The sequence below is a fragment of the Rhinolophus hipposideros genome (genome assembly GCF_964194185.1).
Source record: "Rhinolophus hipposideros genome assembly, chromosome: 5".
NCBI classification, from domain to species: domain Eukaryota; kingdom Metazoa; phylum Chordata; class Mammalia; order Chiroptera; family Rhinolophidae; genus Rhinolophus; species Rhinolophus hipposideros.
Genome location: NC_138051.1, coordinates 2551660 through 2682472, shown reverse-complemented (window position 1 = coordinate 2682472; position 130813 = coordinate 2551660). Strand labels below are relative to the sequence as shown.

General features: G+C 49.2%; 4 protein-coding genes across 9 annotated transcripts; 2 read left to right on the top strand and 2 right to left on the bottom strand.

Moving 5' to 3' along the window:
* Nucleotides 1–16667: 16667 nt before the first annotated feature.
* CLK3 (CDC like kinase 3) lies at nucleotides 16668–32497 on the top strand. Of its 3 annotated transcripts, none has more exons than XM_081050182.1 (13): nucleotides 16668–16787; nucleotides 22874–23025; nucleotides 23630–23846; nucleotides 25700–25796; nucleotides 26065–26131; nucleotides 28150–28266; nucleotides 29001–29167; nucleotides 30115–30209; nucleotides 30289–30418; nucleotides 30576–30658; nucleotides 31008–31087; nucleotides 31339–31429; nucleotides 32007–32497. In XM_081050182.1, the coding sequence occupies exons 2-13, from the start codon at nucleotides 22874–22876 to the stop codon at nucleotides 32181–32183; spliced, it is 1473 nt and encodes a 490-aa protein (XP_080906308.1). In that variant the 5' UTR covers nucleotides 16668–16787; the 3' UTR covers nucleotides 32184–32497. The 3 variants fall into 3 exon arrangements, with proteins under 3 accessions (XP_080906308.1, XP_080906309.1, XP_080906307.1); XM_081050181.1 differs by lacking the exon at nucleotides 16668–16787 and adding an exon at nucleotides 17266–17561 and having other exon boundaries at nucleotides 32007–32423; XM_081050183.1 differs by lacking the exon at nucleotides 25700–25796 and having other exon boundaries at nucleotides 16726–16787; nucleotides 32007–32423.
* A 264-nt stretch (nucleotides 32498–32761) lies between these two features.
* On the bottom strand, nucleotides 32762–83939 carry EDC3 (enhancer of mRNA decapping 3). 2 transcript variants are annotated; one of them, XM_081047790.1, is made up of 8 exons: nucleotides 83790–83939; nucleotides 76148–76274; nucleotides 69791–70001; nucleotides 66707–67026; nucleotides 54229–54564; nucleotides 40972–41125; nucleotides 37031–37248; nucleotides 32762–34959 (listed from the first exon to the last, which is right to left on the bottom strand). In XM_081047790.1, exons 3-8 carry the CDS (start codon nucleotides 69952–69954, stop codon nucleotides 34625–34627), a joined length of 1527 nt encoding a protein of 508 aa, XP_080903916.1. In that variant the 5' UTR covers nucleotides 69955–70001; nucleotides 76148–76274; nucleotides 83790–83939; the 3' UTR covers nucleotides 32762–34624. The 2 variants fall into 2 exon arrangements, with proteins under 2 accessions (XP_080903916.1, XP_080903915.1); XM_081047789.1 differs by lacking the exon at nucleotides 76148–76274 and having other exon boundaries at nucleotides 83790–83933.
* On the top strand, nucleotides 48560–52022 carry LOC308497623 (histone H3.3A-like). Its single transcript, XM_081048498.1, has one exon. It carries the CDS (start codon nucleotides 49331–49333, stop codon nucleotides 49739–49741), a length of 411 nt encoding a protein of 136 aa, XP_080904624.1. The 5' UTR covers nucleotides 48560–49330; the 3' UTR covers nucleotides 49742–52022.
* Nucleotides 83940–110784: 26845 nt separating the features above from the next.
* Nucleotides 110785–116531, bottom strand: CYP1A1 (cytochrome P450 family 1 subfamily A member 1; the record flags this gene model as incomplete). 3 transcript variants are annotated; one of them, XM_081048303.1, is made up of 8 exons in its annotated part: nucleotides 116444–116531; nucleotides 113463–114509; nucleotides 112818–112944; nucleotides 112642–112731; nucleotides 112425–112548; nucleotides 112192–112278; nucleotides 111812–112011; nucleotides 110785–111127 (listed from the first exon to the last, which is right to left on the bottom strand). In XM_081048303.1, the coding sequence occupies exons 2-8, from the start codon at nucleotides 114297–114299 to the stop codon at nucleotides 111054–111056; spliced, it is 1539 nt and encodes a 512-aa protein (XP_080904429.1). In that variant the 5' UTR covers nucleotides 114300–114509; nucleotides 116444–116531. The 3 variants fall into 3 exon arrangements, with proteins under 3 accessions (XP_080904429.1, XP_080904428.1, XP_080904427.1); XM_081048302.1 differs by having other exon boundaries at nucleotides 113463–114327; XM_081048301.1 differs by lacking the exon at nucleotides 110785–111127 and having other exon boundaries at nucleotides 111726–112011; nucleotides 113463–114327.
* Nucleotides 116532–130813: the final 14282 nt, after the last annotated feature.

The following is a 130813-nucleotide window of genomic DNA, read 5'->3' as shown; positions in this document are numbered from 1 at the left end:
ACATCAGTGTCTCACAGCTGTGCTCCTGTCAACATGTGGCGGTGTCTTGCTGAGTGGTGTTCGTTATTGTTGCGTGTTGTGTGCTGTCGTGAGAATGTCTGAGCTTGAATAAGAGCAACGAAGAAACATCAAATTTCTTGTTAAACTTGGCAAGAGTGGACGTGAAATCAGGGACATGTTAGTCCAAGTGTATGGGGATAATGCCATGAAGAAAACGGCAGTGTACAAGTGGATTAAATGTTTTTCTGAGGGGAGAGAACACGCCACTGATGAAGAGAGGTCAGGACGGCCAGTAACAAGCAGAACTGATGAAAACATTGCAAAAATTCATCAAGTTGTGTGTCAAAATCATCGGCTGATTGTGAGAAACATAGTAGACCAAGTTAAACATCGATAGAGAAACAGTTAGGAAAATCTGAAAATCTTGGCATGAGAAAGGTGTGTGCAAAAATGGTCCCGAAGGAGCTCACCGATGAACAGAAGCAAAGGAAATTCGAAGTTTGCCAAGACCTTTTGGAGAGGCAAAATGATGTTTTGGGTAGTGTTATCACTGGTATTGAAACCTGGGTGTACCAAGACGACCCTTAAACAAAGTGTCAAAATGCACAATGGAAGTCAGCCAGTTCTCCATGATCAAAAAAGTTCCATCAGTCCAAATCAAGAGTCAAAAAAATGTTGCTAATCTTTTTTGATATCAGAGGGATTGTTTATTATGAATTTGTACCAACTGGACAATTAACCAAGTTTACTATTTGGAAGTGCTGAAAAGGCTGCATGAAAAAGTTAGATGAAAACAATCTGAATTTTTCACCAACAATTCGTGGCTCTTGTATCACGACAATGCACCAGCTCACACGGCACTGTCTGTGAGGGAGTTTTTAGCCAGTAAACAAATAACTGCATTGGAACACCCTCCCCACTCACCTGATCTGGCTCCCAATGACTTCGTTTCTTTACCCGAAGATAAAGGAAATATTAAAAGGAAGACACTTGGATGACATTCAGGACATCAAGGGTAATAGACGACAGCTCGGATGGCCATTCCAGAAAAAGAGTTCCAAAATGGCTTTGAAGGGTGGACTAGGCGCTGGTATCAGTGCACAGCCTCCCAAGGGGAGGACTTCGAAGGTGACCACAGTGATATTCAGCAATGAGGTATGTAGCACTTTTTCTAGGATGAAGTCACGTACTTAATTGTCGGAGCTCATAGACAAAAGCTGATTCTTTAGAAACAGCATGACTGGGACAGTAGACTACAGAAGGGCTAATAGATGCTGGAACAGCTCACTAGACAATCTCTGGAAGGCTTCCCAGAGGTGGCATTTAAGCTAGAAGAATGAGATTGCCAGCTGGAGATGTGAGGAAGAGCATTCTCAGCAGAGGAGCTGATACATAATGGAAAACCTGGTGGCATCAAAAGACCTGACGTTCGGGAAGTGGCCATTGCCTAGGATGGAGCAGAGGGGAAGTGGGAAAAAGTGCAGCTGGGCCAGGATGGATGCCAAACTTAAGGGATTTGGGTTCCATCCTCTGAGCATCAGGCCACTCACTGCCCATGTGCTTGTCTAGAAGGGTGATAGGAAGCTGGGAAATATTGTGGCGTGGACGCCCTGGAGCTCAGGTCTAGGACCGAGAGTGCTTGGTATTTTTCTCTGCCATGGTGCACATCCGATGGGCCCAGCCTTGTTTTGGCGAAAGCAAAAGAAATGGGCAGAGATAAAGCACTGGATGGGTTTGTAATTGCCCTCCTCCATCCCACACCCTACACTTCACCTGTCTGCATCCCTCTGTTGCAAAGTGGGGACCCTTTTCTCTGCCATTTTGAAATGCTAGAAAATGAGGGTGACACTGGGACAGTCTTGAGCCTCTCACTGATTTTTTAAAAATCTTTTGAAATGATTAACCCTTTAGTACTTTAATTACTGGTGACCAATAGTCGGCCTCACATCTCAACTTCCTGTGACTCTAGGACCTGTTCTGTGGAGATTCGTGGGCCTCATCTAGGAGAGTGCTGAAGGGTGAGAGAAGCAGAGTCCGGAGACATCTGCAATGGAAACAGGACAGAGTGCAGGGAGACAATGCAGAGAGGTGAGAGATGAGTAAGACTCCCAGTGGAGACGGAGAACCTAGGGAGAATAAGGCACCAGGCCACTGCAATTCAATCCCATTTCAATTCCCAGAAGGAAATACAGGAGAATATCTCAAAGACAGAAAAGGAAGAATTTCTCACACTAGAACCTCCAAAAAAGTCCATCAAAAGATAACGTAAAGACCAACTGGGAGGAGATACTGGCAACACACAACAAAGTAGTAGCCAGAATGAATTTTTTTTTAATGCTATTAAAAGCAAAAAGAAGGGTTGAGAGAGGGGGCAAAGTCATAAACAGGTGTTTGGCAGGAGAGGAAATACAAATGGCTGGTCCTAATGAGGGAAGTACACGGAAAACCATTGCACACCATCAGACTGACACAAACTAGTCTTACAGTACCAGGACTTCGCAAGGATGGGGAGTGATGGCAACTCCCACAGACTACTGGGAGTGGGGAGTTAGCCAAACCAGTTTGGAAAACACTCGCACTACCTAGGGAACATGCATCTCCTCTAGGGCCCAGCGATTCTGCTAATTGTCCTCAGGAAGCGGAGCAGCACTGATGGTGATATCTGCTGTGAAACTACCAATTACCAAACACTAGTGTGTGTCGGGGCCTGCTGGAGTCCTTTGTGTGAATTAACTTCTTAGATCCTCTACACATTAGCGAGATGGGACTACCATGTTTCCCCAAAAATAAGACCTAACCGGAAAATAAGCCCTAATACGACTTTTGGAGCAAAAGTTCATATATAAGACCTCTTATTTTAGGGGAAATAGGCACAGAGAGGTTGAGTAACTAGCCTGAGGTCCCGTCGTGGGGAGAAGAGCAGCAGGGCTTGTAATTCAGTGGCTGCAGAGCCCAGTCTGCCCTAACCACAGCGTTAAGCACTCTAACAGTATCTCACTGAACACTCCACCCAAGGCCAGTGAGGCAGTGACTGTTCCTTTTACAGACGAAACGTGCCGGAGGTCATATATCCAGTGAACTGCAGGGCTGGGAAGGGACTCTTGCTATTACCACCTCTTCCGCCTGTGTCTGCCTTCCGTGAGGGGCTGGGGCGACCCAGCGCGGCGAGGAGAGGGAAGCCGAGGTTGCAAGGGTGTTTGCCCCGGTCCCTGCTCGGCCTGGAGGTGCACTGCGGGAGTCACCTGCCAGCCCAGAGCAGCATTCCGGGCTGCGCCGCAACCTGCCCTCTGATTGGCCAAGGCAGACCACGTGTCGCCGACAGCCGAGGGGGCGGGCGAGGGGCAGGGCCGATAACTGCGCGCGGGCACGTGGGTCGAGGTAAGACGCCTGCAGGCCAGCGCACAGAAGGAATGGGGAGTTGGTGGCTTGGGGCTTCTGACAGAGCAGGTTCAGAGTCACCACCGGAAGGGAGGGGCGAAGGGAGCCACCAGGATAGGAGGACTTGGAAGAAGGGGGGGGGGCTCTCCCAGTGGCACTTGGAGGTTGGGAGCTACAAATCCCTTGGGACACAGACACAGATCAGTTGCCCGGGAACAGGCAGGAGCCAGGTCTGAGAGCAAGCCGGGGCGGGAGGGGGCCGCATGGGAGGGGGGAGCCTGTTGGGGGTGTTTCCCTGGCGGGACCCAACCATTCAGGCCAGTCAGGAGAAAGGAGAGGGACTTATTCTAGGACTCCAGGGTGTGCGGGGAGCCCAAGGGCAGTGGGACCTGGGGCTGGCTTCTAGAAGGGTCTGGAACCTGGAAGGTGTTCCTCTCCTTCTGAAGACCAGCTCACCCTGCTGCCCAGGCCACAGAGCAAGGTGAGATGACCATCCCAAAGGTCAGGTTTATGTCTCCTTCATGCAGGAGACCCCCTGGGCCAAACCAAAGTCTCCATCCCAATTCTACTTTCTGTAAGGTGTTGGCTCCATCTGCTTTTACTAGAATCCAGCTTTTTCCACAGTGAAAAACAGGCCAGTTGACAGTTCCCAAGATTTATGTGTCCAGTCTTCAGCCCTGGAGAGACTACTCTTTTGTCTCAAGCCCAGGAAGGAGCCCACTGCTTCAGCTAGATCAGTATCCAGTCCTGGATCAGTCACTAGAGAATTCGGCGGCCTCCACAGCAACCGCGTGGATGGCAAGGAGGACAGAAAACGTTTTGCAGAAGACGATGGTGGGAAAGAATCCCAGAGATGTCCCTGCCACAGAGTATCCCCTGCAAGACTCTCCTTCAGTTGAGGTAGTAGATGGAGGGAGTGCTCAGTGGCACAGCTGAGGGTTCTGGAGGCATGCAGCCCAGCTGGCAGAGCTCAGTAGGGGAAGGAAGCACACAGCAGGGTGGTGGGGGTGGCGGGGAACGTTCAGAAAAAGGAAATTACCAGATGACTTTCAGAGGGACATCAACCCCAAGAGGGCCTTGCGCATGGCCATTGAAGATGGTCATGCTACCAAGCTCAGAACAGGCAGTGTGAAATGAGAAGCCACCTTTCTGGGACAAGTTAGGGAACCAGAGGGCTTAGCTGCTATTTTGCTGTGTGACCTAGGGCAGTTCCTGACCTTCTCTGGGCAGTTTCCCTGTCTGAAAGGGGAACTGTAGAGTGATCTGAGGCACCAGTGAACTCACTTTGGAAAGGCTAAAGCCGAGTGCCCAAGGCCTTCACCAGTATGACAGACAGTCCCTGGTCATCATCCTGGTGGCACTGTGGCAGTGAATGGGCCAACCAAACCCCAAAGGACCCCAGCACCCCTACTAACCACTCCCTGCCCAGCTCTACTCCTATTCACAGGGTTTCGCCTGAGAAAGGGCCAGGTGGCTTCATCCACTGAGAGTCAAGCAACTTGTGCTGACATGGGCATTTCAAGCCCCATGGCAGGCAGAGGACAGGGAGGCTTGTGGCTGCAGCCACCTCCAAGCTCCGCGCCTCAGGCCTGACAGAGACCCCGGCCTCGGGGGCTAAAGGCACAGCCATGGGCCTCCAGTCTCCCCAAGGAGTTTGGCCGACCCTTGGCTCCTGTACCTCTGTGCCAGCACCAGCCAGCTCACCGGGGTTGGGCAACAGGCTGACTTCAGTCTCTGTGAGCACTGCGGCTGTTCCCCGGGGGCCCCGGCCTCGTCTCCACACCACCTCTCCTCCTCGGCACTCCCCCAGCTACTGACTTTTCTTAGCATAAACCAGTGGCAGCTCCAGGCGATAGAACTTGTTATATTGTCTGTCACTGGTGGCGGCACTTGCATCAGGTTCCCTGAATTTCATACGAAGTGCAAATAATGCCTTGTTGGAACACTGGATAAACAGACTTTATGATTAAAGTCCTACCTGCATTTGGTCTTGGGCACACCTGGTGGCTTTATGACTTTAGTACTGACTCATGCTAATGGGACCCCAGGTAGTGGGGACCTCAGGAGGACGGGAAGCAGGCAGCGTGCCAGGCACACTGTCTCATGTCATCCTCGCATTGCCCTTTGAGGTGGGTGCTGTTAGTATCCCCATTTACAGATGAGGAAACTGAGGCTTAGGAAGGCAGACTTGCTCACACTCACTGAGCTGCTCGGATAGAGCTAACACGAGCCCAGGACTTCTCGGCTCTGAGGCCGCTCTCCTTCCATCTGTGACCCTAGGCCCCAGAACACAGATGTCCTGACTCCCTGCGCCCCCAGAGCCCACCCAGCACGCCCCCTGCTGCTGCTTCCCCTGTGTTCTCTTCAGAGAAGAGGAGGCAGACCACGAGATCTATCAGGCTCCAGGCCTGGCAGTGTCTCCCCAGGGGACACTGAGGTCCCCCACAATGTGACCCCAAATGCCCCCTCTCACCTGCCCCAGATCCTCAGGGGAAGGGGAAGAGCTGTGGGGCCCAATGAGCATCTCTGTGAGGGAAGGGGTTTCTCTCTCCCCAGAGCCCCTTCTCCCCATGGTCCTCACTTTTCCATCAGCTCCTGCTCCAGTATCCTCCAGCCTCAGCTTCTCAGCAAGGCTCCTGCCACCTTGGGGGTAGGGCAGAGGGGCAATGAGCACAGTCCAGGGCCTGAGGCCTCTCTGGGGGCAGTGAGGGTTTGGGAGGGATTTCACTGAGGGCAGGGGAGGTCAGTGGCCACAGTGGGAGTCTGAGCACCGTCCTGGGGGTGCTGGCCTGGCACAGGCACGGTGATGGGGGCGGGGAGAGGGACGGCACGGCCCAGGGCCCACTGAGTCCCAAGCTTTCAGCATGTCCCAGCCGTTCTGGAGCTCAGCTGGCATCTGGGCCAGCTCTGAGCCCACTTCCATCAGGGAAGTCCGGGAAGGGGTGAGGGCCTTCGGTTCCTATCTTGAGCTGGTGCTTCCCCTAGGACATTACCCACCCTGGTCTCAGAGCTCCATTCTCACAGCGCCCCGCCTGGGACTACGTCTTGACCCAAAGATGGGGCACAATGGCTGCGAGGTGCTGGGAAAGGCTGATGGAACAGCACTGGTGGTGGAGAGCAAGATGCCTCATTCTTCCCTTCTGGACTGTATAGGTAATATTTCCTGGATCCCCAAATATTGCTGAGGGCAGACCCGGGTCTGCAGCCCCCTCCATCTCCAGCCCCTCCTCTCTGGCTCCCTGCACAGGGGCCCTGTGCCTTGGCCCCACATACCTGCTTTACGTTAATTGGTGACCCGCCATCAAGGAGTCAGTGCCTGGTTCGTCCCAGGGCCACCTAGAGACAGCGCAAGGGCGAGGCCTGGGGTCCAGCCTGGGGTGGGTCTAGGCTCTGCTCTTGGCCCTTGGTGGAGACACCCTGGTCCCAACAAACCAGGTAACCTCCCTCCTCACCTCCCAGGTTCAGCCCCACCTTCTGCTCTCCAGGTGGCCTCGGTCTCACCTGTTCCTGGTCACAAGGGTCCAGTATGGTCTTTGGGGACCTGGTCCACACAGCAAAGGGAGACCCCTGCTCCAGCCCTACACCCAGCTTGATCTGAGGGGCACAGCTGGGACCACCCAGGCCTGCCCCTGAGTTCTTCCCTCTGCCTCTGGCGGGGCCCACCCTCGACAGTCCTCTGGCTCCTCTTTGGGCCTCAGCTCTGGCCGCTTCTGGGCACAGCAGGACCCTGTCCCCTCGGCCCCACCCCATTCTGAGCATCATCAGCCCAACCAAGGTCAGTGGGCTGCTCACCTGGGACACAGGTGCAGGTCTAAGGGGCTGTAGGGAGTGTGACGCAGGGACAGTGACCCCGTGGGTAAACTGACCAGGGTCACAGGATCATTGAGGGTCAGAACCCCAGTCCAGCCAACACCACTTTCAGGGTACAGACAGGACCTGAGAGCGGAGACAAGGGGCTTGGCTGGGGCCACAGGCCACAACCCATCTCCGTGATCTTGGGAACCCCACTGCCTGTGAGGCCCAGGCAGGGCTCCACAGAGGTCCCCCCACACTCTTCTCAGGTCTGGGGAGGTCCTGTCCTGCCTCCCTCACCCGATGTGGGGGAGAAGCCTGGGGCTCCACAAGCAGCACCCACCCCGACTCAACAAGGCCCCCCAACCAAACCACACTCCAGCCTCTGCAGCTGGGTCAGGATTAAATGAGGGGAAAAACGGCAGAAAACAGTTGGGTTTCAAGGTCCCAAGTCACACCTAACCAACCCAGCAGGAAACCAGCAGGAAGAAAACGGGCTGTTATGGGGTGAATTGTGTCCTTCCCCCGTAATCCTGCAAAAAAAGTTTGTGTTCTAACCCCCAGGACCTCAGAATGTGACCTTATTTGGAGACTGGGTCTTTACAGAGGTGATCAAGTTAAAATGAGGTCATCAGAGTGGGCCCTAATCCAATATAATGGGTGTCCTTATAAAAAGGGGACATTTGGACACAAAAACATTCACACAGGGAAAGCACCTAGTGAGCTTGGAGGCAGAGACAAGCAAAGGACAGCACAGACTGGCAGCAGCCACCAGGAGGTGGGCCGGGCAGGAACCGACCTCCTGGAAGCCCTCAGGAGGAGCCAGCCCGGCCTACAGCTCACTCTCAGACTCCAGAACTAGGAGACAGCTGCTGTTGTTGCAGCCCCCCACTTTGTGGTACGCGGTTATGGCAGCCCCAGCAAACTAATACAGAGGGTGAGTGGGATCAAACGCCACGTGGCAGCTCACTGGCCCCAAAGGGACCCTGTTTTAGAAGGGGACTTTCGCCTCAGAGCAACCATGCCTGCAGCAGCACAAAGCATGCAATAACAGTAACTGACATTTCATGACCACGTGCTATGCACCCACACAGCACTAAGCCTCTTACAGACTTGTCCAATTTAACCCTCATAGCCAGCTGTTGGGGGAGAACTGGTACTGTTCTCATTTGTTTCCAGATGAGGCCCAGAGAGGTTGAGTAATTTGTCCAAGGTCACACAGCTAGTATAATGTGGAGACAGGATTTAAGCTCAGTACCAGTATTCTTCAGGCTCCTAGTCCACAGTCTTTTTTTTTCTCTATTAAAATTTATTTTTCAATTACAGTTGACATATATTAGTTTCAGGTATACAACATAGTGATTGGATATCTATTAATGCACACCTTACAAGATGTTCACCTCAGTAAGTCTAGTACCCATCTCACACCATATATAGTTATTACCATATTATTGACTATATGCCTCATGCTGTACTTTACATCCCCGTGACTGTTTATAACTGACAATTTGTACTTCTTTTTTCCCCTTCTTCCGCCTCCCTCGTGGACAGGCCCAGGGCCTGGGGGCACCCACTTGCTCACAGAAGGTGAGTCCTGGGCAGCCTTCCCCAGGAACTGGAGAAAGAGGAGAAATGGCCTGGGCAGTCCCTAAGGGGCAAAGGTCTGGAAGGCCCTAGCGTTGGGGCACAAATTTGCACTGGTTTTGGATGTTTGCATAGGGCTCACCTGGTGCCACCTCCTTCCAGGGGCCTGAGGCGGCCCCAGCCCTAGGTCACGGTGGGCCCTGCCTTCTCGCTGACATTGTCCCTGTGAGGTGGGGGTCTACTTGACTAGAGTGCACAACCCATAAAGGACAGAGCCCCTCCAGGCCCGGTGGAGACAACATCCGATCCTCAAGGGGCTGGGCTAAGCAGATAAAAACGGAGACTCTTTTCTGTACGCGTGTGCAGTTGTAGATTATCATTGGAAGTCCGCTTCCTTGAGGAACTAACAGACTCCTCAGAGCACAGCTCTGGACCCGTTTGAGAGACACCGATTGAGACCACCTCCATCTTTTATGAAGCCAGCTAAGCAGGGCTGCCGAGACTGTGCCTACCCCTCCCAGCCAGAGCAACGCGCTAGCTCCCGCGGGGACTTCTGCGGCAGGGCGTGATGCCGTCCCGGGTCCTTCCAAGTCTCCATCCCCCTGGCTCCAAGCCATCTCCTTGGCGTCTGGGTCTCTGATGTGCATCTTGTGTGTGTGTGTGTGTGTCCATCTGTCTTGTCTGCCTGTGCACATACATTTGTCCGGGACACTGGCCAGGAGAGGCAGTCACCAAACTGGAGTTGATGTAGGGTAGGCAGCGCCCAGGACACCGAGCCCTTGCTCTGGCCCATGTCCCACATTTCACAGTGACCCCCTCACCCAGTCCACTCCTCATTTCGTTCAAGGACTGCGTACAACAAACCCCCTCCATGCCTCTCCTCTCTGGGCCTTCTCGCATGCTTTTCCCTCTTGCAAAAATGTCCCTTATTCCTTCGCTCCCGGAAGATGCCTGTTCATCCTTCAGTAAGGTTCAGAGGCTCAGAAACCCCCCTGTGGGGCGGGAAACCTTCCTATCTGCTGCTATATGCCTCTCCTCTCATCGGGCATGTTAAATTGTAATTGCCAGCTCGATGATCGGTGGCCCCAAACCATAAGCTTTGGGGATGAGGAGTGGTCTGATCCAAATGTGGTCCTCCTGCGCACGGAAGCGGGTCAGACATACAACAGATACACAGGGCATGCATGCTGAATGAATGCATGGATGGTGGGGCATTGTGCGGAAGAGGCAGAGGGGAGGAAGTGGGGAATACAGCGTCCTAAGAAGGGTGAGACTAACTGGCTTGCAGTAGGGAAGACAGGGCAGTGGGGAGAGGGTGGGGAGAGCGTGGAGCTAGGCCTCAGCCTGTCTCTGCAGCTCCTCCTCTTTAAATTTCAAGGCAATGCCACCTGGTGCCAGTGTGCTTTCCAATACTCAGCCACCTTCTCACAGAGCCTGGGACGTGATTCTTCCTCTAGCTCTTCCTGGGGGGGCACTCGTGCCTCCTGGACCCGGAGTGCGCTGGTCGAGATGGCGCAGTGTGAACACAGCATGGGCGCTAGACGGCCCTACCCCACTGTCAAAGATTTCTTTCCAAGGTGCATGGATGTCCTTACTGAGTCTTGTTGGCTGGGACGGGGACTAGGGCAGGGGACCTCTTCCACGGCTCCCTGCACACAGCCTTCTGTCCTCAGCATTCTGAGGAGCTCAGCAGCTAAGGTGATGTCACCTCTCCCCATCCTGGCCCTGGGCCAGTAGGACGGGCTCAGCCAAGCATAGGGGAGACAGGGCTTGCTGAAGCTGAAGGGATTCCCACACGCTCCCATAGAAGAGCCAGAATGGGACAACCAGGAGTGTTGACACCTGGGGAAGGGCGTCTGGCTTTGGCCGTGTAATTCAGGTTTGGTGAGAAAGGCTGGCCTGCCCACAGGGCCATCTTGGGGACACCCACCCAAGCCTAGGTTTGGCACTTTGAGGGGTGGGCCCAAGCAGCCATTTACCTGGCTTCCCGGCCAGGGGCCACCGCCAGTGCTCTTAGCAGCACCGACTTCTCTCCAAGCGGCCGGCATGCTCTGCCTCCAGGGACTGTATGTGGCCTTGCAACACGGCAGACCCCTAGTCGCTGGTGGTTCTGGCTCAGCTCTCATGAGAGGCTCTTGTTCACCTGTGAAGACCCCCACTCCACTCAGAGTCATGGCTCTCCTCCACCAAGGCTGCAGGGAGCACCTGGCTGGCACCTGTCTGCTCAAGCTAGCCCCCAGGCCTCCTCCCAGAGCTCCTGATCTCATCCTCTGGGACTCCACTCTTTCAGAAGGCCCCTGTACACACACAGGTTTCTCCACACCCCAGGCTTGAAGGCAGGACAGCACCTGGCTGCGCCCCAGCAGAGGGTGCTGCTTCAGGGCTTCCAAAGTGAACGGTGCATGCTGGAGCTGTGCTGTGTGGCCCTGCTCCAGTCTGTCCCTCCTGATCATTCTCTTAACCATGGTGTCCCAAGAGGCCCTCACCCAACTTCAGAACCTCTCAAGGACAGGGCCGAGGCTCCCGCATTCTCCACCCCCGGCACAGGTGGGCATAGCCCGCTCACTCAGTTGGTGCCTTGGGTTACCTGTGGGGCTCACCCTGCCAGCTGTCTTGACCCACTTGGGTGAGCATGAGCCGCTCCTACAGGGAGGTCGTGTCCTGAGCCTGGCAGGGGTCTCAGAGGCTCGCACGGAGACTCCTCAGTTCCCATCCCAGCTCTGCTCCTGGCTCTGCAGGCCTGGCACCAGCATCTCCTACAGAAACACTCAGTCCAGGACGTCCCCTCCGGGCCCCCAGACTGTACTGATAGGACCCTAAACAAGCTCTTCCTTAGCCTGTGGCTCTGTTTTCCCATCTGAACCAGGAGGGAAGTCAGCTGGATGACTGCAGTCTCCCCAGATGGGTCGCCTCTGGGCTGAACAGAAGCCCCTGTGCTGCCCTCCTTCCCCAGTGACTGCTCCAGGAATGAGGACCAGAGAATGAAGTATACGGCAGGGCCAGTGTTCAGGTCTCTGGCATGCAACCACTTGGAGAGGGGCTACCCCAGGGGGGCTCTGGGCCAAGGGGCTGTCAGCTCATCTGGTCCACACACTTCTGGGCCTTTTCCACTTCTGCCTGCAGTAGCAGGATCCTGGGGGCAGAAGAGACTGTCTGCACATCGCCCCCCCACGCCGCCCCCTCCCATCGGCCGGCAGCCTCACTCGTCTTCTATGTCCTGTTCTGGCCTCCTCCACTCCTTCTGTCCCTGGGGTCCCTACAGCTGGTGCCTCTCCTGCTCCAGGGGGGCCATGGAGCATTCTACCTGCTGGGGGAAGGGCTGAAGACAGCATGGGGCCCCTGGAGAGGGCAGCTTTTCGCCCGTGCTCCTACCCGCAGGCACAGCAGTGCCTGTGGATTCTGATAAAGCAGAATCCTTTATCATGAGGTCCTGTCTGCTCCACCAGTTGTGATAGGCTCAGCCCGAGGCTCAGCTGACAGCCCCTTGACCCAGAGCCCCCTGGGGTAGCCCCTCTCCAAGTGGCCGCATGGCTGAGCCCTGCATGGACATGTGCCCTGGCTTGTACATAAGGGACGGCAGCACACGGCTCTTCCTTCAGCTAGACCCGAGACACGTCACCTCTCCACCCCAACTGCTGACGGCTTTGGAGCTCCAGGAAGATCAGGGATGCTGTCATGGAATGCTAGCGAGCGGGCAAGCCTGAGGAGACAGCTTGTCAACCACCCCAGGGATCAGCAGCTCTAGAAGGGTCAGCTGTGGGTGGAGACCCCCCGGTCAGTAAAGGCTTGGGTACCTAGGGTATCACAGGGTGGCGCTGTCCACTCTGACAGAGATGCTGGTTACCTTCCCTAGAAGCCTCAGCTTGTATAGCCATCTCTCCCTGGGGATTGCAGCTTTCACCAGGGGCAACTGGGCTTCTAGGGAAATTCTTCTGTGCAGTGAGCTAAAACCATCTCCCTCCCTCCCTCTGCCTCTCTCTGGGAGCCACAGAGACCCTGACCTTTCCTTTGTCTCTATCCAGTGCCCCTAGAGACACCAGGCAACGCACTGCACACCTCCAGGGGGCACCATTCACAGAGATGACAGTGTTCAGCACTGCCTATGGCAGCCCTGTTGGAGACTCAATTCCTGTCTCCTTTGGATGCTCCAGACTGACGAGCCTCCTTCCTGAGAACATGACACGTGATGTGGGTGCCAGCCCTGAGCGTCTGGGAGCTTTCAGCCTGGTAAAGCGACCTTGCTAGCTCAGGGAACCTCCCTAGGGCTGCGGACAAGCAAGGAAGGTCAGGGGGAGAAGACAGACCCCGCCGAGTGTCTGTGCTGGCTCCAACAGGGCCAGCCGTGCTACCCACAGGCGGCGGCCAGCTCAGCCCGCGGCCAGCCACACCCACAGGTCCTTCTCTAATGCCTTCCAGTTCCGGACTGTCTCTGAGTTCCTGCCAGGCTTCGGCCTGGGTCCCAGGGGCTGCTGTGCCTCCCTCCCCCATGCTCACCTGTACCCTTCAGTGCAGCTGCGTAGGCAGGCACAGTCTAGTGACCAGAAGTGACAAGAGTGCCGGAGACAGAGGAAGGGCCTGCACCACGTCCATGGGGCTCTGCCTCAGTGGGTCCTGAGAGCAGGACGGACAGGAAAGCCTGGAGCTGAGGCTGGCCTGCCCTTCCAGAGCACCAGCCCGAGGTCCCTCTGATCTGGAAGCTAAGGCCCGGGGCTGAGCAGGCACTTAGAGCCTGCAATCCTCAGCCTCTTGGCCCAGGTTTCCCTAGTAATTCAGATTTCAAATAAACACCAGCCTCAACTCCACTACACAATTCTCAGTCCCAAGTTTCCAAGAGCTGTGGTGCTGACTGTGGCCCAGCTACTTGCTGACCAGCAAGCTCATTCCGGCCTCCCAGTCTGGGCAAGTGGGGCTGAAGCTCAGAGGAGGGCATCAGTTGCCCCAGACCATGCGGGGAGTCGGCCCATTTTGAAGTGGGCTCCACCCCTTCTTCTCCCCTCCCCAGTGTGGGAGTCTGCAAATGGCAGGGTCAGGGGAACATTTAGGGGACATGGTAGTTTAGCTCTGATGTGGGGAGTCAGAAGCCCTTGAATTATGTCACTGCTCTGATACCTGTGGCTTCCACAGCTCCAGCGGTGAGATGGGGACCCTGACCCTCATGCCCTACCAGCTTGGTGAGGGAACTCATGGGGTAGACAGGGGCTGCCCCCCACCCTATTCCTCCTTATTCCCACCCACTTTGGGCCTCAGGATCCTACCACTGTCTCCCTACCCACACCCCAGGCACCAGGTACTTGCCGCAGCTCTGTGTGGGCGCAAGAAGAGGGTACCCATTGAGGAGAGGGTTCACTGGGCTGAGCCCACCCATGCCAACTGACCTGCGCACTCCTCACATCCCCAGAGAGGCTCCCTGCTCAGGATAGCACCATACCCAGCAGGCCTTCCCCTCCAGACACCTTGACTCTCTCCTCTCCCGACTGCAGGCCCTGGTTCTTGCAGCCCCCTCCAGGCTCTCTCCCCGGGATTCACCACCACACAAGGTCTCTCCAAAAGGAACCAAGAGGACCCCACTCTGGCTGGGTGCTCTGTTTTTCCACTTAGAACTAGGAACTCGCCGTGGGCAGCCCCAGCCCTTACTGGGACCCCACGCCCAGCGTGGCTTGGTTTTGGAGGGGCTCATGGTCTGCCAGGTTGTTGAGCTTGTGGAGCTGGCACAGAGGACAGCACAGGTACCAGGTGCCACGGGAGCACAGGGAAGGGAGCCAGATTGTCCAGAGAGGTGACCCTGGGGTTGAGGCTTGAAGGTGAATTACCTGCCCTCAGAGAAGGTAAAGATGAACATGGCAGACAGAAGAGAGAGCTAGAGCAGCAGGACAAGGAAGGGATCAGTGAAGCTGGGGGCCGGAGGGGGTGGTGAGCTAAGCCAGCAGCCCCGGGGGAGGGGCAAATGGGACATAAAGAGGCGTGAGAGTTGCTGTGGGCACAGGTGGCTGAAGGCAGGCTGCACGGGGTCTCCCTGGAACCACTGAATCAGGCTGCCATCCTCCTACCTGGTACCCTCAGGGGTGAGCACTGGCGAAGGAGCTTGGGCCTGAGGGGCAGAGGATGTGCAGCCAGCCTTCTCTGAAGGTGGCCCCCACGGAGCTCCCTGGGTCTCAGTCCAGCACTGGAGAAAGGCGGTGGAAGAGTGGGGTCACGGTGGACGGACTTACCCAGATTATCTCAGGGCAGGTTTTTTCCACGTGCTGGACACTCTGCCTCTTCCTTCTAGGTGAGTTCTTTCAGGAATTAAGAGACAAAAGAATGAAGTTCTAGTAGCATCTCAGGGACAACAGCTGCTGGACCGCAGACTTTGGCGAGGGAGCTGAGACATGGCTCCCACTCCACTTTAGAAAATGGGACAGCAGCTTCGTTACCGGGAGGCAGGGAATCCTGGGTTCTCTATGGTGGGAGGGCCGGTGGGAAGCCCCCGGCACCTGGGCCCGAGGCAGGGCTGAGGACAGGAGCCGCTCTGAGCCCCTCTGCTCTCGCGGCCCTGGCTTCCAGGAGCCCTGGAAACCGCAGCCGCACAGCGGTGGGAGGAGGACGCACCCCACAGTCCTCCCACGTCGACTGAGCGGATGACACCGGGATGAAACCCGGCCGGTGTGGCCGCGGCCACGGGCCAAGCGCTGGGCCCGGGCAGGACAGCGCCTCCCGTGCGGCAGCAGGCAGCGTGGGGCCTGGGGCGCGCCGGCGGGACCGCAGCCGCCCCCGAATCCCCGGACTGGGGGCGGCTGTTCTCGGCCGGCAGGGGACCAGGAGCAGGTCTTGAGGTGCCCCTTTCTACTCCGGGCGGAGGTGGTGAAGTACCAGATTTGGGCTACCAAGCATTCCCTCAAGCGATGCCGGCAGACCCGGTTAAGGGGGAGCCAGACACGCAGCACGGGAGGGACCGCCGCGAGCCCGCAGCGGAAGGACGCGCTCAGACTGCGCCCGCGAGGGCGGGGAGCCTGCGTCTCGCGTGGGGGCGTGCCCAGTCCTCACGGGGGAGGCGTGGCATGGGCGGGGCCGGGGAACCCCTGCTGCCCCGCGGCGTGGCGAGGGGAGGGGCGGGGCCTGGAGGCTGCCTCCCCCCCGCGTCCCAGCCCCGGCGTGGGGCCCCGCCCGCGGGCCTCGCTGAACCACGCCAGCGGAAGCTGGGGGCCGTGCACGCTCACAAACCGTGAGGTGTCCTAAAGGGCCCAACCTCGGCTTTATCTGTAAAACGGGGCGGCGTCGTCCCGCCCCAAGCGCAGGGCAGGGGGTGGGAGGGGGCCGTGGAGTCCCTCCGAGGAGAAATGGTCGGGGCCCCGCCGCAGCAGGGCGCGGGGTCTGCTAACAGGAACGAGGCTGTGCGCCCCGGCCGTGCTCTCGGAGGAGACCCCGCCCCCGGGGCTCTCGGCCGGGTCCCACCAAGCGCCCCGCGGGCCCCGGCGCCGGGCGAGCCGCCCCGGCTTTGCCCCGCTCCGCGCACGGAGGATGTGGGCTTGTGGGCTTCCTTCACCTAAGCGAGCGTCGCGGCCGCCGGCACGAGCCTCGGTGCAGGGCGCCCGGCGCCCCGGCCGGACAGCAGCTCGAGGCCAGGCGGCTCTTCACCGAGGCGAGCGCGCAACAATGCCGTCCTCCCTGCGCGCAGGAGGGGGCTGGCGGGCGCGGGCGGGGCGCGCCGGCCGGGTCGCAGCTCCCCGCGGCGGCTCCCAGGGCGCGCCGGCCGGGGACGGCGCCCCAGTCGCGTCTTCGCGCCTACGTGCGTCGCGCCACGGCGGGGGCGGGCCTGGGGCGGCCCCTCGGCCCTCGCGGCACCAGTCTCCCCCGAGGCCGCAGCGACCGGGCCGGAGAAGGCGGGTCGTCCAGAGCCTTCGAGTCGGGAGCTAGAGCGGCCGGGCCGCCGAGCTGGGCGGGCGACGCCGCGTCACGCGGGGGGCGGGGCCGCCGCGGGCGGAGGCTGGAGCCGGAAGCGGAAGCGGCGCTCCGAGCGGGGAGTGGGGCCTAGCCGCAGCCTGAGCCTGGAGACGGTGAGTGCGGCCCGGGGCCGGGGGCTGCGGCGGGCTGAGGCGCGGGCGGGCGCGCGGGCTGCCGGGCCCAGGCTCCGGCGTCGGGCGCGGCCTCCTCTCTTTCGTTCTCCTCCTCGGCCACCTCAGGCCGCGGCCCCGACCTCTCACCCCTGACCCGCCGCTTCTCCCCGGGAGGCCGGTCACCGCGGACCCCGGCGTGTCGACCCCTTGGTGTCGGGAATGCGAGCCTGAGCAGCCCCGGGGCGCCTGCAGGGCGGCGGCGGCCCGCAGCTGCCGGCGGAGCGGGGCTGTGCCCCCGAGGCTCCCCGGGAGGCCCGCGGACCCCTCCCCAGCCTCGGCTCGCGGCTCGGCCCGCAGGCGCCTCCTCCCCGCGCGCCGCGGGTTGGGTTCTGGCGCAGCCTGGCGGGCCCCCTGCCCCCGGGGCTTCCCCCGGCCGCCGCTGGCGGCGGTTACGGGGAGCGGGGCTCGGATCCCTGGCGCCCCGGGCGTCGGGAAGGGGCGCGAGCGAGGGCCGCAGGGCCCCGCAGGCCGTGTGGTGACGCCGGAGCCGCGCCGGCCCGGGGGAGGGGCCGCGGCCGGGCCGCGCTGACCGGACGGACGCCCGGGCCGCTGCGCTTCAGTTCCGGGTGTGGGAGCCCCGGGGCGGCGCGGCGCTGGACGCGGCCCGAGCCAGGCCCCCGCCGGGGCGGAGCTGGCGGCCTTCCAGCCTCCCTCCTCCGTGCCCTTGAGAAGGAGGAGCGTTTCACCCGGCGCCGGCGGCTCGCGAGGTGGCAGGTGTGAGATGGCGGTGCGGGAGCGTCGGCCGGGAATGACCCGGCGGCCGGGCGAGGGCAGCGCTGGCGGGCGGGCGGCCGGGCCTGGGGAGGAGCGGCCGCAGGCCTGGGCGCGGGCACCGCTGCGTCCTGCCCGTGTCCTTCGCGTTACCTTTTCTTTTAAAGCTTCTTTTTACTGGGGAACAGTGTGCGCTCCCAGGGTGTTTTTTCCCCAAGTCAAGTTGTTGTCCTTTCAGTCTTAGCTGTGGAGGCGCAGCTCAGCTCCGGGTCCAGTTGCCGTTGCTGGTTGCGGGGGCGCAGCCCACCATCCCTTAGTTGCAGGGGCGCAGCCCACCATCCCTTAGTTGCAGGGGGCGCTGCCCACCATCCCTTAGTTGCAGGGGCGCAGCCCATCATCCCTTAGTTGCAGGGGGCGCTGCCCACCATCCCTTAGTTGCAGGGGGCGCTGCCCACCATCCCTTAGTTGCAGGGGCGCAGCCCATCATCCCTTAGTTGCAGGGGCGCTGCCCACCATCCCTTATTTGCAGGGGCGCAGCCCATCATCCCTTAGTTGCAGGGGCGCTGCCCACCATCCCTTAGTTGCAGGGGGCGCTGCCCACCATCCCTTAGTTGCAGGGGCGCAGCCCACCATCCCTTAGTTGCAGGGGGCGCTGCCCACCATCCCTTAGTTGCAGGGGCGCTGCCCACCATCCCTTAGTTGCAGGGGCGCAGCCCACCATCCCTTAGTTGCAGGGGGCGCTGCCCACCATCCCTTAGTTGCAGGGGCGCTGCCCACCATCCCTTAGTTGCAGGGGGCGCTGCCCACCATCCCTTAGTTGCAGGGGCGCAGCCCACCATCCCTTAGTTGCAGGGGGCGCTGCCCACCATCCCTTAGTTGCAGGGGCGCTGCCCACCATCCCTTAGTTGCAGGGGCGCAGCCCACCATCCCTTAGTTGCAGGGGGCGCAGCCCACCATCCCTTAGTTGCAGGGGCGCTGCCCACCATCCCTTAGTTGCAGGGGGCGCTGCCCACCATCCCTTAGTTGCAGGGGGCGCTGCCCACCATCCCTTAGTTGCAGGGGCGCAGCCCATCATCCCTTAGTTGCAGGGGCGCTGCCCACCATCCCTTATTTGCAGGGGCGCAGCCCATCATCCCTTAGTTGCAGGGGCGCTGCCCACCATCCCTTAGTTGCAGGGGGCGCTGCCCACCATCCCTTAGTTGCAGGGGCGCAGCCCACCATCCCTTAGTTGCAGGGGGCGCTGCCCACCATCCCTTAGTTGCAGGGGCGCTGCCCACCATCCCTTAGTTGCAGGGGCGCAGCCCACCATCCCTTAGTTGCAGGGGGCGCTGCCCACCATCCCTTAGTTGCAGGGGCGCAGCCCACCATCCCTTAGTTGCAGGGGCGCAGCCCACCATCCCTTAGTTGCAGGGGCGCAGCCCATCATCCCTTAGTTGCAGGGGCGCTGCCCACCATCCCTTAGTTGCAGGGGCGCAGCCCACCATCCCTTAGTTGCAGGGGGCGCTGCCCACCATCCCTTAGTTGCAGGGGCGCAGCCCACCATCCCTTAGTTGCAGGGGGCGCTGCCCACCATCCCTTAGTTGCAGGGGCGCAGCCCACCATCCCTTAGTTGCAGGGGGCGCTGCCCACCATCCCTTAGTTGCAGGGGCGCAGCCCACCATCCCTTAGTTGCAGGGGGCGCTGCCCACCATCCCTTAGTTGCAGGGGCGCTGCCCACCATCCCTTAGTTGCAGGGGCGCAGCCCACCATCCCTTAGTTGCAGGGGGCGCTGCCCACCATCCCTTAGTTGCAGGGGCGCAGCCCACCATCCCTTAGTTGCAGGGGCGCAGCCCACCATCCCTTAGTTGCAGGGGCGCAGCCCATCATCCCTTAGTTGCAGGGGCGCTGCCCACCATCCCTTAGTTGCAGGGGCGCAGCCCACCATCCCTTAGTTGCAGGGGCGCAGCCCACCATCCCTTAGTTGCAGGGGCGCAGCCCACCATCCCTTAGTTGCAGGGGCGCAGCCCACCATCCCTTAGTTGCAGGGGCGCTGCCCACCATCCCTTAGTTGCAGGGGCGCAGCCCACCATCCCTTAGTTGCAGGGGGCGCTGCCCACCATCCCTTAGTTGCAGGGGGTGCAGCCCACCATCCCTTAGTTGCAGGGGCGCTGCCCACCATCCCTTAGTTGCAGGGGGCGCTGCCCACCATCCCTTAGTTGCAGGGGGCGCTGCCCACCATCCCTTAGTTGCAGGGGCGCAGCCCACCATCCCTTAGTTGCAGGGGGCGCTGCCCACCATCCCTTAGTTGCAGGGGCGCTGCCCACCATCCCTTAGTTGCAGGGGCGCTGCCCACCATCCCTTAGTTGCAGGGGCGCTGCCCACCATCCCTTATTTGCAGGGGCGCAGCCCACCATCCCTTAGTTGCAGGGGCGCTGCCCACCATCCCTTAGTTGCAGGGGGCGCTGCCCACCATCCCTTATTTGCAGGGGCGCAGCCCACCATCCCTTAGTTGCAGGGGCGCTGCCCACCATCCCTTAGTTGCAGGGGGCGCTGCCCACCATCCCTTAGTTGCAGGGGGCGCAGCCCACCATCCCTTAGTTGCAGGGGCGCTGCCCACCATCCCTTAGTTGCAGGGGCGCAGCCCACCATCCCTTAGTTGCAGGGGGCGCTGCCCACCATCCCTTAGTTGCAGGGGCGCTGCCCACCATCCCTTAGTTGCAGGGGCGCTGCCCACCATCCCTTAGTTGCAGGGGCGCTGCCCACCATCCCTTAGTTGCAGGGGCGCAGCGCACCATCCCTTAGTTGCAGGGGGCGCTGCCCACCATCCCTTAGTTGCAGGGGGCGCAGCCCACCATCCCTTAGTTGCAGGGGGCGCTGCCCACCATCCCTTAGTTGCAGGGGCGCAGCCCACCATCCCTTAGTTGCAGGGGCGCAGCCCACCATCCCTTGCGGGCCTGGAGGAACCCAACTGGCAACCTTGTGGTTGGGAGGACGCGCTCCAAGCGCCTGAGCCACCGGCCGCCCCACATTACCTTGTTCTTACTTGTGCAGCAAGAGCCTTTTGGAGCATAATTGTGGCCGTCAGCTTCTTGCTGCTTCTTTAAACAACGCATTTGCTGGGGGGTCGGAATCAGAGATAATTGATGAGAAATGGGCCCTAGAGCCCTGGCAGGGAAGAGAATGAGGGGCGTCAGATAGCCCCCGGACTGCACCTGCCTAGACTGTGCTGAAGGAGAGGTGGTTTCCTCTGCGATTGCCTTGTGTACGGGACTTTATAGCTGTCATCTCCTTTGCCAGCGTGGAGGGCAGGTGTCCTTATCTCCATTTTCCAGGTATGGTAAGCAAGGCCTGGAGGGACTTGTCACCAGACCAGTAAGTGGCAGCACCGGGATTTAGTTCAGGGTTTTCTACCCAGAGCTCTCTCCTCCATGGTCCCTCCCAAGGGACTCAGTAAATGTACTTCATGCCAGGAAGGCATTTAACACAGACCCCGAGGTGTCACCTGGAACCTTCATAATGTTAAGGAAAAGCTGCCTTCAGTGCCTCTCCTGGGCCCGGACGGGGGCCAGGCGTGTGACGTGAAGGCATGTGCTAGGCATGTCACTTAAGGAGTGACGGAATCCAGTCCTCACAGAACATTTAAGGTTACCATTCCCCTGTTGCAAGAGGAAGCTGAAGATAAGAGTAGTTTAATAATTTGCCTAAAGGCACACAGCTAGAAGTGACAGTGCCAGAATTCAGATTGACATTTATCTGACTCTGAAGCTGTTCTCTAATGTGAATGTAAGAATCTTCTGGGTCCCAGGAGGGAGTCTTTGACCATGTCCCCCAGCTCTGTTGCTTTGTCTGCTGGGCTAGGCTGGGCAGGGCCTGTGTTTGTGTCACTCAGTGAAATGTGAGATCCTGCCTTCAGTCCATAGCTTGGGCACCTGACACAGGGTAATTGTAGGAAAACAGTGAAACATTAGTCAGCTGATGATCAACGCAACAATAGTCTGAGTACTTGAGGTGCTGTGGCAGTGATCTTACATAGTATTTATCTCCAAGGATTGCTGGGCCTGGACTTCCAGGTAAACGAGGGGAGACACCTGTTTGTGGGGCATTTGAGGCCAGTGACTTTCTCAGGATCACGGAGAAATTCCCAGGGGTTTGGTCACATATGCCTCACTGCCCTGCTCCTCCCAGGGGAACCGTTCTGTTCTTCTCCTGACAGACCCTTCTCATGAGATGGGGCAGCCTCAGTGGGTTTGTCCAAAATGTGCTTGGTCAGGCAAGCCCAGGGCTGACCACTGTTGGAGATTGGCTGTGGCCTAGTGAAGGGTTGGGAGTAAGGCTGGCCACAGTCTCTCGCCCAGCCTTCCCAGGGAGGCAGTGGGTGGGACAGGGAGCTGGCCTCACACAGCTCTTTCTCAGCTGGTGGCTGATCCAGCCTGGCAATTTCCTGTAGTGGATGTAAGTCCCCGCCGAGCAGGGATAGTGAGGTGGGCTCTTGTGGCCTGTCTCCCCGAGCATATCAGCCTGAGATGGGCACAGCAGAAGGGTCCTGGAGAGGGGAGAGTAGTGGTACCGTTGGGTAGAGGTGAGGCACCGCCTGTCAAGGCTCTCCAGATGGTCTGATGGTGTTAAATGGGCGTCAGGCAAGGTATTTGGCTGCTCTGAGGAGCCTGGCATCTTTATGGTGTCGAGCCTCAGTATGGACCAGTAAGGGCTGGCCAGAACTCCGTGTGCGGAATGTCTGTGGGATCCTGTTCACCTCTTTCTCCAAGAGCTGGTCTTCTCATCTCTGCCTGTCGCTCCTCACCCCAGCTTGTGGTCCTTGCTCCCTTGAGTGGGGTCCAATTCAGGGCCTCCTCATGCAACTGGGCTTCTCAGCTCGAGTGCGTTCTCCCCTTTGTCCTGTGTGTTGGCGCCCTGCCCGCAGTTGTCTGACTCTGGGCTCTGACTTGACAGAGCAGGCACTTCATAGGCCCCACAGACCAGCAGGAGGGAATTGAGCACGCGGGGCTCCCCTGTCTCCCGTGACGGTGCCCACCAGCCCTGCTGCGTTCAGCCTCAGCACCTGGTGCGGGCTCGCCTGGCTCCCCCAGTGCTCAGGCCACCAGGCCCGGATGCTGTGCTGGGAGGCAGCTGTTTGTTTGTTCACTGGCAGAGAAGGGTGTTACCCATTGTCTGCTCTTTGACCAGTGTGACCTCAGAGTTCTTCACTTCAGAAACCCCTGGGAGGGGCTGCCCCCAAACAGAACAAAGGGCCCCTTCTTCAGGAGTGCCTCGGCTGCCCAGTGGCTGGAGGTGGCTGGCTGCATGTTTAGCAGGACTTTCCATTTCTCGTGGCCTAGATGCATCACTGTAAGCGATATCGCTCCCCTGAGCCAGACCCGTACCTGAGCTACCGATGGAAAAGGAGGAGGTCTTACAGTCGGGAACATGAAGGGAGACTTCGGTACCCGTCTCGAAGGGAGCCTCCGCCCCGGAGATCTCGGTCCAGAAGGTGAGAGGGCACGAGGTCAGGCTGGGGAGACAGTGTGCAGCGTGGGGACAGCCCCCGCTCCTTCAGGGGACTACTGCCTCTGCTGGCTGCACTGAGGTCGCTGCCCTGTCTGCTTTGGGCTCTTCCCCATCTCGCCTGTATTCCCCAGCCTCCGTGTTCACTGCCATCCTTGCTGCTCCTTCTTTCTGTCCTCCCCACACATGCCCCCATTTTCTTGGCCAGGACCCCCCCGGCTAACCTCTGAGCCTTCCTCAGTAGGGATTCAGAATATAACCTCAGCACTTTCCAGAGGTTCCCTGGTGCTGTCTCAGCCCCCAGACCATAGGGAGCTCTGGGGCATTGGAACCCTTGGAGACGCTCCACCTGCGCACCTTCCCCAGGGCTCTGCCTCCTTTGGCACTGGCGGGGTGCTGGCAGTGCTGAGGTTCTGGAGGCAGGGCTTCACACCCCCCCAAACTTCCCTCGTCGGGGTCCCTCTGCTCCAGCAGGCTGCCCTTGTGAGCCTTTTGTGGGAAGCCCACCACGTGCTTCTTGCCTGGTAGCAGGAACGTGGCTGGTGGGCGGGGTCCCCATCTGACCAGTGTCCCCATCGCCCTCTTGGCAGCCATGACCGCCTGCCCTACCAGCGGCGATACCGGGAGCGCCGTGACAGCGACACGTACCGGTGTGAAGAGCGGAGCCCATCTTTTGGCGAGGACTGCTACGGATCGTCACGTTCCCACCATCGCCGGCGGTCACGGGAGAGGGAGCCGTACCGGGCCCGCAAGCATGCGCACCACTGCCACAAACGCCGCACCAGGTCTTGTAGCAGCGCCTCCTCGGTGAGTAGTGCCAGCGTGTGCTGGCTGGGGCTCCGCAGCCCCTCTCTTTCTAGCTCTCTCTCCAGCTGGCTGGTCCGGGTGAGTACTGCCAGCCCTGAGCACATGCATCTGCTGTGCGTGCGTGTGTGCGTGTGCGTGTGTGTCTGTACGTGTCGTCTGGTCCAGGCCCGGCCCGAGCAGAAGGCCCGGCTCCTCTTTCTTCTGACCCATTGGCAGTGGCAGCTGTAGGGGCTCTGGTTCCGGCGCTGGCTGGCCCCTGGCCGGTTTGTGTCTCCACAGTGCTCCAGGCACAGGCTGCATGGGTGCACGTGGCCGGGGACACTTCGTAGGGGTCCTGACAGGGTGCTGGTGTGTGGTCTGGAGCTCTGTGACCTGGTCCTGCCCCCTAGAGATGGCCTTTGCACGTAGCTGAGGGCTCTGACTGGTGTGGAATCACCTCCTTCTGCAGCCTCACCTCCACAGCCCTCCCCGAAGGCCCGGAGGGTCGGGGAGGGGCTGCCCGTCTGTCAGCTCCGACTGGGAGCTCCCTGCGGACCTCCCGCCGGGTCCTCTTCACAGGAGGGGCAGTCAAGGCGAGGGGACAAGCTGCCTATGTGACGGGACGTGTGAAACAATGACAGAAAGGCCTGCAGCCCCAGGCCTTGCGTAGTGGCAGGCCACGTGCCCAGAGCAGGGCCTGGCGGTGTTCCTAGCAGCAGGGTTGTACAGCTAGGTCTCTGCCGACACCGGGAGCCCACACCGCACTCCGACCTCCGGCGAGGAAGGCCCGGTGTGTCTCTCTGAGCTTCTGTGTTGTCTTCTCCCCATTCCTCTTCCCGTCCCCACTCCCTCCTGCCAGCCATGAGGCCTCTGAGGAGTGGCGGACCCGTGGAGGGGCCAGGCCTCTTCTCTGCCTAGCTCTCCGGTGACATGTTTGAGTGGCCTGGGCTGGAGGTTGACCGCAGGCACCCTGCATGACCTGGTGGCCTCTGCACACTGCCCACTGCCTCAGGAGGATAGTGCAGGTCTGTGGTTCTGCTTCTCTTTGGTGCTTTCTGTCATTGTGAGGCTCAGGATGGGCCTGGCCTGTGAGTAGCACGGGTGCCATGGCCAGGGCAGGAGCTGGTTGGGGCCTGTGTGGGCCATCGTGGTAGGAGGCTTGGAAGTCGACCAGCCCAGAGGATCCCGGGCTCCGTGCCCGCTGGAGGCTGGTGGCATCAGGGGTGCTGACGGAAGGCCGTTTCCGGTGGTGATGTTCAGTCTGCCACATCTGGGGTAGCAGCTCGGCTCTGAGTGGCAGTTGTCGGGTACCTGCAGGGCTGTGTGGGCAAACAGGCCGGCAAGGACAGGCTGGGCATTGTGCAGCTGAAGCCAGAGTGGCCTCCACCATTCTGGATGATCGGACCCAGGCTGGACCAGCTACCATCTTGCGCCATTTGCACTGCGTCTTCACCCTGGCTGAAGCGTCGCGGGAGGGCCGGGAGGGGGACACTCACTGGAGGAGGGAGTCAGGGCTGTGGCTCCCCGCTCGGCCGGCCCGGCCCGGCCCCCGGCAGCAGAGGCTGGTCATCTTTCTGAGCATTTGCGGCGTCTTTCTCTTAGATAATGTCCGACTTTTCTTACATACCTGTAGCTGTTTTTACTTTTCTGTTTTTGAAGTCAGTTTGTGTCTTGACGTGTCCCTTGCAATATCCCTATCGTTATATATGCTGTGTGCCTTATGAAATGCTGGGATCTGGAAAATCCAACCAACCAACCAACCCACCGGCTCCTCACCGTCTGCACCTCTGCCTTTGACTGACACCTCAATCTGTCAATCGGAACCGCCTACCATGCGATTGGTCGGATGGCGTTTCGGGGGGCGGTGCATGCAGAGAAGCCAACAGAGCAGTAAGCGCAGCAGCCGGAGTGTGGAAGATGACAAGGAGGGCCACCTGGTGTGCCGGATCGGCGATTGGCTCCAAGAGCGATGTACAGCCACCTTTCGTAAAACTTTACCTCTACTTTCTCCCCCCGTTAGAGCAGCCCTCTCCCGCCCGGAGGGGCCTCTAGTGCGCGTGGTGCCTTAGCGGGGCCACCAGTAATTGCCTGAATGACACAAACACTAGCAACTTCTGTTTTTAAGAGTGTAGCCGTGAGAGAGAAACCTTGTTTTTGAGAATTTGAATGCTGTGAACTTGCAGGAGCTGCCAACCCTCTGTCTTCCAGACCCTCACGCCCCACTTCTTTTCTCTCCTAGATGAGATTGTGGGGAACCTGGGCGAAGGCACCTTTGGCAAAGTGGTGGAGTGCTTGGACCATGCCAGGTGAGCGAGCTTCCTGGGAAGGGCTGGCCTCGGTGCCTGAAGCTGTGGCAGTCAGAGCTTAACCTCTTCCTTTCTGAAGGGGGCCCCGGAGCAGGGTTCCGGCCTACACGTGTTAGGGTTTCGCTGATCCCCCGACTAGGAGAAAGCCTGGGCTCCCAGAGGCGTGTGGCACACCTGCCCACGCATTGCTGCTTGGGGAAGGGGCTGGCCTGCCCGTTTCCCCACTTCCCCGGAGTGGTGGCTACCAGAACGGCCATGGCCGCCCCCGGGGGCTGGCCCTGCTTCCTGGGCTCACTGTGAGGGCCTGGCCTGGGTGGGCATGAGGCCCCACTCTCTAGAGGTCTGCCTGTGAGGCTGCGTGGGGCCAATGCAGACACGCACCCTGGGCTTTCTCGTCCAGCAGGCCGCTGCCGCCTCCAGTGTGGCTGGGCTGGGTGTAGTCAGTAGAACAGGGGTACTCCTTCCTGGCTGAGCAGTGTCCCCCGGCCCTCCTCTGTCAGGCTGGCGCCACTCCTGGGAGCCACACTCCCTGCCTTCACGGCACCCTCATTGCTTTGGTGCTTTAGCTGCAAAGTGTTTGTCTCCGTTGAGCCACATGCTGCCCATACGTGTCTCTTCTGCTCGTTTAGAGATGAAACATCTCAGGGTTTGCCCCTGTCCCCTGGCAGTTGAATGAAGCTGTGGGGCTCCCACGTTCGGAGGTGCTTGGAGAGGACAGTTAGCCCCAGCAGTCCAGTGGCCATGGGACCCCAAGATACAGTAGTGATGGTGACTGAGAGGACGCCTCGGGCTCTCAGTTCCCATTTAAACACCCTTGGACCCAAGAGGTTGGAGTTGGGACCAGTGGGCACAGGGACAGGTAGACTGCACTGTGACACACAGGGCAGCTAAGCCCTCTGAGTACCTCGAGGGAACGTCAGCCTGTGAACTCATGAAGGGGCGGGCACAGGGCTCGGGACCTTCAGGGGTTGCAGAGGGAGTCAGCTAAGAGGCGAGATTCAGCGCAGCCAGAGGAAGGGCCTTCTCCTCAGAGCCGTCCAGCCCTGACGCGAGCGGGCTACCTGTGGAGGCGATGGACTCCTCCCTGCTGGGGTCTGGAACGCCAGTGATAGAGCCTGTTCTAGGAGGAGGCTGGTGGCCTTTCCTCTGCGTGCCTTTCTGCCCTGAAAATCTGGAAAAGTGGGACTGGCAGAGAAAAGCAGGGTATTCTCTAGAAGATGCCTCTGCCCTCTGGCCTGTGGCCTTTCCTCAGGCACCAAGGCCAGCCTCCCAGTGGCCTCCGAGGCTGCTCCCTGTGGCCCAGAGCTGCTTGCTGCAGTCCCCACCCAGCATCTTCTCTGCTGGCATATTTCAAGTGACTTCCTGGGTGGGGCTGGGGGTGCGCGTAGAGCAGGGATTGTTAAAATCCTCACTGGACACTGAACAAGGGTTCCTGGCACTTGGTGGTGCCTGATCCATGCCGTGGCTGGTGGGCGGGCAGGTGGGGCGGAGGGGGCGTGGTCAGGGAGCTGTCCTTGGTCCATGTGGGCGGCCCCCAGCCCTGGCACCCTTATCCTCTTGCCAGGCCTTCACTCCGTCCTGGAACCCCACCCCAGGGAGGCCGTTTGCCCAGACTTGGCAGATGTGCTCAGGAAGGCCAGGTGGTGCTGAAAAGGGTGTGTGGGGGGACGTATGGCAGGGCAGGGCCGACTGGCTTACAGGGTGGGTCACCGAGGGAGCTCGGGCCGGTGTTGGTCAGCAGGACAGGCCCTGCTACTCTGCCCCGTCTGCCCAGGAGCTGGCAATGGCTGAGAGCGTAATAGCCTGCGGCTGGCGCAGGTGCCAAGGCAGCTTGCTGTTGGAAGGGTAGAGTCTGGTGTCACACGGGCAGGCTGGGTGTTACGTATTTGCACCCCTCCAGGCAGGCCCTACTCCTGGAGTCCTGAGGGATGGCTGCCAGGAGGTGCTGGGGTGGGGTGGGGGTGGGGGACGAGCTGAGCAGCTTGTCATGAGCATCTCTGCTTCCTCCCCGGTGCCAGAGGGAAGTCTCAGGTCGCCCTGAAGATCATCCGCAACGTGGGCAAGTACCGGGAGGCCGCCCGGTTGGAAATCAACGTCCTGAAAAAGATCAAGGAGAAGGACAAGGAGAACAAGTTGTGAGTGTCGGCACGGAATGGGTGGCTTTCACAGGCACCTGCATGCTCCGCGGCCCGGCGGCCCCGACCCCCTGGGGCCGAGCAGTGTCCTCTCACCTGGTGGGCCCGGGCCTCCACCCTGCACCCAGAGCCGGGGAGTCCGGCGGGTGTGTCCTGGGGGAGGAGCCTCTGGACTTCAGCCCACGCTCCAGCACGACCCCCTCCGAGTCCTGAGGCAGGCCGCCCAGCCCTGCATCTGTGCATTGGGGGCCCCTGGGAGGGGTGGGCATCAGGCAAAACAGAAACCGGAAGCTGCTTGGGGCTCTTCACAGCCAGACACCCAAAGGAGAGCCACCTTTGGTACATAGATGCCAAGCACGTCCTCACCTCCAAGCACCACGCACACTCAGAAAGCTACGCGGAGGGAGTTGGGAAAGGCACTGCTAGTCCTGTGGAGTACCCTGCTGTTCTTCCATCTTTCTCGAAGATGCAGGGGAGGGGTCACGCCCGTATTAGAAGTAGGTGAGGCAGAATGCCCCCCACCGTCACAACCGGAAGCTCAGTCCTTGTTCCGAGTCGATGTGGGTGATGGCTGGTGGAGGGTGTGCCCTTGCTGCTACCTGATTCTTCATGTGTTTCTGCATCCCGAGTGTGACCCAGTGGCCTGGGCGGGAGTAGGCACTGGCTTGCTCTGAGGCAGGGCTGGGGCAGCTCGCCCCCAGCACCGAGCCTGAGGCCTCCTTCTTCCCCCCCAGCCTGTGCGTCTTGATGTCCGACTGGTTCAACTTCCACGGTCACATGTGCATTGCCTTTGAGCTGCTGGGCAAGAACACCTTCGAGTTCCTGAAGGAGAATAACTTCCAGCCTTACCCCCTGCCACACGTCCGGCACATGGCCTACCAGCTCTGCCACGCCCTGCGATGTGAGTGTCCGCCCTGGCATGCAGCAGAGTCACCTGGGGGGCTCGGCTCCCCATTCCTGCCCGCACTGTTAAGCGTCTGAGCCTCGTGTCCCAGGCCTCCCGGTACGAACCTGTGGACGGAGAGGCTGCAGCTCCTCCAGGGGCCTGCGGAGCCCGCCTCTGCCCCAGATGCTCTAGACTTCTCCCGGCCACCAATCCTGCTAGCACTTCCCTGCAAAGGGTGAAGAGGTCCAAGGGACCTGGGAGATGCCCCCGCCATAGCTCCTGCCCCGTCCAGCTGCCACTCTCCATCCGTCTGCCACGTACTTGGTGGTAGCCGTGCCCAACGCTGCAGGATTTGTGGTGGCTGGAGCAAGACCGCCGGCCCCTGGGGACGTGTGGGGACCTAGAGCAGGTGTGCGTAGATGCAGGGGACAGCAAGACGAGCAGCTCACTGACGGGCCAGTGTGCCGCGTGCTGATTCCTGGTAGAGGACGGCCTGTGCTGGGGACAGGTGGCCCACACTGCTCTGAGGGTCTGCAGTGCCAGATGGGCGCCCAGAGCCTGGAAGTGAGGCGTGGCAGGGAGCCATCTATTGGTGTGCCAGAGATCAGAGGAAACACACGGCCCCTGCTCAGGGCTAGAAACGAGGCAGGGCTGGTTTCATGGGTGGCCCTGTGCTGGCTTTAAAGCTTTGTTGCCACCTGCTCAACGTTCTTAATTTCTGAGTAAGGAGACCTGCATTTTCTTTTTTGCTCCTGGCACTGCAACTACTATAGCCAGTGTTAGGGAGAGGGTGCACCCCACCACCACTCACGTTGCAGCTTTGGTGACAGACAGGCTGAGGAGGGGAGTATTTTGAATGGAAAGCTCCCCTGTCCCCGTTTTAAAGCCTGTCCGGGGCCCTGGCAGGAGCCAGGGGGGAAGCTCCCTCTCAGTCTGCTTCCCTCCTGTCTCGCCTCCCTCAGTTCTCCATGACAACCAGCTGACCCACACGGACCTGAAACCGGAGAACATCCTGTTTGTGAATTCTGAGTTTGAAACCCTCTACAACGAGCACAAGGTACTGGTGGGGGGGACGGGAGGGAGGCCCCGGCCGGCCGGGCTGCCCTGCGGCCCTGACCACCGCCTTCCCTCGGCAGAGCTGCGAGGAGAAGGCGGTGAAGAACAGCAGCATCCGCGTGGCGGACTTCGGCAGCGCCACCTTTGATCACGAGCACCACACGACCATAGTGGCCACGCGGCACTACCGGCCCCCGGAGGTGATCCTCGGTGAGCGGCTGCCCGGGGGGAGGCGCAGCAAGGCGCCCGGCCGCCACTGGGGGGCCGGCGGCCGGGGGTTTGCGCGAGTCGTGCCAGCCAGCGTGGCAGCCGCCAGCGACCGAGGCTGGAACCAGGGCTGACTCAGCCTCTCCCCATCTCGCTTCAGAGCTGGGCTGGGCACAGCCCTGCGACGTCTGGAGCATTGGCTGCATTCTCTTCGAGTACTACCGGGGCTTCACACTCTTCCAGGTACGGCGCCCCCCGCTGCTCCAGCCCCCCAACACGATTCTCTGGCTGGCAGGCCACGGGGGGCGGCTCCAGCATGTTGTGAGACTCAGACTCTTGAAGGTTATAGGTGCTCGGGGAGGAGGAGGGCAGGGGAGCTGGGGCACTCAGGCCGCGAAGATGGAGGGCTGGGGCCGGAGAGGGGGCACAGCACGTGTCGGGGTCATGTGGGCTGGGGTTGGTTGGGTTCTGGGGACAGGTTAGCAGGCCGCCACCACATCAGAGGCTGGGAAGGCACTTGCCCAGCTTTTTCCCTCCTCTGAGGGGTCTCAGCTGGCACTAACCTCCGCTTGCCCTATTCCTGACCTTCCAGACCCACGAAAACCGAGAGCATTTGGTGATGATGGAGAAAATCCTGGGGCCCCTCCCGTCACACATGATCCACCGAACCAGGTACAGAGGCCTGGCCCAGGCGCCTTTCCCGTCTTGGCTGTGGGTCAACAAGCTACTAGAGTCTTTGCGGAATGCTCCCTGGCCCCTGCGGGCTCCCAGCAGCCTTCCCTGGACACCCCCGAGCAGCCTGCCAAACCTGCTGCCCAGACCGTCCTGCCCTGCTGGGTCAGCCCAGGATCCTGTCTGGCCAGGCGGCCACTGTCCTCCCTACCCCCCCCCTCAAGACTCGACCCCCTCCCTTTGCTTTCCAGGAAGCAGAAATATTTCTACAAAGGGGGCCTGGTTTGGGATGAGAACAGCTCTGATGGCCGGTATGTGAAGGAGAACTGCAAACCTCTGAAGGTCAGTTTCTGGCTTCCCCCAGCCCAGCTTATGCCAAGGAGACCCCAGGCGCTGGCACACACAGCAGAGAGGCCAGGCAGCTAAGGGCTGCCCCTCCTCCAGCTCTATGGGAGGCCGCCCCCGGGGCTGCTGGGTGCTGGCAGACTGCCCCACATGGGCCCTTAACCCCTCCCCTTCCCCATAGGGTGGCTATGAATGTAATTGGGGAACACCAGACCTTGCTGCTTCCTGTCCCCCATTCCCCCAAGTGTGGGAACAACTAGGCAGGACTGAGGTTGGGTGGCCAGAGACCTAGACGTGGCCAGGAAGCCTCTGCCAACTGCGTTTGGGGCTCGGACAGTGTATTTCGCAGAGGTGATTTCTCCCCACCCGTCAGGACTTTGCATGTGGGGGCAGAGACACCAGGGCAGCAAGCCACCCAGTGGCCTGACCAGGTCCGAGCAAAAGGCTGTAACAGGCATGAAAAGAAAGGAGCTGCTCGTGGTCCAGGAGGCGTCCCTGCGTCCCCTGCCGCGCAGCACGGCTCCCCGTGGCCCCCCATCACACTGACTGAGGCGCTTGTGTCCTCCCCGAGCAGAGTTACATGCTCCAGGACTCCGTGGAGCACGTGCAGCTGTTTGACCTGATGCGCAGGATGTTAGAATTTGACCCTGCCCAGCGCATCACACTGGCGGAAGCCCTGCTGCACCCCTTCTTCGCTGGCCTGACCCCTGAGGAACGGTCCTTCCACAGCAGCCGCAACCCCAGCAGATGACAGCACAGCCACCAAGCGAGGGGGAGGGCATGGGCTGGCCGGCCCATGGCTCCAGCTGCTCACCCCTGGGCCCCCGGGCCCCCAGCACCAGTGAACAGTGCAATGTGAAGGGAGGGAGGGAGGGAGGGCCTGGGGGGGGAAGACCTGACGCCCAGCTGCCAGGAAGCACAGATTTGACCCCAGCTATTTATATGTTGTAAAGTTATAATAAAGTGTTTCTTACTGTTTGTAACCCCTGGTACCAGTGTGTCCGTCTCCAGGCTCCTTGCCTTCTCCCTTCCCTGCTTTCCTAATAAAGTCTTTCTTAGCGGTTTAGCCTGTGGAGAGCTAAGGTGACCTGCGCCCAGGCCCAGAAGGGCTACCAGTGACAAGATGGGCTGGGCAGTCCAGGCCCTGAGGCTCTACCTGTCAGCTCCCGCTCGCGTCTATCCGCCCACTCTTGTCACTGGCTGGGACCTGAGGCTGGACGTGCCCCAACGATGGCTTCCTGAAGGCTGTCGGCCTGGGGCCGGCTGGGCGCCTAGGGCTGGGCCCTAGTCCTCGCTCACTGCAGCCCACAGAGCAGAACTGACACAGCACAGGACTCCATCATTCAACTTTATTTCAGTGCTGGTTTGGGTTCCCCAAGAGCCGCATAAGTGAGTCTTGAGGATCCCCTTGGGGACTGGGGACTGTGGGCAGGACGCCCCTGAAAAGACCAAAGGTAGAGGAATCCTACTTGAATACCACTGGGGAAGGCCCAGGCTGAGGGCAGCAAGAGGCTCCAGTGCCACCAGGGGAGAAAAAGAGGGGCTTGGGCACAAACTCCCAGTGGCCCCTCAACAAGGCCATCACCCCCAGGGCCACTGCGACTTCAGGAGTGAGCAGTCGGGCCAGGATGTCCTGAAGGGCTGCGTACGGAAATGCCTGGCATCCAGCACTGCTCGTCACGGCCCATCGTGGCCGCTGTGTGGCCGAGTAAGCGGGGGCTCGGAGCGCAGCGCGGCTCAGTCTCGGGCCTCCCACTGCTGGACACAACGGAACGTCTGAGGGCGGCTGGGCAGGAAGGAGGGGCCAGCCCTCCCCCCGCTGCATGTGTCCTGGCTGCTCCACAAGGAAAGGGACACGAGGCCTCCCCACCCCGTGCCCACGATCCTTGGTGAGCCTCCCTACTCACCCCTTTAACCAGAACTGGGGAGCCCGAAGCCCTGGGAAAGGCTTGAACGCACTAGCCTTCTGCAAGAGCCACTCCAGGGACCCCAGGGCATGGCTCCCACCGCCAGGCTCCAGGCCCCCGGCCAGCGACGGTCCAGGGCGTGGTGCCGGGACAGGAGCAGCAGTGTTCTGTGGCTGAGCGGCGCCTGCCAGCTCATCCAGAACCAGCCCGATTCTGGCGTCTGAGATCGGGTGCTGGCCCCCAGCCTACTCATCTAGAGTGGACGGTCAACAAGGTTCAGTCCGGACACCGAGCCGGGGTGGAGCCCAGGCAGGGGAGGGACATGCGCCTGCTCTGGGAGGACAGCTACAGCGGACACTGCAGGGCAAGGGCAGAGCTGACCGAACAGTGGGGGCGTGTGCCGGGGGGGGGCGGGGCGGGGGCGTCTAGGACAAGCACCAGGAGCCTCCTCTGGCTCAGCACCAGGCTCCCCCAGGGGCCTCCCCAGTACTGAACGTGAAAGCTGCACCCTGAGGGCTCTGGCCCCAGCTGCTGAGGGGATGGGCTTGGGGGCACTGCTGGCAAGATGGGCACCGTGTGGTTCTACAGTAACACCTTACACCACCTGTGCTGAAGACACCAGGAAAACAGTATAAAATCCCAGGACAGCAAAACTGTCCTGATGCCACCCCCTTCCCTGCCTCTCAGACTGACGGAGTGGAAAGGAGGAAGGTCTTTTGGAAACAAATCGCAGCAGAAAACTTGGATCAGCTCAGGAGAAAGGGTCAAAACCCCCAAATGACCTCGTAGGGCTCAGGGGAGGCCTCGGCTCTCAGGAACGGGGAGTGCGAGTCTGCCCTCTAGTGGGCAGCTGCGGCGCGGCCGGCTGTGCACGACAGAGGAAGGGCTGCCAGCTGGGCACAGGCAGGCAGGAGCGAGGGAGACAGAGCCACAGGCTCTGAAACAGCAAGCACAGGCCCCAGCCAGGACCGGCCCCTGCCCGCAAGGTGCTGTAAACCTGAAACAGTCTGTGAGCTGCCTATGTCTGTAAACAAAGCCCCAGCTAGCCACGCAGGAGCCGCTGCGCACGCAGCCTGCCACTCGCCCTGCACACCCAGGGAAAGCCTTTCCTGGTTAAGGACGGGTGACAGGTCGGCTTTAAATATGATCCGTTCTCTCACGGAAGAAACAAACCCAAAATAAAAAATTTAACAAGGTCCATGAAGCTTCACATCCTTAAGGCGTTTGCTGTCAAGTTCAGTGTCAAGAGCAGCAGGGGACTGTGCCCAGCCTGCCCAGAGCCCCTCTAGGCAGAGTGCAGTGGGATGACAAACTTGCAGCCAAAGGGTGAGTGGTAGCTGATGCCCACCTCCTGAAACACCTGCTGGGGAATGCCGATGTCACACAGGTAGACGCGGCCTGCGCGCTCCCCCAGCGGCAGAGGCAGGCCCAGAGCCAGGGACCACTTGGCATCAATGCCCTGTCCGACTTCGTGCACAGGAGGGTCTATGCTGAGCACTGGTGCGCGGTTCTGGTTGGCCCAGGCCACGGCCGCCTTGTACCAGGGCTGATCCCGCAGGAAGGCATTCTCGGGGCAATCCAGGCAGTTGATCACCAGGTCCACAGGGCTAGTGGGCAGATCTGCAGGTGGAGAGAGTGCCACGTGAAAATCCTGGGAAGCACAGAGCAGCCCAGGCTGGGCCTAGTACCCAGGCACCACCCGGCGGCCTCTCCGGGGGCCAGGACTCAGGCCCCGCGAGTTCCAAGGCGTGGTTGGGTTGGGTGCTGGCGAGACCAAGGGCACGTCAGCCCGCTGGACCGTCCTCCTGGAGCACCCCGGCTGAAGCATGCCCCTGCTGGGTGTGCAGGGCTGCTCAGGCCACAAGGCCCTCACCACCTCTGCAATCTGACCAACTCCTTGGGTCCACGGGGAAGCGGGGTCAGCCCTCACTGGCCTCTCCCACTGTTCTCAGGGAAATGGGTCCTCCTTGCAGCCCAACCTTAAGAATGGGAGGGAACCCATCACTTCTCCCAGATATTTAAAAAGGCTTCTCTGCTCTAACCAGGCCTCTGGGTCAGTACAAGAACAGGTATCCCAACAAGTATGTAAGTCGTGACCAGCCTAAGAGGTTAAAATGCAAATCACAGAAACCAGAGAAAATCAAGGGCCGGCATCCTCAGGCTTGCCTCGGGCAGCTGGCATGGGAAGGAAGCCTCTGGGGCAGCCAGAGAGCTGCCTGGAGCAGGCATCAGGTAGATGTCAAGAGGGGAACCCACACCAGGCACCCTCCCCAGCTCAGCCTCAAGTAAGGCGATTTCTCAGTGAGACTCACAACTGAGAGTTAGGAGACAGGTGCTGGCCCAGGCTCGGGCCCCAGCTCACCCTCTGACCCCCGGCAAGGCCCTTTGTTTGGGCCGTATTTGTTCTTTCCACGTCTCCCGTTCTCACTTCAACCCGCCCCGATCAGACTTGGCCCCCAGCACTCCACCTGCAACTGCTCTTGTCAAGAGCTTTGGGGGCGTCCACACCGCTACCTCCAGCGGTCGCTTCTCAGTCTCCACTGGAACTAGAATGGCTGCCGACACGAGGTACCAGACTCTCCTGCTTTCCTTCTCCTTCCCTGTCTCCTCTGCGGATCTCTCAACTCTGACTTCTTAACAAAGAACTCAGCCTGACAACTTCTCCACCTCCTAGTCTCTCTCCCTACGACACGTCTCCTCCAGGCTCATTATGGCTGCAAACACCACCTACACACGTGTGACTCCACAGTGGTCCCTTCACTTAACTCCAGACTCACCTGCATCCCAGCCAGCATTTCTGCCTGCACGTCCAGTGGCACGTCTAGCTGAGCTGTTCTTCCTCCCCAAACCTCGTCCCCAAGTCTTCCCATCTCCGTGACGGCACCGCCATCCTTCCAGTCACTCAGGCCAGAGCGCCTGGAGCCACTCAACCTTCTCGTTCTCTCATTCCTTACATCCAATCTGTAGGCTCCATCTTCAAAATCGATTCAGAAACTAACCACCTTCCGCCACTTCCACCATCTCAAGCACCATCCCCTCTAATTTATCACAGCCTCTTAACACCTCTGTCAGCTCTAAGCTGCTTGCAAGCAGCAGGCAGAACGATCACGTGGAACCTGAGTTGATGATATCTTCCTTCTACTTACTCTGGCAGGGACTCTCCATCTCACCCCCGCGAAAGGTCAAACCGACGCAGTGACCTGCAGGCCCTTACAGCCTGAGCCTGAATGTCTGTCTGCTACTCCTCACCCAACCGTCCAACATTCTCTACCTCCCTTCCCTGCTTTATTTGTCTCCATCACACTTACTGCCTTCTCACCTAATAGAAACGTTACTTGTCTCTTCGCCTGTCATAACCACAGTGTTAAGCTCCAGGGAAGCATGTACTGAAGAAAAAAAAAGAAACCTACTGCCCTGTCCCGTGTCAGGAACAGTGCCTGCTCCGTAAATATCTGTGAAAGGAATAAATGGGTGCCCAGCTCTCCATCTGAGTAGTGGGAGAGGGAGGGTGAAGGGATGGGAGGCAGGCGCGCGGACACCAGAGGCATTTCCTGTGCGTATTAATAAGACCCCTTCCGGCAGAGCACTCTTTACGCTCATGGTGCTTTTCCACCTGTCGCCGCTGGGCGGCACCATCACACCACCAAACTACGGGGGCGGGAGGAGGCCTCAGCCAGGCCGAAGAGCTCACCTTTGAGGCTAGACACTTGTTGGCCTTGGGTCTTGCTGAACAGAGACAGCTCGTTGGTGATGGACTCCAGCATCTTGACAAAGTTGGGCAGGAAGAGGATGACCTGGACGTCATGGTTGGCGAGGTGCCTTCCACAGCTGATGCCCTGAGCCCCCTTCACATGGGGCCCACATAACAAGGCCACTGTAGGCCTCTGGTGGACATTTTTGGGATTCAACCTGGAAGAGAGGTCAAGAAGCCTTATCAACCACAGACATGGCAACCCCTTGCACCCAAAACCAAACGAGTGCCTCGGCGCCTGTTGCTCAGAGGTCTTGATAGTCCCAGGTCCCAGAGGGGGGCAGGTCGCTCTACAGGACGGCATTCCTACTGTCACCACGCCACTTCATCTGCTGGGTCCTCTGCCTCGGTTCACTCAGATCTTGTTCCAGGAGATGCCGCTGCCAGAACACTGCTTTCTGACCAAGAGCACGCACTGTGCTCGCGGTGGGAACTCCCTACGTCCAAACTGCACCTAACAAAGAGGCTTTTCCACCTGCGCAGCCTTCTTGGCTCTCCTTCCCCAACATAGCTGCTCCAGAAGCAAGGCTGGGCTCATCATCCTCTCCTGCACTTATAAAGCTCTTTCTTCCTCCTGCCCCAACTGTGTCCCCTGGCCAGAAAGCCCTTCACCTGTCACACTCTGACCCATCTTTTCTTTGAGATGCAGCTGAAGGCTCACCTCTCCTAGCGTTACTCTAGCTCACTAAGAAACCCACAGCAAGTACCACACAGGATTGTTCTAGATCGCCCTCAGTTTCCAGCCAAGTTGTATACTGAGCTGCCACAAGGGCACTGCTGTAGATACTAACAGGACCCATTTCATCGGCTGCCTGTGGATTACTGGATGCACAGCACCGAGAGCAGGTCCGACACAAGTGCTCGGTCGGTGTTGGTACCAATATGTCACTGGTCACAGAAAAGGCAGCTGGAAGCTGCTTTGGACACCCACCTCTTGATGAAGTCACTTTCAGTTTCCTGCCATTCAAAGCTGAGACCCCTCTGGGGGTCTGAGAAACCACAGGGAAGGAGGTTTGGACAATCAGCCTGGAGCTGTGCCTAACTCACAGGCCACGTGGTCTGCCCTCAGGGCTTGAGGTCTGGAAGACAGCCCGCCAGAAAGCGGCGGAGGTCCTTGCTGGGGGTGGCGCAGTGACAATCACTTACTGGTCTCCCAAAGGGAGAAAGATGACAGCGGCTGTCAAGCCAAACAGCCAAATAAATTTGGGGAATTCAGCAATGTACTCTACATATACACCAAACCATCCATTTCCCCATTATGTTTGCACATTAAGGAAATATGATGAGTACTTCTCCCTTAAGACAGACACTGAAGAGTTCTGGCATCTGACTCAGCCGTGTCTGTTTTCTAAACAGACTCCCTCTCACAGAGGCACCCCCAGCAGGACTCAGCAGACACCTACGTACCCACGGGGGAGGGGGGGCGCAGAGTATAGGCCCTGGAAACAGTCCTACCAGGATCGGAGACCTGGCTCGTACAGGCCAGGCCACATGGGCAAGTCTTTCAGCACCCTGAGGCTTAGCTTGCTCATCTTAAAACACCAGGTGGGGGGGAGGGTGGCCCGGTGGCTCAGGTGGTGGGAGCGCCATGCTCCTAACACCCAGGTCGCCAAAGACTGCCTCAGCCAGGGGGAGCTCATAATACCACATGGGTCAGGGAGCTGTGTCCTACAACTAGACCAAGAAACAACGGCTTGAACCAGAGTGTGTGGGGTGGGGGGAAGTGGGTGCGGAAGAAGGGGGAAGAAAAAACAAAACACCAGGTGACTATTCACCTTCGAACTGGTTATGGGATGAAATTCAAGGCTGTTGAGAAAGGCCACATGGTACTTGCCCTACGTGAAAATGATTACTAACTGGTGATCCTTCTCAAAGGAAAACCAGCAACTGCTGCAAGGAAAGGGGACGATCTTTCTGTGAGTTCAGACCGGCACAGGATAGCCTACTAGATAGGAATGTGACTTTGAGGGGACATTCAGATCCTGCCTCCAAACTACTGCTTCTCGGAAGCCACTTAATGGCCTCCAGCACTCCTGGGAAGAGCCAATTCCAGGAGCTGTCCCAATAGCCACCCTGACAGGTGTGGCAGCCACCAGAACCAAGGGCCTGATGCCCCCCCAGAGGGCAGCCTGCACTCCTCACTCCTTTGGGGGTCTCCATGGGCTCTTCCCTGGCACAGGGGAGGCCAGGGATCTAGCAGCTGAGAAGCAGGCCTAAATCAAGGGGCAGGGAAGAACAGACACCCCCACAACTCTACAGGATGAGAGGAGCAGGGGAGCGAGAAGGGGAAACGTCATACCCAGCTGGAGCACTCAGACTCCGCCCTCCCACAGGCTGGCCTGACCAATCAGCAGACAGCCGTCAAGTTGAACTTGCTTCATCTCCCGGCAGTCCACTGCTGACCATTCCTTTCTTCTTCAAATACTATCTCTTCGGTTCTAAAGCGCTGTCCTCTGGCTTTCTTCCCTGTCGGGCTTCCTTTCTCAGCCACTCTAGAAGGTTCCTCATCTCCTAACTATGCCTTCATGCTGATGTTCCCCAGAAGTCTACCCTCTCCTCAGACGATCTCATCTAGTCTTCTATCACCTGCGAGCTGTTGACTTGCAGCTCTCTACCTTCTGATCAGACCTTTTTAGGAACCTCAGGTCCAGACTGCTAGTGGTCACACAGGCCTCCCACACTCAACACGATCCGTCTTCCCCAAACCTGCCCCCTCCCCACTTCCCTACCACAGTGAATGTTATCACTATCCAACCACGGGTCCACGCTGGAAAGCTTGAAGCTCGATGATCTCGGACACTCCAACTTTCCACCAGCTCACATCCATGCAATGACCCTGCCCTGCTGAGTTTATCTTTAGACACATACCCGCCGTCTGCACTTGTCTGATCCCTACTTCCGTTTGGGGCCGCCAACATTGGGCCCCTGGCTCAGTTTTCTGACTGGTCTCATTGCCTGCTGTCCCGCCTCCGCTGTCTACTGAGCCCAAATCATGTCTGCGTGACAAGCCTAATCATGTCACAGCCCGATGACGCCCCTCAGTGGCTCCCTACGGCTCAGCTGCACTGGCGCCCTGCTTTCTGGCCAGACAGTGACTTCCAGCTCCCTTGCACTTCACGGTTCCTCAGCACTTTCTGCTCATGGCACATGCTACTCCCAGAGCTCCACTACTTCCCGCTTCATGCCTGCCCATTAACCGCCCTTGCACTGCAGGACTCAGCTTCGATGCCGGCTAAGAAGGGTGATGGGTTTCTCCAGCCGGGAGCTTGAAGAAACGGGGCTTGCTGGGGGAATCTTCCTGTCCTCTAGCATGGTACTCCCTGGAGACCTCACTCCGCTCCCACAGGGCAGGGGCTGTGTTTCATTCTTCTCTGTCCCCTTAGTTCTAGCACACAGCCTGGTACATGGTGTCAGTAAATGTCCACAACGAAAAGGAAGCATTGCTTCCTGAACCCAAAGGGCAGGTGGGAAGGTACCAAACCCCAGCTCTCCCACTCAGCTGTCAGGGTGGTTCAAGAAGTTCCCAGGTGTAGAGCTCAGGGCCGATTTGTGTCCAGCCCCTCTGAGTGAATGAAAGTGCCAAAGGCCGGGTCTCTGAAGGTCCTCAGAAGGCAGGCTCTGAGAGTCAGTCAGCAGCAGCTGTCAAGCCAGCTGCCAGCAGACAAGAAAGGGGCAGAGGGTGAGTTGCTGGGAGAAGAACGAGGAGCTCCAGGAGACGGTGAGAGGGGCACACAAATACCTGCAGCCTCCAGGAAAGCGACTTCACAGAGGAGCTCCCATTAGCCGGGCATCAGCTGTGATGGGCTCCTGTGTGAGGCAGTGTGGGGGGCCCATGTACGCGCACCACCCCACACAGCCCCCACCAGGCCAGGGGCATTTACCTGTTGGGTCCTCCGAGGAGGGTCAGTGCCATCTGACTGGCACACACGCCCGTCATCTCCAGTCTCCGCTCCAGAGTCAACCCGTGCCTTTCAGCCACCGACAATAGCTTCTTATGTAGCTCATAGGAAACACTTGGGACCACCAGGCCAGAGTCTGCAGTTCACAAGGAGGTGAGGCGAGAAAGAGCAGTGATCACAGGGAAGCAGGCCACAAACGCTGTCCCAGTCCAGGATTCTGGGACAGCCGACACTTTAAGCCCCCCCCCCCACCTTCCTCATTGGGACAGGCATGCTGTGCAGCCCCCCAAGGCTCAAGCAGTGGACGCAGGGCTGAGTGAACTGCAGCTGTCTGAGCAGCTTCGCTTTGACCACAAAGGCCAAAGCCACCGGGATACGTTTGGTCCTACCGAGAAAAGGCTGGCACAGAGCATGTAACAGAACCTATCAACACTTTAGGAGGGAGCATGCCTGCCCCGCGGGGGAGAAGTGCCGTCCTGGCACTTCCTGGCGGGGTTTCCTCACAAACAAACCCCTTGCCCTTCCCCAGAAGCAGAGCAGACACCACCTAAGCCTCCTGACGCCCCAGGCCACTATTCAGTGTCAAGGCAGGATGATGTGCTCTCCCCATCTGCTCCCCACCCCCCCACATCCTCTCTTCTACTTAGCCCTGCCACTTTGCTCAAGAAATTTCACCAGCAACTAGTTTGCTCAAATAATTTGTCATTTCCTCCACATTTGGGATGAATGTGACCCAATAGTCATTCACAGGGGAACAGTACATGGAAAGTAACCTATGGCTTACTTTAAGCAACTCAGAACAATCAAGTATTTTATTCTCCATAAATAAAGACAACTCTAAAAGGCTTAGGCACAGTCATTCAAAGTATATCATGGGAAGAACTTGGCTTTACAAGGCCAAGTCTGCACCAGCTGGCACACTTGAAGGGGTCTACAGTGCTATGCAAGATCTGACAATTAGGTCCGTGAACTCATCCTGGAAAAAGTGCTACACACCTCACTGCTGAATATCACTACGGTCACCTTTGAAGTCCTCCCCTTGGGAGGCTATGCACCGACTCCAGTGTCTAGTCCACCCTTCAAAGCAGTTTTGGAACTCTTTTTCTGGAATGGCCATCAGAGCTGTCATCGTATTACCCTTGATGTCCTGAATGTCATCAAAATGTCTTCCTTTCAATATTTCCTTTATCTTCAGGTAAAGAAAGAAGTCACTGGGGACCAGATCAGGTGAGTAGGGAGGGTGTTCCCATACAGTTATCTGTTTACTGGCTAAAACCTCCCTCACAGACAGTGCTGTGTGAGCTGGTGCATTGTCGTGATGCAAGAGCCATGAATTGTTGGTGAAAAGTTCAGGTCGTTTTTATCTAACTTTTTCAGGCAGCCTTTTCAGCACTTCCAAATAGTCAACTTGGTTACCTGTGTGTCCAGTTGGTACACATTCGTAATGAACAATCCCTCTGATATCAGAAAAGGTGAGCGACAGCGTTGCCATGAACGCTGTCATGAACGTAATTGTCAGACCTGTACGCATCAGTATCAATACAGCAGGTGCTGCTTCTCCTGGAAACCCCAGCGGGACAGAAACAGGAGGAAACCCCACAGCAAGGTGAAAACCTGTGATCTGCCCTGTGCAGCTTGGCTGTGACTACCAGTGCCACCTTACAAATGCCAGAAGCCACTGGGAGCACATGCTCTGCAGAAGCGCCCCGTGTGGCCTTAACCGCGATCCCTGTCAGCGAACCCTGTCAGCCGTGTGTGAGGAGCTGTGTCTGGCTCCATGAGACGCCTTCTGAGGTGCTGTGCCCTCATCCGTGCTGGGCCGTGAACCACTCAGGGTAGGAGAACAGCCTTCTCCTCCTGGGCCCTCGCCTCACTTGTCTCACCAGACTCCAACATGCACGCGACGCAGACTAGCGCTACTTCCGGTCCGCCGGCCTCAAAGGCGGGCGTCCATCATCACCCCCTGGATCCGGAGCCTTGGGGAGAAAAACTGGTTTTTCTCATGTGTCATTTCTTCGGGCTCTATCAGGCGTCTGGTCCTGCCGACATGGTTTCTTAAAACCACACAGAATGAGGCAATACACTTTGACAGGACTCGAAGCACGAAGGCTGAAGGTCGATACCCTCTCGTGGGAAGGGGACAGAAGAGTAACTTGATGGGATGATGATGAAACATCACAGAGCACACTACGCTGTGGGCAGTGGACGTCTCTGCCTGCTGGTCCCACTCCTGCAGAGACAACAGAGAGCCATGGAAGCCTGGCTCTCCTCTCCCCACTTCACAACGCTCTGTCAGCCACTGAGGTACCGCGTGCCTATGCTGGAGGCCGCAGCCCGACCTTGCATGTCAACAGCTCATGAAAACCGCCAATTTTACGGCCTGCTCCAGACACGCACAGATTATCAGAACTCATTAGGAACTACTGATAGCAGTGTAAAAAAGCTGAACGAATTCTCAGGAGGCCTAAGCCATTTATAGCCCTGAACCTGTCAGACAAGTCACGCACCTGCCGACTTCAAACACCCGCCTTACCTGCACAGTCACGCAAGGGAGAGCTTTCCCTCAAGTCTGCATTTCTTCCCCTACTTGTTCTCTTGCCGTTGAATGGGAAGCGGGTCAGGGCAGTGAGCCTTGGGCCTGCCACTGTACAGTCGAGCTTCTTTCTGGGTCTCGGTCTTGTGCTATGTGTGCAGGCACCCCTCCCCCACGCTGAGGGCACCCTGGGGGAAGATCCAACCCTTTCTGCTGCCTCTCTCCTCGGTTCTTAGAGGGACAAAGCTCAGAGTCAGGGAGAAGAGAGCTCACCATCCTGGCGGGCTGCTGCTGCACGAGACACTGCACAGTCATTACCTCTCCTCTGAGCTGCGCGGGGGTGGGGGGGACGGGGGGGCGCTGCTGAGGAGCTGGCATCCTTGGGAGCTTAGGAAAGACAAGGCCAGGACCCTTTAGCTCAGTCTGCTGCTGCACGGTCTGGGACTCGCTGTACTCTGCTGACTGACAGCAGCATGCTAGCGCCGCAAAATGTTTCTTCTCAACATTCACACACGAAGTCTGACCGGTCGGGCTGGCTTATCAGAAACAGGCAGGGGGAATAAAACAAACTCCAAAGGAAGGGGACCGAGAATGTAGCGTGTAAATTGCAAACTGTAACACTGCCAAAGCCTGAACACGGGCCAAGCCTAATTCTGCTTGTGTTGGAAGGTGGATCTTTATTGTTCAGGGACCAAGGCAGTAAAATCAGTTGGTAGGGTTTCTCTCAATATTAATATGTGTTTTACAGCTGTTGGTGAAACAAGAAAGGGAAATATAATTATAGCCAGTTCTTGACAAGCAGAGAACTTCTTAGGATATGATTAACCTCAGAGTATCCAGGAAAATGGCCTAAGCCCACTCGGTAGAGGCCAGGAGAGGTCTCCTCGGACACCACTGACTCCACAGCATAAGGCCAGGGCCATGGGACTGAGCGGCCCGGCCCCTTCTTCACATCCTTGTCACTTATGCACTGCTTGTCCCTACACATATTGCTTCAGGCCTCTCCTGCCCTATGGACACACATGCACGTGCCCCCCACCCCCAGCACCATGTCCAAGACCCCCCGTGGCCTCTGAATGAAGACCCTTCTCCGTGCGTCAACCTCCCAGCCTGCTGTGCTGTCACAAGGCTCCCGCAAGAGTCATCTCAGACCTGCACTCACACTCCCACTGGCACGGCCCTTAGCGGGCCAGGCTCCGTCTGTTCCACGGCTCACTACTGGGCCTGCGGGTTACGCTGCGGGGCTCACAGCTGGGCAGTGCTAGCACACTGGCTCTTTTTTGGAGACGCAAACCACTGGCAAGTTCATCCCCTCACACCCTTGCTGTGCGGACAGTCCCTGCAGATTCACATCAAGTCACCGCTAAGTGCAGTGGGTGCCAAGTAATCTCTGAAAGGAGGATTCATCCCAAGAAGACTAAATACTCCCAATATTCTTTTGTTTTTTTCACTTCTCCAACAGATTTTTTTTTTTAGAATCGATTTTAAGAAAAAACATGGGGCAGAGAGGTATGGAACAGAAAATAAATACAAATGTCAGCTGTTTTGCTAGTTGTTTTCTAAGCACAACAAATGAGGACCAAGAAAGCCCTGCACAAAACACAGAGGTCCCCGATCAAGGTGTTCCTGCAGGCCAGGCTGAGACGGCAGTCTCTGGTACCTGAGTTCTAGCTGCAGTCCTTGTTTGTGGACAGGTCACTGCGTGTGGAGCACAGCCCACACTTCTGACCAGGTCTGAACAGAAAAATGGCCTCTGGGCCCAGGTAGAAGGTGGAGCGTTTGGTTTCATGCGTCACGTAACCACTGAAGTCCCTCCCCATGATGCAGGGCCACCTGGGCTTGTACTTGTCAAACCCCTTCCTAATACGTCCGCAATGTCCTTCTCTGCGTTGTATTTGTCCTGCGCCAGAGGAGCGCACTCCACCGAGGCTCGTTGCACCTCCTCGGACATACCGACATTTTGGTCACCGCCTTTCTGCCACACATGGTTACAGCGGAGCAGAACTGGCCGACTGCAGCAGTCTCCTGGGGGAGGGCTGGGAGGCTCGGACGCGGCAGGAGATGCCATTGCTGCCAAGGGCGTAGCGTCTCCCCAATACTCTTCATGGGGTCCACCAGGCCTCCCAGGATCTGGCCCCTGTAGAGGTCACCCCTTTACCTTCGACCCCAACCCCACCATGTCCCAGGCACCTTGGGGGCCTCCTGGTTCCTGAATACTTCAAGTTCCTTCTGGCCCGTGGAAGCACGTCCTTCTCCTGGCACTCTCTTCTCTCTTCCAATGCTACCCCCAAACACATGGCTGGTTCCTATTCTGCAGGTCTCAGCATAAATACCCCTTGGTCTCGGCATGCTACTTCTTTCTTTCATTGTACTTAATACAGTTTGTAGATGGTTTTCTTTTTGGACTATCTACTGTCCTGGACTGTAAGCTCCGTGAGAGCAGTGACTGTGTCTATGTCATTCAGGGCTGCACCCCTTCTTCTCCACTGGGCCTCAATGCAAGTACAGGGCCTGATGGAGGGGCTACATAATAAATGAATGAATGGATGGAAAGGAAACCTAACAGCCTCAGGACATTCCATTCTGCGGCTCGGTAAGAGCCCAGCTATCATCAGAAGCAAGAGAGGGAAAGATGACTCTTTCCCCACCTCTTCCTTTTCCATTTACAACTAGACCAACCCTCCTGTCCACACTGGACTTCGTTCCTTCAGATTAAAGCTCTACTGGAACGAGCTATGGCCTCAGGAAGTAAAGGACTTCCTGACAAGATTACTTACTAATTACAAAGAGGAAAGGCATCTTTACAAAGAAATCTGGTGGTTGCCTCACCAAGTGATAAACTTAGCCCCAGCGATGGGACAAACCGACATCGTGTATTCCACGGTGTGATGCCTGAGAGAGAGCGAGCCCCCCCAAAATCCTGGGAAAACGTCTAACAGGGATCATATCAAAAGGAAACAATCGATAAATCAAAACTAACAGGCATTCTGCAGATCAACTGGCCAAGGCTCTTCACAAATGTCAGGATCACAAAAGACAACAAAAGTCATGGGAACTGTCCTGGTGAAAGGAAACAAAAGAGATGTGGTAAGTAAATGTAACGTGCAACGACTGATTGACAATATAGCTATGAAGGACAAAACTGCAAAAGCTGGACAGTTTTGCATATGGAGTATGTATTAGATAATACCTTCATGTTAATTTTAATTTCCTGATATAATCTGGTAGTGTGGTTGCACAGAGTAATATCCTACTGAATTTGTAATGGAAGTATTTAGGCGTGATATATAATGAGTGCAACTAAATCTCAAATAGTTCAGATATGTGTGTGGCTATGTGTTTATATAAAGTAAATGTGGCAAAATGTTCATTGGTGAATCTAAATGATATATGGTTGTTAATTATACTAGTCTAGCAACTTTTTGAAATTTTTTTCAATATAAGAAGAAAACTATAGAAGGAGAAAAAAAGGGAGAGTTGAGTGCCTCCAAATACGATCAACAAATGTTTACAGAGCAACAGTACATCAAGTCAGTGGCAGAACGTAGAGAAAATGAAAAGATAGGCAAACAGATCCTGTTCCCACAGTCTTACAATCTAGCTGTAAACCGGTATGTGCGAACATCTGAGAATACACAGACTAAACTTATCCTGAGCACAAGTGCAAAGAATGGATTTGAAACCAGGAGCGGCAGGCAGTAGGTGTCAAATTCTCAATCCACAATATGCCCTGAAAGACAGAAAGGACTGTAGTCACAAAGATGAGAGAGAGAGAGAGAGAGAGAGAGAGAGAGAGAGAGAGAGAGAGAGAGAGAGAGAGAGAGAGAGAGAGAGAGAGAGAGAGAGAGAGAGAACTCAGGGTGGGGTGGGACAGAACTCTGAAAAAAGTTCCAGAGGCTGGAATGGGGGTGACATGTGCAGAAGAGAGCTTCCCTGCCTGGAGCCCAGAGGCTGATGGCAATGCCAGCTGAGAGCAGGGGCAGGGCCAGACGTTAGAAGAAGGCTTAAAAGTCAAGTTGTTTTATGTAGGATAAAGTTGACAGAGGTAGAAAATGAGGGCAGAACGGCCTTATAAAACTGATTTCAAGGGACACAGGGAACGTGTGGCGTGGCACAAGAAACTAAAAGGTCGTGACAATTTCAAGGCTGATTGTGAAGGCAGAAGGGAACCTGAAGTTGGAATGAACACTGAGGATGAAGGAAAACCCCTTGCCAGGGCTGCTACAGAAGGCATCGCCAGGCCTGCTATTGCCGACAACCAAGGACCTCCAGGGGCCTTTTTGACATCAACTTTGAATGAGTAGGCAAAGATAGCCGCAAAGCTTCCTGCTGGCCACCTAAAGAATAGTGCTTCCACTGAAAGAGATGGGAACACCCGGGAGTCAGGGATGGATGGGGTGAGTGGCTGACTTAGCTGTGGTATGTTGAATTTAAGGAGGACACACTGAAATCAAACTCCTTCCTCAGCCTGGCTGGACATCTTCGGCTCTGAAATGGCAAGAGGGCACATACTGGCAAAGTGGTCGCATCTGGAGAGACCAACTCAGGTTTTAGAATGACCCGTTGGCAGCCTCATCAAAAACTCAGTCCGGGCTATAAGGTGCTAGGCTCCAGATGACCCAGCTCTAGGTCGGAGCTTAAACTGCTCCGATGAAGCACAAGTGCTCATTACTGGGGGAAGGCTCTAGCCAAGACATCAGCTCAGCACTACTGCTCTAAACCTGAGCCCGGCCGTGGGACTCAACTCTCTGACTGCACAGAAGTCTCCTCGTCGAAGCCTATAATAATCAGGACCCCGTCCCCCCTCCGTCCCTCAGTGTGGCGACCCCAGACCCTGCTGTCTCTGAGCTCAGCCACCAAGCACTGCCAGTGGGCGTCGCAGAACCGCGCGGGCCGGGCCCACTATGAATCCCTGCCGTCCGACTCTCACCGCCACCTGCCTGCCCACAGGTGTAAAGCCTTTGAGCCCTCTTGATCACTCAGGCCTTTTCCATGCTCTCAATGAGCAAATCCGATCAAATCCCGGTCACTCCTTTCTCATCTGTCTTCCTTTCCATTCAGAGCTCCAAACCCCTGGCACATTCGCTATGTCACGAGCCTAGCTGGTTTTCCTACTCTGGTCTCTCCTCTCGTTCTACCCGGAATTCTAGCATGAGACCATTCTTCCTAACGACTCAGTCTTCCTAAATGAGATTTTGGATCACGTCATTTTCAGAATCCGTGAGTTATTCCCCGTGGCCACAGGACAAGGGTAACACTGGCACGCAGGCTCTCTGAGCCCTTGTCCAAAGCCACCGTATTCTGCCATGTATAGGGCACACTTTTTTGGCCCAAATTTATGAGGGAAAAATAAGGATGCGCATTATACATGGGTAGTCCTAATTCCGTATCTATATAAATGTTTTAATTCTTTTATTTATGTTTATGAGTTAAAAGTGTACCTCTAGAAATCCATAACGATATTCGCATGCGAAATGATGCCCTGGAATACGATCATCAGTTCTGATGAACTTAGGACGGACTTGCAACAACCAGGAGTGCTTGGCCTTCTGGGAAGCGCCAATACCGCAAATTGGTTACCAGTGCATAAATTCCTTGTACCTCGTATCTGTGCTTGTGTTTTGTGATTATTTGTTACGTAAAATTTCTTGTACCATAATATGTTTAAAAATACACGCTAAAGAGCCATCTTTCAATTGTGTTCGCAGGCGCCGCCGCGCCGCCGTCGCTCTCTAACGCCAGCGCCGCCTCTAGCTCGCCGAGCTCCAGCCGAAGGAGAAGGGGGGTAAGTAAGGAGGTCTCTATACCATGGCTCGTACAAAGCAGACTGCCCGCCAATCTACCGGTGGTAAAGCACCCAGGAAGCAACTGGCTACAAAAGCCGCTCGCAAGAGTGCGCCCTCTACCAGAGGGGTGAAGAAACCTCATCGTTACAGGCCTGGTACCGTGGCTCTCCGCGAAATTAGACGTTATCAGAAGGCCACTGAACTTCTGATTCGCAAACTTCCCTTCCAGCGTCTGGTGCGAGAAATTGCTCAGGACTTCAAAACAGATCTGCGCTTTCAGAGTGCAACTATTGGTGCTTTGCAGGAGGCAAGTGAGGCCTATCTGGTTGGCCTTTTTGAAGATACCAGCCTGTGTGCTATCCATGCCCAACGTGTAACAATTATGCCAAAAGACATCCAACTAGCACGCCGCATACGTGGAGAACGTGCTTAAGAATCCACTATGATGGGAAACATTTCATTCTTAAAAAAAAAAATTTCTCTTCTTCCTGTTATTGGTAGTTCTGAATGTTAGTTATTTTTTTTCCCATGGGGTCAAAAGGTACCTAAGTATATGATTGCAAGTGGAAAAATAGGGGACAGAAATCAGGTATTGGCAGTTTTTCCATTTTCATTTGTGTGTGAATTTTTAATATAAATGCAGGGACAAAGCATTAATGCAAGTCAAAAGTTTCAGTGAACAAGTTTCAGCAGTTCAACTTTATAACAATTATAAATAAACCTGTTAAATTTTTCTGGACAATGCCAGCATTTGGATTTTTTTAAAACAAGTCAATTTCTTATTGATGGCAACTAAATGGTGTTTGTAGCATTTTTATCATACAGGAGATTCCATCCATTCGCTATACTTTTCTAACTGAGTTGTCCTACATGCAAGTACATGTTTTTAATGTTGTCTGTCTTCTGTGCTGTTCCTGTAAGTTTGCTATTAAAATACATTAAACTTAAAAAAAATATATGCGCTAAAAGTCCTTTATAATATAAAAAATAAGTACCTCAATGTAAGCAAATAAAAATTTGAATTAAAAAACTAAAACAAAAGGTTTTTTCCCCTGAAAGTTTGGCAAAAAACGTGGGTGCACATTATACATGGGAGCGTATTATACACAGTAAAAATACGGTACTTTTAATTCCTGCCACTCCCCCTCCAAAACTCTGCCCTAGCCAAACAAGCCAGTGGCCCATCTCCCATTTCCCAGCGCATTTTAGTAACTTGGACACAAGGACTGTTTTCGAATGACTTACCAATAATGAGACCCAAAACATCTTAAATATTTCCTTAGAATATTATAAATGTTGAGCAAAGATTCTTCTTCGAAGCCTACCGCTCTCCTAACCAGTGTTTTCTGGGGACCTCTCACCACTGAACAGAGTGCTCATTTGCATCTAGCATTTTATAGCCAAACTTAGCACGTGTGTATGTGGCACCGATCCCACCACTATCTAGCAGGGCAGGTCCAGCTGGAGGACCGTATGACACAACAACATGTGACTACTGGAGGCAGCAACACCATCAAAGGACCCAAAAGGGCTTTCCAGAGAAAAAAGACAGGTTGAACAGAGCTATGTTTCGTTGCTTCCTGAACGTGTTTTCCCAATAAACAGACCTTTAGTACACTGCCCCCGCCCCCCACACAGCTGGCAGAGCACTGCCAAGGGGGGGTGTGCGCTTAGACAGTAATGGCCCGAAAACTGCGGACACCACTCAGCGTGTAGTCAGTGTGGGGATACACAGCAAGCTGTCAGGGTCCTAAAAGCCACCACTGAACGGTGGTAAACATGCTGTTCTATGGCTGCGTTGGGGCTCAGGAGAAAACGGGGTGTCTGAGGCTCTAGGACATGTCTGCACAGACCAGCTAAACCGAGGAGCCCTCCAAGCCACTTTCCACAACTGCTGAGCTTATGGGCCCACTTCTGAGAACACTGAAAAGACTAGTTTATTCTGCCAGTAAGCCGCCCTTCTCATCTTCTCCTTCCTCTTTCATTTACCTGCATTCAGAAGAGGACAGGAAATGACGGGTTTTTGCGAGCCTTTACCTCTCCGGGCCTCGTCCTCGTCAGTAAAATGAGAACAGGCCACGAGGTGACCAAATAACCCACCGTGACACTTCATGAACTGCTTGCCCACATGGTCCAGGCAGTTTGCCTCATTCTGATCCTAACATTTGCATAGATCCAACTGGCCGTGCACTATCAGAACAACACTCAGTGAAACCTGCTTGGGGGCTTAATGCCTTGGCACTGGAGCCGAGATAAAAAGCGTGCAGGAGAAGCCGCTCAGCGAGCTAACTGCTGCCTGTTCCATTTCCGGCATGGACCCTGCTTGGCCAAAGGGCCTCATTTCCGCTCCGATCACTGCTGAGAACAAAGAGAAAAACCAGATGGCACGAGGCGGCAGGGCCAGTGAAGTGCAACTGGTCGCGACACACAAGCCGCCTCCCCGAGTTCTCGGCCAAGGGCCAGCACATGTGGTTACAGTATGTCTGCTAATGGCAGTTCTGGAAAGGCAGCTTCATAGGAGGGGTGGGAACCTTTTACCTCTATCATTAAATCAATGAAATGTGTGAGGAGGAGTGTGTTGTATGAAGGAATTCCCACCTCTGCCTGAGTCTACTTCAGCAAATGTCTTCTCCGGCTCTTTACGACCTGTGGTTCTTTCCGGGTTCTCACTGTGATTCTCTCCTGTTGGCCACTTCACTCCAAGGCCAGCTATACTCTTCCCAAACTCAGGAATTTCAGGGAAACCACCCCTCACCACCCCACCACTGCTGCCCAGCGCCCTACCAGTAGGGGAAACTTATTTTGCAACTAAAAGGGCAGTGAAAGGGGAACAGTCAGAGGTGGAAAAATGGCAGGATCCCAGTGTACTACAGACCTGTGGAAGACAGCTACCTTTGAAAAGCTTAAAACCTGGCAACTTAAATTAAGCCCGATTCTGAGCGATGCTGTTTGCCTTCACACGGTGGTAAAAAGTCAAAGGAGTTCAGCAAGATTCACTCAGTGCCACTCAAGGAAACTGCCAGTCTGTCAGGGAAAGATGGAAACAATTTAGCAGTCTTTCTTAGCCTGACAGTTGGCTTATTTTTTTCACATGGCAAGTACATGCAAGCTTCCATACTCAGCAAACTCAAATACAACAGAGCCCTACTGCTGGCCACAAAAAAGCCACGCCATACCTCTACTTTTCCTCCAAATGTAAGTAAGCTGTCTCCATACTTCTCCCTGTAACTGCTACTAACAGTCAAGATTTATATTCTTTATATTCAAAACTTCAAACCAAAATGAACATTATACTCAGTTCCTTCTCTACTTATTAAAATGATTATGATTCCCCTTTTAGCTCTTAAGAACATTCAGTAACAATGGTTTCAAATCGTATTCCAACAAGCCCAGTTACTACTGTGGTTTGGGAGGAAGGGGCTGGGTGAGGCAGACTACCTCTCACACAGCTGCTTTTACCGGCCTCCGATGTCTTATATTTGAAGAAAAGATTATAACATTAAAGAAAAGAAACTTAAAAGTCGCTGTGGTAACAGACTAGAGTACCATACACACACTTACAAAACTACCAAGGCTCTATTTTGTTATATGAGGATTATGATTAGCAGACCTCAATGAGCAGGTCTAGCAGACAAGAACAGTGTAGTAAACAAATGTCATTTACTCAAACCCTAATTTTAGCCAATGGTATCAACCATCCATCTCCAACTGGTTTTTACCCCAGCAAACAACTAATAAAACAGAGTTGAACTTCTAGCAAAATGTACACGCAGTAATAGGAAAGCCAAAGTGAAAACTGGTTTGACTATGTGAATCTAGATAATCGGCCCCTACCGTGTTTCCCCCAAAATAAGACCTAGGCAGACCATCAGCTCTGTGTCTTTTGGAGCAAAAATTAATATAAGACCTGATCTTATTTTACCATAATACTGAGGTTAATATAATATGATATGATACCGGGTATTATATTAATTTTTGCTCCAAAATACGCAGTAGAGCTGATTGTCCAGCTAAGTCTTATTTTCGGGGAAACACAGTATAACTTTAGCTGTGAATCATAACATACTAAAGAAACAGCAGACCAGAACTGCCAGATACAGGATAGAGATGGACATGTCGAGAAATCGGCTCCCCCACGGGAGCAAGTAGTGCTACACTGGCCATAACCCCTGAGACAATAATAATGGGGCAACCAGCAGCCACTTTAGTTCATTCCTCTGACAAGACTGAGTCACAGTCTGGGTTGTTCTGTTTCAAGCACAAGAAACTGAAAGGGCAAAGCAGCCAGGGAAGCAACCTGGCGCAGCTCACCTGTGCAGCCAGGCATGCGGCCAGGAGCAGCTCACCTGTGCAGCCAGGGACACAGCCTGGCACAGCTCACCTGTGCAGCCAGGGACACGGCCCGGCGCAGCTCACCTGTGCAGCCACTGGGACACGGCCCGGCGCAGCTCACCTGTGCAGCCAGGGACACGGCCCGGCGCAGCTCACCTGTGCAGCCACTGGGACACGGCCCGGCGCAGCTCACCTGTGCAGCCACTGGGACACGGCCCGGCACAGCTCACCTGTGCAGCCACTGGGACACGGCCCGGTGCAGCTCACCTGTGCAGCCACTGGGACACGGCCCGGCGCAGCTCACCTGTGCAGCCAGGGACACGGCCCGGCGCAGCTCACCTGTGCAGCCACTGGGACACGGCCCGGCGCAGCTCACCTGTGCAGCCACTGGGACACGGCCCGGCGCAGCTCACCTGTGCAGCCAGGGACATGGCCCGGCGCAGCTCACCTGTGCAGCCAGGGACACGGCCCGGCGCAGCTCACCTGTGCAGCCAGGGACACGGCCCGGCGCAGCTCACCTGTGCAGCCAGGGACACGGCCCGGCGCAGCTCACCTGTGCAGCCAGGGACACGGCCTGGCACAGCTCACCTGTGCAGAACTCCTTGCTCACGCTGTGAGGCACTGTGATCCGTCGGTACACGATGGGCTCTGACTCCAGGATGTTCTCATCATGGCGGTACCGAGCAGGCCTTTCACTTGGGAGGCCCCGGGAACGGGTGCCACTTCTCCTCTCGTATGTATCAATCTCCTCAAACACAGCTGCCTTGTCAAAAAGGGCCAGGTTCCCTTCAAAATCAAAATCCGTGTCTGGGATCTCCTCAATATCGTCCCCAAAGCACTCGTCATCTTTATTCTTCATCTGGCCATTTTTTAAACCACTTTTCTTTGGAGTTGCCTGATTTGGGTGCCTGCTACTAGATGACCCTGGAGGAAAAATTGGGACTCAAGTCAGTGTGGCCACAGAAAGCGCTCAGCAAAAGCAGAACACACATTCGTCCCTTAAGGAAGAGTGTTACAAGAATCAAAGTGAAGGTGGTTAAGTTATTCTTCAGTCATGTTAAGTAGCATAAACTACCACAAATCTCCTGGAATAAGAGATTTTACATATTACCCAAATAATAGAGAATATGAAATAAGCAGCATTCCTGGAAATCATAATGAGTTCTGCCCTTCATAAGGAAACTGATAAGACAGAGGCTTTTGACAACTGAATATCAAAAAACTAAAGGGCAAAAATACAGCAGTCTTTTCCCACCAGTCTGGGTGGTCTGATTCTGAATGTCTGACAGTGGTTTGAGAGAAATACTCCAGAGTAAAAGAAAGCCAAGTCCTCATAACCTGAAGCTCACAGGAAGATACTATTCAACTGGCTCTTAATTCTATGCTCACCAAGCATGCAACCTTCTGCTTTTTAATTTGGTGCCAGGATAGACCCCAGCGGGAGGGAATCTCTGGTATAGATAGATTCCAGATTCTGAGCCAGATACACATCTCCCACTTACTATAAGTTGGCATTTTGACTTATACACCTGTTTTTGGATATTTTGGTTAATGTGATCTCTCTTCTCAGAATTTTATCACTTTCGAGTAAGCAATTTCTGAAGCATCAAATAATGACAAAGACCACATTGCCCTGATCCTGTAGAGGCCACACCAAGACCCACCCACTTCAGCACCAGAGCAGAAAGCCTCTCTGCCTGGGAGAGACCACTTGGCCTCGCCCATCGGTCAACAATTCCTCTAGCAGCCAAGGCGTCAGACGCCACAGAATTCTCCCTACACTCCATTCCCAGAAAGTCCGGAGTTGGGTTTGTACTCTGACCCCCATCTGACCACTGGAAAGGGTGGATCGGGTGACTGGTATGCCACACTGAACCTCCACCACGGTCTAAACAAATGTAATGTACTTCTTTTGAGAGACTGGGTGCCTCAATTACTGAAAATACTGAAGAAGAGGTTAGAATGGTCATGAGCAATCCCTTCCCCCACATATACCATCCCAACTATCCTGCACTACCTAACTCTTCTCACAGCAATTCCCTTCTACCCAACGGACCCTGAGTCAGGAGACCTAGGATCTAATTGTTCTGTCAATAACATGATATATAATCTTATACCTGTCATCCAACTTCTCAGTTTCCCTGTATTGAAAATGTTCACTGTGGTATCTCCAGAAGGGTTTCTAGCACATAGCATGCAGTCAATAAATATTTAATGAATTACTCAACATCAGCAAGATTAGTTACAATAATTATTCTGAAAGATGTGTATTGTGCAAATGTAACTTGTGTCCTTGTCTTCCTAAGGCCACACACTGGTATGGAAAAGGGATATGGCTGGCAGGAAAGATTTAGGCCTCTGAAAAAAAACTAAGGCCAACCAAAATAAAGAAGAGGAGGAAGAACTGGCTGAGCCACCAGAAACAGCTCAGTCTATGAACCATGGAGAAGCTCGTCAATGACTGGGTTAAGTTCTAATTCCAATAATTTGATCAAAGCATTCCGTGAGAGCGTGCTGTGTGTCACAGCTAGGTGCTGGATTCTCGTATGTAACCAAGACGTGCTACTTGAAATGGAAGGAGAGATATTTAAGCTAATAATGAAAATAAAATGTGATGAGAGTTTTACGTTTATGTAAAGTGCCATAGAAATATGGATAAAACAGCAGAGCTGGATTAGGAATGGGAGAGCAGGAATGAAAATATTAACACAAGGTCAGAATAACACCATTAGCAATATATGTCAGCAGGGGAAGAACTAGAGACAAAGTCGAGTTTGCCAAATTATCAAAGTGCTGTCTCAGTATCAAATCAAACCATCTACCAGGAAACAGGCCTCTGGCCAGTGGTCTCTCCCCAGTGGGTGTGTGCTCACCAGCAGTGTGCAGGATAATTCCCTGGGAGTAGGAAGAAGATACCACATGTTCTATTTACTCTTCCTTTTAACTAAAACCAGTAAGAAATCAAGCCTCATGAATTTAGTGCATGGATGAAAGTTGGCACCCTGAGGGGGGTCCATGCCAGCCAATCACTTCCAGTATGTGAGAGACCCGAGGAAAGAGCGAGCTTCCATAACAAGAAGTGTGTATTTCACCCCAATAAAAAAAATTATAATTAAAAAAAAAGTGTGTATATACGCAAGTAGAGTTACATCTTTTGTGTGTGTGTGGTGAAATACATGTAACCTAAAATTTACCACTTTAACCATTTAGGTGTACAGTTCAGAGGCATTAAGTACATTCACCCTGTTCAATTACACAAATTTTTAACTAAAGCATACAAAAAGTCAGTGGCTTAAAAACATTCCTATAGGGGCGTCCAGATGGCTCAGGTGGTTAGAGCGCGAGCTCTCAACAACAAGGCTGCCGGTCCAATTCCCACATGGGACGGTGGGCTGCGCCCCCTGCAACTAAAGACTGAAAACGGCGACAGGACTTGGAGCTGAGCTGCGCCCTCCACAACTAGATTGAAGGACAATGACTTGGAGCTGATGTGACCTGGAGAAACACACTGTTCCCCAATATTCCACAATAAAATTTATTTTTAGAAAAACCAAAAACATTCCTATAAAGAAACTATGTGTAAAGATAATACTAATCTTGTCCGCAGTCATAAGCGGACAAGAGAATGGCAGAGCTAACACTTCCCCTGGTATTTTCAGAGGCCTTTAGCCAGAAGAGGGTTTTAAAATTAATCTAATCAGACGGAAAACCAGACAGACCCCCACATCGAAAAGTATCAAGGTTATTCCAAACATGAATTCATATGGACGATCCCTGACCACTGAGGAACTTCAGCCTAAGTATAAATACACTGTATCAGGAGTCTGCAAAACAGAGCCCCGGGGCCAAATCCTGTCCATGGCCTGTTTCTGTACATAAAGTTTTATTTGTTTATTGGTTTGCATATTGTCTAAGGCAAGTTAAGTACATACCGGAGTGCAGGAGACAGAGACCATATGGCCTGTAAAGCCTCAAGTATTTAACATCTGACCCTTTACAGAAAGCTTGCTCACCCCACTCTACACGTCACGCCTCTCACAATTGTTCTTTCCACCTTTGACTGCCATTAAAAATAATAAGAATAATTACTGAAGCTGGGGCCAATTCTTGAATATGTTTCATTCAAAGTGTTCAGTGTGTCATTGAACTACTACAGTATTGTATTTGAACTCCACACTAGCCCTTTGTGATGTGGGCCTGAAACTCTACTAACTACATTCTTCCTTCATTAGCTGGCTTCCTGTTAGCTTCCACCACCAGAGGTCGGTACTCGGAGAGACAGGAAGGAAGAAGGAAGAAGGAAGAGACTTTCTTGTTCGCTTGCCAGTCGCGCCAGCACCGCCCTGGCAGCTGGCCATCTCCAGGGTTTCTTTCCAGTGTGAGCAGACCCAGCAGTGGTACTGGAATCAGCTCTGTGAAGCCCCTTCGCCCTACTTTCAGGTTCTGATAACCCCAACTGCCTCCCTTTGTTTGCCCTTCCTCAGTGTCTCCTTTGGCTTTTTTTAACCTTCCAACACTTCCTTAGCCATTTCCCTCTATTAATTCTTTTCTGAAAGAACTAGTGTGGTTACTACTTTCCTTAGTGGTATATCAAGATTTTTTAAATTAATGACAGTTAATCACTCTGTTCTAACGAAGTATTAATGTTTAATAAGAAATTTTTTTAAATATTTGAATAAAATATTACTATAAAAATAGTTCACTTCACGTTTATCTAATCTTTTTGAATTTGTAAATAAAGACCTTTCTGAGTTACAGACAGACACACAGAGAAATAGAGCTTATAGCTTCGATTCTAAAATCCCAGACATGGGTCAAGAGCAAACACAGAAATACACTCACCCGCCCAGATATCAAAGAGCTGCTCTTCTCCCAGTGTGTACAAAAATCTTAATTGATTTGAGCTCAAAGTAGACAATCAGAAAAGACTTTAAAAAGACTAACAAAGCAGATCCTCTGTTGTCTCTCACCTAACAGAGATTAGATACCTAAAAACATCAATCCCTTTATAGAGATACACAAGTGTTCAAACCATAAAACCAAGTTCCCAATCATTGCTGCTACCAATGGGGAAGAGCTTAGTTCTAAACCAACCGAAAACAAAACCACAAAATCAGTAGAAAGGGAAAATACCAAAGAAACAGAAAACACGTTCCTGTGCTGCTTTGGATTCACCTCTGGGAGCCAAGAAAAGATGCACCTGGGTTTCACCTGCTCATGAGGCACACCACTGATTATTTTTCAAACAGCGTTACTGAGGTGTAACTGGCATACAAAACCTGCACACACGTAACGTATACGATTTGATGCATTTGGACCTATGCAGAAACGTGTGACACCATCAGCACAATCAAGGTAATAAACACATCCACCACCCCCTCCAAAAACAGTCAATGACGCACAGATATCTGTTCTAACCAAATATTCATTTTTAAGCAAAAATACTAATAATTTGAGCCACTGAACCATATTTTGAACTAGTAAAATATTACTGTAATACAGTTCACTTCATATTTATCTAATTTGTACTTCATGTTTACCTTTTTTAATTTGTACTTTTATACCTCACATCTAATGTATATAATATGTAGGTACAGAAAACAATACATTGATGAGCCAATCAAGAGTTCTTATGAATGTCATATAAATGGTTAGTTCTGAAGAAGGAAGTACAAGAAACCTACTGACATAATACCAATATTATGAGTCAAATGCTTATTGCTGATTTAAGGCATTATTTAGGCCAAAGCATCATTCCTCTGAAGCTGAATACAGTTTACTTAGAAGAAAGGAATGGGGTTGGTCTACATGAGTCCCTTCCTTCCAGCCCAAATGCATTTGTCATCACACTGCTGAGTCCCAAACACCATCTGAGCCATGAGAGTACTCTGACTGGCCTTTTTCTTTACGCATTCATTTCAAAAAACTTTTCCTTAAGCATCTGTTGTCTCCCGAGATCTGTGCTAGGTGCTGGAGAGTCAGCAGTGAACAACAGCAATACAACCCAGGCCCCCCCTCCTGTGACGCTCACCCCGTTACTGCCTTTGCCGGTCACTCCTGCAGACCCAACAGCCAGACTGCCTGCATTTTCCAACACAGCACTTGCAACAGGCCCCTGCCACAAGTAAGCGATTTTAGAGTGAATGTGCCCTCTCCCTGTCAGCAGACTGTCTATCGCCGAGTCAACAGCCAGACCCCTCTACCCTCAAAACAGAAACACTTCTGTTCAGATTCCTCCTGTCAGCTGAAGAGGCGAATTCCTACATCACCATGGTGGCACTCCTGCCAATAACCAATTTAAGCCTGGGTGGGTGGGTGGGGTCTACGGCTGTGGTTTCCGGTGCAGGGGTCCTGCCTCCTGCAGAGCTCCTGGTTCTCAGTCAGAGCAATTCTGCCTTCCGAGGAACACCTGATAACGTCCGGAGACAGTTTCGGGTTGTCACCACCGGCGGCGGTCGGGGAGCTACTGGTACCTCGTGGGGGGGGTCCAGGGCGGCTGCTAAACATCACACCACACACAGGACAGCCACACACACATTACGCGGCCAGAAACACCCAGAGTACTGAGGCTGAGAAACATGCTAATGATGACACAGCGGACGACATGGTGTCTTTGCTCCTTTCAAAGAATGTTAAATGTGGATGAGACATGGCACTGCTGGAGCCAGCTCGTAGCAACGTGAGGACAAAGCCAACACAGGATGGCGTCAGAGGAACGGGACTGAAGCCCTGACTGTGCCACCAGGAGGGGCCGTCCTCTGCACCTACTGTGACGTTTCCTGAGTGCTGGAGCCACTGCGTAGGGTTCACTATTACAGCCAGGGCGTCCTAACTGATAGCACCTGTCTAGGACTTTAACACTTACCGGGAGCCTTTTCACCAAGATTACTTCATTAATTCTTAGAATACTCTAAGGTATTAGAGAAGCGTGGAAATACTTGAAGATGGTTATTACTGCCTACAATTACTGGCTGAGATTAGACAAAGGAAGACACTAAGGACTCCGCCACGTGTTACCTCGCAGAACCTGTGCCTGGCTGCATCTTAGGCTTCCACACACACGTTATTCCAAAACAGCCTAACTCAACTTAGAACTTACCGTGCTACCAACGATGAAACGACGGGTGCTCCAAACGTACAGAGCTAAGAAATGTCTGAGTTAGGATGTGAACTTTGATCTGTCAGCTTCCCAATTCTACACTATTTCCACATATAAAAAAAGTGGATATAAAAAATAAAAAAAGAGTAGGGAAATATAAAAAAAGAGTAGGGAAACCATGAAACTCTGACAGACGTCAGCAAAATTAAGAGCTACTAGCAGAGAGGATCATGTCTAGAAACTGAGCACGTGAGGCAAAAGCTAAGCACCTATTCAACACAGCACAACGGTTTTAAAAAAAACAGAACTCAAAAGCAACAGGAAGCAAGTATTCCTTCTTTAAAAATAACTTTTTGTTAATAAATGTTCAGAGTGGACAATGCATAAAATATATAGAAAATTACAGATATTGACTTAACATTCTGACATTTCCTTGTAGTCAAAAATATGCATCCATCTTATGAAATTTTGTATCTTGCTTTCTTCCTGAGGAGCATCTTCCTGTCTCATGAAACATTTATCCAAACATTTTTTATGGCTGCATAAATTATAGGTACCATATTGATATAAACACCATACCTACTGATGAACTTGTAAGCTATTTCTCATTTTCACTGTTGCACACTCAGCCCAAACATGCCGTCTTTGATTACTCCAGCTGAAAAATCGCTCCCATCTGACCACTTGTAGCAGTGTGGGTATCACTCATCTAGCATTTACCTTACACTACCTACCTTTCCCGCAGTGCTTATGCTAACTTTCCAAAGAGCGTGTAAGCCAACAGTGGGCACAACCGTATCATTCACCCAATACTATAGCTAGTATCATTCACCCAATACTAGCTATTGTATTCATTCACCGTATTGTATTCATTCACCGTATCATTCACCCAATACTATAGCTAGTCCACTCTAAGTACACAAGTTTGTGGTGAATTAAGAAATAAAAAGAGCCATATCAAAATAAAATAAAATAAACCAAACAAACAACAAAAGAGTCTAAAAGGTTATAGAGAAAAGGCAACTTGAGATAAACTATGAGAAAGAAAGGCAGCCACCAAAAACGATGCCAGCTGTGTTGCGTGACTGAAAAGGACAGGAAGATGCAGTTGGCAACGATAACACGTGAATATAAGGCGAGGACTTCAGAGGAAAGGAATGTGGGCATGTCTACTACGGACTGATAACGGGCTGCTCTGGACCTATCACAATCACAGACAAACACAAGCAATTAATCAGTGCGAGAGAAGACAGGGTAAAAATGCAAAATGGGAAACCATTTTTGGCTCGGCCATAGGACTCCATAAACATAACCTGCAACCACACCCAGACTGTGTCTTTAGAAGATTATCAGGCATTTTCTCGTGCTCCCTCTGAATACAGATCTTCCATTCTTTCATTTGACATACACTAAAGACCAGCTATGTTCCAAATACTGTCAGGAAAGCAGAGAGTGAAAACAAAATTTCCAGGTGTTCCAGATGACATCAAAGGTCAGCAAGAGAAAGATAAAATAAAACAAACAAAGGCAGGCTAACGTGCCCAGTTGTCTCTTATTCTTCCCTTTCCTCATACTTCAATACAAATACTGGGAAATCCTAGATGAATGAGCTGTCTCAATACTTGGTTCCTCAGCCCAAAGGGCCTTGCTCTGTATTAAGCTGGCCTTTGGCTACTGGGAGAGAAAAGCACTTCCTTCAGAAAACATAAACAGTGCTTCCCAGATTTCTTTACTTTTCAAGTACAAGGGCCAAGTATGAGTTAAGACTTGAGGCTGGCCGTCTTCCTGTGCCATTTTGCTGCCAGCCTTTGGCACAGAGGCCCCTTGGCCAGGATAACTTATAACAAACCTATTGTTGTATAACCTTCCGTGCCACTTATTTATTGGTTTTTGTCACAAACACATGTTGCAAAGGAAAACTCTGTCCTGCCCTTAGCACGCTAAAGGGCACCTGAAGGTCAAATTGCAAATGTTTTCGTGTCAGACTCAAAGGGCTTCGTGAGGAGGTGCCAGAAAGTATCTGGGACCTTCTTTTCAACTCCTAAATTCTAGGCCCTGGTCATCAGTCAACTTCTTGGGCTCAGGCAGCAGTCTGCTGGAAAAATGAAGCACATCCAAGGAGGTTAAGAAGTCACAGTAGGACCTCCGAAAACTTGGCGAAAAATCACTTGCTGACCTCAGGTGCTGGGCTCACTGCCACCCTGCACGATACACAAACGTGTATCCTTAGCGGACCACAAGTCGTTGGCCTCTGCTCCCTAGGACTGACGTTCCATTCAAATATTTTGAATGGTCAGTTCAATGACCAAGGTCATCCAGACTATCCATTATAACTGCTCCCCTCACACACCTAAAGGAAGAGATTAAAATCTGTGCTAAATCTCTCCTCCGTGTTGGATTAGGTAACTAGAGCCAACAAATCGCTCAACAATTCGTTACTAACCTTGAAAGAACACTTAAAAGCCAGAACTGAAGAGAGATTATATTCCTATAGCTTTTTCATATTTAGTCTTAACACCAATATACATATATAACGGATGAAATTCTATTTATACATTCCTAAGGAGAAAAATACTTACTCTCCATTTCTTCATTCATTAATGAGAAAAAAACTGACAACCTACGTTACAACTGTGGTGGGAAGAAACCAATCTATTTCCTTGGAATCCTTAAAATGCTACGTATGTCAATCTCTGGCAGACCGTTCTACTCATTTTCCAGGGCTCACTGAACCAATAAATAGATGTACCTATATCTTCTATCACAAACCAATTCTCAGTCACATTTCATATTCAAATTCTCAGGCCACAGACATTTCCCACACTAACCTGGATTCCAAAGAAGTTCTCTGAAAGAGAGTAACATTTTTCTGCCCATGATCTCTTTATCTTATTTACGTGCAGTTAACAATCTAGGAAAAGGGAACGGATCAAACAGCAAAAGCAGAAGCAGCATCAACCAGGGCGTACTTCTAAGAGTGACTGCACTTTTCAATCCACCAGAATGACTTGTTACAGTCAGCTACGTTACTTGTTTTGAAGTTAGCTGCACTCTTTCAAGAGGGTTGCTGTAACCGTTAATAACAGAAAAATGAATAGGAAAACCTGATAGTCTTATATACACCCAGCAATCGTGCTCCTAGGTAAACGCAACTGATCTGAAAACTTATGTCCACAGAAAACCTGCACACCAATAGCGGCGTTATTCATGACCACCAACAGCTGGTGAGCACTACCACGATGTCCTTTGATGGATAAGCAAACATCTATTCAATGAAATGTTATTCAGCAATAAAATGAATTGAGCTATCAAGCCACAAAAAGACATGGATGAATCTCAAATGCACATTGTTAAGTGAAAGGAGACAGTCTGAAAAGGCTACATACTGTGTGATTTTAATTATGTGATATTCTGGAAAAGGCAAAACTAGAGAGATGGTAACAGGTGAGTGGTTGCTGGGGCAGGAAGGAGAGGCCGTGGCAAAGGGAAAAGCCTGCACAGGCGACACGAGGGGCTCTGTCTGATACTGTGAGGATGGGTACCAGACAGAGAGCGTATTTATTAAAACCCACCAGACTTTAGAAGCACAAAGAGTGAGCTTTAACGTATGCAAATCAAAACGAATCACTGAGGAGGTTGGAGGACAGAACGCAGAATGTGACAGATTTGTTACACATGCAGGACACAAGCCGATGAAGACGAATGGTGGCGGTACGGGTTAGTGATTCCGATACAGTTATACGTGTATGCTAGAATTGAACAATTTAAGCCAAAGGATGGCAGATGGTGGGAGACGGGCTTCTCACTGTTGGAGTGAGATGTTACAGATAAGAAAAGTAGGCTAGAATGATCACATGGTCATGGGTTAAATTGGAGACATTAGTATCAACTCCTCTTTGGCTGCAAGGAGTACAGATTATATACAGAAGTATTTATGGGTATGTGCATCTATATGGTTAAGTACACACACATTTCCCTGCTCTGCCCGCTGAAAGGCAAGACGCAGCAGCAGTGAGCAGACCTAGCGCCCAGATCATTCTCCAGTCAAAGGAAATAGCTCCTTAGAGACATGGCTGATTCCAGGGCTGGCACAGGAAATACAGATGATAAGCCTGGAGCATCTTGTAGTGCCAGAAAGTAAAGAAGTACTGGGGGGCAAAACCCAACCACGAGTATATGTCAATATGCAGGCAATGCGGCATGTCAAAGGGACACAACAGCCAACTGAAAGAGCTCCCAGTGGCCAAAGCTAAAACAATGGCCTCTGAAATAAACCAGTACTGAATTTAACCCGAAGTATAAAGTAAGTACTCCTAAGTATTGATAAAAATAAATGATTGAATGAATAACTACACGGGGGAGAATCTCTGGTGCAGAAGAATTCCAAATCATTTATGTAGATGTTCTCTCTGTGTAACTCCCCACTACTCCCAAGGTGTGGGCTACACAGAGTGACTTCCTTCCAAAGAGCACAGTATGAAAAAGGAGTAACTTCATAGAATCTGACACATACACCTAAGCCGGGCAATCAAGGTCAACATCAAAAGTCATAAACCATGCTGGCAGTAGACACCCTTGATATGGTGATGACAGTGATACTTTACCTCTTCCTCCCCAAAATACATAACGCCAATCTAATCACGAGGAAAACATCAAATACCAATTGAGGGGTATTCTACAAAATGCATGGTCAGTACTCATCAAAACTGTCATCAAAAACAACAGAAGTCTGAGAAACCATCAGAGCCAAGAGGAGACATGACCATTAAATGTAAAGTGGTATGCCAGAAGGGAGCCTGTGACGGGACATTAGATAAAAGCCACTGGCAAACTGAATAAAATATAGATGTTAGTTAATAATAACGTATCAACACTGCTTCATTAATTGTAACAAATGTACCATTTTAATGTAAGATGTTAATAACGGAGAAAATATGTAGAAAAATAATATATAAATTGTTAACAAAGATTATCTCCAAGTACGTAAGATTATAAACCACTTGAATATTTAAACTTTTAACAAACAAGTCAATTTTTTTTTAAAAAAAGGGAGAAAAAAGAAAGTAGAGAAAGTTAAAGTCTAAATGGAAAGAATCATTTTCTATCCAAGCATTCTATACATTTTCAAAGGATACAGAAGTAACAATTCAATTTAAGTCTCAGGTTTTCAATCATTGTCAATTCAGGTAGTTACTTAAGAGGCATGGAAGGAAAGTGCCTTGAAATACATTTTTTTAATTTTCAAAATTCCAAGTTTATTCACAGAATCGGGTATTTTCAAAACTTAAACATGTTGGCCCTGACACAGGGGCCACACAGATTCTTGTAAATCTGTTATAATTCACCATCATAGCTTTACTTTAGTGAACACGTTAAAGAGTCTACCAGATTCTAGTGAATTCATTATGGTTCTATCAGGAGCAAACAGCATTCAACAATTCGCTAGTACCAAAGAAAAGTGAACATCGACACACACTCCAAGGCTTGCGCTCCTGGCCGTGCCAGTGGGGGCCGTGAGTACAGCACAGCTACACCGGTCAGTCTGTCAGAAACTGTAAGATCACAGACACGTCCATCTCTCTCCTCTAACTGAGGATAGGAGCCAGATCGCGAGGAAAGTGATTAAAAATCTCCTGGAACAGCCCAAGCACAGGTCCCACTCAGGCATCACTATGACCATCAGTCACCAGATGAAAACCAACGCCACTTCTGTCTATATGAACTCTAGGCTGATCACTGACTTTTCTTTCAAAAAGAGAACTGGTGTGAGTCTCTAGCAGCTTCTCTTCCCCTTAACAGCTTGAGGAAGTAGCCCTGGAATGAGAGAACCACGCTGTGTTTTTGTGACGCTCTACCAGCATCTTTTGTACTTGGGTAACAAAGGACTTGTTTATAGAACAGCAGTGGGTAACAACTTACAGCTCTGAAACATCAGGTTAAGGAGGAAGAGAACTTGCTCCAACTTACAGGAGTTGTGCCGACGACGGAAACTTTTGGACTGGCTCACGGGCTCCACGTGCCTGTCCACGTAGCTCTTGGAGCACTGCTGCTGCTGGGGGGAGATGGCCGCCTCCTGGCTCCTCCCCTCTATCCTCCTAGGGATGCTCTGAGGGGCAGTGCTGGAGGAGGCTGGCTTCCTCACCAACCTGCCCGTGCCATTCTGATTGATGCCCACTTGGAACCCAACACCAGAGGGGCCAAATTCTGTCTGATGAAGATCTCCAAAATGCTGGTTTTCTCCAGGACCTGGGATCTCTAGAATTTTTAATTCCGTAATGTCACCTGCCCTGAAATACACAAAAGAAGCCAAGTTTCAAAACTGTAATAGTGATAAAAGTGATGAAACTGGAATCAATAGTAACCAGCTATACCTTTGTAGCGCTGCATTTCAATGAGTTATCAAAGGCAAAAACTAGGAAAGGTGGTACCATGTTTCCTCAAAAATAAGACCTAACCGGACAATCAGCTCAAATGCGTCTTTTGGGGCAAAAATTAATATAAGACCCGAATTATACTACATTATTATATTATTTATATTATATTATATTATATTATACCCAGCCTTATAGTAAAATAAGACCGGCTCTTCTATTAATTTTTGCCCCAAAAGACGCATTTGAGCTGATTGTCCGGCTCGGCCTTATTTTCGGGGAAACACGGCAGAGCACTTAAGGAGAGGCTCAGCCATCAATATTCAACGGACACAGCACCAACCCTCAAAGAGCCTTGCTGGCAATGGCACACTCTCATCAGCACGTGAGCCTCCCAGAATGCAGAATGGCTTTGTCACTCATTCCTGCACTCCTCACTGGTAGGCACAGAGAGAATACTTACTGTGTGATTAAGCCCTGCACGAGGAAGAAACGAAAAGCAACACATGCCCACAAAGAACTCACAGTGTGGTCAGTGGAAAAGACCAGGAGACAACAGAAAGTGGTAAACACAGTGACAGAGGTGTGCAGAGGAGACTAGAGAACCCAGAAGGAAACACAGAAGTAGTTTGGCAGAAATGGATGAAACACGTGCTTCAAGTCTGGGTGGGGAGAAACAACAAGAGCTAGCCAAGCAGGAGAGCATCTGAGCCCAGGCTCAGAGACTGCGAAAACACGGCCCATTTGAAGAACTGCAAATGTGACGGTGTGACTAATGGGAAGGATGTGTGTGGAGGGCCATCAGTTGGGAGGACATCAGGGCCCAGTTCATACCCACATGGGATTTTCCTGGTGGCTGCAGAGAAGGTGGAGAAAGCAAAGCCAGGAGCACCAGTTAGGAGACCAAGCAAGAAGTAAGAGGGGATGAACAGGGCAAATGTTGACGCAAAGGGAGAAGGGGGGATGGAACCAGGAGACATTTGGAATCCACAGGATCTGGTAACTAACTGAACTAGGGGATCAAAGAAGAATTTCTTCTTATTCTTAAGTTTCTAACTTGGGTGAAAGGTGTCATTGGTCACCTATTAATGGAAGCTCTTGGGAAAAAGAAATCTGCCGGTAACATCGTGAGGCCAGCTTTCAAAATCTTAAATTTAAAATATCTTGTCAGATACCCACCTGGAAATGACCAGTAGACAATTCAAATAAAGTGTCTAGAGCTCAGAAAATGGGTCTAAATTAAAGATTTGGTACAGGCAAGCAGAAGTTATCAGTAGTAACAATGGCCAGTTTATAAATATTCTCATGGGGATAAATGATATGATATATGCAAATCATTAAGTCTAGTATTTGGCAAGAATTCAATGCATGTTTATTATTACTACTAAAAAAAGATTTGGGGTCTCATTAATGTATAAGAAGGCACACGTGAGATTGTCTAGAGCGTACGTAATGAGAAAGGAATTAAAGATAGAAAGTTTACCCATCTTAAGAAGTGAGTAGAAGAAAAGGAAACTGGAAAAAAACAAGATACAGAAGTGGAGAAATACACGGAAAGGAAACCCAAAGGGGTGACTGGGAAACTAAAAGAGAACATTCCAACAGTTCGGGGGCATCTGAATGAGATTATAATTGAGACACTGCCATTGAATTTGGCAATTAGGTCACCTGTAACCTTGGCAAGAGCTAGTTCAGCAAGATGGTAGTTAGGAAAAAAGCTAATGGCGGAGTAAGGAGGGATAGAGAAGGAGACCACAAAGGGAACAAAGGCAGACAATTTTGCTCCGAAAAGAACTGTGGGAGTAAAGAGGAGGGAATGACAGTTGCAAATACACATTGGGGGGGGGGGGTGTCTGTATTATGGGAGACCTGGGAAGGTGAGAATGCGGAGAGGAAAGAGGCGGCATAAATGCTGAAACCAAAGACATAAAACACATGTAGGATCTCAAGGAAGACAGACCAGAACAGCATACAAAGCATACGTGGTAAGGTGAGCCCTCAACACGAAGGGTGTTTCTTCTACTGAGACTTCAGAGGAGGTAAGAAATAAGAATGGCTACACCTACAGAAAGGTTTTGGGTGGGTATTGTTCAGAAAGTCAAGGAAGCTGCGGCCCGACAGCTTTGTTTTCTTCTTTTTTTAAACATAAGTCTGTCAAACTAGTGAAAAGAAGGATGTGAAGACAACAACTAAACTTGAGATGTGTTGGCAAACACTAAAAACACATTCCTATAATTAAGGACTTTAGCTACTGGCTATAGTGTGCTTCTGGAGATAAATTATAATACAAATCTACAAAGAGAGATACATTTATGCAGGGGGAAAATCAAGAAGACCTTATTAGATTAAGAAAGCACAAATGATACAAACCTGAGAAAGAAAATATGAAACTATAAAAGAAAACAGAAAAGTTATTCTGAATTTGACCCTTTTAAATGATATAATGATGCATGCTTGATAGAGCAAAGTGTTTCACCAGCTCTGAATCATTAGCTGAAAGCTAGTTACCGCCCAAAGCCTCTGCTCAACAGCAGCTGGACTATAGCTCTAATGTTGCAGAATCTCCCCTCTGACAAGACTTGACTCAGAAGCAGCCCCATGCGAGAGGACACCGGCAATCGAGTGCAGGTCCCAGCCCCGCGGAGCACCAGAGCGGATGGAAGCATCAGCCAGGACTCACCTGAAGGTGACTTCTGGCACGAGGCACTTCACCCCATTGTGGAAAGGCCGGGTGAGAGAAATGGTCTGGCTGACCTGGTCCACTGCAGACACTCTGCCCTGATAGACACCCAAGCTGTCCCCACAATTGATGGACACGATGCTGCCCAGCCAATCCGCAGCCATGTTTCCAATGTGAGCCCACTGTGCAGAGAGGTAACCAGGCGGTGTACCTGGAGAAACAGACAAACCTTTAATTTAATTCAGGGAAGAATTACGCCAGGCTCTGTACCAGGTGTTGCTTAATAATACGCATTCTGTCGCATCCTTAATTAATGTAATAAAACAAAAAATAAAACTTTTTCAGTAGGCATATGCTTATTAATGAAAAAGCAATATTATTCAATATAATATATACAAAGATCTTACAATTGTTTTAAAGCACATGTACCAGGTAATTATTTACCCAGACATCAAATCACATAAACTATAACCTGTTTATAACCTACTATAATATATTTGCCATCAGAATGTTTTCAAAAAGATTATATATATTTATATATGATATATAAAAAATAATATTGGTAATGTCAGAGTAGCTCCTATCAGACTAACCCTCTTGATGATCATGATAAATTCTGGACAAAATTTTTTTTTAAAAGCTGACCGAAGGCATTGGAGAACACTACACCTAACTACAGAATATACTCGTATATTCTTTTCAAATCCACATGGAATACTCACCAACAAATGCTGGGCCCTAAACTACTATCAATTCATTTCAAAGGATTGAAATCAGGCAGACTATATCCTTTATCCACAACAAAATGCAATTTTAAATTGATAATATTTCAAATATTCCCAAATATTTGGAATTAAACAAGACATTTTGAAAAAAACCTAAGGGTCAAGGAAGAAATCAAAAGGGAAGTTAGAAAATGTTCAAACTCAGTGATAATGAAAATACATCTAATATGTGGTGATGGAAAGAGAACTGACGCTGGGTGGTGAGCACACAATGTGAGATATAGATGATGTATTACAGAATTGTACACATGAAATCTATGTAACTTTACTAACAATTGTCGCCCCAATAAACATTAATTTAAAGGAAAAGGAAATACAACATTTGTGGGATGCACTTAAAACAATGCTTAAAGGGAAAATTATAGCTTTAAATGATTATACAAGTATCTGACGAAGACAAAGGGCTAGCATCTAGAATACTGGGGGTACCAAAAAAATGTATATACATGACTTCTTTCATCTTTTGTTATCGGTATATATTAAGCATTACAATTTTAAAACAGTGTTTTCCTGTCTTAAAATGTGTATACATTTCTTTGGCGCCCTCTGTATATAAAGAACTCTCAAAACGCAACAGCAAAAAAAAAAAAAAAAAAAAAAAAAATCCCATAAAAAACGGGCTAAAGACATGAAAAGACATTTCAACAAAGATGTACATATGGCACATGAAAGGATGTTCAACATCATTAACCATCAGGGAAATGCAAATTACAACCACAATGACCTATCACTACACACCCACCAGAATGGCTAAAATAGAAACCAGTGACACCACCAAGTGCTGACAAGAATGTGAAAAAACTGGATTACTCATACATTGCTGGTAGGAATATGAAATAGTGCAGCCATTCTGGAAAACAATTTGTCAACTTACAAAAAATCTAAACATGCCCAAAGAAAGGATGAAGGGTGACTTAAGTTTACACAAAAACATGCACATGAATGTTTATTTATATAAAGGTTTACGCCTAACATCCCCAAACCGAAACAAGCCAGATCTTCAATGGGTAAATGGTTATTGTGGTACATCCATACCACAGAGAAAAAGTGAAAAAAGCCAACCTCCAAAGGTTACCTTCTATGTGATTCCACCTGTGTAACACTCTTGAAATGACAAACGATAAAAATGGAAACGAGATTAGTGGTTCCCAGGGGTGGCGGCAGGAGGGAAACAGTTACAGCTATAAAAGGGGAGCATAAGGGATCCCCACAGTAATGAGAATGTTCTGTACCTTGACCATACAATGTCAGTATCCTGGCAGTAATACTGTTATAGTTTTGCAAGATGTTACCCCTGGGGAAAACCGGGGAGGGTATATGGAATTTCTTACAAGTGCATATAAATCTACAATTATCTTAAATAAAAAGTTTAATTAAAAAAATCAATGTCTTCTACTGTGTTAACAAAATAAATGAAGAAATCATGTATGATCACACACCAATAAATGCAGAAAGATAATTTGAAAAAATTCAACATCTATTCATAATTTTTAAAAAAAGAGGGGATAGCTTCTACAAAACGATGACAGCTAACATCATATTAATGGTGAAATAATGAATCCTTTCCTCGTAAGACTGGGACAAAGCGAGGATGTCCAGTTTCACCCCCTCTATTCATTAGTATGCTATAGGTCCCAGCCAGTGCAACAAAACGAGAACTAAGAAGCATGAATATTGGAAAGGAGAAGTAAAACTGTATTTGTAAATGATACTATTGACTGTGTGTGCAGAAAACCCTAAGGAATGTCCAAAAAAAAATCCTACTAGAACTAATAAGTGAACTTAGCCAAGTCACAGGATACATGCTCAACTTGAAATAGACAACTGTATTTTATACAACAGCAACAACTAAAAATGAAAATTTAAAATACTATTTATAATTACTAAAAAACAAAATACTTAAGAATAAATCCAATTAAAAATGTGCAGGATCTCTACAATGAAAACTAGAAAACATATCTAAATGGACTGAAGAGCTTACTGTTATCAATTCTCCCCAAATTGAACTGTGGATCAAATAAAGATATCAATAAAATTCCCAGCTGGCCTTTTTGGAGAAACTGAAAAACTGGTTCTAAAATGTATACAGAAATGCAAAATAGAAAAGCCAAAACAATTATGAAAAAGAAAAGTCAAGTTGCATGTTTTCCACTACCTTATGTCAAGACTTATCACAAAGCATAGAAATCAATGTGGCATTGGTGCATGGACATTAGATCAAAGGGACAGAGTCAAATCCAGAAACAGACCCCACACACAGTCAACCAACTGCTGATTCATCTACCAAGGTCAATCGATGGAGAAGTCCAAGTGCTTTTCAATAAATGATACTAGAACAACTGGATATCCTTCTATTCCTATCCCATACCAGATACAAAACCATTAATTTTAAATAAACTATCTATACATAAAAGCTAAAACTAAAGCTACCAGGAAAACAAAACAGAGTATCTCAGTGACCTTGGGGTAAAGATTTCTTAGACAAAACACAAATAAGTACTAAACCATAAAAGAAAAAATATCTGGTAATTAGAGGTCATCAAAATTACAAAGTTGTGCTCATCAGAAGTCACCATTACAGAACACAAACTAGAAGAGGAGCAAAACAGACGCGGTGAGACCAGCCGCAGGCAACCAGAGCATTCCATCCAAGACGATGTTATGTTTAGGGGATGGATATCATCCTGAAAAACCGTGCTAGGGCTTATTTTCCGGTTAGGTCTCATTTTTGGGCAAACACAGTCAGTGGTAGTTTGAATTTGGTGATGGTTACAGAAGGGGGGGGAAATCACCGTTAATAAAAGGTAAATGGAACACACATAATCCCCACAGCTGTTACACATATGCCATCATATTGTGTAACAAGAGAAACAGCTAGCATTTATTACACACTTAGTGTGTTTGGGACAGGAGCAAAAACTGTTGGGCATTCTTTCCTTCCATCTTATAACAACACTATCCCATTTTACAGATGGGGAATTTGCAATCCAGAGATTATATTGGATATTTTACACACTTGTAACCAGAGCATAAAGTCAGCTTATTACAAAGGCATATTTTCCATGCACATACTATTCCATATGCATTCCATTGTATCACCGTTTCCTTCTCATTAGACATTTAGATAACTACATTTTTCACAATTATAGTTAACACAGCAATGATCAACTTCATTTAGTTCTTGTTTTAAATTATTTTCTTAGGATAGAGCCTCAGTCAGTCAAAAGGTAAAATCACTTTTTTAACAGATTACAATGTGCCACAGCAGAAAACTATTTTTTTTTCAAACCAAATCATTCTTTGGATGGGTTTAAAATAATGATACCATACCAAAATATTTAGGAAGCTATTCCATATAATCTTGCCCCATCCCCAAATCACTCCCCTGGAGGCTACCTCCCAGGCAGCAAAGCACTTCAAGAAGACTTTCAGATTTATGATGGCGGAAAGGTGGTCCTTGCCTTCTTCTATTGTAATCACCCCAAAACAATGAGAGAGAGAGAGACAGAGACAGAGAGAGAGAGAGAGAGAGAGAGAGAGAGAGGGGTAAGCCATAGTCAAGAAGAAAGTATTCTCAATAGAAATAATCTGGTAAAGGACTTATATCCAGAATATATAAAGTAAGCTTACAAATCAGGAATAAGAAGGAAACAACACATTTTTTAAAGTGGGCAAAAAAAGTTATCTAAATGGCCAATAAACATATGAAAAGATGTCCAACATCATTAATTATCAAGTAAATGCAAATTAAAACATGAGACAACCCAAATGTCCATGCTGGATGTGGTAAATAAAATGTGGTATGTATGTGTGTGTGTGTGTATATATATGTATTTATACACACACACACACACACACACACACACACACACAACGGAGTATATCATTCAATCTTAAAAAGGAATAAAGTTCTGATATGTTACAACATAGATAAACCTTGAAGACATTATGCTAAGTGAAATAAGCCAGACACAAAAGGACAAATTTAGTATAATTCTGCTTACAAGAGGTTCCTAGTCAAATTCCCAGAGACAGAAAGTAGAATGATGGTTGCCAGAGGCTGGCGGAGCAGGGAATGGGGGGTTACTGTTTAGTGGGTGGAGTTTCAGTTTGGTATAATGAAAACAGTTGTGAAGACGGGTGGTGGTGATGGTTGCACAATGTGCACTCAATGCCCTGAACTGTACAGTTAAAAATGCTTAAAATGGGGGGTGGGGAGTTTGGCCGGTTAACGCGGTTGGAGTGCATTAGGGCTGATGGTCCGGCTAGGTCTTATTTTCGGGACACATGGTAGTAGCCTTACTCACAATAGCCAAAAACTGGAGACAAGGAGAAATTATGGTATTAGTTAGATAACAGAACACTACTCAACAATTAAAATAAATTTATGCTACAACACAGACGATTCTCAAAAACTGAGTGAAAGAAGTCACACAGATGAGTACATCTTATACGAGTCTATTCATACCATTTCTCCAAGGGGCAAAACTATTTTGTAGTGAGAAAATCAGAAGTGATTGCCTCTCGGGTGGAGAACTGCTTGGGAAGGGGCACAGGGGCTTCTGGTACAATGGAAATATCCTATGTTTTTACTGATACAATGGTTACACGGATATACACTTTGTCCTAACTCACTGAATTGGGCACTTATCATCTGTGCATTTTATGGTGCATAAACTGTATCTCAATAAAAAAGGAGTAAAAGAATATGTAGCCAATATAACATCAGAGAATATTTAACCATTCCTCCAACATAAGATTAAAAGCCTAGCAAGGTTTTCCATGAAGGATGAAAACTCACACCTAGAATAGTTCCTACCAAAATGTCTGTTAGGCATTTCTTAACTGTCCAAAAGAGAATTCTTTATTTCACCAGCCCCACACTCAACACCTTCCAATTTGTTCCTTCCCAAGCCTTTCCCATCTCAGTAAACGGCACCACATCCACCAAAGGTGCTCATGCCCCCCAAAAAGTCATCCTTGATTCTTTCATTCCATACGTTCAATTCATCGGCAAATCCTATTGTCACCAGCTCAAAAATGTGTCAATTTCTCTCCACCTCCACTATCAGCCTCCTAATTCAAACCACCCTTATCTCCTGATTGCAGGAGTCCCCTATCTGGTCTCTCTGCTTCCACTCCTGCCCCCTCCTTCAATTCTTTCTCTACAGGGCAACCAGAGCAAAGCGTAAAATGTAAGTCAGTTGTCAGGACCCTGCTGAACAAGTGTCCTTGGAATCACGTCCAGCGTCCGTGACGTGGACTGTAGGTCCAATTACAATCCAATTCCTGCTGCCTTCACAGCTTCCTGTCACCATGCCCTTCCCACTGTTCTCCAGACACACTGGCCTCCAGATACAGTAAGAAACTGTTCCTCAAACATATCAAGCTTGTTCTCTCCCCACAGAACTTCGCACCAGCTAGTCTCAGAATACTCTTTCCTCAGCTTGTGAATGGTTAGTTCTAGCTCATCTTTCCGGTATCAGCTAAAATGTCCACCATCCAGCCCAGAGGCCTTCCCTGGCTACCCAATCTAATATCGCTACTCCCCATCACTCTCCAGCATCCTCACCTTTTCTTATGACCTCAAAATAAATCCACGTATGAATGATCTCGTCTGCCTGTGTGTCACCCCTAGGACACAAGCTCCACGGAGGCAAGGAGTCTTACTGTCTGTCTTATTCAGTCAGTAAGAGTACCTAGAATGCAAGAGGGACGCAATAAATATTTATTCAATCAACGAATGAATTAGACATAATAAATGTGACAGGAATTAATCACTCAAAATCTAGAGTATCTAAATATTTCTATCTAAATATCTTGGCTCTTCTTGGAAATGGTTCTAAAAATACAATATCCTTTATGGATACTCAATGCAAAATACCATGTAAGATAAGAAATCTAACATTGCCCTACACACAGACGGAAGTCAGGAAATAGCAGATGAATATATACATAACATACAATATTAAGTACAAAATGAAATACGGGCTTAGTGTTTTCCATGAAAAACAGAAACAGAACAGCATTTCAAGCTGTTTCAAATATTAATTTCAGAAACATATCTACACAAAATATAGAGTCTAATAAAGAAAAACTAACAAAAAAGCATATCAGGGAACAAAAAAGCACTCCTGTGGTAAAAAGAGTACCTCCCATCAGAAACACAAAAACCTAAAGACAAACTCAGGTGGTTCTCTAGGGATCTAACTGAGCAAAGTATCATAAAATTCTCCTGACAGAACAGAAAATAAAAGAAACAATGCATTAGCAGGCTCATTTTTTTTTTTTTACATTACAGAAAATTTCAAACATACACAAATGTAGATAGAACACCATAAAGAACTCTCACACACTCATCACTGAGTTGCAATAATTATCAATATATCTCTAAGAATTTAAGAGATCATGTAAATTTCTAATACAACACAATTTCCAAAGACACTGATGATAGTAAAAGGAGCAAGGCTTATTTTCCCTTCCTGATCAGCCTTTGTCTACTTACTGTCACAAAAGTATGAACTTGTTTTCCTATCATTTCCACCCATCATCATCCTACTGATGCTCTTTTATACCAGATGCAGAACGAAAAGCTGTACTAAGAATTTTTAAAATACCAGAAATTAATCAGATGTGGAAAGACTTTTACTTCTTTATTCAGCATATATCTTTAAGACGTTGATGTTTATATTCAAGTTGATATTATGTTAATAACTGAGTAGAATTTTTAATACTTTTAAATGCAGATTGCTAGTTGAAAAGTATATATTTTAGTTTTATATATTTATATATTTATATATTTTATATATTTAGTTCTGGCGGCTGGTTAGCTCAGTTGGTTAGAGCACGGTGCTCTTAACAAGGTTGCTGGTTCGATCCCCACATGGGCCCCTGTGAGCCGCGCCCTCCACAACTAGACTGAAACAACTACTTGACTTGAAGCTGATGGGTCCTGGGAAAACGCACTTAAATTAAATAAATAAATAAGAAAGAAAAAAGTTTAAAAAGTAACCACTCAATATGGAACAAACTTCCCTCTATGTAAAATACATTAATTCATTACTCAAAACTCGTCAAATAGGTTTACAGGCATACCTTATTTTACTGAGCTTTACTTTATTGTGCTTCACAGATGTTGCACTTTTCAAATAAGACCCTCCACCGCAAAAAGATTACAACTTGCTTTATTGAAATGCTCACTTTATTGCAATATTCACTTTATTTCAGTCATCTGGAACCGAACCCACAATATCTCCAAGGCCTGCCTGTGTTCTATAAAGAAAACTCCTTTATTAACTGAAAACAATAAATCTAAAACACGTGGAGTGCCACCGTTTGGGTTCCTAATCAGATGAACACACTAAGGAGGGGATTCACTGATCACAGTACTAACTCTTCATGTCAAAGGAAGAGCTACAGCTGAAGTGGGAGCTACAGGGGACCAATCTTCAATGCCTTGTATTTTCTGCTTTTCTATCAAGGTATAACATAGGTAATAAGTCTACATGTTTTAAATGTACAGCTCAATACATTTTTATATATTAATTCACCCACATAACCACCACCCAAATCAGTATTTCAAACATCCCAGAAGGTTCAAATGTGTGTCCACAAAAGTAGCCATTATTCTGACATGCATCGTGAAAGATCAGCACAGCCTGTTTTTGGACTTTATACAAACGAAATCATAAAAGTTCTCTTTTTAGTGTTTGGCTTCTTTTGCTCAGTATTACATCCGTGAGATTCATCCTTGTAGCAATAGTTCATTCTTTCTCCTAGCTATGCAGTACTCTATAACTATATCTCAATGGATTTATCCATTCTACTGCCAATAGACAGCTGGGTTATTTTCAGTTTAGAGGCTATTATGAATAAAGAATTAAACGCTTTCATATGCCTTTGTAGTGGACAAATGTACCCATTTATGCTGGGCAGAGTATTTAGAAGGTCACAGAGCAGACATGGAACTACTGTGTTTCCCCGAAAGTAAGACCTAACCTGAAAATAAGCCCTAGCATGACTTTTCAGGATGACATCTCCTGAACATAAGCCCTAATGAGTCTTTTGGAGCAAAAATAAATATAAGACCTGGTCTTGTTTTCGGGGAAGCACAGTATTTGGCTCAAATGCTGAGCTGTCAGGATTTCCAGACTACCAAACGTCACAAAGTATGAGACTTGACTACATCATTTCCCTTGTAAGAGCTCTTTAAATAACAAAGTCAGGTAGCCCTAAACTGTGTTCCACACGTTATATACAACTGTGGCCGTTGCCAAAATGATCCGTGAATAAACAACTTGCAATTACAGACCTACTGACTTCCATCTCAACTGCCACAACAGACAACTCAATAGCATTCAGATCGAAGGAGTAACTCCTTGGTCTAAGGACAATTCTAATCAATAGCTGTGAATAAGTGATTGGTTATGAATTTCTGTAAAAACTAGCTATTTTTCTACGCATGGACCTGGAAAGGTATCTGTAGAATCAAAATCTTGGGAATGGCAGAGATCTTAAAAGAAAACATCTAGTACAATCCTACTGCTAAGTCCGTAATTCCATAAAAGGCAGCATCGTGAAGAGAATGGACTTCTGAAGCCAGATATCCCAGGCTCAGGTTCACTTCCAGACTTCACTTAGCAGCACTACGACCTGGGCAGATGACCCAAACCTGTCTCAACTGTCTCAACTACAAAATGGGATTATACCAATTACATGACCACCTCACAGAACCACTGTGAAGATTAAATGACATAATCTATGGTCTCTACCATATAGCAAATTTTATTTCAAATGTCACCTTTTAGCAGAAAAATACTGGCCACACTGGGGACTTGAGTTATGGCCCTAGAAAATCATACTGTGAGAGCCACCTCCCTTCTCACCCAAACACAACTACAAAAATGCCCGAGTTACCTCTTACAACATCTTGGAACTGAAGTTCCAATCTTCAAACTAGAATACACATATCCCCAGGGGTACATGAGATATGCAAGCAAAGTGAATCAATTTCTACATTAATCATAATAAACGTGATTTGCCTAGATAATTGGATTATCAATAAAATATTTTCAACCATAAAATTTATCACTTCGGGACAGGGGTCAGAAAACTCCAGCCCATGGGCCAAATCTGGCTCACTACCGATAAAGTTTTATAGGAACACAACCATGCTCAGCTGTTTGCTTGTTGTCTGTGGCTGTTTTCACACTATAATGAAAGAGCTGAGTGAGTAGTTATGACAGATTACGTGCCCCACAAAGCCTACCGTCTGGCCCCAAACAGAAAAAGTTTGCTGACTTCTGCTTTAGGATACAATTCTGTGGAAAAAATAAAATGGATATAAGTTCAAAAAGGAAAAGGAAAAATATGAAATGGACAATTCCCAGAATGATACAAATTACCAAAATTACCAAGAAGTAATAGAAAATGTGGATAGACCTGCATCAAGTAAAGAAATTGAATTAGTAATTAAAGAAACGCCACAAAGAAAAGCCCAGGTCCAGTGGAGTTCATTGGTAAATTCTATCAAACATATAGAAAGAAATAATTAACAATCCCACACAAACTCTTTCAGAAAACATAAAAGGAAGGAAGATTTCCCAACTCATGAGGGTAGCACAGTTGACCCTTGAACAATGCAGAAGTTTAGGGCCCCAACTCCTATGCAGTCAAAAATCAGAGTGTAACTTTTCACTCCCAAAAAGCTTACCACTGTCCCTTGGTATGCACAGGGAATTGATCCAAGACATGGCCACACCCACGCAGATACCAAAATTTACGGATGCTCAAGTCCCTTATATACAATGGCATGAAACAATGCACACAGTAGACCCTCCACATCCGTGAATTCCCAACCGCGAATTGAAAATACTGTTTTTGATCTACTGCTGGTTGAATCTGTGGATGCGAATCCCAGAGGTACTGAGAGCCGACTGTATATTGAAAAAAATCTGCGTATATGTAGACCAAAACAGTTCAAACCCATTGTGTTCAAGGGTCAACTATATTATTCTGATACTAAGGCCAGACATTCTAAGAAAATCTCAGTTCACTATCCCTCATCAACATAGACATAAAAATTCTTAACAAAATATTAGCAAATTGAATTCAGCAACACATAAAAAGTATTATACATCATGACTAAATGGGGTTCATTACAGAAACAAAAGATTGGCTTAATATGTGAAAATCAAGTAATATAATACACATTTATACATATCTTAGAGGGGTTATTTTTATATAAGGCTATTTGTATATTTTTAAAACATAAAATTGCTATTATATTTAGATAACTTTGTATTTATTTTTAAAAAGTCAACATTTACAATGTCAGAAATTACACCCTAAACTTTTGAAAATTAAATGTTTAAACTATTTAAATTTATGATGAAAAATTTCAGATGCCAACTTAAAAGTGTGTAAGAGATACATAAATTTCCCAATGTTTTGGACACTCTCAAGCAAAAATGTTTTCAGACTACACTGACCCCAAATATGCCTGAAATGACAAGGGGAAAAAGAATTACTCATGCCAAAGGAATGCCACCGTATCTTCACACAGCCAATAATAAATTCTTTTTAAAACTGACACATTCCAACTCCTTTTAACTACTACCCCCAAATTAATTTACTCCTACAGAGTACCCAGACCTAAACCTAATATTCCAGGTGTGAGCCAACCAGGTCCGAGGTCAAGTGATGTACCCCCCTCATTCTAGACCTTCCATTCCCTTAATGCAACCAGCGACTGCAGGCCCCACCAGTTCTCCCAGTCTAACCACACCCCTGAATCAGATGACTGAGACTCCACTTCTTTTTATTACATGAGCCCCTCCTAAGTCCCATCTCTACATTAACTGGTATAACTGAATTTTTTGTATCCAAGTGAAATTCCTCATGTTTATATAACCCTTCCATTTCATTAAATTGCACTGAGAAAATCTTGAGATTAACCAGATGATACTTTCTCTTTTCACTTCATTAAGGCAACACATTTGATAAGCACACCTTCCAGATAAGACTTCAAAAACATACTGTGTATAAACAAAGTGACAGAGTCTCAACTCAGATCAACAGAATCCCATCTATAAGTGGGATCAAACTGCTCCAGACACAGATACTCAAAGTTATGACTTCATCTAATTTTAACACAATCTGGCAAATTCCTCCATCTAATTCACGAGGCCATCATGAAAGACTTAACAAGTGCCTTGTTAAAGCAGACACACTCTCACTATGGATACTACATTCCTTTTGGCCACCATTTGCATGTCCTGCCCTGTTGTTCTGGCTGAATTTATAACTCGAGTACCTGCTACTCTGCCTGAGAACAGAAAAATGACACATTTTCCACTTTGCACTAACTGCAGAATCTTGGAAATGAATCACAAGGATTTAAACATTTTCTAGTCCAGTGTTTTTCAAATTACAGGTCTTTAGCCACCAGGCCCATTTCAGGCCCATTAGTAGTCAACGTAAGGGAGCTGCAATCAACTTTTTTTTCTTTTAATGAAATGACGTCAGAGGGCATCATATGTAGAAAGGTAAACTTTTGTGGTGTGTGTGTGTGTACACTTGCACGCAGGGGGCACACTGAGTCATGATGTAGTTAGTATGTACCTATCTGGGTCATAGTTCAAAAAAAGTTTTGTTTTTTTAAATTTTCTTCTTTTTTTTTTTTTTTTTCAAGATTTTATTGGGGAAGGGGAACAGGACTTTATTGAGAGGACCTGCTCCAACCAACTGAGCCATCCAGGAGCTCAGCGGCAGCTCAGCTCAAGGTGCTGTGTTCAATCTTAGTTGCAGGGGGCAGAGCCCACCATCCCTTGCGGGACTCAAGTAGTTGAACCGTCAACCTTGTGGTTGAGAGCCCACTGGCCCATGTGGGAATCGAACCGGCAGCCTTCGGAGTTAGGAGCATGGAGCTCCAACCGCCTGAGCCACCGGGCTGGCCCTAAATTTTTTTAACAGGACTTTATTGGGGAACAGTGTGTATTTCCAGGACTTTATTGGGGAACAGTGTTTTTCCCAGGATCCATCAGCTCCAAGTCAAGTTGTTGTCCTTTCAATCTTAGTTGTGGAGGACGCAGCTCAGCTCCAAGTATAGTCACCATTGTTCAATCTTAGTTACAGAACACAGGCCACCATCCCTTACGGGAATCCAACCCGCAACCTTGTGCTTGAGAGAACACGCTCCAACCAACTGAGCCACCCATCCACCCCTCAAAAAAGTTTGAGAGAAACTTTGCTAGTCCCACGGCCCTACTCACACAAGGAAGCGCCAACAAAAAATTCTTAGTAATCAAAAAGTCACATTATTTATAACCATCTTCACTTCATACAAAGAAACCAACAAACGGGCATTTTGTGCTCAGTACACCCATCTGCTATTCATGAAAAAAGAAGAGACTAGCATCCATCTGAGGTTTCCGGTTGAAACAGGGACTTGCTCAGAGACAGTCACTTAGGCTTTGATGGGATGAAAACCAGTATGCACAGACAGCAGAATGAAATCCCCTTAGCCTGAGGCCAGGGAAGAAAACAAAAACTGTCCTGGGTCTCCAGTGCCTCGTGTTACCACGGAGGAGGATTCCAGCTCCAGAACTGGGAGGCTGATTGAACGCCAACTGGCCACGGAGGCAAGAACGACGCGTCCCACACACCAAGGCACGTCCCCCACGTCCACAAGTCAATCACTGGACAATTGAGTCAATCGCACAGAGTCCCTACGAGAAGCCACGACTTACGCCCCGGATTCCGCAGCTGGGCCCTGGCGGGTATCGTCCACTTCTCGGCCACCCTTCCCGTTCAGACCCCAGTTCACCTGGGCCCTCGAGCTTCCAGTCGTGGATGTGGCGCTCGCACGCTTCCCCGCCACCCTACCCACCGTGGAAAGGGAGACTGAGGCACGGAGCACGAGCGGTCGAGCCGCAGCAGCCATCAACAGGCCACAGCAAGAGCCGAGGCCGCAACGCCCCCCACCTCGCCCCGCCCGCCGTCCGGACTCCCGCGGTCCTCCGCCCCCACCTCACCCCCCCCCAGGCAGCCCCGAGGTCCTGGCCGCCTGCGTGCGCGATGTGGCCCCCCTCGTGCCCGCCTCCATAAAGGTCTCCGAGGCCTGGAACCCCGAAACCTAAAAGCACACTTCGCTGGCAACCCCGGAAGCCCCTCTCACGAGCGCCCACAGACCAGCCGCCGCCCCTCGCTCCCACCTCCACGCCGTCGGGCCCGCGCCTCCTCGGCACACCAGGCCGAGCCGAGCCGCCGCGCCACGGAACGCGGAGACGGAGGGGCTGCTCCACGCCCACCCCCACAGCCGGGGCCGCCACTGCCGCCGGAAGCGCCCCGCGTCTCGCGTCACCGTCGTGAGGTCACTTCCGGCGCGACGCCTTGGAACCTCCGGGTACGCCGTTGGGGGCGGGGCGCCCGGGAAATTTGAGAGCTGGCGAGCCGGGCCTGCGGCCTCCGGAAGCGCGCCGCGCGGCCGTGCTGCACGTCCTTTCTGCTCGTAGCGGCTGGACTCCTGGTTAGAACTGGTGTCCCGCCGCCCCCGCCGCCCACGTGCCGGGGACTCCGCTGTCTGTGGCGTTCTTGACGACAAGCCTCGGCTTTCCCTCCCGGCTTTGCGCCAATCTCCGGGCGAGAGCGGAGACCCGGGGCAGCGGGGCTGGTGACGGCGACCCGTCCTTGGTCAGTGGCAGCTGTGGGAGGCTCTCCGGACGGACTATAGGGAACAAGAAATTCCCGTCGTGGCTGACCTTCAGTTTATCAGCTTATGTTCATTTGGCGGTTGACAGCCAGGCTCTGCTTGACCACCCCCGTCACCCGCCCCCAAGTACTCTGTACACGCGAAGGTGCCACTCTTCCCGTGGCATTTTAGTTTTGGAAGTCTTGATTTTGAGACGTAGGCGTTGAGAGCTACGAGTGAGTGTAATGAGGAATGTTAGAGTTTAAAGTTTACGAGGTCCCCTTGAAGCCTGACACCTGGTTTGGGAACCACTGGTGGCACAGGGAGCAAAGAGTAGGGCAGCGCTCCAAACCTGACTTGTCAAATCAGTTGATGAACTTTATAAAATTTCCGCTTTCCAGGGACTCTCCCCTCCTGTCCCTCATCACCGGAGATTCCAGTAAAGGAAGAGGTGCAGAGATAGCCAAGGAAATGTGGGTCAGCGTGGCCCATCCAGGGAAATATTATACAACTACCGTGTTTCCCGGAAAGAAGGCCCAGCCGAAATCGTCAGCCAGATGCACGTATTTAGTACGTTATGACGACATTCCAGAGGAAGGTGACATGACTGTATTTGAATAAATGTAGATTGTTGTACATGAAAAAATAAGACATCCCCTGAAAATACGCCCTAATGCATTTTTTGGAGCAAAAATTAATATAAGACCCGGTCTTATTTTCAGGGAAATACAGTATAAGACCTGGTTTTGTTTTCAGGGAAACAGTAGTTCAACTGGATGGATGGAGCCTATATGTAAAAAGAGGAAGTGATGATAAATTGACGTACAATGATAAGCAGGAGCCATATCCAAAGGGCTTTCTATGCCCCAAGGAGCTTGGTTTTATCCTAAAGACAATGTAAAACAAATGAAGAAGTTTAAGCAAGAAACTATGGTGGGAGTAAGACCAGTTGACAAATGATGACAATCCAAACTAAGGTATTACAAGTCGGGTTACAAGGTGTAAAGGTGTTGAGGAGATCAACTCCCAGGTTTATGGCTAAGGCAAAAGATTGTGTGGTGGTGCTGCTTGCTCAGATACGGAATTGAAAAGGATGAGGAGGATGTGGGCAGGCAGTAATAGAGGAGGAAAAGAAAGTAGATGATAAATTTAGGTCTGCATATATTAAGCTTAAGGTACCTGTGGGAGCAGTTAAAAATCCTTAGACTTGGAAAACTGGGGTCTTGCCCTAGACCCCACACTTAGTGGCCCCCACTCTGGTTCTCAAGCCAAGCCTTTCTCTGTGGGGCTAAGGAGACATAACTACCTAGAGCTCATACTCTCACTTTCAGACCTGCTCCATTTCTCATTCCTAGGATTCCCAAATGTCCTCCCAAATGACCTGAGTCCACTTTCAGCCCGTTGCCAAGTCTCTTCCCCAGGTTTGTCCTCCTGAGGGTGAACTCACTGCCATGGTGTAATACTCCTAGGCCCAAGGGGTGGCCAAAAACATGGCTGTTTGGGAACAGTGTGAATGGGGCTTGGAAATTTAGGCTGGGATGTTCACACGTGTGGACCTGAGAAGCCCCTCACAGTATGGGATGGAATAGGGGTGGGAAGAAATGGGGAATAGGTCAGGGATCTCCGTGTGTACTCTTGCCCTGGCCATGCTCATGTTAGGGGGTCTGCTAACTAGATGCTCGTGTTAGGGCATCTAGTGGGAAGTGGACCATGAGGGTGTGGAGCTCAGGAGAGAGATGAGATTTAGAAGTCATCAACAACCAGGCAGTAATTAAAGTCCCAGTAATGGGCGCTATGGTCCAGGAATAACACACCACATGAGAAGAGCCAAAGGCCAAGGACAGAACTCAGTGGAACACCAGCATTTAAGGGATACACACAGGAGGAGAATGATTCAAAGGAAATTGAGAAGCAGTAGCTAGGAAAACAAGAAAACCCAGCAGTTGAGGATGCCAAGGAGACCCAGGAAAAAGAGACTTTTAAGAGAGTCGTGCTGACTACTGCGAAGAGGAGGAAGTCTGAAAATGTCCGTTAGACTTAGCAACCGGGAGGTGATTCTGAGGTTTGAGCATGGAGTGACAGGGTCAGAAGTCAAATTTGTGTGGGTTGAGGAGTGAATGCGAGGTGAGCAAGTGGAAGCAGTGAGTGTAGACAACTGCAAGAGGTTTCACTGTGAAGGTGAGAAGTAAGCTACAGCAATAGCTATGGAGACAAGGGGAATAAGGTAACAGTTCAGGGACAGAATTTGCTACTCACCAAGTTCTCCTGAAGTCTTCCCAAACTCCTCACTTACAGAATTCCACCAGGAACTGCTGGTTATAGACAGTAGTTTGAGCTGGATGGACCCTACCCGGCCCTACAGTCAAGTTTCTGGGGACCACTGTAGATAAGGGGGCACCCACTTGCCTCTCCTGACCTATGGAGACTTGCTTCCGCTTTCATGTGCTGCAGTCCTCACTACCGGTAACAGACGCCAACAGGGACGTCAACCATTGGAGAATTAAATAAATTCTTAGGTCGAGAACAGCACAGCACTAATCTACAGTCCTTGACTTGCTAGCACGTCGTGGAGTTCTAGAATGGCAGAGCTGGAAGGAACCTTAGAAATGGCCTGCTTCACCCCCATGAATATAAGTGGGGTTTAGCAAGTTAATGGTGGATCCAATACTGGGATTGGGGTCTCCATTACTTACACACAGAGGAACATATGTCCTGTTTTGCCTGAAACATTCCCAGTTCTGCCCATTATCCTGTCATAAGGATCAATATCACCCCCTTTACTCTCAAATATGTTCTGGTTTAGACAAATTCTAAGTCACCCCACTTATCTAGTACAGGTTTGGGGATGGAGCAAGCCCCAAATTACTAATTACTTAAGATTATTTTTGTTTTATGTGATCTAAAAAGTTTAAGTGTCTTAAACTCTTACATGTCATTTTATAAGTGAGGTAATGTACACGAAAGCAGGTCCTGGACTATAAAATGCTAAACAGAGATTAGAATTAAAAAGAATAACCTTGGATTAAGCAAGCATTTCTTAAATATAACACCAAAAGTACAGGCAACAAAAGAAAAGATAGATAAATTGGACTTCATCAAAATTAAAAAGTTCAGTGCTTCAAAGGACATATCAAGAAAGTAAAAAGACAACTCAAAGAATGGGAGAAAATATTTGCAAATCACATATCTGATAAGGATCTAGTATCCAGAGTAAAGAACACACACGCCTTAACAACAAAAAGATAAACAACTCCATTTAAAATGGGCAAATGACTTGATAGGCATTTTTCCAAAAATGATATACAAATGACCAACAATGAGCTACTCAACATCACTAATCATTAGGGAAATGCAAGTCAAAACCTCAGTGAGATACCACTTCATACCCATGAGGATGGCTATAATTAAAAATAAAAATTAAAAAAAGTAAGTGTTGGAGAAGATGTGGAGAAATTAGAATCCTTATGCATTGCTGGTGGGAATGTAAAATGGTGCAGCTACTGTGGAAAACAATGTGGCAGTACCTCAAAAAGTTAAACATAGAATACCCATATGACCCAACAATTTCACTTCTAGGTATATGCCCAAGAAAATTAAAAACATACGTTTAAACAAAATTTTGTGTAAGAATGTTCACAGCAACACTATTCACAATAGCTAAAGGTAGAAATAACCTAAATGTCTAACGAAAGAATGGATAAACATGGAGACAAAAAGTAGGAGGTTAGTACGGTGGGGTAAAGACAGTCTATTCAATAAATGGTGCTGGGAAACCTGCACAGACACATGCAAAAAAATGAAGCTGGACCACCTCCTTACACCAAAAATAAATTCAAAATGGCATAAAGACTTACATGTAAGATCTGAAACCATAAAATACCTAGAAGAAAATATAGGAAGAAACTTCACAGACATTATCCAGAGTAAGATTTTTACTGACATATCCCCTCACACGAGGAAAGTAAGAGGAAAAATAAACATGTGGGATTACATCAAACTAAAAAGTTTTTTCACAGCAAAGGAAACCATCAATAAAACAAAAAGGGATCCTACTGAATGGGAGAAGATATTTGCCAATGATATATCTGATAAGGGGTTAATATCACAAATTTATAAAAAACTCTCAACTCAACTCCAAAAAAACAAACAACCCAATTAAAAAATGGACAGAGGACATGAAGAGACAGTTTTCTAAAAAGGACAATACAGATGGCAAACAGACATATGAAGAAATGCTCAACCTCACCAACCATTAGAGAAATGCAAATAAAAACCACAATGAGATACCACCTCACCCCAGTCAGAATGGCTATCATCAATAAATCAACAACAAGTGCTGGCGTGGATGTGGAGAAAAGGGAACACTTGTGCACTAATCCATTGGTGGGATTGCAGATTAGTGCAACCACTATGGAAAACAGTATGGAGATATCTCAAAAATCTGAGAATGGAACTACCTTATGATCCAGCAATTCCACTCTTAGGTATCTATCTGGAGAAATCCAAAGCTCTAATTCAAAAAAATTTATGCAGTACTATGTTTGCAGCACTATACACAATAGCCAAGACATGGAAACAACTGAAATGCCCATTGGTAGATGACTGGATTAAGAAACTGTGGTACATTTATACAATTACGCAGCCATAAAAAAGAAAGAAATCTTACCATTCGCAACATGGATGGACCAAGAGAACATTATGTTAAGTGAAATAAGTCAGACAGAGAAAGACAAATACCATATGATCTCACTTATATGTGGAACCTAAAGAAAAGAATAAGTGAATGAACTAATCAGAAACAGTTTTGGAGACAACGAGGAAAAACTGAGGGTTGTTAGATGACCTGGGGGGTGGGGATAAGGGGAAGGTGAGAGGATTAGAAAACAGTCGGTAACCACAAGATGGCCACGGGGTTTTGAAAATTAATTTGGGGAACGTAATCAATAATGTTGTAAAGATGTTGTAGGGTATTCGATGGACACGTGTCCCATTTGGGAGACCACCTCAGGGATGATGTAGATGCCTGCACTGTACACCTGAAGCTGAACAATAATGAATGCCAACTATAATTTTACATATATATGTAGGTACATACTTACAAGAAGCGGAGGACAGCATTAGGAATAGAGACAGTGGAAATGTAATGGCTGTGTGTGATGTCAGAGGGGTAGTGGATGGGGGAGGGGGGTCCACACAGTGTGAGGGATATAAATGATAAAATGTCTAAGTATTACTTTGTATTGTGCACCTGAAACTAATAAAAAAAAAAAGAAAACAAAAAAGCCCAATTAGAGGGGTTCCAAAGAGAAAAAAAAAAGTGGGAGGTCACTGGGGCTCAGGGTGGAGGAGGAAATGGGAAGTGACTACTTAAAATGGGTATGGGTAAGGGATCTCTATAGATTTGTCTATTCTAGACATTTCATGTAAATGGAATCAAACAATATTTGGTCTTTTGTGACTGGCTTCTTTCACTTAGCATGTTTTCAAGATTCATGTTACATGTTGAAGCATGTAACAGTACTTCATTCCTTTTTATATAATGTGCCATTGTATGAATACATCCCATTTTGTATACACATTCATGTACAAGTTTTTATCTGAACAACTGCATTCAATTCTCTCGGGCACATATCTAGAAGTGGATATGCTGGATCCCTTGGTAATTCTGTGCCTAACTTTTTGAGGTACCACCAAACTGTTTTCCACAGTGGATGAACCAATTGGTTAATACATTACTGCCAGCAATACATGAAGGTTTTTTCCAATTTGCCATATCCTTGCCAACATTTACTCCCCATTCTTTTTTTTTATTAAATTTATTGGGGTGACAATGGTTAGTAAATTTACATAGATTTCAGGTGTACAATTCTGTATTACATCATCTATAAATCCCATTGTGTGTTCACCACCCAGAGTCACCGATTCTTTTTCTGTAGTCATTCTAATGGGTGTGAGTAGTGGTATCTCAATCTGGTTTTGACTTGTATTTCCCTAATGACTAATAATGTTGAACATCTTTTCATGTACTTATTGCCCATTTGTATATCTTCTTTGCAAAAAATGTCTGTTGAAGTCCTTTACCAAGTTTTGAACTGAGTTGTCTTTTTGTTGTTGAGTTGGGGTTTCTTTTCTGGAGTGAAAATGTTCTAGAATTAGATCGGGGGTGTCCAAACTGCGGCCCGTGGGCCAACTGAGGCCCATGATCCATTGTTAATTGGCCCGCAGCAAATTCCAAAAATATATTTAGCTTACTTAAATAAACCAGGTGAGGCAATATGTACTTCACTTCGAGAGAGTGGCCTGGCTGTTTGTGTATTTTACCGCATATGGCCCTTGGTGAAAAACGTTGAAAAAAGTTTGGACACCCCTGAGTTAGATAGTGATAATTGCACAACATTGTGAATATACTAAAAATTACCGAATTGTACACTTTAAAATGGTTAAAAGGGTAAATTTGATGTTATCTGAATTTTATATCAAAAACTTTTTTAAAAGAATAATATACATAATTATATTTGTATATAATGAACTGGGCATAATGAATACCCAGTTCCTTTTTTAAAAAAAAAGCTCTCTTGCTGCTAACATTACAATTGCGTTTGCTTTTGGTTTCAAGAACAGAAACTCGGGGGCCAGCCGGGTGGCTCAGGTGGTTGGAGCACCATGCTCCTAACGCTAAGGTTGCGGGTTTGATTCCCATGTGGACCAGTGAGCTGCGCCCTCTACAGCTAAAATTGTGAACAACAGCTCTCCCTGGAGCTGGGCTGCCAGCCGGAGATTGTTGTGAGCTGCCACCGGCTACTGTGTGCTGCCGTGATGGGCCAGCAGCTGGCGAGAGCTGCCGTGAGTGGCTGTGAGTGGCCTACCAACAACCAGGACCGACTGCCTCAGCTGGGGGGAGCGTAAGGCTCATAATACCAGCATGGGCCAGGGAGCTGGGTCCTACACAGCTCAACTGAGAAACAATGGCTTGAACCGGAGAGTGTGTGTGTGTATGGGGGAGGCAGAAGAAGGGGAAAAAAACAGACAAAAAAAGAACAGAAACTCTCTCCATCAGTAGACTCCATCAATTTTATCATGGAAGTCAATAGAGAAATGGATTTATTTCATAGAAACTTGCCTCACCCTCAAACTTGTTGCAATTTCCCCATCCCATTAAACAAGAACTCCCCAGATAAACGAATCCAGATTTGTCAAGGGATCACTTTGTGTTTTGGCTGAAATCATCTGAGAATTGCCTTCCCTTCCTACCTAATCTCGGTGAAATGAGTTTAGACATGAAGTAGTAGTCTGCACAGTAAGCAGGGGTCTGGCGTCTGCCCAGCCACAGCAACAAACCTCTCTCCCCCAGTGCAGTGTCTTTTCTCCTGCTACACCCCTCCAATGAAACCCTGCACTTCCTCGGTTTTCTCTCTCAAGCTACCGTTTTACGTCTAAACTAGAGAGAAATGTCTTAATTTTTTTAATGGGGCAGGAATAGGTAATGAGCATTTAAAAAGAGGGGGGAGCTGGAACAGTGCTGGATCGTAGGGAGGCTGTGTTGCCTGTTCAAAAGGAAGGCCAAGAGAACAGACCACTGTCACCGGTAAGTGTGGCAGCAGCCCCGCCTCAGGTGTGAAGCCCCTCCCAGCGCCAGCCTTGGAGCCTGTGTCCTCCCTCCCCTGCCTCACTGGGACACTTGAGTGAAACTGGCTCAGCAACAATTGGCCTTTTCAGGTGCTGCCGCTGAGTTGCCACTTCTTACTTCGGTCCTGGGGCTTGAAGCAGGAATGCCAGCTTCACATCTCCTCTCAGGTTCCCAGGCAAGCCTCAGGGTTTGCGTGCAGACACAGAGGCTCCAGATTTTCCTCACCGAGACCTGCAAGGCAGCTATTAAACTCTTCAGGAGAGGCAATCTCACTGTGCAGGCACAGAACTGGTGCAGACAGAAGCTCCAGGGTTGGTGGGGAGGGGGTTGGTTGGCGATACCTCCTGGGTCAAGATGGGAAACAGCCCGGGGGTGAGGGGGCTGCCTTCCAGGTGCCCCTGGGGACCTTGAAGCCAGGTGTCCTCCCTAAGCATATCTCAAGGGTCAAAGCACTGTGCAGAATCTTTAGGAGTTCAGGGCACTTCTGCATGTTCCCCACAGCACAAATGTGGAAAGACTGCAAGTTGGATGTCTCCTTGCTTCCTTTTTCTCCTTTACTACCACTCGGCTCATTGCCACATTCTGAGATATCTGAACTTCCCCCTGCAAGACAAGTGCTGGGAAAAATGAGAAGTAAATGAACAATCTCACATGCAGGGTAAAAACATTTAAACATTTTGTGGTACACCCCGGAACGCTTTGGGCTGTTTCACAAGTCTGCATTTTAAAAAAAAATAAGTTTGAGTATTCTGTGGAGGACCCACCGAGAGATACTCAGGAAAAGTCCCAACAGGGAAACTTAAATTTTTATTTACTTATGATGCAATCCTTCGGAAGAGCAAATAGAAGTGTGAACAGGAGAGAAGTCAGCTTAGGTAGGTAAAACAGGGTGCTCCAAGTCACCCACCACCAATATCTTCCTCCATTTTTTGGCAGAATTTTATAGTTTTATTAATGCAAATACAATATGCACACAAGTTCTCTATTCATTTTCTTTGCTGCGCAGCCTGGCATTGGGTTTGGTGACTGATGGCCAGCTGAGCTGCTCTTTCCACATGGCTTTGTCCCATTGCCAGTGTTGGGCAGCAGGATCTGGCACCTGAATCTTCTGCACACCCTCCTGTCAGTGGCCTGGGTTTCCGCCAGTTACACTTAATTTTGACACACCCGTCTGACTGGTGTCGGATGAACTTCTTGGTCCTTTTTTTGACGATCGTGGGCTTCACCAGGGGTCTGAGGGCGGCCATGATACCAAGTAGGAGACAGGTGCCACCTCAGTAGGCAGCACCAAGGAAAAGAACCAATATCTTTCCAGTGAGGAATGGATTAATCAACAAGTAGTCATGATTTACCAACCATGTGTTCAGCCCCAGTGCTATCAGCTGGGCTGGAGGTGTGAGAAGAAGCTTATTGTTCAATAGAAAAACCAAATTAACACAATGTGTCAGTTATTTATTACTACGTAACAAACTACCTCAAAATTTAGTGGCTTAAAATAACAACAATTTATTTCGCTCATTACTCTGTGGATTAGGTGGATTCTGCTGATTCGGCTGGGCCTGGCTGGTGTTGACTGGACTCGTTGGTTTAACGTGGTCTCAACGAGGGCGACTCCTCTGTGTTTCGTTATTGCCTTTTATACTCCAGCCTACTAGCCTGGTGTGGTTCTCATGGTGGTGGCAGAATTCTAAGAGAGAACAAAAGTGCAAGGTCTCTTGAGGCCTGGGCTCAGAACTAGCACACCATCATTTTCAATGCATCCGATTGACCAAAGCGAGTCGTCCCAGGACAGCCTAGACTCAAGGGGTGGGGTATAGACTATATCTCTTTATAACAGGAGATGTAAAGTCACTTTGTAAGAGACATAAATATGAAAAGGAAAGAAAAATAGGGCCACTATCAACTGACCACGCATAGAAAGTAACAAGCGAAACAAAACAATAAATGGCTAAGGGCTACTCTGTGCTGGGGAAGTTGACCAGGTCCCAGGCCTAGGACGCAGACCAGGCCTCTTCTCAGAAGTCAAAGCAGCAAACCACTCAAGTGCAGCCGCACACCACGCTGGGGACAGTTGTCTTATTGCTATTGATCTAGGGGCTTTCGTTGATGTACAATCCAGAAGCCCAAACCCTCTGAATGAGCCATGGTTTCAACCAAACGAGGCAAATGCTGAGACCCACCTTTCAAGTAGGTACTCCCTTGAAATGGATACCCCAGGTCCCACATCCCAGACAACATGGCCTTGGCCCAGGAGCTCACTGCTGGAGGTGACATCACCTCAGTGCCATTGCCCTAACCCAAGACCTTGAAGTTGGGGATGTCTTGACCCCGTTTGCCAGGAACAATCTCACCCTAGGCACCAAAACCTCCACCCCAGTGACGCTCATGGGCTGCCTCCCCTAAGGCACAAAGTGGACACGGGACATTTTTGCTTTGCTTCCTCTGATGTTGGGGATTCTCTTATACTTCTGAGCTCGCTGTCCGCTTAGCCCATGATCTTGGCATATTCCTTGCCAAAACATACACCCCTGCATACCCATGCCTACAGACAAGTTTGGTAGAGGTTACTACTGTCTGTGCCGTTCTAAAAATTGTTGGAGATGTTTGCTTCCACCAGGAGACACCTGCCTCATGTCAGCCAAGTCCGTGACCCCAGGGGAGAGGGCCACTCACTCCCCAGGGCGTCCTCCTCCTCCTGTCCTCCAGCCTCTGCCACCTGCCCTGCATCTCTCATCGAGACTATCACAACCACTCCTCCCCGTGTTTACACACAATACCACTAATCTTTTTTAAAAATTTTTTAAATTGGGGAATATTGGGGAACAGTGTGTTTTTCCAGGACCCATCAGCTCCAGGTCAAGTCATTGTTTTCAATCTAGTTGTGGAGGGCGCAGCTCACTGGTCCATGTGGGAATCGAACCGGCAGCCCTGATGTTCTGAGCACTGCACGCTAACCACTGAGCAACTGGCCCCCCCCACAATACCACTAATCTTCACATACACCTTGCTAACTTATCAGTTCATGTCCTCCAACAACATGAACGCCAGCCCTGCCACCTTGCACTCGGCATATTTCTCACATTCTTCACAGTTCCACCCAGATATTGTTAGAGACTCCAAAAATTTCAGATCTATTTTCTTGGCTAATGCCCTGTCAATGGGAAACTTAGTTATGGCTGGGTCATAAGGAATCCTTACACTTCTACTTGTGTCTGTCCATTCTCATAATAGGATGTTTTCGAGGCTCCTCAGGGCAGCCTGAGTCTAAAATTAGCCTCCACTCCAAAGTGTCCTTAAAAATGCTGCTGCGTAGCCACAGAGCCAATTGTTCTGTTTTCTCAGATTCTGTATTTTTTTTGGCATCTATCGGTCAATTACATGAACTCTGTTTTCTTATTTTCTATCATCTCGATGCTCTGGCATTCATGAGCCTTGCAGATCCCGAGGAAGACTGCTCTTTCCAGGGCTCAGCTCGGCCCAAAGCACACTTTTCATACACAAATCAACCAATCCAGAGTCTATACCCCACAAACATCTCCTTATCTAACTCTCATACACAGAGAAAGTATTTCTCCTTCCCTAAAGCACCTCAGGATCAGGTACCAGGCAACTAGAGACACAAATTCCTGTGCCCAAAGCCCGCGGGAACTATTCAAACTAGCCAGTTCCAAGATGTTGCCTTTGCTTTGCCTTTCTTTTCCCACGAAAACCAAAGTAGAGGCTCTGGCCTAAGCTTTTCCTCTTGCTGCCATCTTCTGCCACCTGAGCAAAACCTGGCACATTCCATGTGGGGCCCGCATGGCAAGCAGTGTCCCGCTCTCTGGGACTTGTGAATATAATAAACTTCTTGCTACCAAGCTTCATTCTTGTTTCCTCCTGTGTCCTCACTAACTTTACCATACCATATCCAGCATACATTCTCAGGACAGGTAGGAAGTGTTACCCCATTTTATAGTCGAGAAAACATGACACATGGAGCTTAAATCACTGACTGGAGACCATATAGTAAGTGGAGGAGCTGAAGTTTCAACGGTTGACAAGATAATGAGACCAACAGAAAGACAAAACTGAATTATTAAACTCACCAAGCAAGAGAGTCCTGAGTTCGTTCGTTCACCAGCAGTCTCTCCCAGAAATGCTTGAGCAAGACTGATAGACGTTATACTGCGTAAATGCAGGAGATTTGGGTTGGCTCTAACAGAAGCAGGGAAAGACTCTGAATGGCCCTACAGATATGGGGGAAATGCCGTGGGGCTCCTAGACCAAAGCTGAACAACTTCAACGTTCTACAAGGCTGCTTTATTCTGCCCTCCTCCTCCCTGATATGGGATTTTTCTTTAAGTTTGAAAAACAATGACTGGCATACATCACACATAACGTAAAGTTTGCCACCGGTGACATTTAGTGTATTCGCAATGCTGTGTCTCCATCACTACTATCTACTTCCAGAACATGTCTGCATGAAAAGGAAACTCCGTACCGTCCCCATTCCTCCCTCTCCTCCAGCCCTTGCCAGTCACTAATCTGCTTTTTTGTCTCAGTGGATCTGCTGACTCTGAAAATTTCATGTAAATAGGATCATGCAATAAATGGCTGTTTGGGTCTCGCTTCTTGTACATAGAATATTGTTTTCAAGGTTCACACATGTTGAGAATGTATCAGTACTTAATTTCTTTTTATGGCTGAACGATACTCCATTGTGTGGATATACATTTTGTTTATCTGTTCATCAGATGATGGACATTTGAGCCATTTCCGCCTTTTGGCTATTATGAATAATGCTGCTGTGAACATCCATGTACAAATTTAGGAATGCAATTGCTAAGTCATAATGTAATTCTGTTTAACTTGAGGAACCAACAAATTCTTTTCCGCACTGGTTACACCTTTTATATTCCCATTAGCAATATATGAGGGTTCCAATTTCTCTACATCCTCCACAACACTTATTTTCTTTTTAAAAATTGTTATTATTATTCTAATGAGAATGAAGTGATATTTCGTTGTTGTTTTGATTTGCATTTATTGACTAATGACATTGAGCATCTTTCCATGATTTTTTTTTTTTTTTGGCCATTTCTATATCTTCTTTGGAGAAACATCGATTCAAGTATTTTGCTGATTTATTAATAGGGCTGTTTGTCTTTTTGTTGTAAGAGTTCTTTATATAATCTGTATAGTAGTCTCATATCAGATATGTGATTTCAAGTCTTTTTTTCTCATTCTGTGTGTTGTCTTTTCACTCTCTTGATGGTGTTCTTTGACGCACAAAGTTTTAAATTTTGATGAAGTCCAATTTATCTGGTTTTTCCATTGTTGCTGTGTTTTTGGTGTTATATCTAAGAAACTGTTGCCAAAGATTTGCCTCTGTGTTTTCTTCTAAGAGTTTTGTGGTTTTAGACATTTATGTCTTTGACCCATTTTGAGTTAATTTTTGTATATGGTGTGAGGAAAGGGTCCTGCTTCTTCTTTTACATGTGGATACAAAGTACCATTTGTTGAAGAGACTATTCTTTCCCCCATTGAATGGCCTTGGCACCCTTGTTGAAAAATCAATTGACCATAGATATATGGATTTATTTCTGAACTCTCAGTTCTATTTCATTGACCTACATGCCTGTCCTTATTGCAGTGCCACACTGTTTTGATTATTGTAACTTTGTAATAAGTGTTGAAATCTGATAGTGTGATTCCTCCAACCTTCTTCTTTTTCCCTGATATGAATTTAAACAGCAAATTTCTCAGGGTCTTATGATTTAGAAAAAAAAACAATATTTGTGGGCCGTCCCGGTGGCTTAGGCGGTTGGAGCTCCATGCTCCTAACTATGAAGGCTGCCGGTTTGATTCTCACATGGGCCTCGAGTCCCGCAAGGGATGGTGGGCAGCGCCCCCTGCAACTAAGATTGAACACGGCACCTTGAGCTGAGCTGCCACTGAGCTCCTGATGGCTCAGTTGGTCGGAGCACATCCTCTCAACCACAAGGTTGCTGGTTCAACTCCTCGAGTCCCGCAAAAGATGGTGGACTGTGCCCCCTACAATTAGCAACGGCAACTGACCCTGGAGCTGAGCTGCGCCCTCCACAACTAAGACTGAAAGGACAAAAACTTGACTTGGAAAAAAAAGTCCTGGAAGTACACACTGTTCCCCAATAAGTCCTGTTCCCCTTCCCCACTAAAAATCTTTAAAAAAACCCCACAATATTTCTCAGCATTGTCCTTGATGTTGATATGATTTCAGTGAACATGATTTCTAATATTATGCCCTTGATCCTCATTATCAGAAGCAACACCCTCTTTGTTCAATTTAAAATCTCCCTTTGAGCCTTTTTAATTGAAATAAGAAGAGACCACAAAATTCTAATTCATGTCCCTAGATCATCACAGATCTGTGTATTCCTTCTCTGTGTCCAGTTGATCATTGGTGTTTAAATTGAGTTGATAACATAATTGATCCCTTTTCCTTTTCTGCAATGCCACTTGATGAATCAGTTTTCGTAATAGTGGCTGCCCAGTAGCTTTTAAGACTCTGGATTTCTAACATCAGATGACTCTGATATAAAGATGCTAATTAGAACTATGAGGAGGATTTGAAAAGTACCTCTAGACTATAATTCAAGGTTTCCCAAGACCTAGCCATGAGAATGTATTCCAAAAGGGTCATTTTGAAAACCAAGTAGTTCATTTTTACATTTTGTGTAAAGGTCTTTCTACTTGAACAGAAGCATTTATCAAATTATACGAGAGGAGGTATTTGCTGATGAACAGACACCACCTTATTCAGCCAACAAGTAGCTCAGTCCAATTCTATAATTTAACGCCATGACTGGCATAGGAAGAAAAAAAATTGTGTATAATATTCAAATGTAGGTATACCGAACCAAGGAGCAAATATACTCCCAAAGTGTTGGAAAGTAACTTTTTGGACACCTCCTGGATAATCTTCACTTGAACAGGCATTTCAATGAGAGCAGCTTAAGTTATTTGAGATATTATCAGAGAGTGGAAAAACATTAAAATCCAAGAATGACATAAAAGCCATTCCTATGTGCTCCTCACTCCATTCAACATCCTCATTGGGTAGCAATATTCCTTTGACATAAACACACAAAGCACAACTTGAAATTTTGTTAACTTTCTATTTCTTAGATGTCTGGGAACCACTATAGCAAAATATGTCTAAAGTGACGTGTTCAGTGACAAAAGAATGTAGTTAGTCCTGCCAGCACAAAGACATTTTCTTTGATCAATTAGTTGAGTGTAAGAGTGTTATTAGTTATTTCATGTGATGTGGCACAATCAACAAGATTTATATTATATGGCTTTACAAACAAACCTCTCAGCCTTTGTAGTAGGTATTTATGTCATGTTTACATGAGTTATCTTAACACAAGCCATATACCTAAAATATTTTTGAACTATTATTATAGCTAACTAGTCTTGTTTCCTCAATATAATCAGCCCATATGATGTACTTTTTCTACATTAAAGTTATGAATTGTGGAGCAATCAGAAACAGAAATTAATTTCTATGAATGAGCCTTATCACAATGGCAGCTGGTGGCATCTTTAGTAAAATACCTTAATAGAAGAGATCTCATCAGTGTTCTTAGAGACAATTGATAAGTCCAACAGCAAATTAAATTTCCTAAGTTAGCTACTGAATCTAAAAAATGAGCTACCTCTTTACAAAGAGTCAATTCTAGAATTGAGATGGTCAGAAAAAATTAAATTTAAATTTTATTATTAAAAGTAGTTAAAACAATTAGAAGATAAATCAATAGCCCTATTTATAGGCATGACCCTACTCGAGAGGTCTTGGATTTGAGCTGTCTACTTCCATGAAGTCCCTGCCTCTGGAATAAAAATGTCCTGGAGCTCCTGCCTTGGTCAGAGGATAGTCTGGAAAGTGTCTGTGATGGTTATTGAGACTCTTTGATGTTCCTTCTAAGAGACTCAGTTTCTGATCTACAACTTGCAGCAGGGACCTTTAGGCAAGTATAAGGAAACAAAACAGAAACTACTTGAGCCTGATGAGACCAAATGGCTCTGGCTAACTTGTTTTAATAATCAACAATGCTAGACTTAGGAAAGTGGAATCCTCTGTTAAGAATAATACACGTCAGTCTATAAAGCTTTAGTCAGTCATTTATACCGGAAGTGTTTTTATGATTGTTCCCAATTAAAAAGGATTTTTAAACCTAGAAACAGAAATTGCTCATCGATCTATGTGTGTGGTTATTATGTTGGTTGTTGCAGGTGAATATGACAATGCCTATTCTCAAACAAAACAGTATATAGGCCAAAAACATGTTTACATTAATATCAAAAGTGAACTTTTCTTTTCATCTGATTTGGAAAACAAAAGAATTTTCTCAATAACTTAAGTTAAATAAAATCTGGAAATTAACCAAACAAACTCCTATTTTTCCTCCTTTCATAAGAAGAAGCAAATCTCTCTGCTTCCCCAGTGACCATCAGAGCAACCTCTGTCAGTTTAGGTGTAAAAGACTTGTTCTTTCTCAAATTATGTTGAAATATACAGAACCTGAAGTTTACCATTTTAAGCACTTTAAGGGTTCAATTAAATGATTAAGTACATTTACAATGTTGTATAACTACCAACCACTATCCTGAAGACTCTTAATATTTCATCATTTTGAATTTTATAGAGGCAATGTCAAAAAAGTTGTTAAAATAGACCAGCCACAAGAAGAAGGAATATGTTGCTATCTTGGCTCCCTCATTAGACAGAATGATAATAACAATATTTAAAATGAACATAATGAAAGTTAAAATGACAATCATTAAGAATTTTAGTCCTTCCTAAAGTGAAGAATTCTTGTTGCTTCATTTAAAACAACCTAGGAGCACAGTCTTAATTCTTAGGCAGCATAGTAATACAAAAATTAGATTTTCTGAGAATTGAGAGCATGCACATAGGTGAGACAAAATAAAATGTTGTTGTCTGAGTAGAGAGTGCAGAGGATGAAGAGCAAGTCTTTATTTCTTCATATCTAGAACAAACTGTATATTCCAGGCTATGATTTCCCTTTAGTTATAGGTCCCCTTTTCACTATAATATTTACATTTTTTGCTTACTGCCATTATTGTATGAATACGTTTAAAGATTTAGTCATACTCCACAATGTTGGATGACAATATTATTTAAAGTTTTAATTTTCACTCTTAAAACATAATCTTATTAACATATTATTAGATAGTGTGTATCACATTGGCTTTGCTATTTTAAGTCTCATATGAGATGAAGACTTTCCTTAACAAACAAAAGCTGAACAAGCTTACCACCACTAGACCTGCCTTACAAGAAATTTTGAAAAGAATTCTTTGTGCTGAAACAAAAACATGCTAGTTAGTAACATGAAAATATACAACATACTGGTTAAAGTAAGGATATGGTCAGATTCAGCATACTCTAATACTGTAATATGATGGTGTAGTAATCACTTAACTCTAGTACAAGGTTAAAGGACAAAAGGGTTAAAAATAGCTACAGTTACATTAATTTGTTAATGGATACAGAAATAAAAACGTAAACTGTAACATCTAAACATAAAAGAAGGGAGTAAAGGGTTTTTGTATGTGATCAAAGTTAAATTGCTATCAGCATTAAAAAGACTATTATATTTAACTATTTATAAAAGATTTTTTATTGGGGAAGGGGAACAGGACTTTATTGGGGAACAGTGTGTACTTCCAGGCCTTTTTTCCAAGTCAAGTTGTTGTCCTTTCAGTCTTAGTTGTGGAGGGCGCAGCTCAGCTCCAGGTCCAGTTGCCGTGCAAGCTTGTGGTTGCGAGCCCTGGCTCCAACCAACTGAGCCATCTGGCTATGCAGGAGCTGAGCGGCAGCTCACTGACCTTATTCTAAGTTGCAGAGGGCGCAGCTCGCTGGCCCATGTGGGAATCGAACCGGCAGCCCCATTGCCCAGAGCCCACGCTCTAACCAACTGAGCCACCCGTCTGCCCCCTATTATATTTAGAATTTTTTTATGTATAATGTTTTATGTAAGCCTCATTATAACCACAAAGCAAAAACCTACAGTGGATTCACAGAAGATAAAGAGAAGGGAATCAAAGGCATACCACTATGGAAAAACTATATTCACAAAGGAAAACAGCAAGAAAAGAAGAAAGAAATAAGGTAACAACAAAACAGCCAGAAACAATAAGGTGATGTAAGACCTATGGACAAAGAAGGGGATCCTGTAGAAAGTAACCTTGAAGAGTGATCTGATCATAAATTCCTAACTGGACAGGTCGTGGTGGATAGTCGCACCCCAGGCATATAAACTTTTAGTAACGGTTCATCTTCACCTTAAGCAAGCCCTGTCCATAGTTGCTGTGCATTTAGGTTAGTACACCTTTGAAATAAGCCAAAACCACCCTCAAGAGAGTACATAATCTTGTTAACTATCTGTAATCCAATCCCTGTCTTGCTTTCTCCCACCTCAGTGTAATCTTCTGTAGTTCTTTCCTTTCAAATGTATTAAAAAAGCTACAAAACTATTATTCTCCAGAACATTTGAGATGTTGCTCCCCAGTATATGTTGTCAGTTTGGCTCAAAAAAACTCTTATGAAATTTTTCTACAGTTTTGAACATTCTTTCATTGACAGTCTCTACCTATCAATAATTACTCTAAATGTAAATTGATTGACTTTTCCAAGCCAAAAACATAACGTAAGTGGATGGATTTAAAAAAAAACAACTATATGCTGCCTATAAGAGACTCACTTCAGCTTTAAAGACACACATAGTCTCAAAGTGAAGGGATGGGAAAAGATATTGATGCCAGTGGGAACCAAAAGACAGCATGAGTATTTATACAAAATGGACTTGAAGCAAAAAAACACTAACAAGAGACAATGAAAGTCATTATATAATGATAAAGGTGTCAATTTATGAGCAAGATATAATAATCATGAATATACATACACCCAAGCTTAGAGCCCATAAATATATTAAGCTAATACTAACAGATAGGAAGGGGGAAATAGACACCAATACAATACTAGTAGAGAATTCCATATCCCACTTTCAACAATGGATCGATCATCCAGAGAGAAAGTCAACAAGGAAACACTGGACTTGAACCATACTTTAGACCAAAGGAACCTAGCAGACATATACAGAACGATCCATCCAACAGCAGCAAAATACACATTTTTCTCAAATGCACATGAAACATTCTCCAGGATAGATCATATAATAGATCATAAACCAAGTCATAGCAAATTTAAGAATATTGAAATAATACCAAGTATCTTTTCCAACGACAATGGCATGAAACTAGAAATAATTAAAAGGAGAAATGGTGGAAAATTCATAAATATGTGGAAATTAAACAACACACTCATGAACAACCAATGGGTCAAAGGAGAAATCAAAAGGGAAATTTTTAAAATCTTGAAACGAACAAAAATGGAAACACAACAACATACCAAGACCTACATGGTGCTACAAAAGCAGTTCTAAAGAGGAAGTTCACAGCAATATATGCTGACATTAAAAAAAAAAAAAGAAAGAAAGTGAAAAAAAAAGGAAAGATCTCAAATTAACAACCTAACTTTATGCTCAAAGGAACCAGAAAAACAGGAACAAACAAAGTCCCCAATTAGCAGAAGAAAATAACAAAGATCAGAGCAGAAATAAATGAAACAAAGACCGGAAAACAAGAGAAAAGATTAATGAAACTAAGAGGTTGTTTTTTTTTAAGAAGTGTAAAATTCACAAAACTTTAGCTAGACTCACCAAGAAAAAAAGAAGAGAAGACTCAAACAAATAAAATTAGAAACGAAAGAGGAGAGATTACAACATACGCAGTCTGACGATTACAACATACAAGATATGACAATTAAGTTCCCGAACTTGTTGCAACAATGTTGCTAACCTTTTTTTAACATCAGAGGGATTATTTATTATGAATTTGTGCCAACTGGACAAACAGTTGACCAAGTTTACTATTTGGAAGTGCTGAAAAGTTTGCATGAAAAAGTTAGATGACCTGAACTTTTCGCTAACAATTCATGGCTCTTACATCATGACAATGCACCAGTTCACAGCACTGTCTGTGAGGGAGTTTTCAGCCAGTAAACAAATAACTGTATTGGAACACCCTCCCTACTCACCTGATTTGGCCCCCAATGGCTTCTTTCTTTACCAGAAGATAAAGGAAATATTGAAAGGAAGACATTGATGACATTGAGTACATCAAGGGTAATACAATGGCAGCTCTGATGGCCATTCCAGAAAAAGAGTTCCAAAATTGCTTTGAAGGGTGGACTAGGCGCTGGTGTCAGTGCTCAGCTTCCCAAGGGGAGGACTTCAAAGGTGACTGTAGTGATATTCAGCAATGAGGCATGGAGCACCTTTTCCAGGATGAGTTCGCGTATTTAATTGTCTGACCTTTGTATACCACAGAAATACAAAGGCCCTTAAGAAACCATTATGAAAAATTAGATGCCAACAAATTAAATAACCTAAAAGAAATGGATAAATTCCTGGAAATATACAACCTATCATGACTAAATCATGAGGAAATAGAAAATTGAACAGATTAATGAGTTAGGAGATTGAATCAGTAAACAAAAACTTCCCAACAAAGAAAAGCCCAAAACCATATGGTTTCACTGGTGGATTCTACCAATCATTTAAAGAAAAATTAATACCAATCTTTCTTACACTCTTCAGAAAGATTGAAGAGGAGGGAATGCTCCCAAACTCATTTTACGAAGCCACCATTACCCTTATACCTAAGCCAGGAAATGATACTACAAGAAAACTATAGACCAATATCCCTGATGAATATAGATGCAAATATTCTCAAAAAATAGTGGTAAACTGAATTCAACAGCACTTTGAAAATATTATACGCCACAATCAAGTAGGATTTATTCCTAAAATGCAAGGATGGTTTAAAACATGCAAATCAATAAATGTGATATGCCACATTAACAAAATGAAGGATAAAAATTATATAATCATCTCAATAGATGCATAAAGCATTTGCCAAAATATAAAATCCTTTCACAATAAAAACACTCAACAAATTGAGTATAGAAGGAACATACTTCAATATAGTAGAGGCCATATATAAAAAGCCCACAGTTAACGTTATACTCAATGATGAAAGGTAAAAGCTTTTCCTTTATGATCAGAAACAAGACAAAGATGCCCACTTTCACCACTGTTATTCAACACAGTACTGGAAGTCCTCGCCACAGCAATCAGGCAAAAAAAGAAATAAAAGGTTTTCAGATCAGAAAGGAAGAAGTAAAATTGTCTTTGTTTAAAGGTGATATAATCTTGATGGACCTACAATTAGATTGCTAGAATTAACAAATAAAAATATAGAATATCCAGTTAAATTTGAATTTCAGGTAAATATGAAACATTTACTGTAAGTATGTCCCAAATATTGCACAGGACATACTTATACTACAAAGTTATTAGAGGTCTTCAGGGCCAACTTGGAAAGGGATTTATTAGTCCCATGCCTCTAATCTGTTCCCTAAAATAATCCTCCCTTTTAACAATCAAAACAAACATTACCAAGGAACAGCAACAACAAGAAAAAAAACATTTGACAAGTCAAGTAAAAATAACAGAGAATAAACACATTTAGTAAAGGGTTGCCTAATGAACTCTCCACAAAATGTTAACCAAACAGAGAATCACAAAGGAGGCTAGTGTATCCTAGGATAACAAAATACAGCGAGGAGAACTCAGCAGTAACACTTGAAGGTCAATATTGTCCTTGAGACATACCCAGCAGCAAACTGGAAGTTATCCATCAAGGGCACACAACAGGTCAGAATTGAGTGCTCCAGAATTGAGGGTCCTGGGTGGCTGCCACCATGTGGGGCCTTCATTTTGATAAAGCTCAAACTGTTAAAAAAAAAAGGAGACCAACTGAAAGACAAAGCTGAATTTATTAAACTTGCTAAGCAATAGAGACCTGCATTCATTTGGAAATACCATTTTTCCCAAATAATGTTTCAGCCAGTCTTACATATGTTAACACTGACTATGCACAGAGGATTCTGATTGGTTCTAACAGAAGAGGAAAAGATTCAGATTGGCTTGTAGACCAATGGTGTACTTACATTCTGTAAGTCTGGCTTATTCTGGCCTCCTGGTCCCTGGTGTGATTTTAAAAATTGAAATTGAAATATAATATTCACCCTTTTAAAGTGTCCAATTCAGTGGTTTTTACTCTAGTTAAGAAGTTGCAACCATCACCACTAATTCCAGAGCATTTTCCTCACCCCAAAAAGAAACTCTGTACACATTAGCATTCATTCTACATTTCTCCTTCCCCTCTGTCCCTGGAAACCACTAATCTGCTGTCTTTCTCCATGGACTTGCCTATTCTGGACATTTCATATATAGTAAATTGAATCACATAATACATGAACTTCATATAATGTGGTTTGGCTTCTTTCATTTAGCATAACGTTTTCAAGGCTCATCCGTGTTACAGCATGTATCAGTGCTTCATTCCTTTTTTGTGGCTGAATAATATTCCACTATGGATAGACCACATTTTGTTTATCCATTCATTGGGTGATGAATGTTTGGATTATTTCTACTTTTTTGGCTATTATGAATAACACTGTTATAAACATTCATGAGCAAGTATTTGCATGGACATATATTTCAATTTTCTTGGTTATGTACATAAGAGTGGAATTTCTGGGTCACCTGGTAACTCTATGTTTAACTTTTTAAGGAGCTGTTTTCCAAAACAGTGACATCATTTTACACCAGCAATGCATGAGTGCTTCTTTTCACAGACATGAAGTATGCTTCCTTAAAAAGACACTCAGAAATCTCCAAAGTGAGGTAAGCACAGATTATTTAGGAGAACTTCTGCAAGGGATAACCGATTCCCTTTTCGTGCCAGCTACAATTCCCACAGTGGGAACAGTACAACTAGAAAAGTTCAAAGTTGTCTCTGACCTACCGGAAATCACGTATGACCCCACTTCTGATCTGAAAGCCCAATAAACTAACCTAAATTCATTAATTAGACTTGTCACAGACAATCACATAGACTGTGATTTCCTCTTGGTCAACCCAGGGGAAATCCGGGCTATAGCAAATACTACTTCCCTAAGTAAATACTCCAGGGAAAACATTAAGAAGTCACCTGACTCTAAAAGGCCCAGCTGAATTCTGGGACATGGTTTGATTGCCTGGATTTAATTATCTAGGTCCTTGGCTTCCAGACCTAGCAAAAGACTAACAGTCATTTTGATTCTGATAATTGCCTTTGTTACAATTGGCCTAAAAGCCTGTCAGAATCTTAAATCCAGTAGGGCACTACTCGTGAGTCAGCCATTGGCACATCAGATGGTCCAATAATTCATCCTACAACAGAAGAAGAAAAGATTAATCTTGGTTCAACTATAGACTACCTTCAATTATAGAAGTGGGTGCTCTTTTTAAGATCAGCAAATTGATCTTCATCAGCAAAACCATAAGCAGTGGTGAAAATCTGGATATAACGGATGAATATTCTGCCAACTAACTTTATCTGTACTTGACCAAAAAGGAGGTCTCAGAAAGAAGAGCCCCCGATCCCTGGAACTGCTGTGATGCTCACAGCTAGACCTCAGTATTATTACAAGCTGGTCTGATGCTCATAGGCCACTTTATTCTCCAGTTCTTTTCTTACAGAACACGAATCTCATACAAGGTTATTCTGAGAACTTGATAAAATGAAACAAAATAAGTCCACTTTCAGAGAGACAGAAGTAGAATGGCTAAGGGGAGAGGGGAATAGTTTAATGGGTACAGTTTTGGTGTTACAGGAGGGAAAGAGCTATGGGGGTGGATGGTAATGATGATCACATAACATTAGGAGTGTATTAATACCAGTTACCTGTAAAATGGGTAATGGTAAATTTTATGTTGTGTGTATTTTGCCAAAATTTTTTTAAAATGGAAAAAAACAAGGCTACTTCATAGTTTCATCTAAGCACAGGTAAAAACAAGGTCATCGAGCTACCCGCCAAATACCCAAACATAGAAGTGTCCCCATTTTCTGACAGCATCCACTCTACAGCTGACCATCCTCTAAATCTCTCAACCAAAACCCAAATCCTATAATAAGTTCTTTCTAACATCCTCGTATTGAGCTGTCCTACACTTCCCCACTGCAATAAATAATGAACCCAACTTGTCTAACTACAGGTATGTTCTTCATGCTCTTTGGCTGAAGGGCACTGACAACATATGAATTATATTTCTTAAAAGCAAAGAGCAATACAAGTTGTTTATATGTTTCCTTAATTTTTATAAAATAAGCGTTCTTGTAACCACACCCAGGTTAAGAAATACTATCAACCGTCCTAGAAGCCCTCCACATGTCCCATTTCAATTGTAACCCACTCCCTCCCCCCAAAGGTACCCATTCTCCGGACTCTTATAGTAATCATTTCCTTGTTCTTCATAGATTTGTCACCAAATGTGTATTATTCATTTCTTAAAATTTGATATATCTTTTAAGTTTCTTTTAATCTACAAGTTTCCCCTCCATCCCTTTTTCCCCCCTACAATTATTTGTTGAGGAACCTAGGCCTTTAGACCTAGAGTTTCCTAAAGTCTGAATTTTACTGATTACACACTTATTTTTCTGTTCAACGTGTTTCTTTATTCTCTGGGTTTATTGCAAATTGGCAGCTGGACCCAGAGGCTTGGTCGGATTCTGGTTCAGTCCCTTGCAACCCCATAGGCAGTGTTGGGTTCTTTCATCAGGAAGTATATGTCTGGCTTTCTCTGCTTTTGTGATGTTAGCAGTTGTTGGGTGCCATGCCCAGATCCATTCATTTATTGGTGTTGCAAAATAGTGACATTCTAATTCTATTATTTCTTTTGAACTTATTAATTGGAATCCTTTTATTAAGAGATACTTCTCATCTACTATTAGTTTATCTATAGATATAGTTCATGTAGGAAAGGCAGGATAAACGCTGGGTTTTCATCTTTCAAGATAGTGAATTCGTTCCTCTCAAGGTAACCAGCACATTTTTAAAAATATCCTTATGAACTTGTAGATACAAACATATACTTTTTAAATTTTTTATTTAAAAAATAAAAAATTTGAACATTGGGGAACAGTGTGTTTTTCCAGGACCCATCAGCTCCAAGTCAAGTTGTTGTGTTCAATCTAGTTGCGGAGGCCGCAGCTCACTGGCCCAGGTGGGGATTGAACCGGCGACCTTGGTGTTATGAGCACTGCGCTCCCACCACTGAGTCAACTGGCCACCCGATAGATACAAACATATTTGGTGGGTTTTAACTAATGGAATTTATTATTGACACTCAAATTGTCTTACATTTTTTATCTTAACCTTTTCTGTATTAAATCTATATCTCTTTCATTTTTCTAGATCAAAAATTCTGGTTCTCAAGGATACAGGGGATGATGAATTAGAATAGTCTCATTATTAATTACTTATTTGTTTTATCCCACATTACACTATAGTCTCAAAATAGAAATAGTAGTATTACTAATACCACTATGATTACTGAGAACAGTTACATAAATTATTGTGCATATGTTATCCCCATTCCTCTCTCACTTTTTTTACAAAAAAGGTTGGTAAACATTTTCTTTTTTCAGTGTTTTAATTATTTTAAACTGCATAACTCGGTGGTTTTTAGTATATTGAAGAAGTTATATAACCATCACCATTATCAAATTTCAGAATATTTCTATCACCCCCTAAAAGAAACCCTGCACCTTCTACTCCTCCCGCCCCAGCCCCTGGTGACCACTAATGTACTTCCTGTCTCTCTGGATTTGCCTGTTCAGGACATTTCATATAAATGGAATCATAGAATATGTGGCCTTTTGTGCCTAGCTTCTCTAGGCTCCCCTATGTTATAGCATATGATACAAGTCAGTTTTTAAGTAAAAAAATAAACCAGTACAAGAATGATTGGGTACCAAATTTGTCGTCTCTCTCCAAAAAGAGGCTGCCCGCACTGACTTTGGCTCATTCCTTGCGGTGGCCTGAAACCCCTGTTGAGTGGAAGCTATCTACCCTCGCCAGAAAGCACAGTGCACAAAGGGTAACTGCTGGCCACCACACAATGCTTCAGGAAGAAAGCTGGGCTGGGGGTCACATCCCAAGATGCATTTCCTCTCGATCCCTTAGTCAGAACAGCTACTGGCTATGTGGGTCTAGACTCTACCCCTACTTGGTGCCACTCTCTGCCATCCCAGAAGGACAGGGGCTTTCAGCTTTGAGATCTGGGCCACAGTCTGTTTTGGGGGCTCGACAATCAAAGACTTTGTTCTCCATCTGTGACCCGCCTTGGGTTCTCATATGGCTGCAGGGCCTGAGCCAGGCGTGACTAGTAAGGAACAGACTACAACTCTGAGCTGAGAACCTTTCCTCCCCCTGCACTGACCAGGGCCTATCTGTTGGACCCAAGTGAGACAGTCTCTCTCCCTGCATGGCACAGCTGTCCCCCAAACCCAGCACCCTCTCCCAGTACCCTCACCCCACCCACCCAGCCCCACCCAGCTCTGGGCCTCCCCCTGCCATAAGCGTCCGCCTGGGACAGCCCTGATCACAATGGGTAGGAGAATGTGTTTGAGTTGGTTTCCCCAAGCAACTTAGGAAGCTCTCAAAGGCAGGGGCCAGCCTTTATCCACTTGATCCTCCAGTGCCTGGTCCAGAAAGTGCTGCCCATCAGTATGTGGTCGGTTAGAGAGGGAGGGAGGCAGTGTCCCCAGCCCGCGTGTGAGCTGGCCAGAGCAGTGGCTTCGCCTCCTCTCCGCCGCCTCCTCTTCTTCCCACAGTGAAACTCGTTACAACATTGGGCACGGGGCGGGAATGTGGATGAACGATAGCTTCATTCACCATGCAGAAGCCTCCACCTAGAGGACTTCTGGATAATATCTTTATTTAGCTCAGGAAGATGTTTCCTACACGTTTCTGGACACGTGGGCATGAATTTTCTATCGCATTCAATAAATTGTTCTTAAGCTCTTACATGATAAATGCAAACATGCAAATATAAATGCAGGTTAAAATGAAAAGCTCCTTGCATACAAACATTTTAAAAAGACGTGTTAATACAGGGCATAGAGAAAGGAGACCAGTAGAAGATGACTGGATTACCACACTCACTCCCGATCTGGTGACGGTGCCTGGATATGGGACCCCTCTGCTCTTTGCTCCTCCCGGGCAGGAACGAGGCCTAGGAAGGTCAGGAAGCAGCTCTGCGACTGCCTGCACAGAGGACGTCAGGCCCCCTAGGCAGTGTCCCAGACCAGTGTGGTCAGATTGCTCGGCTTTGTCTAAGCGGGGAGACCACCTCTGTGTCGGTCTCCTGGGCTGCCTATTCCCTTCACTCTTGATGGTTCCCGATCGGCAAAGAGGTTGGACAGATTCTGGTATGGTTTGTTCTCAGTGTTTCTCAAGCCAGTCAGCCTCCATAGGGAGCCAGCCAGCTGCTGGGCCTGGGGGCTTCCAGAGAGCTCCTCAGAGGTTTCCAGAGGCCTGAGAACCTTCCAACCCGACAGGCCTCCTATCTCAAGCACTACTTCAGAAGGTGCCATCCACGCCTGTGTGGCCCCTGCAGTGTCCACTGTCTGCAGTCAGGATGCAAAGGGGAAAGTCCAGGGTAGGGGGCAGGCACGATCCCTCAGGCTTGCCCACAGCCAGACAGCAAAAAATCAGCCAGACCAATATCTGTGGGTTTCAGGCCAAAGCTTAGACCTCACTAGGTCAGCTGCTGGCCTGTCCAGGAAGCTGGGCCAGGAAGACAGAGTCCAGGCTTCAGGGCTCTCTGTCCCCTAAGAGCGCAACTGAACCTGGAAGTGCTCACAGCAGGCATGCTTCATGGTCAGCCCATAGATGGGGGTCATGTCCACCTTCACACCTGGTGGCACGCTGAACTCCAGCTTCTGCAGCAGGATGGCCAGGAAGAGAAAGACCTCGAAGCGGGCAATGGTCTCACCGATGCACTTCCGCTTCCCCAGGCCAAAAAGAGTCACCTTCTCACTCAGTGCCTTGTCGATAGTGCCATCAGGGGTGAGAAACCGCTCTGGCCGGAACTCAGATGGGTTGTCCCACAGCTTCCTGTAATCAGAGTGAGGCAGCTGAAGTGGCAGCCTGAAGGCTCAGAAGCATTTAATGGGTTGCACCCCAGCCCACAGGAATAGGGGATAGGCAAGTGGCCAGGGCGCTGTCCCTTTTAGACCCTGCGAGGTCCTAAAGCTCAGAAGAGGGAGAAATTTCCGCTACCCCCTTTCAACTTACTGGTCATGGTTGATCTGCCACTGGTTCACAAAGACACAACGCCCCTTGGGGATATAAAAGCCGCTCAGACTTGTGTCTCTTGTTGTACTGGGGAGGGAAGCAGCTCAGTCAAGCTCAGGGCCACAAGGAGATTTCCCTGCCTCCCATACCACGTCCCTCCCACCAGCCCTGATCAGGTACATGCACTGAAGTAAGGCCCAGCACCAGACAGCAGTGGGTCCATGGGGCCTCACCTGTGGGGGATGGTGAAGGGGACAAAGGAGGAGTGTCGGAAGGTCTCCAGGATGAAGGCCTCCATATAGGGCAGCTGGGGTCTGTCAGAGAGCCGGGGCTGCCGTGCCCTGCCAATCACTGTGTCTGCAGAGCACACAGGACCAGACAGATGAAGGAGCCACCCAAACCTTGAGCCAGGCCCCTGCCTTGAACACTTTGAAGGAGGCCACCACCTACCCAGCTCCTCCTGGATCTTTTTCTGCATGCTGGGGGCTGTCACCAGGTATAGAAGGCTCCAGGACATGGCAGTTGTGACTGTGTCAAACCCTGGCCAATGGAGAACAGAGGGAAGTTAGGCGGTTGGTGGATCAGGGCAGTTGGGTGCAGGAAAAACAGCGTGGAGCAGCTCTTACCAGCTCCAAAGAGGTCTAAGACGACAGTAACAACTTGCTCATCCGACAGCTGGATATTGGCATTCTCGTCCAGTTTCCTGTCCTGACAGTGCTCAATCAGGCTGTCTGTGATGTCCCGGATGTAGCCCTGGGTGAGGAAGGCCCACAGGTGAGCAAGATCCTGATCCCAGACCTACCTCTCCATCCAGCCCTGGTTCCTCACCATCCCGGGCACCTTTGTCCAAGAGGTGACCCGCCACCCCCAAAGCTGCCATCCCAGCTTCTCGCTGCCTGTCCAAGGCTCTGTCCTGCCTCAGAATACTGGCAGCCCCAACTCAAGGGACATAGAGTCTGGTATCGTTATCACGTGGATGTGCTCTTTACCCTTCTCTCTCAGGAGACCAGGAGAAGAACTTCTGAGCTCTTCCTCCTCCCCACAACTGGCATAGGGTAAATACTGCTGTCTGATTGGATAGAAAGACTGGTCAAGAAAAAGTTCTATTTCTCTACCATGAATGGAATCCCCTCCACTACTGGCTTCAAAACCCCAGGGTGGAGGTTCCGAGAGCCTGCCAAACCCCATGCTGGCCCAGTTATCTCTGCCCCGCCCCCGACACCCGACCCCACCTGCTCCCCACCACCCGCCTGCCTCTCCCCAGCCTATACCTTTTCAAATGTTTTATAGTGTTCCTTAACCATCTTCTGTGTGAAGAGGAAGAACTTCTCATTCAGGTCCTTGAAGGCACCCAGGGTATAGCCGGGCAGGTAACGGAGGATAGGGAGGAAGTCGCTCAGGTTCCCGGATGCAGTTATCTTCCCAAACTCATCAATCAGGTTGACTATGCTAAGTAGCTCTTGGTCATCGTGGTCATAGCGCTGACCAAAACATATGGCACAGATGACGTTGGCCACTGACACCCCTACATACCTGTAGGGGTCAAAGTGTCCAACCTTTGCCATCAGCTCCTGGAACTTGGCAATGAGGTACTCAGCCTCCTTGCTCACATGCTCCTCCAGGTAGCAGGAGGACATGGAAGCCGGGTCCGAGGCGATGGAGAAACTCTTCAGGGCGTTCTGGGCCAGGCGCCGGCGGGCAGCCCACACTGGTCCAGAGTCTGGGTTGAAGGTCATGCTGTTGCCACCAGAGACCAGGGTGAAGCTGTAGAAGTCAGGCCGGCCCTTGAAATCATCGCTCTGCCGCACCAGGGCCTGCCGGATGGTGTCCAGGCCGCTGAGCACCAGCACAGGTGTGCAGCCAATGCGGATCTCCAGCACGTCCCCATAACGCTGGCTCAGCCGTGACAGCACGAGGTGTGGGCTCTTCCCCAAGGTCAGCATGTGCCCGAGCAGGGGCCAGCCCCAGGGCCCCGGTGGACTCTTCAGGCCTTTGGGGACCCAAGGCCGCCAGGCCCGGACCACCCAGAAAACCAGGCAGAAGATGGCAGAGGCCAGGAGAAGCTCGGTGGCCGAGATGGGGATGGTGAGTCCGAACACAGAAAACATGACCAGCGTAGAGATGGTAAGGTAGCTGCTGAGAGGTGGGCAGGAGGAAAAATCAAGACATCAGATGGGAAGATGTGAGAAGCCAATGTCGTAAAGTGTCAGCATGCTGGTCAAAGCTATTTCCCTTTGAAGAGCGGTCAGATCAATAGATGAAAAGGAACTCTCCCAGAATCCTTAGTTCTCTCTTACTCTAGGAAATCCTTCCAGACCCTGGGACAGGGTGGAGAGGGTAAAGGAGATGAGAAAACCACTGCCAAAGCCATATTGCTCTCAGCCCCAGCTCTCTACTGACCCACAGGTTAAAAGCAGCTGGAGACCAACTAGACTGAGGTTCCCAGTCATGGAAATCCAGGCCGGGGTTTTTGTTGGGCTCAATTCTCAATGAATGAATAGTCTGGATCTTCCTCATTTGCCAATCATGGGAGAGCAGAGACTAATTGAAAGGCTCCCACCAGGCGCCAGCTGCAACTCCAGATTGACATAAGGGAAATTAGGAATGGATCTGAGCTTAACCAGGTTGAAACAAAGGGTGTGCAGATCCATGGACTACTCTCTCCAAGGCATTGGGCTCTGACTGGGACAGCTTCCTGGTGCCCTGGCCTGGAGGTCAGGAGATCCAGTGTTCCAGGCTCTGCGGCATGGCCTTGGACTGGTCATTTTACCTTTGTGGGCTCCAGTGATATCACCCGAGAGAGGGAGTGGGACATGATCTCTGATTCAGGGTGCCCAGCTGGATCTCAGAGAAGAGAACAGCCAGCTCTGACCTGGAGAATCTCACAGTCTGACTAGTGAGGTTCCCCGACAGAAGAGCTGCCCAAGATGGGGAGCTTGGATGGTTCCTACCTCGACTACTATACCGTCTGTCCAGGGAGGCTGCCTGGAGCAGCCAGATCCCAAAGCATACACACTAAGCCTTGACTCCCTGAGGGAACTGGGGACACTGCTGGGCCTTGGTGTGCCATGCTGTCCCCTTCCACACATTGGGTGCCCCAAGGACCTCTAGCCTTTATAAGATGTTAGGAGGCCAAGAGAGATGGGACCTGTTGAGTTTTCAGGGACTGGGGATCCAGGGCCCAGCAGCTGACAGTCTCTCGCACTGAGAGCTCCCCAGTGGAGGACAAAGAAGGCAGTGAGGGGGTATGGAAGGCCCCGGGGCAGCGTGCCCAGGTCTCCTGCTCAGATTGGCCTTTCTGGTCCTGGTCAGCACATCTAGGCTCTGACAGGCCAGCCAGGGCTAGCTTTTAGATAAGGCGTGTACCGCTGGTAAGAATCCAACCTGCCTCGTCCATTCACCCTGACCACCCAGCGAGAAGCCGCCCTCATCACACAGCCTGAGGAGGGACTGCACATGCTTCCAGCTTGGGCAGCCGTGTCCTTATTCCAGCTTCCCAGGTGACCCTGAGGGAGAAGGCCCAAGGCATTCAGAGGCAGTGGGGGGTAGAGCTGGAGCCTGGGCCCTGAGAGGGGGGCCATGTACGTCTAGAGTTCTGGTACTAGCTGTAGGACATTGAGCAAGTCCTGCCCTTCCTGTGGCCTCAGTTTCCCCTCTAGGGAACTGGACTGCTTGGTCATTAGGGCTACTCTTAGCCTTCTTTTCTGAGGAGCTAGACCAGTGACTACCTATATTATATTATGTTATATTATATTATATCATATTATCTGGTCTTATAGTAAAATAAGACTGGGTCTTATATTAATTTTTGCTCCAAAAGACGCTTTAGAGGGGGCCAGCAGGGTGGCTCAAACGGTTGGAGCTCCATGTTCCTAACCCTAAAGGCTGCCAGTTCGATTCCCACATGGGCCAGTGGGATCTCAACCACAAGGTTGCGGGTTCAACTCCCGCAAGGGATGGTGGGCAGCGCCCCCTGAAACTAGAAAACAGCAACTGGACCTGGAGCTGAGCTGCGCCCTCCACAACTAAGATTGAAAGGACAAAAACTTGACTTGGAAAAAAGGCCTGGAAGTACACACAGTTGTGCAATAAAGTCCTGTTCCCCTTCCCCAATTAAAAAAAAAAAAAGTCGCATTAGAGCTGATGGTCAGTCTAGGTCTTATTTTCGGGGAAACAGGGTAGGAAGACCTGGAGGTATCAGTGTTCCTTTTGTTGGGAGGGAAGGGGCAAGCCAGAAGCCGCCCCCACTCACCTGTGGCTGTGCTGAGCTGGGAAGAGTGGTCTCTGGAGCCAGGGACCCCAAAGAAGATCAGTGAAGGCTCCAAGGAACTGTCACCTCCAGAGGGAGAGTGAAGGCACTGCCACCTTTATAGACGGTTTGCGGGCGTGGCCACGCCCCCTGGCGCTGCGATGGGAGTGGGAGCGGCGGCCTGAGGCGGGATGGTCGCTCCGGGGGAACAGGAAGTGGAGGAGGGGGCCTCAGCGAGACAGGTGGAAACCCACCGTGGAGTCTCCGCATCCGAGCGCCGGCACGCATAGGGATGCGGGCTGGGGACACCTGGGGTCCCCTGTGCCAACGTGCCCGTGGACAGCGCAGAGGCCAGCTGAGGAGGGTGTGTGGGAGGACGTCCCAGGACAGCCCGAAGAGGGTATGGAGGGCCCCCATCCCCGGGCACGGACGCCCTCCACCTCATTTTTGTACCCACTGGAAGACTGGGCGTGCAAGTGCCTCCCCCTAACTACTGGGGCGCCGGGGGCAGGCAGGCAGGGCGCGGCTGCCGTGGGATGACCTCCTTCCCCGGGTCACTGAATGCAGGCTCGCGTGAGAAGCGCGGCGACCCCTGGCTCGAGGTCACCCGGGCCGGAAGGCCGGAGGCGCCGATGGGCTGCCCCTTCCCCCAAAGCCCCCGGAGCCCGGGAAGCTGGCAGAAGTCCGCGCCCCCTGACCCGGGGCCGGGAATGGATGGAGAACTTGCATCTCGCGGAGCGCTCACTAGCGGCCCGGCGCCGCCTCTAGGGCCACTCTCGGAGGCTGCAAACCCGGGGTCGCTCCAGCCGGGACTCACCCGCCCTCCGGGGTCCCTCTTGGCGCCCGGGGTTGCTAGCGCTTTGGCCCGGCAGAAAAATAGGGGGACTGCGCGGCTTGCCCCCGGTGGCCAAAGACAAGGTTAGAGGAAGGCCCTGGGGCCGGGCAGGGGAGGGGGCCCAGGGACCGAGGCGGGGGCGCCCGGCACAGATGCCTCCCCAGGCTGGCGTGCACGCGTCTGGAACCTCCCCTCAGGGAGCAGAGGTCACGCGGCAACCCGGCCCCACGTGGCCCGGGGCGCGGTGCCCGGCAGTTGCGTGACAAGAGCCGCGCAGCCACCCAGCCGCCCAACTCCCCGGCCCAGGTGGGGTCCGGGCAGTCACGCAAAGCGGGAGGGGAGTCAGGAGGCGGGGCTCGCACAGGGCCACTCTGGCGGAGCTGGGCGTGGAGGCGGGGATGAAGAGGGAAGAGCCGCGGAGCCTCAAGGGCGTGCAATTGAATGGGTGGGGGGGGGGCGGTGCAAAGGACCCAGGTTTGCGTGCGGAGCTGGGGTTTTGCCTGCGAGCGGGTGCCTGCGTGTGTTGGTATTTTGGGTCCACGCCTGTGGCAGGACACGCAGGCCCAGCGCCGCCCAGCTCGCCTGGCTGGCTGCCTCCGACGCTGTCTCGGTCCCTGGCCAGCCTTCCCGGTGTAGGATAAAGCGGCAGAAAAAGCTCTATTCGCGTGTCTAGCTCTACCTGTCCTCATCTAACCATATTACCTACCCGCCACGCCTGGCTCCTCAGCCCAACGAATGGCACCGCCATCCATCCGCTGGTCCAGGCCAGAAAACAGCCTGGTCCTGCCCCCTCGCCTCTCACTGCAGTCAGATACCACCTCATGCATTGCACAAATATTTACCTAATGCCTACTATGTGCCAGGCACTGGCGCTGGTGATATTCAAGTGAACAAAACTGACAACCTCCTGCTCACACGGAGCTTGACATCCTATTCTGGTGACATATAATGCACAAAGAATGTCAGAGGGTGATTCCTACTGCAGAGAAAAACAAAGCAGAGAAGGGGTAGGAGTCTCAGGGGGCAGGTTGCAATTCAAGATAGGGTGGTCAGGGAAGTCCTCACTTGGAAATGACACTGAGCAGAAGCAGGAGTGTGGAATCAAGAATCACTGGCACACATCGGCAGCCGGTTAGCTCAATTGGTTAGAGCGCGGTGCTCTTAACGAGATTGCCGGTTGGACCCCACATGGGCCACTGTGAGCTGCGCCCTCCGCAACTAGGTTGAAACAACTACTTGGCTTGGAGCTGATGGGTCCTGGGAAAAACACACTTAAAAGGGGGCGGGGGGGGGAAAGAATCACAACACAGATATCTGGAAGAAGAGTGCACCTGGCAGAGGGAACAGCAAGTTGAAAGGTCCTGCACCTGGTCCTTGAAGGAGGAAGCAGTACCTGGGGCACTGGAAATGTGCGGGGGGTCTTCTGATTGGGGAGTTTTGCTGGAAATTAGTGCCCCCAGGGGATGAGCTGCTTATGGGGGACGGCCCTGCCTCGGGGACAGGGAACACCCCCCTGAGAAACAGAACTTCCTCTGTGTGAGATGGAGATACAGTGGGTCTGAGTCAGACGGTCACTAGCTACTGGGCTGAGAATAGACTGAAGGGGCAAGGACACGTTACTCTGACATTGTCCATCCCCACTGCCACATCCCCCTCTAGGCCCTCACCATTGCTGCCTAGAGCACTAACAGCTTCCAGACCTCTTCCTGTTAGCCTGTCATTCCCTCCATTCTTTCTCCACCCTGTGGGATCCAAAGTGGTCTTTTCAAAAATGCAAACTCTCAACCTATCACCACCTTGCCCCTTCAATAGCTCCCATCTGATCTGAATAGAAAGCAGAATCGATTAATAGCAGAACCTACCAGGCCTGCCCACCTCTACTTCTAAACTACCCTACTTTAGGTATCAGCTAAAACACCACTTCCTCTGGGCAGCTCCCCTGAATCCTCTCCACAGCAAGTTACATGCCTCCTGGTCTACGTTTCCAGCATTTGCCCATGGTAATTCTCTGGACACTTTACCCTTGCTATGACCTAGACCCAAACTGTCACTCTTTCCTCCATACCTGAACACAGAAAAGCAATCTGTGGGAAATTGATCTGATAAGCCAGGTCCTTGCAAGATATGAATAACCGGTAAAGGTGTTAAATCCAGCTGTGTAAGGATGGGGCACATGACAGGGTAACGCTGAGCCCAAACTGCTGATGCTGTCATGGTGGTATTTAAGTAACAGAACAGGTAGGAGACGAGGGAGCTATTGCTGGGCTTCCATTCCATCCAGCATTGTCCCATTTATCCCACCCTCTGTGTCTCTGGCTCAGCCCACGGAGCTTTGTGATACCCAAGAGAGGTCTGTTCTTCAGGCCCAGCTGGAGCTACAGCCACAGAAGTGGAAAGAAACTGTGTGGAAGCCGTGGCAAGGAATTGAGGATCAAGGCGCTCCCAGATGCCTCATCCTGCTCTGCGGCTTACTCTGTCAGCTCCCCAGGGTCCCCATCAATGCTTGAGCTCTTGAGAATCATGGCCACCAGCTCATCAAGGCTGGAAGACCACCAGCAGGGGCTCCTGACCAGGGACCCAGAAAACCACTTCATTTGCTAGAAGATGCATTGCTTTGCTCACAATCTCTAAGGGGCTTTTGACCCCAAAGAAAGTCATTAGCTAATTAAGCCAATTCCTCTTCCACTTCTCAGCTGGAGAGACTGATACCAGAAGGAGAAGACCCAGGGACACATGGGAAATCAAAGCAGAGCCTAGAGCTCTAGCTTCTTACTTCTAGGCCAGGGCTCTTGCCACCATGATTTATTGTCCCAGACTACCAGCAAAGCCCCAAGAGGCCAAAGGTAGACCGGCTCAGCCCCTGAGCCAGGGCCCCCCACCCCCCACCCCATACTTCTGGACAAGAGTCTGGTGCACTGGGGTTACAGGAGGTGTTGCACTTCTCACCAAGCCCTGTCCCCACGAAACAGGATGGAGGGTGTCCTCAGGAGCACTGGGCAGAGAACCGTACAGGAGGTGAGAGGACCTTGGCCGGGAGCTGCACAGCCAATCCTGGGTCAAAGTTTGCATGCCTTTGCGTGAGAAGCTCTTTAGCTGATTCCCTCAGTATCAATACCAGGAACACAGAGGCGGGGGCTGGGGGCAGACAGGGCCCTGGGCTGGACGGATAGAGACAACCCAGAGTGATCAGGCTTAGTCTTCAGTCAGCACTGCTGAGGGCGATGTGGCAGGAGGTGGGGAGATAGCAAGACTCACAACAAACCTCTACCCCATGGTGGAGACAGGAGCCACACCCCAAACATAGCCTGTGCTGAGTCTGGGAATGCTACAGTTGCTGTGAGAGGTAGGGGAGGAAGGCAGGTGAAGGGATTCTGGCGAGTGAAGGACGAGAAGAATCATGGAGTACGAAGAGTATGGGAAGGGCATGAACACAGGGACGGGATGTAACGAGAACAAAGCCTGGAAGTGGGAGGTGGGGTGAGGCAGTTTGAGAGGAGAGGGCTTTGAATGGACGTAGAGAACTGGGACTTGCCTCTCAATGTGTCTTCATCCCACCTGGCTACCCTCCATCCCACTCGAGATCTGAAACCTTCCCCTTTCCTACTGGTGCCCAGAGAGCCAGAGAGATTCAGTTTGCGGGATCCAGGGCGCAGATGGCACAGCTCCCCACCCCGCCCCCAGCTCCCTGGCTCTTGGCTGCTGTAGTTAGGGTGACAGCATTTCCCCAGGATAGTCTTGGTCTACGCCTGTTGTCCTAGTGTAAGTATTAAAAGTACCCTCTTTCACTCTCAAAGTCTGGCTTGGACAATAAGTTATATGATCACCCAGTGATAATGGCCGTCTGAGGGGTTCTGTGCGCCCAGCATCTATTCTCTCTTCTAGCAACACCACTTCAATTGTTGTTTGGGCACCACCCCACCCCTACTCTCATCCAATAGGTTTGGTGGAGCTGACAGCACCCCAGGAGACCAGGCTGGTACATGACCCATGCCTGGACGATGAGAACGCTACAAGGTTTTTTTCCAAAATTGTTGGAAAAGAGAGGTTCTCTTTCGGCCAGGGTAGCTAAGCTGATTAGAAAATAAGTCTGGGCTTACCAGTGGCCATTTTTTAAAGAAGGCCTACCTCAGAATGATGCCCATTCAGGGGAAAGAAAAGGGGGTGATGAAGTGGGGAAGAGAGGGAAAGAATTGATGACTCCTATATCCAGTTATTCCTGAAGCCTGAAGATGAAGTCACCCATAGAATATCTCGGTTACATGAATCAATACCACCCTTCACCTCCTTCCCCCTTTGTCCTTCTTCTACCTCTCTTCCTCTTTCTTTTCTTCCTCCTTCTCCTCCTCCTCTTCTAGTAGGAGTTGGGTTTGGGGACTTGCAACTGAAAGAATTATAACCAAAACCTGCAGGCCAGAGAGGCTTAACCGGCGCGCTCTCTGAGTGATTAAACCTCAGCCCTTGAGGCAGGCCCCACGAAGCCCTGGACAGGTTGGAAGCCTAAGAAGTTACTCCTGTCCAATAGCTTCCTACTGGTCTGCCCCTATGCCCAAAATGACACCATCAGCAGAATTGTGGGAGGCTAATTTTATTTCCAGAGGACCCCGTGGTGGTGTGGAGAGGTTGTTGGCTGGCGCATGTCCGGAGAGAACTCATGTCTGAAGTGAGTTCTCAGATAAGACTGTGTGACCTCCCTGTGCTGGGAACAGGGCTCACCCTCCCACCCACTCCCCACCCTTCTCACCTGTCTGCTGGAGGCTTCTTGAATGGGGAATGCCCAGGAAGAAAGCAGCTGTGGCCAAGTTCCTGGTGCCCCATCTGCTCTCCTAGCTCTTAGCTGATGAAGGGACGGCAGTCCCTTCCCCAAGTTCAGGACAGGCCACCTTGAAGTTTTCAGGAGGAAGTTACGAGGAGTCTCAGTGGCCTGTGAGGCCCTTCCAGATGTGGCTCCCATGGCCTGTCTGACCCCCTCACCTGTTACTCTCCCTTCCCCAGGCTCCTTCCTCCTCAGGCACAAAAGCCCCCTTGATGTCCCTGAAACATTCCAGGCAAACTCCTGCCCGTGCCTGCAGGAAACAGAAAGCTCCCTGAAACTAGGCCATTGAGGAGAGTTTCATAAAGGGACTGTTTACAAAGGTATGGTAAGCTTTAGGGAAGCCAATAAGGGACAATGCAGCATCCCAGGGTTAGAAACAGCAGGCTGGAAGTGGCGAGAGAAAGCAGCAGAAAACAACCCAGAGAAGGTGGCCATGGAGAGGCTACAGAGAGGAGCTGTGGCCTTCGTAGAGAGTCGCAGCTAGCACACAAAGACGCTACAAGGCGAGAGCAGAGCCCACTCTCGCCTCACTCTATCCATGCCCCCGAAGGTCCCCACTGGTCCGTCCATGGACTGAACCTACCCAGAAGCCAGAAAGTGAGAGGTGCATTATTGCAGCCCATGGAAGCCAATCCTCCTGGGCTGAGAGTAGAGAGGGCGGGATGGGGCTGGAGAGGTGAGTGGAAGGCACACCTGCTCCCGCAGCGCCTGCGTCCTTGCTGCTCCTCCCCCTGGAAACTCTCTCTCCCCAGGTCCTCACATTTCACCTTTTCAAGATGCCTTCCTTGGCCATCCTATGTAAAACTGTTCCCCTGACTCATAGTCTCTATTCCTCTCCTCGACTTGATTTTTACCTGTGGCACCTACAAACTTCAAACACACTGTGTATCTTACTACTTATGTTGTGTGTGGTCTGTTTCCCTCAAGCAGAATGTAAGCGCCAGCAGAGTGGGGCCTTTTGTCTGTTTTCATCAATCCCTCATCAACAGCGAACAGGCACATTGTGGAGGCTGCATGAGTTAAATAAATTATTTGTTAAATAAATGAATGGAAGCATGTCAAACCCGCAATAGGATCATACACCAGGTTTGAAGTGGCAGATGCCTGGTGAATTCTGGGTCTTGGCAGGCAGGGCACCAGGTCCAAGATGGTCAGCTGAATGGATCCCCCTAACCCAGATCCATTCTTCAGCACCCGCTAAGTGAGTGTTAGTCATTTCGCTGCTGGAAGACAGGCAATCAGACACAGTCCTGCCTGTGTCTGGACTCATCTCAGCCTGAAGCTCATCCCAGCCTGGCCCAGCTCAGGCGTCACCTTATGCTACCTTCACTTCTGTCCAGGGTCAGTGTCTGGGCTAGACCACACAGCTGAGCACGTGGCCGTGATCACCAGAAGTCCCCAACCTCTCAATTTTAGTGCCTCGTGGTTCCTCTCAGTGGGCCATAGCTCCTCTCTCCACAATCTGGCCCCACCATAATATCAGCAAGCAGCGGGTTTTGTACCTGCTCTTAGCAGAGAGGGCTCTGGGTTGGTGGAGAGGAGGGCTGTAAAGATGCAGACCCGGAGACACTGCCCAGAGAAGGGTTGGGGGGGTAGCCCAGAGGTTCTGGGCTGACCCTAAATAGAGGGCAGTGCAGATGAAGGAGACCCTTTTCCTTTTTCTCTTTTTCCTTTTTCCTTAGTATCAAATGGGATTAACTTAGACCCATATTATAGATCAGAATTTGACTAATGCTGCTCCGGTTGGCAATTGCCTTTATTGCTGGGGAAATGTTTGCCAAGCCAGTGCATTGTGAAAGCAGGCCTGCAGGGAAATGCTGACCTCCCGAAGGGCATGCTCAGGGGCACGCTAACTTCCAAGTTAGTGATGCCCTTTTGTATATAAACACAGTTTTGCTGATAATGATGTTTTCTGTGTTCTCATCAAAACGGGCCTCTGAGGCCCCTGCTTTGTCAGCCAAATTCCCCAGTCTCTGCCTGGGAGGTAGTGTCATTCAGACTTATCAAGGCACAGCCTGGCGGTCCCACCAGCCAGTGACGGGCCACTCAACAAACTCATCAACAGGGATCCTTTCCCAACTGCTCCACCACTTGTAGACACTGAATAGCCATTCTTCTCACCTTGACTTTTCCTTCTTCCCAACACTCTATGCCCTCCCCAATTTTGTCCAGGTATCCTCCATCTGCCTCTCCAGGGCTATGTGCATTGTGGGGAGGTTGACCCCAGACCCCCAGCCTCAGGGAATGTGTCCTGGATGGTGTGAACCAGTCACTGTGGCTCTAGTTGCCCTGCTGGTGATTGGATTAAACACAGATCTACGACATGATTGTGGCTAATGATATGTAGGAAAGGTGTATATATGGCATGAAATGCACTCTTGTCCCTCTGGCCCTTGTCATGTCTGGATGTGATGGCTGGAACTGCAGCAGCTATCTTGTCACCATAGGAGAGCCAGCCTGAGGAAAAGGCTGACATTGATTCTGGAGCAGAAATTTGCAAAGAACCAGTTTATTATTCAGGGTCCTTGCAAGAAACAAGATCCATTCAAACTGGGCACTGAGGAGTTTAATAAGGGGACTATTTACAAAGTATGGGAAGGGTATAGAGAAACCAACATAGAATAGTGTGGTTCCATGTGATTGGTAACAGAGAGGAGTCCTCACTGTCTTGGGCTTGAAGGGGCAAGAGGAAGGAGCTGTTTCCGGAACCTGGAAAGAGGGAGACTCTAAGGAGAGGAGAGCTGCCTGGCAGGAGCTGTGGCCTACCATGGTGACTTTGCAGGGAGGTCTGGAGAAAAAATACCCCTACCTCATTCTCCTCCCACCTTCCCATCTCATGCAATGCCTTCCATTGACTGAACTCAACAAGACGCCAGAGGGTGAGGGAGCTCACCGACAGTGTGCAGAGGTCAGCCTCTCAGTGCACAAAGCAGGGCGAGGAGCAGGGCTGTGTGCTGGTGGGGGATTAGATCTGGAGGACAAAGGATTTTCAGCACGACGTGGGTCTGCAGTTTTCTCATCCACCTGTTTGCCTGCTTGTTGTCGGTCTCTTCCTACCAACAACCCATAAGCCCAGTCTTACCATGAGAGAAAGCTCAGACCAATTCCAGCTGTGGAACATCCTACAGAATACCTGACCAGTACTCCTGAAAACTGTCAAAGTCGTCAAAAGCAAAGATAGTCTGAGACACATTATCCAAGGAAGGGCCTAAGGAGACATGATAACGCGAGATGCTATCCCCCTCAATGAGGTCCTAGGACGGAGGATAGTAGGCAGGAACCAAGGAAACCTGAACAAAGTGTGACTTTAGTTAATTAGAATGTGTGTGTGTGTGTGTGTGTGTGTGTGTGTGTGTGAGAGAGAGAGAGAGAGAGAGAGAGAGAGAGAGAGAGAGAGAACGAGAGAGGGGGAAGAGAGAGAGAGAGACGGGGGGAGAGAGAGGGAGAGAGAGAGAAAGAGAGAGAGAAAACGAGAGTGAGAGAAGGAGAGAGCGAGGGAGAGTGAGAACAAGAGAGCGAGACAGAGAGAGAGGGAGAGAGAGACAGGGAGGGAGTGAGAGAGGGAGAGACAGAGAGAGAGGGAGGGAGAGAGCTAGAGAGAGCGAGAGAGAGAGAGAGAGAGAGAGAGAGAGAGAGAGTTAGTTTGATGTGGTCTCATTTGTTTATTTTTTCTTTTGTTTCCCTTGCCAGAGGAGACATATACAAAAGGGAGACAGAAAGGGAAAGTCAATTTCTAAAAAAATATATTTATTTTTCAATTACCATTGACATACAATATTATATTAGTTTCAGGTGTACAACACAGTGATTAGACATTTCCATACCTTATGAGTCTAGTCCCCACCTGGCACTATACATAGTTATTACCACATTATTGACCATATTCCCTATACTTTACATCCCTGTGACTATTTTGTAACTACCAACTTGTACTTCTTAATCCCTTCACCTTTTCCATCTAGCCCCCCAACCCTCCCTCCCATCTGGCACCCATCAATTTGTTCTCTGTATCTATGAGTGTGTTTCTATTTTGTTTGTTCATTTATTGTGTTATTTTAGATTCAACATATAAGTGAAATCATACGGTATTTGTCGTTCTCTGACTTATTTCACTTATTATAATACCCTTTAGGTCCATCCATGTTGTTGCAAATGGCAAGCTTTCATTCTTTTTTATGGCTGAGGAATATTCCATTGTGTATATATATGTACCACATCTCCTTTATCCATTTAGCCATCGATGGACACTTAGGTTGCTTACATTATCTTGGTTATTGCAAATAGTGCTGCCATGAACATAGGGGTCTTTTTGAATTAGTGATTTGGATTTTTTTTCAGATATTCAGAAGTGGGATTGCTGGGTCATATGGTAGTTCTATTTTTAATTTTTTGAGGAAACTCCATACTGATTTCCACAGTGGCTGCACCAATCTGCAATCCCACCAACAGTGCATGAGAGTTCCCTTTTCTCCACATCCTCGCCAGGACTTGTTTGTTGATTTATTGATGATGCCATTCTGACTGGGGTGAGGTGGTATCTCATTGTGGATTTTATTTGCATTTCTCTGATGATTAGTGAGGTTGAGATTAGTGATCTCTTCATATGTCTGTTGGCCATCTGTATGACCTCTTTGGAGAAATGTCTATTCAGGTCCTCTGCCCATTTTTAAATCAGATTGTTTGGTTTTTTGGTGGTGAGTTGTATGAGTTCCTTATATTTTTTGGATATTAACCCCTTATCAGATGTATCATTAGTGAATATCTTTTCCCATTCAGTAGGCTGTCTTTTTGTTTTGTTGATGGTTTCCTTCACTATGTAAAAACTAGTTTGATGGAGTCTCATTTGTTTACTTTTTCTTTTGTTCCCCTTGCCCGAGAAGACATAACCAAAAATATATTACTACGAGGGTTGTCAAGGCAGTTTTCTGTAAAACTCAGCCTAACTTCACACTTGGCCTTCTTTACTAGGTGACCTGCACCTGGTAGAGCTACAGACAGAAGAGCACTCATTCCTCTCCTCCACTCCAAGGTCAAACACGCCCTGCGGTACCACCAGGCTCCCACCTTGACCACTGACATCATACAGGGGCTCACATGGCTTTCTCAGTTTCAGGAATTAGAAGCCCGGTCCAATCTAAATCAAAATTTCCCTATCACATCCAACTTAAAGTTTTTCCCCATCCTCCTCTCAGACCTGGTCCAGTGGGAAGGGGAGAAGCAGGCTCTGTTTCTTCACTCCATGCTGGTCCTGCCTTTGCTGGCCTGTGCACCAGGGAGGCGAAAGGGAGGGGGCTGGAAGAGGAACCAATCTCTTTTTATTTGGCTGGTGCTGTTTATTTTCTCTCGCCTAAGGTGGCCCTTGTGTGTAGTAGATGCTCCTCTCTCTGCTGGCTTTCCACCGAGAGCCAAGGTGTCCTCCACATCACATGGTTCTAAAGCAACTGCTGGACTCCGTGGCTGACCTCGTGCCTGCCCCCAGCTCATTTCCACAGGACATGCCCTAGAGCCTGTCATTGCTGGGCTCCCCTCCCTCCTCCACAGCAAAGTCCAGTTCCCTTCAACATGTCCACCTGGCCCTTAGGAGACTCACATCCTGGTAAGGTACCCACCTCTGACCAGGCAGGCCGCCCTCCACTGCCCCCGCCATTGCGTCCGGCTCCACTCAGTTTCTGTGTCCACATACTTCCCCCAGGTCCAGGAATAGGTGTCAGGCAGGTGTATGACGTTGTAGTCCAGAGTCCAATCTTCCAAAGGTTGGAGTCCCAGCTCTAAGGTAGTGCTAGGTGACCTAAAACAAATTACGCAACTTATTTGTGCCTCTATTGTTGCAATGTGAGAATAGTGTTAATTTCTATCCCGTAGGATCACTGAGAATGTTTTTTGTTATTATAATGCGTATAAAGCCTTTAGAACAACCCCGGGCCCATAAGTGTCCAGTGCTATAAAACGTGTGCTAAATGCACAAATGCCACAGTCTCCCTCACCGTCCTCCCTCCCACTTGGACTCAGGGCTGGGGAGCCCCCTTCCTTCAGGTATCCCATGCTTAATGTTTGGGTCTCCTGGGACTCCCTTCACTTGGCTTTGTGAGATAGGGCGGGGATCCTTCTTTCTTCCCCAGGGGGAGGTGGGAACCACTGTGGGACCGCTTACCAAGCAACAGCCCTTTACCTTAACGCTCCCTTTCACATAACGAACACCCACACGCCTTCACGAAGGTTTGCAGATAGCTGGCATTTGTTACATCTTCTTTCTCTCTCTCCTCTCTATATAGATACACAGATGTATGTTTATTTTTTTATTTTTTTTTAAATTAATTTTATTGGGGTGACAATTGTTAGTAAATTTACATAGATTTCAGGTGTACAATTCTGTATTACATCGTCTATAAATCCCATTGCGTGTTCACCACCCAGAGTCAGTTCTCCTTCCATCAACATCGCTAATCATCAGAGAAATGCAAATGAAAACCACAATGAGATATCACCTCACCCCAGTCAGAATGGCTTTCATCAACAAAACAAATAGTAACAAGTGTTGGAGAGGCTGTGGTGAAAAAGGAACCCTCATACACTGTTGGTGGGAATGCAGACTGGTGCAGCCGCTATGGAAGGCAGTGTGGAGGTTCCTCAAGAAATTACGAATAGAATTACCATATGACCCAGCAATTGCTCTCCTGGGTATCTACCCCAAAAATATAAAAGCATTTCTCTATAGAGACACGTGTACGCCAATGTTCATTGCAGCTTTGTTTACAGATGTATGTTTATTTTTAAGCAGAACCCTTAAAACTAAGTGTGGAAATCATGACACTTTACCTCCAAACACTACAGCATTAATCTCCTAAGAATATCTCCTAAAATATCGTCCCACATAACCATGGTGCTATGTTCACACCTAAGAAAATAAGTATTAATTCCATAATATCACATCATCCTCATTCCTTGTTCATGTGTCTTCGATTGCCCCAAAAGTCTCTTTTTATAGCTTAATTTTTATTTTTAAGCAAGAATAGTGTCTGGCACATAGCAGGCGCTACGTATTTATTGAATAAATGAATAATGCAGGGGACAAGCACTTCTCTTCAATGGATGGAGGTATCTGCTGGCTTAGGAAAACAAAATGCAGGGGGAAAGCAAAATCTCTTTGCTTTTCAAAGAGATTATATATTATTTCTCATACAACTGAAGCACACTGTAATAACTACAATAACTTACTGAACACCTACTTAGTGTTCCATGTGTAAGATTCTGCTCTAGTTGCATTACATATTAAGCCTCACAATAATTTTCATATATCAATTAAACCTCAATACCCGTATGATAGATAATAGGAATTATTACTCACACTATGGGGACAGAGCCAGGAGTGCAGTTTCCAGGCTCTCGGCCTCACAGGGAAAGGTGCTGCCTCAGGTAGTAAATGGCCATCAGCTGCGGCTAGTTGGCCGTCAGCTGTAACCAGTGAGCCATTGGCCACTAATGTAACTGCAGTGGCTATGCTAGCAGCAAATGGGGTCTAGCAAGACGATGGTGGCTGAGCTGGCAAGTGCGGATTGCAGTTAGCAAGTGAGGTTGGTTGGCAGAGAGAAGTGGACAGCAGGTTGCGAATAGTGTGGTTCCTGCTTCCTGTGTCTCCAACCCAGTCACCAGCAAGAATATAGTGGTATGACTCCCCTACCTATGGCTCTGTGGGTGTTCCTTTTTGGCCTCACCATGTACTGCGTTCTTGTGTGGGGAGCGGGAGCTGAGGCCCTGCATGTCACCCTGCAGGACACACACTATACAGAAAAGGAAATTGAGGTTTAGAAGGCTAATTTGTCTTGGAAGAGCCAGGATTAGAAACTGTGTCTGTCCAATTTCAGACTCTACAATTGTAAAGTACCTTTTAATAAACGGTCGTGCGGGGGACCCTGCTCGCTGCGCCATTTGTCGTGTGGGGAGTCCGGTAGGGCGGCCTGCAAGCAGGATCTACATAATCTGCCTAACAGGAGTCCGTGCTTGCCAGCCACCATCTTCTTGCTAGCCCCCATTCTTTCTGCTAGCGTAGCCACAACCGTTATATTAGTGGCCAATGGCTTACGGGTTACAGCTGACGGCCAACTAGCCACAGCTGATGGCCATCTGATCACAGTTGATGGCCATTTACTACCTGAGCCAGCACCTTTCCACGTGAGGCCGAGAGCCTGGAAACTGTTTTATTGGGGCTTTGTCCCCACACTCCACCCCTACAGGGTCTCGCCTCACAATCTACGCGACAAGTGTCTTCCGAGAGGGTCCCTGTGCGAGGAGCCTGGAGGTGAATGCAATATCCTGGACACAGCCAGGCTCTCTGGGCACAGCCAGGGTTTCTCAGGGCACCACCAGTACTTCTGGGCACAGCCAGACATCCTGGGCTTCTTAGGGTACCACCGGTCTCCCCGGGCACAGCCAGGTTTTCCCAGGGCACCACCACAGTACTTCTGGGCACAGCCAGACTTCCTGGGCTTCTTAGGGTACCACCAGTCTCCCCGGGCACAGCCAGAGTTTCTCAGGGCACTGCCACTCTCTCTGGACACAGCCAGACTTCCTGGACACAGCCAGGGCCTCTCAGGGCACTGCCACTCTCTCTCTGGGCCTCTCGGGGTACTGTGCTGGAACAACAGTGGCTCACATCAAGGTGCTTACATATTATCAATGGCGGCCAGTCAAGACAAAAGCAAACATCCGCCAGTCCCACTACATGGTG

What these genes read in the sequence shown, in the direction of transcription:
- LOC308497623 (XM_081048498.1), top strand. Translation starts at nt 49,331, where the DNA reads ATGGCTCGTACAAAGCAGACTGCCCGCCAATCTACCGGTGGTAAAGCA.
- CLK3 (XM_081050182.1), top strand. Translation starts at nt 22,874, where the DNA reads ATGCATCACTGTAAGCGATATCGCTCCCCTGAGCCAGACCCGTACCTG. An exon ending in CTTGTAGCAGCGCCTCCTCG is followed by an intron (nt 23,847 to 25,699) that starts GTGAGTAGTGCC and finishes CGGTGCATGCAG; the next exon opens with AGAAGCCAACAGAGCAGTAA. An exon ending in AAGGACAAGGAGAACAAGTT is followed by an intron (nt 28,267 to 29,000) that starts GTGAGTGTCGGC and finishes CTTCCCCCCCAG; the next exon opens with CCTGTGCGTCTTGATGTCCG.
- EDC3 (XM_081047790.1), bottom strand. Translation starts at nt 69,954, where the DNA reads ATGGCTGCGGATTGGCTGGGCAGCATCGTGTCCATCAATTGTGGGGAC. An exon ending in GTGCCAGAAGTCACCTTCAG is followed by an intron (nt 67,027 to 69,790) that starts GTGAGTCCTGGC and finishes TGTGTATTTCAG; the next exon opens with GGCAGGTGACATTACGGAAT. An exon ending in GAGCAAGGAGTTCTGCACAG is followed by an intron (nt 41,126 to 54,228) that starts GTGAGCTGTGCC and finishes TGTGAACTGCAG; the next exon opens with ACTCTGGCCTGGTGGTCCCA.